The 125359-nt window shown below is 33.3% G+C and overlaps 11 protein-coding genes, 1 long non-coding RNA gene and 3 pseudogenes across 13 annotated transcripts; 9 read left to right on the forward strand and 6 right to left on the reverse strand.

The window, feature by feature from the left end:
* Nucleotides 1-3758: 3758 nt before the first annotated feature.
* On the reverse strand, nucleotides 3759-6110 carry LOC145578303 (pentatricopeptide repeat-containing protein At2g22070 pseudogene; annotated as a pseudogene).
* An 8792-nt stretch (nucleotides 6111-14902) lies between these two features.
* On the reverse strand, nucleotides 14903-15869 carry LOC145579522 (protein SMALL AUXIN UP-REGULATED RNA 54-like). Its single transcript, XM_081636763.1, has one exon. It carries the CDS (start codon nucleotides 15789-15791, stop codon nucleotides 15318-15320), a length of 474 nt encoding a protein of 157 aa, XP_081492889.1. The 5' UTR covers nucleotides 15792-15869; the 3' UTR covers nucleotides 14903-15317.
* Nucleotides 15870-28389: 12520 nt separating this feature from the next.
* On the forward strand, nucleotides 28390-34883 carry LOC145579523 (kinesin-like protein KIN-14C). Of its 2 annotated transcripts, XM_081636765.1 has the most exons (17): nucleotides 28390-28583; nucleotides 28697-28942; nucleotides 29054-29198; nucleotides 29550-29659; nucleotides 29763-29882; nucleotides 29981-30184; nucleotides 30860-31069; nucleotides 31157-31231; nucleotides 31333-31479; nucleotides 31796-31934; nucleotides 32093-32202; nucleotides 32643-32804; nucleotides 32996-33213; nucleotides 33680-33761; nucleotides 33842-33940; nucleotides 34028-34132; nucleotides 34420-34883. In XM_081636765.1, the coding sequence occupies exons 1-17, from the start codon at nucleotides 28539-28541 to the stop codon at nucleotides 34597-34599; spliced, it is 2397 nt and encodes a 798-aa protein (XP_081492891.1). In that variant the 5' UTR covers nucleotides 28390-28538; the 3' UTR covers nucleotides 34600-34883. The 2 variants fall into 2 exon arrangements, with proteins under 2 accessions (XP_081492891.1, XP_081492890.1); XM_081636764.1 differs by lacking the exon at nucleotides 29981-30184.
* A 2608-nt stretch (nucleotides 34884-37491) lies between these two features.
* On the forward strand, nucleotides 37492-39530 carry LOC145577485 (thioredoxin-like protein CXXS1). Its single transcript, XM_081634968.1, has 3 exons — nucleotides 37492-37674; nucleotides 38268-38390; nucleotides 39110-39530. The coding sequence occupies exons 1-3, from the start codon at nucleotides 37585-37587 to the stop codon at nucleotides 39260-39262; spliced, it is 366 nt and encodes a 121-aa protein (XP_081491094.1). The 5' UTR covers nucleotides 37492-37584; the 3' UTR covers nucleotides 39263-39530.
* Nucleotides 39531-41360: 1830 nt separating this feature from the next.
* LOC145577490 (uncharacterized) lies at nucleotides 41361-44861 on the forward strand. The gene is made up of 6 exons (XM_081634972.1): nucleotides 41361-41442; nucleotides 41596-41819; nucleotides 42107-42246; nucleotides 44294-44431; nucleotides 44527-44586; nucleotides 44685-44861. Exons 2-6 carry the CDS (start codon nucleotides 41642-41644, stop codon nucleotides 44859-44861), a joined length of 693 nt encoding a protein of 230 aa, XP_081491098.1. The 5' UTR covers nucleotides 41361-41442; nucleotides 41596-41641.
* A 295-nt stretch (nucleotides 44862-45156) lies between these two features.
* LOC145577489 (transcription factor ILR3-like) lies at nucleotides 45157-47895 on the forward strand. The gene is made up of 7 exons (XM_081634970.1): nucleotides 45157-45250; nucleotides 45579-45658; nucleotides 45693-46356; nucleotides 46738-46797; nucleotides 46897-46977; nucleotides 47094-47256; nucleotides 47453-47895. Exons 3-7 carry the CDS (start codon nucleotides 46202-46204, stop codon nucleotides 47717-47719), a joined length of 726 nt encoding a protein of 241 aa, XP_081491096.1. The 5' UTR covers nucleotides 45157-45250; nucleotides 45579-45658; nucleotides 45693-46201; the 3' UTR covers nucleotides 47720-47895.
* Nucleotides 47896-48228: 333 nt separating this feature from the next.
* LOC145577487 (cysteine-rich receptor-like protein kinase 26) lies at nucleotides 48229-53634 on the reverse strand. Its single transcript, XM_081634969.1, has 7 exons — nucleotides 52818-53634; nucleotides 50250-50372; nucleotides 49996-50171; nucleotides 49689-49899; nucleotides 49341-49578; nucleotides 49042-49192; nucleotides 48229-48832 (listed from the first exon to the last, which is right to left on the reverse strand). The coding sequence occupies exons 1-7, from the start codon at nucleotides 53632-53634 to the stop codon at nucleotides 48512-48514; spliced, it is 2037 nt and encodes a 678-aa protein (XP_081491095.1). The 3' UTR covers nucleotides 48229-48511.
* A 2096-nt stretch (nucleotides 53635-55730) lies between these two features.
* On the reverse strand, nucleotides 55731-56633 carry LOC145578304 (cysteine-rich receptor-like protein kinase 25). The gene has a single exon (XM_081635647.1). The coding sequence runs from the start codon at nucleotides 56631-56633 to the stop codon at nucleotides 55731-55733; it is 903 nt and encodes a 300-aa protein (XP_081491773.1).
* Nucleotides 56634-58672: 2039 nt separating this feature from the next.
* Nucleotides 58673-61977, forward strand: LOC145578305 (protein FAR1-RELATED SEQUENCE 5-like; annotated as a pseudogene).
* A 14594-nt stretch (nucleotides 61978-76571) lies between these two features.
* LOC145577488 (cysteine-rich receptor-like protein kinase 8) lies at nucleotides 76572-80554 on the reverse strand (annotated as a pseudogene).
* Nucleotides 80555-81568: 1014 nt separating this feature from the next.
* Nucleotides 81569-85749, reverse strand: LOC145577491 (cysteine-rich receptor-like protein kinase 29). The gene is made up of 7 exons (XM_081634973.1): nucleotides 84954-85749; nucleotides 83469-83600; nucleotides 83197-83345; nucleotides 82837-83047; nucleotides 82427-82664; nucleotides 82122-82272; nucleotides 81569-81946 (listed from the first exon to the last, which is right to left on the reverse strand). The coding sequence occupies exons 1-7, from the start codon at nucleotides 85747-85749 to the stop codon at nucleotides 81647-81649; spliced, it is 1977 nt and encodes a 658-aa protein (XP_081491099.1). The 3' UTR covers nucleotides 81569-81646.
* An 11812-nt stretch (nucleotides 85750-97561) lies between these two features.
* On the forward strand, nucleotides 97562-99974 carry LOC145577493 (uncharacterized). The gene is made up of 3 exons (XR_014098813.1): nucleotides 97562-97754; nucleotides 99279-99430; nucleotides 99663-99974. It is a non-coding gene; the product is annotated as an uncharacterized LOC145577493 (long non-coding RNA).
* Nucleotides 99975-103361: 3387 nt separating this feature from the next.
* On the forward strand, nucleotides 103362-103772 carry LOC145578306 (cysteine-rich repeat secretory protein 38-like). The gene has a single exon (XM_081635648.1). It carries the CDS (start codon nucleotides 103362-103364, stop codon nucleotides 103770-103772), a length of 411 nt encoding a protein of 136 aa, XP_081491774.1.
* A 1299-nt stretch (nucleotides 103773-105071) lies between these two features.
* On the forward strand, nucleotides 105072-106430 carry LOC145577492 (cysteine-rich receptor-like protein kinase 44). The gene is made up of 3 exons (XM_081634974.1): nucleotides 105072-105581; nucleotides 105687-105837; nucleotides 106045-106430. Exons 1-3 carry the CDS (start codon nucleotides 105493-105495, stop codon nucleotides 106270-106272), a joined length of 468 nt encoding a protein of 155 aa, XP_081491100.1. The 5' UTR covers nucleotides 105072-105492; the 3' UTR covers nucleotides 106273-106430.
* Nucleotides 106431-106707: 277 nt separating this feature from the next.
* Nucleotides 106708-109422, forward strand: LOC145578307 (uncharacterized). The gene is made up of 5 exons (XM_081635649.1): nucleotides 106708-106814; nucleotides 107008-107285; nucleotides 107425-108179; nucleotides 108520-108765; nucleotides 109102-109422. The coding sequence occupies exons 1-5, from the start codon at nucleotides 106708-106710 to the stop codon at nucleotides 109420-109422; spliced, it is 1707 nt and encodes a 568-aa protein (XP_081491775.1).
* The last annotated feature ends 15937 nt before the right edge of the window (nucleotides 109423-125359 follow it).

Consider the following 125359-nt stretch of genomic DNA (forward strand, 5'->3'; position numbering starts at 1 on the left):
GATTTAAGTTCATAATAGAATTTTAAGTATTTACTTCATAACTTTATTACTATCACCGTTTCCTTATGTTTCTAATTTATGGTTTCTTTTGTCTGATTTTAATTTGTATAGTTCATACATCAATATGCAATACTACACTAAACCTTCAAAGTATTCAAGTTGGTGTATATGTAGTATTCTTACTAAGAGTGGGGATTTTGCTTTTTAAGAGTTACAAGTATTCCAACCGATTACACAGGTGGGAAAAACAAATTACACTAATTTTGTAACAAATTAGAGTTGTAATAATATTTGGATAAAGACACTAACGACTTAAATATATACAACGGGTGTATTGTATACAGCATGTTTAGTCACCCTAAATCACATAAAAGTCTCCTCTTTTGTACGTGAAAATTCCTTATAAGTGATCAAAGACGGCTAATTTTTGTACATAGTATACCAAAACTTTTCCTTTTTTGCCTTTCCAATATGAATTAAACCCATCAAGTCAATTATTTTCACATTCTGGAGTCTCCTAGCTTTGTTCTTCTAAGGCCATTATCACCAAACTTCTAAATTACCTTAGCTTCTTTTACATGATTTCAGTTCACTTCTCAGTATAAATTCCATCCTCAAATTAACCCATTTATTCCTCACGATTAGCATCTCATCCTTTTCCAATGTATGAATATCAATCATCTTTAATTTATGTGCATCCTCACTTCTTAATTAAACAACATATTCAGAAAACAAAAAAAAAAAAAAAAACGAGGCACAAGTTCCCTCTTACACAGATCAAATTAACATCCCCTTCCTCGGGTCAGCGTGAAATTTTCAAGAGATGATCGACAACGTAATATTCTCATCGACAGCCGATTCATCTCCTTCCCAGCAACGCTGAATATATATACCTATATGACACCAACAAGAAACATAAATAAAGAAGCTAAATAAGGAGTATTACAAAGCTTAATGAGATAAGCATAACAGAGTCCCACATCGAAAGATTTCTAAACATTTCCTCCCTTTATATATTCGTATAAGCATATTCATTATCGCTGAGCTTGGTAACGTGAGCTTGTGACCCAAGTGGGAGCACTAATGTGATGGGACAGGATTTCGGCCAAATGGGTCGGGTCGGTCGTTGGCATAATGCTTGGCTCGCCCTATCCAAGTTGAGAGTTGGCTCATGTGGGTTGGGCGAAGGCCCATTCTTCTTGGGCTCTAAAGTGGAGGGGACCGCGTGAGGCTGGTTTCACAGAGCAACGAAAACCTCCCGCTCTTGTCAGTGGAAGGATTACGGGCTTGCGCCTCCTTGGCCCATTAGTACTCACTTGGCTGTCTTCCAATTGGACCATCACTTTTTTTTTTTTTTTTTGGGCGACAAGTTCATATTTCTTGATTCTCAGACTATATGAAACTATTGTGTGAGGGTGAATGTATAAAGAATTTAAAGATACAAGTATAATGTAATTTAAGAAGAGAAAGCCCCACTTTATCTCCTTGATAAATAAAATTTGTTTATCAAATGATAAATATTTATAATAAATTTTGCTTAGTCATCATAACAGAGTCCATTTTTTTTAGCCATGACACGTTTTTTAGTCATCATGTTCATTTTTAATAAAAAGTTAATGGTTCATTTACAGTTTTGTCATTTGATTATCAAGGAAATAAACTTGTATTCTCTCATTTAAGAATCGCGATGAGTTGTATGACTATAACTTGATTTGGAGTGACTAAATTTATTGTATAGGATATACATGATGAAGTGTTATACGGAGTTGGTCTGTTGGTGAATATACTACTTTATCTGCTTTTCTTCTTTGATATGAACAAGTAGGGGAGAAGTAACATGTTCAAGATTGAAACAACTAACAGTCTTACATCCCAAAAATAGAGCCATCAGGCCCCATAGGCCAATACAACCTGAAAGGCTGAAACAGCACACCTCTCCACAGCTTTTTTTACCCGTAGTATTTTTTTAGCATGTCTAAATTTCTTATCTCAACAATCAAACAAAAGGGCTTAAGATCAATTAGTTAGCCATATCTGCTACAAAAATGTTGTATACAGCTTGAGAACTGCAAGATATTAAAGATTAACAAGATGAATATAGGAGCAAATGACCAGAAGTTTTGTCGAAACTGAAACTGAAACTGAAACTGAAACATGAGGACCAAAGAAGCAGTAAGATGCCAGATCATCCAACTGTTTGAGTTTGGTGGTCTGTGTATCTGTGTTGCAGGTAGCCAGGTATCTCTGAAATAAATTTAAGGAGCAAAGACCACAAAAGAAGTTATGGTCAATAGCATTGTTGCCTTTAAATGTGTACAAAATCAATAAGCTTAATTGTACCATTTCATACTCACCAAGTCACCTTCTAAAAAAGTGAAAATCTTCTGATCCTCAAACCAAGGCACATTAGCTCCAGCAATCGTCGGCAGATTCCAGATAAACCACCACGTACATCACCTACAAACACACAATAAGGATCAAAATCTATTGAAACAAACTTCCCAAAATATGACCTGACATCATCAAATGCATATTTCCAGATTTTTCACCTTGGTAGATATGCAGGCCAGAAAGCCTGAAGTCCAAAGAAAGGCTGGTGGTTTTATATTTGCAGAGGCACTTCATTACAAAGTCCTCATAGGCTTAGATACCATGTACAAATTCGATCCCAATGTCCATGATACATGGTTTGGCTCAGCTTGAAGCACTTGAGCACAGAATGTACAATACAAATGATTTTATGCCACACAGCTTCAGCCTGGCAATAAGGATTTTGCCTAAAAAGCTCATAAAATCCTGTAAGGTTTAGATCCATTCATTGTTTTACCAGATACTAATTACATACAGCTTTTCCCCTGTTTCACAATAATGTAGCAGAATGAAATTGCATAGTGGAATATACAGAGAATGTGAGAAGAAAGTCCATATCAAGAATGAAGTGCTACTTTATCACTTGCATAAAGTTGTTCCAGCTTAATAGTTATGTATATACTATATAGCAGCAAAATGGGCAATGACTTTACAATTCAACGTAATGATTTTTTTGATAATACCTTTTACAAATTTCGTAAACAATGTTGTAAGATATACCAAGGAGTACCTTTAAAATGTTAGCAGTTTGTTGTATTTATTGCAGTTAATTCGAAAAAAAAATCTTCTGAAGAGAGTATAATTAGCATCACAGGTCCTCACACACAGCATGAATAGAAGAAAAGCTCAAGTCAAGGAGTCATTGGTGTTGGAGTTAGGACATTTACCATGGTAAACTCTTTTATTGGCTAGTAGTAGTTGACCTTGGCAACGATACGAAGAACACATCACTTGATGAACAGGAAGATATCCTCATGAGCAAAAAGCCTTTATAAAGTAATTAAGTGGCACGGACTTGCACAAATTTGGGACTGATAAAAACCAAAGAGCAACAAAACAATTCACTCTGCAAATATCTATTGAGGTATATTATGGTGATGAATGGTTTAGAATCAAGAACGATGAGCTCACTATCCTTTCATACTCATCACATGGATTCAAAGAGTAAGCTGTTTTTTCAACCTCCAACATATTATACAGCACTATACCTCATATAACAATTGGTTCTCCAATCCCTCGTCTTCATTAATTCACAACTACGGTCCTTCAACTCTTTCATCATCCTCATATTACCTTGTCTATCTCCAGTCTTATGAATTCCAGCTATAAAATAACCCTCTGCAAGGAACCTCATTCAAGAATTGCATACTTATCACCAAATATCTACACTACCAATAGTCTCTACATGAGCAGACACCGTCTTTGAAATGGTGAAATCGTGTAGCATCCCTTACAATAATTTCTCTGCCCACTAGCTTTGAAATGAATTTGATAGCAGAGTGACAGTCATTGCACACACGCAAGTTTTTCATGATTCTTAATGTGGTGTTTTCAGGAGTATTTAAAAGTCCAAATGCTATAGCAAGCTTTTCACTGTGATGCCTAAGAATGTGTTCTTTCACTTCTTCATCCAGATCATGTAGCACTGAATTTGTGTCTGGAACAAAGCCCATTTTTTTAATCTCGTCCCAGATTTTTGCCATCTTTGTATAGATTGCATCTCTTTGAGGGTGATGTGCATCTTCAGCTCCAAAGACATGCACTTCATTCTTGAGTTGAAGCCAGCTCAGTCCTTGATCTTTCTTAATTCCCTTTTCCTTCATTGATTTTCTAACTTTAGCAGCCTCAGCCCACTTTCCACAGGCAGAATATAGATTAGCAAGGGATGCAAAGGCACCACTGTTACCTGGATCAAGAAGAAGCAATCTCTCTGCTGCAACTTTTGCCAACTCTATATTTTTATGAGCATAACAAGACGCTAAAATTGAACCCCAAGCAATATTGTCAGGTTCCATAGGCATTTTCTTAATGAAATTCTGTACTTCTTGCAGCAAGCCAGCACGTCCAAGGAGATCAATCATGCAAGAATAGTGACTTGTAGTTGGTTCAACTTTGTGCACATTCTGCATCATGTTGTAATAGCTCTTTCCTTTTTCTACCAAACCAGCGTGGGTACAGGCAACAAGTACTCCCACATATGTTATATGGTCAGGCTTAATCTCCAATGCCAGCATTTTCTCAAACAGTTCTATTGCTTCTTCTCCAAAACCATGCTGAGCTAAAGCTATAATCATTGAGGTCCATGTAACACTGTCTCTATAGCGGTGTAGTGCAAAGACACGTCTGGCACCAACAATGCTTCCAGCCTTGGCATACATGGTAATTAGTGCATTGCATACACTAACGGATGATACTTCTGCTGACCTCATTGCAACAGCATGAATCTGTTTGCCATGATCCAGATTTGCCAAGCTTGAAATGACACTCAGCATAGCAGCTAATGTGTAATTGTTTGGCCTTGGCCCTTCTCTAAGCATTAATCTGAATAATGACACTGCATCATCATTAAGTCCATTCTGCTCATAACCTACTATCATTGCCGTCCAAGCAACCACATCACGGTCTTTCAATGAGTCAAATATTTCTCTTGCAGGCCTAATATCTCCAAGCTTCACATAGCCATCCATTAAAGCTGTGAATGCTATCACATTGAGATTGGAAATCCCGTGTTTTTGTATGATCTTTCGAGCATTTTCTACACCTCCACACCTAGCGTACATTGTGATCAAAGAATTTTCCACTGCCCCATAAACATCAAATTTAGTCCTTACCATGTATGCATGAATTTGTTTCCCGAGTTCCATGTTCTCAAGACTTGCACAAGCTGATAAAGCACTAGCCAAAGTAAATTTGTCCGGTTTCATTGAAGAATCCTTTAACATTTCTGAGAATACTTGGAGAGCTTCAATATGAAACCCCCTTTGATTGTATCCTGTTATAATAGAGTTCCATGACACAATGTCGCGGTCATCCATTTGTTCAAACTGAGCACGAGCAAGATCAACATCACCAGACATCATATGCAAAGAAATCATAGAGTTCCAGCTTGACACATTTCTGTTTCCCATCCTGTGAAAAACAATCCTTGCCCTTACATGATCACCAGTCTTTACATACATATTAAACAGTGAATTTGCTACTGAAACATAACTACCTAGTCCATGCTTAACAACAAAAGAATGAACCTTTCTACCAACATTCAAATCTCTCATATTTGCACATAATGCAAGAACACTAGTAATTGTGAACTGGGTAGGTGACACTCCATCCCTAATCATATCCAAAAACATTTTCAATGCATTTTCATAGTAACCCATTTGATAATAACCCACAATCATAGCAGTCCAAGAGACCGAATCACGATTCGGAATTTGTCGAAAAACAAAATTAGCCGCACCCATTTCCCCCCCTTTAGCATACCCTGAGATAACTGTGTTCCAAGAAAACATATTTTTCACAGGCATTTCATCAAACAGTTGGTGGGCAACAGAGGTTAACCCACATTTAACATACAGATTAAGGAGATTATTCAAAAGATATACACTTGCAAAAAGACCTTGTTTGATAATCTGAGCATGAATTGATTTCCCAACTGATAAGTGTTTAGATTTCGAGCTAGTTTGAAGCAGAGTAGAATAGTAATCAGAGGAAGAGGTAACAAATTGTGGAGTTGAACTCATGGTAAGAGATAATCAAAGAATGGATATCAAAGAATTCTAGTTAAAAATGGCGGTGGAATTTCAGCATTGTTTGTAACATTAACTCTGTGTGTTTTGTTGAGACTGCATCAATGGGGTTTTGTCTTTTTTGTGGTCTGTTTCGAAAACAAAAGAGCGCGAAAATACCGAAAATAAGAGAGAGCACTACAGGATCGTGAACAAGTTCGGTTAAAACATGTTACTGGTAATCAGGTACTTTCACACTTGTAAACATACTCGTATAATCTTGAATAGCGACATTATTCCGTATTTGACTTGTTTCTTATAAACAGCTTTATAGTACTTCACATTTGATATAACACTTATTTATAGTAGTCATTTAAAATTCGTTCTAGCTTCAGAATACAAAAAATATAACGCATGTTTTTATTTAAATTTTTAACTAGGGATATTACCTTTACACAAAGTAGCAAATATTGCAAGGACGACCGTAATATACTTGTATATTTTCGAGGGGAATGATTAATGGCTTAATGCATTTATTAATCAAAAGACAATTTATCCATGAGTACATATAACTATATGATAGTACAACTTTTATGTAACGATTTTCCAAACGCGAACAATTTTAAACAACTCTAATCTTTATTCAAAAAAAAAAAAAAAAAAACCCTAATCTAGCAAGGTAATGGACAACAAAATTACCCTCCCTTTTAACATGAAATCAAGCAACGTAATCTTGCTTGGAATTTATTGATTGGTGAGGATTCTTAATGAGCCTTAACTTTAACAAGCCTTTACATTTTTGTCTAAGTCTTTTGTACATACACTTGCTTATTTTGATCATACAAGTCCATATATGATATAAGAAGTTATGCCCAAAAATCTCTTCAACATTAGGCTTCGGCCCAAATCATAACACAAGTCAATAAGCCATGTCCGCTAGATTGTTTTATTACCTTTAAAAATCAGTCTTTTATACGCGCTTCAACCTTAAGACGAACAAACTAACGTAACTAGAGTAACAAATAAGAATTGGAATTATTGCATTCCCTTAGACTGATTGAATTATTGTGCAACTGTTAGTGCATCAACTAACAAGCAACAACCTTTACGTGCTCTTTAAATTCTATTGAATACCGAAGAGTCAAGGGCGCACATTATTGCTGGCAACCAAACCCGATTTGGACCCAACCATTAGACATCAATTGCATGTTTGTATTGTCTCTTTGTTGCTCTAACCTCTAAGTGACTAACAAGTCATTCATGTTTTTCGTTCATTCCTTTTTTTTTTTTTTTTTTTTAATACAAATTATTATAATAAAATAATTATCATACGTAATCTTTGTATTCATGTACTCAACATTTTCTCACTAATTTTATTATATGTTACTTTCTCTAAATTTCTCATGTTGATTTAAATTGGAGGAGCATCTTCAAATTTGTGAAAATTAATTAAGTGATAAATTAAAGAGTTCTCATCCATCCATAAAATTACATATAAATAATCATATAATATGGCCGTATAAATATATCTCAATGAAACTTATGCTTAAAGAAAATACTATTGCACAATTAATTGATATCAACTCACACGATCACACGACTAAATTCGTCACTTATCAGTGGTTACTTTTCAGTGTTCGGGACATGTAACCTGTAAATACAATAACGCTTAATAGTGATAAAATATGATAAATATTCTAGATATTATTCTGTATAGAAGGAATAAGAACCTGAAAACTTTGATCATCTGAAAATGGAGTAAATTATTTTTGATTCCCGTGTCAATGGATTACTGTTCTTGTTATGTTGTAGCACTGTTGCTGTCCTTTCCTTTGCTATGAATCTATGATGCATACGTTCCAAAGACAAGAAATATTCCGGATGGATTGGAAAATAATTATTCATAAATGGACATTACTTTTTTGACTTACTTCGTATACACTTGCGTATATAATATCAGCATGTCACATTCCAACTTCGACGTAACCAAAATTGATTAATGACGTACTAGTGTCATTTGCGTAAATTAGAATTTCAGATGTGCGAATTATGGTCTTATTTGATCATTATTTCATAATATATATTGTGTAAGTCTATTTCTTTGGAAGAGTAATATTATGGCCCATTAATTTAATTAGTAAGCTATGCTCTTTACCCTACTTATATGTACCTTTAATTTTGGATGCTAATTAACAATGTACAGTAACAATCATAAGTAATGAAAATTCAGTTAATCATTACTATATACTTGTACTACTACTACTACTACTAATAATAATAATAATAATAAAGTACAAGTACTAATTAAACAAAGTCATGTTATGATTGCTGTTCTTGTTTTCAATAAATCCAATTACACTCATGTCAATTAAGACAATACATTAAACAAGCAATTCTAGCTCACTTCTATTCCATCAAATCATCTATCATATTGACATATATATTAAAATTAAGCAACTTTTTGCCAATCAATAATATCAATAACTTTATTGTGCTCTTGGTTATCAACTTATTACCTTTTATAAGTTCTTTACGTGTACGTCATTTTTTTTTTTTTTTTTTTTTTTTTTTTTTTTTTTTTTTTTTTTTTTGGGCAAATTATAGACTGATCATCAAGATGGTTGTAATTTTCATCATTTCTTGTGACGCTTCTTGTAAAATAACCTAGTATCGTTAGTAGTTATTACTTGCTAGACTAAGGATCAATGTACAAGTACCCCGTACAAAACAACAAATAGAGAACTAGAAATGTGTACTATTTTCTTGGATAACTTCCATTGTCCATATATACATTATTCAATGATACCCCAATAGAGATGCTTAAAGGAAACCGTCATGTTTCCTTTCTACTTAGCTAAGGGACATACATTCAAATATTCAATCTTGAAAGTTGGCAATGAATATCTAATACAATATCTCTTTATTGTTAAAATAATATTCTAAGAAGACAATGAAAAATATCTGAGAAAAGATCCAGCTAGATATTTATAATTGAGTTAAATCAAAAACCCTACCAATTAGCACTCGTCTAATTCCACGTGGAACCCCCTGGTCGCTCTACTTGCGCTTTTTATGCACTTTTTTGCACTTTTTTTTTCTTAACACATCTCTTTCAAGCTAGCTTTAATGACATATATATGGAGCTTATCATAATTGATTGGCTATGTCAAACCTTATCACTATTATTAAACGATGCTAACATTATTAGAAAGGTCTGGTTATAGTTGTTGCTATTGCATTGATTTGTAGAGGGTAACCGTGTATCGAACCCGCCCTAAGTATCTAGTGTATCACTTGTACATGATTGACGTTTTATTCGCTTTTCAAAATTTTAGCTTATTTTAAGATTACTCCATTTACGATACTCTTTGATGACAATCTTTGTTATTGTGGGTTGTGATATAAATCAATTGCACAACTAACTCGGGGAATATACCAATTCGATGTATAATAACATTACTCTGAAACAGATTCAAATCTTGATAACTAAAACATACACATGTATTAACATGCTTTATATGAAAACTTTTCTTTTGAATTAAAATTTTACATAACTCAATAACTCAAATTAATTAGTTTGAGATTACTTTGCATTGATTTTAAAAGTCATGGCTTATAATTATTGGGTACCTTACGTACCCTAATAATAAAAAGAGATTCATTACAAATAATTCATGAACGTAAGAGGGTCCAAGTTTTTGTGAAATGTCAATGTATGTTCTTATTTTTTTTTGTGTATGTAGGCCTGTAGGGTATTCATGAACGTGATGAAATTTGTGAGAGTTCGATATCAAGTCATTTCTTCTTGGCTCTTGCTATTGAAACATAAGTATGCCGACTTGTTAGGACTATGTATTATAACAATCTGAAGAAGATAGAGATAACATTTATTAGTATTTAGTACAAAATATTACCTAAAATAAAAAATATTAGAATTTGTTTTTTTTTTTTTTTTTTTTTTTTTTTTTTTTTTTTTTTTTTTTTGAAATTACAATTGCTATTGTGCTCTTAATCTCACGAGAAACCAAGTTTCAGTGCTAAAATGTTGCCTCCGCGAGCTCATTAAACTACAAGAACCGTGCGGGGAATAGCCACAATAGTTCGCAATTTACTACGGAGTAATTATGTTGACACCAAAAAAAAAAAAAAAAAATCATTAAATCGGTGAAATTGTATTCATTTTTAATATTGAATGTTTAAATTTATGCTTCTATAGTCCTATAACATTGTCTAAGTTTCGCAAGACATCTTGAGCCATGTCACCAATAAACCTAACCTGGCCTTCTAACTCACAGCAAAACTTTGGGTTGAGTTGATCATACAACATAGTATCAAAAGCACAGGTTCAAATAAATTTCATTTATTACCCCTCCATTCAAAGTTGTAAATCACTTTGCGTTGGGAATGAGGAGGCCAAGCTACATCCACACTTTAGTCATGTGAGGGAACGTGTTAGGACAAAAAAATATATTGCTAAACCTTAATCATTAACTTAAACTTTTGGTTAACTTGATCGTTTTACAATTCAAGCAAGTACAACATTGACTGCCCTTGCAGTTCTCAATCTTTACACTAAAAAAAAACATGTTGCAAATTAGCAACAATATTAATCTCTCGTACTCTTTTCTTCTAATTCATATATATCATACTATTGATATAAATATTGGATTTTTTTTTTAATTTTATTTTTTTTATAGTCTAATAGAATTATAGAACTTTAATACAAAGTAGTATATAAACCTAGTAACCTACAGCCTACATATTTTTTCATATTTATATTACACATTAAGCTCAATATATATATATATATATATATATATATATATATATATATATATATATATATATATATATATATATATATATATATATATATATATATATATATATATATATATATATATATTACACATTAAGGGCCTATTCTGATTGACTTAACTGAGCTGAACTTAACTGAACTGAAATTATTGGAGTTGAACTGAATATTTTATAAGAGAAGGAAATTAAGAACTGAACTGAAGTTATTGAAACTGAACTGAAAATAATCTGAAGAGAACAGGCCCAAAGTTCATTTTGTATTTATTGAAAGACCAATACGAAATTTGAATCGAGTCTACCTTGAGAGGAATAAAATTAATGTGTTTTCTGTGTGGCCCGGTGACATATACTAAAACACTAAACGGGCAACCCCTTACCAATTGAGTAATCACTGACCAAATAACTCCTAATCAAGCAACCATTAATCGAGTATTCCCTAAATAAGTAACCCGGCCTGATTATTATATTGTATGGCTAGTCACATATGAAACTTTGTGAAATAAAATTTAAATAACATGACTATAAAAAAAATTATAAAAAATAATAATAAATAAATAAAAAATAAAAAATAAAAAAATTATGCGACATAACAAATTACTCTCAATGGCTATATGCCTATATGTCAATATTTGATCATGATGACCCAAGAGTGGGGCGATGAGAAAAGTTGATCGCAAAAACTGTAGCATTATCGCGATCTCCAATTATTCGGGCAAGCACTTTTTCAACTTTTGTCGCCTTTGGTCCTAATAAAGGTACTATATTCCTAACTATATGGCCCTATTAGGGCAAGTATTTTTCAAACAAAACCCTCACCCTTAATTTCTCGCATTGGCCACTAGTAAGTCCGATAAAGATTTAGGTACTTCCTCTGTTCCTTAGATAGTCTGATAAATATATGTAATTGGAGTAATATATGAATGGTAGTAAGAATGGAGGTGGGTGGGTGTGAAATAAATTCAAATATCAAATTAAAATAAATTCAGACAATATAAGTAAAAATATATAACTATATTTTATGTGAATCATCCGAAAAAAGTAAATTACTTTTTCTTACTTCAAATTAGTTTTTTTTAGTTGAACTTATTTCAACTTATCCTAAGGTTTTTTTTAGTTTTTTTTTAATCATTTTTTTTGTTCAAACAAATTTGTGCTATCTTAAATGTGTTTGAAATAATACTTATTTTGTGTTAAAAATTGTGTGAAAATTTATTTTGTTTAAATTACATTAGTTCAGATATTAGAACATGCAAAACCTACCCTTGCCTAGCTTAGTCACTTGAATAGCTAGTTTCAATAATTAATCCTTGAATGATAAGTTTGATAATTATATAGAGGAAGATTATAATTAAATTAGCTGAAAATCTAAATTATCAAGGCCCAAATCAAATTCCGTTTATTTTTTATGACATCGAGATTTTTATCACTATAACATAGAAGTGGCATCAAAACATTTATGATAATTAAATAATTAATGTAATACCAAATGAGTTTCATCTGAATTACATATTTTAGATATCTTTATTCTGGTGATAAACTGATAATAGTTGTACAAATTCTTGATTAAGACGGACTTTCATTAAATTATTGTAAAACAAATTAAAGTTACCCTAAAAATATTTAAAGTTACCCATATATACTACAAAAATTACATATAACATAAATTTTATCCTTAAAAATACTTACTGCCTCCGCTTTTGTAATAATCGTAGCCGTTTCAATTCACTTTTACACTATTGGGCTTATTCTGTTTACCTTGTTTTCATGGATTTTAAGTGTAATAAATTCTAATAAGTTTAGATTAGTTCAATTCAAGAAAATAAGTTCAGATAAGAGTTTTTCAAACACAAATTATAACAAGTTTTAATAAGGTTTGATAAGTTCAAATAAGTTCAGGTAATTAAGTTTTAATAAGATAAGTTCAAATCAGTTCTAAAAAGATAAGTTTTGATGAACACACCCTTATTCTGAACTTATCCCATCTAAATTTTGGTCTTGTTTACTTCACATTAAAAAAAAAAAAAATACATATTAAAAGAAGAAATGTAATAGGGAATGAGTAAGTTTAATTTGAATTCATTCAATCAGTTTAGTAAAATTAATTTCAGTTTAATAAATTTAATTTAAGTTTAGCACAAATAAATTTAGTTTAGCAAAAATAATTTAGTTTAGCAAAAATATGATAAAAGAACGATTTTATTCTAGAACTTATTTTTTGTAAAATAAATGGAATAAATCGAACAAAGTCTTATATGCTTTGGCCTATTTAATTATTTATCTTCTAATCGACGATAGTAGCAAATTCATTCGATTTTGCAAGTGTCCTTTTCAGCTTGTGAGAAATCAAGATGATGACATTGCATTGTATTTGACTATTTTCTTTGTTGTTTGTCGATCACCCATTGGGGTACATAATGAACTCGAGAAAAAATCAGATGTTAAAGTGATCATTGATTGGCAGTAGCAATTAGCTAGAGTTTTGGAGGAAAAACAATATCACCGCTCTAGCTAAATTCTAATTATAGCTAAAACTATAGCTAGGATCGATCTAGTTTGAAATAAACCTTGGTTAAACACCGTATAATAGATGCGCGGTTGTTAAATAATTATAATGAAAACCAAACAATAAAAACGACATAGGAGTAAAAATATAAGGACGTGACCCACCAAATATTCAAGTATAAGTAAATAACCACTATAATGGTTTGTTTTATTTTTTTTTTTTTTAAATTTTTTTTTGAAGAAACCACTATATTGATTATTATACAATGAACAATTTAATATTCTAGAAAATTAAGGATATGTTCTATTCAGCTTAATTTCAGTTCATTTCAATTCAATTCAACTCCAATCAGCTCAGTTCAGTTCTTAATTTCCTTCTCTCATAAACAATTTATTTCAACTCTATTCAGTTCTGTTCAGTTCAGCCCCAATCAATTCAATATAGTTGTTTTCAATAAATTGGAACAGACTCAAGTTTAGAATTTATGTAAAACAAATGTCATTTTTAGACACAATCCTCCATTATAGAAACATGAATTCTTTTTTTTTTTGAAACAAATATGAATATTTTATTTTAAGCAAATACTTTTGATGAGAAATTTTTAATATGATGCTGCCAAGTGTCTCTTTTATTCGCCTTAAATCATACGGAAAAAAAATAAAGAATCAAGAAAAGAAAATAATTTCATTTATTCCTTTTCTTTGCTTTTCCCTACTAATTCTTAATGCTTACCAGTTAAATCCTTTTATCTACACTCTCTATATATATGGTGTATAGTAGACTTTGTTTTGTTTACCTTTGATTTGATCACTTTAATTATTTTCACATTTGAGAAAAAATTAGCACAAGCAAATAAGCTCAGTCCAATTAAGAAAATAAGTAAACATTCATAAGATAACTTTTTTTTTAAAAAAAAAAAAAAACTACTCCCTCCATAATTGACATATTTGACTTTTTTCACTAATAAAAAATTAACTTGATCATCGTTTTTTAGTATAATAACATATATAAAAAAAATTTATTATGAAATGTATTGTTAAATATGTATTAATATAAAGTTACATAATATTAGTTTAATAATTTTTACTAATATATAATCATATATATCTATAATCAAAGTAGTGCATTGACATGTGTATCAAGTTTAATTGTGTCAATTATTTAGGAAAGAAGGGACTATATGTTTAAATAATAAACTTGGTTTAAAAATTATAAGGGTTTACCAGGTTCAATTGACATCCAAATTCTTACTCTGTATAGGTTTGATAAGTTCAATTACGAAAAATAAGTTTAGATAAGTAAAAATCATGTATTTTTCTAGCATTTTAAGGCCAACATGCAAGCGGAAGGAAATTTTTAAATGAATATATATTGCAAATTATACTAAAATTTGGTTTAATTAGGTGTTTTTAATGCTGAAGTGACCACATTTCAAGTAAAAATAGATTAAACTCGTGATATGTATGGGCAAATTGAATAAAGGAGGAGTAATCAATAACTGGTGATTGGAATCATTGAGAGAGTTATTATGTAATTTAAAATGAACATAAACTTAACAATACAAAATCATTTTGAAATTTCCTCATAAATATTTGTCTGTACTATTTCTAATTTTGCTGTTCGTGCTAGTTATATTTGCAGTGTGGGTCCCAGATCGTTTGTGGCACGTAAATTCCTAAATTTTTTTATATTAGATGTTTATCAATTAGTCAAACATATTTATATTTATAATATCATAATTAGCAAGATAATAAGTATATATATAATTAGAACAACCCCTCAAAAAAAAAAAAAAAAAAAAAAAAAAAAAAAAAAAAAACTTGAGAATTTAAAGGGGAGAAAAGCATTACATGCATTAATATATACCCATTTCACATAATACAAGTAATTAATTAATTAATCTAATAGCTTTGAACCATAATATTAAAATTTCTCATATAATTATTAGACCTTCTCCTAGAACTAGATCGTCTACCTCCATCCCATCTTTCAGCCAATATTTTCTCAATTTCACTTGGGTTACAAGGTATGGTAAGTGCACCACCATGATCAAACCCATACTCCTCAGCTGCCTTTTCCAACAATGCTAGAAACATAGGGTGTGTTAAGTACCTTAGAGGCACAACGAACCGCTTGACCTCCCCTCCATCAACAGCCACCGCGGCAAAATGCCCATCCTTGACATCCTCAGGCACCGTGTTTGAGTCACCTCCAGAGTGACATACCTCCTCCTCGTGATCATGTTGATCTTGGAGCTCATCAACATCGGACATCGAAAGCCTCTTCCCTTTTGAGAAACTCCTTTGTAACTTCTCCATGACTATTTTAAGGTTGATCATCTTGTTTTTCTTAGAAATGAGCTTAGAGTATGCCATAATATAGAACAAGCTTAGTATATATTATAGAGAAGTAGGAAATTATATAATATATATTATGTTTGAACAATGTAGGTTTTTTTTGGTCAAATATTAAGGCTTAAGGTTGCACTTTTTTTTTTTGTGTGTAAAATGATATAAATTAGGTAGGTATTTATAGGAAAAATTGAAAGTATTAATGATGATAAGAAGGCAATGGAAGAAAAAGGCTAAGGCAAGAAAGACACGGCGGAAGAAACGACAAAGGACGTGATATTAAAGAGGGAGACCGTTGCATGTGAAGAAAAACCCTTAGCTTTCTTATTAGCTTATGTAACGTCTATTTCGCAATGGTTGTCCTACTATACACTATACAACAACACCCCACTCTCAGTAGTCAGTATACCCTTAGGCACTCACTCTGAACTTGCTTCGTTCTTCTACTTGTTTGTGTTGTGTTTTTGGATCTTGGATATTCCATCTCTTACCTAATTTCTAATCCTTATACTTGATCATACAACAAGCTTAGTCGCCCAAAGTTTCATAAATGATGTATGTCTTGCTGAGTTACAAGTACGTAGTATTATTTTTTTTTTGTTTGTAAAGAGAGCTACTAGGACAGCGATGTAAAAGGGATTTGATCTCAAATTAGGTTTTTGGAACCAACCCAACAACTTTAATTAAATAAGTTACTTGGCTATCATCATTGGGTTACAAGTAGTTAATTAACCTATAGTGACCATTAACGTTTAATTTGTATGATTTGAGGTGAGTTTTAGCTAATGTATGGTTATCAATAATGAAACACAAAGTATGACCTAGCCCACCTAGGCTTTGTGTGCATATTTATATGAACAATCTGTTAAACAATACTTATGTGATTACATAGAAGATTTTGAGTGATTTATTAAGTAGTACAGAGTAACTTTTAGGCCAACTTTGTTTTGTTCAACTTATTTTTAAAAAATTAGACAGGCTCAAAAAATTTAATTTAGACGATTTTAGTATAGATACTTTCAAACAATTTTAGATAGATAATTTGGACTAGGTGATTAGTTCAAGTAGGTTCAAACAAAAAAAAAAATGTTTGGATTTAAGTTGAGCTAAGATTGGTTAACACAAATGCGTCAACACTTGTTTTGATTAGATCAAAACATTATTAACTACAGTACTTGCAAATAATTTGAAAAGCTCTTGGGCTTTAGGTATGTCCTATACGTTTATCTTATTATGCAATATGAACTTAGTTTATTTAAACAATTAAATCTAGCTAGCTATATTTGGCCTGAATTTGTTTGAACTAATCTTTTCTAAAGTTATTTTGTATAAACTTAATTATGTAAATTTAGTTGATTAAATTACGTAGTATTTGAAATTAATTATCTGATCTACATTTAGTAAGGTCGGTAATGACACTAGCGACTACTATTAAATTTTCACAGTAAGCTAGGTTTTGATAACCTAGTATATCATCGCTGCCTGATTGATGTTCAGTCAAGTAATGGTAAAAATCAACTTTAGAGTATAAAGTTGGTGTTAAAATTGAAAGATGCCAAAATTGCTATTTAGAGTATAGCCTTTTACACAAAGTTGCCAAGTTACGAGTAAAACAGTCCTTTTTCTTGGTTACATAACTTTCAAACTATGAGATAATCTATCTTCCTCAATCTAACAACAAAAAAAAGTTATATCTTGGATTTTATTAGGCATCATACTTTACCTCCCTTAAGAAAATTAATAACGAAATTACAATCATCAATTTTCTAAGAATAGTCCATGTATTTATATTTTGAATCTGATCTAGCTATACAAAACAGTACAATAGCTAATAATGTTGAACACTAATATTGAGTTATTGCTACTTCGATCATTAACTTGTACGGTGTAGGAAGTAGCCAAGTACGAGTATATATAATGGCTACCAAGCTTAGGGAGTACCGTCAAAAGCTAATAAAACCCTGCCCTACTACATACATACCGGCCATTAGCTTATTGAGAACTCAATTCGAATACATTTTAATCAGGGTAAGTTATTGCTACTCTCTCAATTCAAATATAATTGTCTTAATTTGATTTTTTTTGGTGGTCGTTGAGGACGTCGGATCCAAATGAGCAACAAACAAGTTTTAAGAAAATCTTAGCTAGGCAAATCTAACTGAATATCTCTATAGTTAAGTAAATAACACCAAATAAGAAGTTTGAATTAGGGTACGTTATAGATACCAATTAAGGTTCCGTTTTTTTTTAGTGAAATTTGCTGAAGTGAGCTAAAAATGTCTGCAGAGAAGTTCAAAAGAAGGGGGCAAAAGTAATGTGTACATCCGGATGGACTTTGTACTGTGATCATCATCAACATGGTAGGTCAAATCAATGTTTCATATTAGGAAAGGTTAGGCCTAAATGTACGCACATATATAGGCAGTTAGTCTGAACTTTGTCAAATGACGTGTTTTCTTTGCCATATATCACTTTCTTATCCATAATTTCATACATGGCTTAGCCACATGACACTTCCTCCACACTCTGCTTTCATTGCAACTATCATTTTACAAGTGAAATTCTCCATAATGGAGTCTTTTTTTGTTAGATAAAAACTCGATCTTCATAATTTTAAAAAAGGAACTTGTATACAAGTAAAATTAAAATCTTGTATCATATGGTAAGTATGGATGAATTATTGAAAATATGGGAAATTAAGCCTTTGTTGGTTTCAACTTGAGGGTTGTTTGTTCATCTTATTTTTACTTGTTTTATGTGTAATAACTAATAAGTTCAGATAAGTCTAGATAAGTTCAGTTCAAGAAATTAAGGTTTAACAAGGGTTACACAAGTCTAAAATAAGTTTTAGGAAAATGATAAACATAGCCCTAAGGGATATGTATTAAAAGTTTAAAAAGGAAATATTAAAGATAGATTAACATTTATTCACCAATATGCGCGTGATTTGGTCATGAATTCTCAACTTAATTCCATTTTAGGAACTACTCCCTCAGTCCCCAAAAGTTTGACCCTTTTGGCCTAATTTTAGTCCCAAAATGATCGACTCATTTGCATTAAATGTCCACCAATTTACAACAATATTTGTGCAAAATGTGTTAGATCCCATGTCCCCTCTCTTGTTTGTTCGCCGTGTTGAGTACCTGTCTAGGACTTTGAAGTATGTCAGCTAGCTTTCCCATATAAAATTTTATTTTTCCATGTTTTTTTTAATACTTTCTCTCTATATTTTTTTTACAAACCTCATGTAAATTTATTTTTCCAATATACTTTTACTTCTTTTTATTTAACTTTCTTAATACCCATGAAATCAACCCAAAAGGGTCATTCTTTCGGAGACGGAGGGAGTATATCTAATGCTTCTTTTTATTCATGGGCCTCAACCATCAACTTAAGGTTTTGGTTGAGGTCTAGGAATATGTTTTATACTCTATCAAAGTCTAATTAATAAGTTAAAAAAAGTTCCGAAAAAGTTCAGATAAGTCCAAATAAGTTTAGATAAGATAAGATAAGTTCATAAGAGTGTAATGTACCCATATTTTATATGCTGAATTTGATACTATATTATTCGAAATCCGTCCAAATTAAACCATTAACTCATTTGAACTTGCAAAATTTTCACTATAACAATATTAATACGCGAGTGTATGAGAGACCTTTTTCTGTCTAAAAAAAACTTGTCCTAACTTAAATAGATCCACCCTAAATACATGAGTTGCGTAAAATAAATACTCCGTAATTTAATCTCTTAAAGTTAGAATTTCACCTTATAATTAGCATAAAAAATTACTACATACCTCGAGCAGAATTATATATGAAAGTTTTGCATGCATTGAACTGATATAATGGCATTGTTTTTGGTGAATAATTATAGTGCAACATTACAACTCATCATTCATGAGTTTTCAGAAATTTCTCATACAAATAATTTATATACTTCAGTGTCATCCTAATCTATAGCTGTGATCTGATCTGTAAATCGTCAGTGATTGATCTGATCTGTACGTGCTCTTCGTTCTTCTCATCAGATTGCATGCAATTCATAATTTAATTAAATGACGAGGGTCCTACTCCAAATAATCAATGGCTTTATATGTTTGGTATTCAGTGTTATTTTATGTTCAATTCTGGTTTTTTCCGCCTGCCAATTCTTGTTTTCTCCATCAATTTGTTACAATTTAATGTAGATAAGCTAGGGCATTTCTTAACTACTGCACCTTCTGTTTCTAAAAGAAGGTTACGTTAAGTGGTTTTACGTATACTATGATTAGTAAGAAAAATAAGATAATAATGGAATGAAAACAATAATTGAATGTTATATATATCAAGTATAAGGGAGAAATGTCCTTTGTGATATTAAGTACTACAAGTAGTATTCCGTATCCACCACTTGTCCTTTGGCTCTGCGGACATTTTAAATCTGTACGTGTTGTCGTCTTTCTCATTCATAACTCATAAGAATCATAATAATACATGTGTAAAGATATGCAAGTAGTTCGTGACGTTATTGTTTTTTGATTTCATTTTAACTCTAAGTAGATTTAGTCTAGTTTTTAGTTAATTTTTCCTTACAAATATTTGATAATTGTATGAACGTGAGTACATAAAATGATAGTAGACAACTCCTAACTTTTTGGGGATATTACTACATAAAAGGATAAAATTAGGTTATTCATTGTTATACTTTAGTTTATCTTTTACTATCTGAGCCATTTACTATTCATAAGGTTAAAGTTATAAAAATTTGATCAAGGCTAATTGTGTATGTATATATAAGAGCAAAATAAACATTATCAACTTAGATCTTATTAGATTTGTATTGTTATAATTTTTAGTATATCGATTTTGTATAATTTTTATTAATGCATAATTAAAGATATTAATTGTCGAAATAGTGCATAGAAAACCGCGTAAAATGCAATCGAGTAGAACTTTGTAAAACAGAGAGTATCATATTAGAGTGAAATATATATGAAGTACATACATTCATGGAATATCTAATACTTCGTAATAAAAAGAAGATTTAGACCAATTAAATTTAGCCTATATTTCAAAATTATGCATGCACCTTGCAGAAGGATGTATATATAAGAGTATAATATGTTGTTATTGTGGTTTAGTTTTTGTTGTTGTTTGTTATTGTAATAAACCCTTTATTATACTTGTAACTCAGTCTCTTAATTAGCACGATGATTGAGATTAAGGAAGCATATGAAAGATAGATGTGTTATTATTTAGCTAAGTTTAAAATCTTAATAGTCCAAGCTAGCTTACTGCCAATGTTTTAAAATATATGTATGTTGATTAAAATTTATGTATTGTAAAAATTTATTTAATTTAAAATCTTAATAGTCCAAGCTTATTGCCCATGTTTAAGCTATATGCTGATAAAATCTTTGTTTATCTAATATCTCCTTGCGCGTACCAAGGAGTTGTGTTACAAGTATTCTAAAATTCGCCAAAAAAGAAAGAAGAATATAAAAAATAATAGAACTAACAAATGAGCCAATTAAGTAATTCTTACGTATGGCCCTATGTTCCTTAATGTTCTTATTAATCCTTACTTTCTTCAACCATCAATCAAAACCTTAATCCCATAAGTGGGGTCGGTATATGAACCAAATTTGATTATTCTGTGTAATCATTGATAAATATCCTCCTCCTCCATCCCTTACAATCTAATGCCTCATTCTTATGCAAATCCAAAAACTTCATATTCTTCCTAGCTCCTTCCAATTAACCAAGTTATTTTCGGTCTCCCTCGTTCTCATTTAACCGCTCCATATTCTCATTAATCACTACTTCCTTAATCCTTATTAATTAGTTCCTTAATGTTCTTAATTAGTATATATTCGGTATATATTCCCTCCGTTCTTTTCACAAAAACACAAAATAGTAGAAGTATAGAGTAACTCTTCAAGATTTGAGCCATTGATTACTCATAAGAGTAGTCATATATGACCTATAGCAAGTAGTAACTAGAGAAGTCAGAAGTCGGCAAAGAAGTTTAATAGAGAACCATGTGTTTACTGCTTAGTCGTTGATCCTTGAAGAATTGTACTTGTATCATTGGTGGCATCTATTACACGGCGTACGGTAGTTTTGTGGTTGAAATGGGTTAGGGTTTTGGGACACATGATGTTCGCTTTCGTACAAAAACAGTTGAAAACATGCTTTAACTTCAATTCCACCCAAATAGGTCAATTATGATCAGTATCATCACCCTAGCTATATAGTACGGAGTATTCTTTATTAGATCTACATGTACGTGATGTGTGTTTTAAATTTTGAGAAACATTTACACTTAAAAACATATTTATATTACTAACTAAAGACATATTTTCTCGCTCTGTTCTTTTTTACTTGACCCGCTTAGACTTTACCCTATTCATCATCTCTCTTTTGACCGTATTTTGTAAGTTATATGTAAAGAAAAACATATTCATGTAAAATCTTGTTATAATCATCTCAATAAGAACTATTTAAAAAATAAGAACACGCAAGTTTGAAATTAAACTCGCTCCGTCACTATGAATACCGATCAGTATTCATTAACTATGTCGTCTAAAATCATCTAAATAAATGAGCTGTAGCCGTCCATATCTGCAAGAAGATATTTGCGGCATTTTTGTACTTAATATATAAATTTATATATTTTTGGTGATGAAATCAACATGTGCAAAAATGAATTCAGGCACACTTCATAGCTACTATAACACGTGAATAATACAAGCTAAGTACCAATAATACTTCGATCAGCATTTATAAACAACAGTAAAGTTGGATTATATATTAGCTTAGTAATACTACGTATATACGGATGTAGGACGATAATTGTGATCTAGGATCAACGAAGGTCTCGAAAAAGATTCGAACCCGACATGGGGAGCCATGGTAATCTTTTCTAAGCAACACAATTGTTCCTGTATAGTAGTATTGAACTTGACATAAGATAAATCTTACCAGATGTTCAAGTGATGAGACAAGAGCTTAAATAATATGTGCATTTTAGGTATTTAAGGGTCCAATTCTGCTTTTTTTTACGCGTCTTTAATATACATTGATTAATTTGTATGTTGTGTCCAACAAAACATAGAAAAAATTGTAGATGTTATTATTGTAGTATAATAATTGTAGCATATGAATCATGTGTTATACTTGTATAATGTTAGATCCATTGAATATATATACTTGAAAGATGTTAAGAACTATGTAAGACAACAGAGTAAATACTGTATATTTGGATTTTCTTCTTATATTTGAAGTCCAAATTTCACGAGTGACTGTTATCCTATCACGCGCAAATTGTGCATTATTCTTTGATAGTAACGTGTAAATAATGATCAAGATATAATTCATACTCTACTGTAAATAATGATAAGGCCGCTGATCGATGATCAAGATATACAACTAATTAAATTATTCAGGATTTGTGAATATTTGTGACCAGACCTCCTTCTTTTTTTTTTTTTTTTTCTTCATTGGGTCAAATTTATACTCTATATCATATAAATAACATAGCAGCTTTATAAGGCCCTAAACTTTGAATTTTAAATTTTTTAAAACATCGTCCCTAAACTTTGCTATGCAAAGATGACTATTGCCGCCTAAGCCTATAAGTCCCTAAACTTTCACTTTTATTAATTCCAAGTCATTAGCTCAAGGTCATTTATCTTAATTTTAATTTTTAAATACGATGCCACGTATGTATTAAGAGCAACTCCAATGGTTGTTGCTAGGGACTTGCTTGCAATTTTCAAAAATCTCTAGCTAGTAGCTTGACCATTGGAGCTAAAAAATACAAATAGCTTGTCCAAGCAAATTAACTTAAACAAGCTAATTTGCTTGAGAAAAAAGTTTCCAAAATTTTTGGAGATTAATATATTAAAATAATTAAATTAATAAAGCTAATTGAAAAGGTCAAGCTTATTTAAATAGCAAGCTAGTAGCTAACCATTGGGACATAAAATAGCTACAATGTGGATTAGCTTGAATTCATATGTGGCATGACAAGCTAATTTAACAATTAGCTTGCCATTGGAGATGCTCTTAAGATCCCTAAATTATGCTTAATCAACTAAAGAAGTTGACTCATTAATGGTTAAGAGACCAATTTGTCTCATTTAAAACTTGAGGGACTTTAAGTGCACAAACACCATACTTTAGGGACAATATTTAATCTTTAAACTCTTTACTCTATAATGTGGAGTATCTACTAATTGAGATATCATAGCTTAGCTATTGGCATATGCCTAAAATGAATCACTCAATTGTTTTAATTAAGCTAAGCAAGATTATGGATTTCTTATAAAAAATAAGTACAATTGGATATTTATGCATGGGTATATGTTAGATTATCATTCTTTGACTTTATGGGTACATTTTAGATCATCATGCATCAATCATAAAATTTAATGATTTATAACCATAGTTAATCACGTATAATATGTATAAGAGTAGAATCTTATTATTGATAATATTATGTAACAGAATCAATTACATTTAGAAATAAGCAACACATTATACACTAACTAAAATATTACGTCAATCCTTCTTAAAAAATTGTGTCAATCAAGATTTATATATATCCATATTAATCACGCATATTATATAATAGAATCTAATAATTGATAATATATATATATATATATATATATATATATATATATATATATATATATATATATATATATATATATATATATATATATATATAAGAATGTAATAAAATATAATAATTTAATAAGGAAATATAAGTAGCGGGAAAATAATTGATGACATTGTGACAAGTGTCTATCTTAGGTTCGCTTTTACTGATTCTATTTTTTTTATAAATAAATTAAATATATTATAAGTGGATCCTATTTTAAAGAACTTTTTAAAACGGATTTTATGATGGAAATATAATCGAGTTATAGGATATTATTTAAAAGTTATGATTAATTTTATATAAATGAAATATTAGAAGTATATCGATAATAAAACTCTATACAATATTTTTATATTACAAAATAATCTGTCCAATCTAATCTAATGTAACATTTGATCTAATCACTATAATATCTATTTCTCACCTACGTGGCGCGACGCTTGGTGAAAAAGTGGAACGTGAAGGGGGAGGAAGTATAAATGTATAAATGGAGTGTTGTGATGAGACATGGTGAAATGTATCACAACTATTAACATAATATAAATGTATAAGGAAAAGAGAGAAAGGAGGAGAGAGATAGGAAGAGTGAAAAAGGTGATGTGGGCTTCACTAAAGCTTTTCAAACATGTGTCACATGCAAAAACGAACAAAAATTTATGGGGATCCCTACCACTGAGTTTATATTTTGTTCAACTAATTAAAACTCTAGTGGAGCTTTTTGAAGTAACACTGAGACAATATTTTATACCATTGAGAGTGTATTTTGTACCACTGAAACTCCAAGATATTATTTGATAATTCAATAAGACAACTTTAAACTGGCGCCTAAAATGCCTACATTACCCTTGCGAGATATGACTTTATTGTCTTACAACCCTCCGTTTGGAAGCCCTCATGTCAAGTGTTGCTATCTCGTGACATGGCTGCGAGTAGGGGTGTGTAGAAATGGACCTGGACCGAAAAATCGACCGGGACCGGATCAGACCGGCCCGGATCGGTTGATTCCGACCCGGTCTTCGGTCCTCACAAATTGGGGATTTTGGGTTTCCGGTCCGGTCCGGGTGAAAACCGGAATATTCCAGTCCGGACCGGAATGTGTATTTTTGTAATTTTTTGGGTGAAAATTTTAAATTTTATGTTTAAATTTCTAAAAAATTTAGGTACAAAACTTGAAATTTATAAATTCTAAGTGCAAAATAGGAAAGCACGCAAACAAAAACAAGACGTTAAAAATGTATGTATATATTTAAGATACTAAAATGAAAAAAATAAATAAATAAATAATGTAACCGGTCCATTCCGGTCCAAAACCGGACCGGTTGATTATGGTCCAGTCTCGGTCCCCAAAAAAATTCGATTCCGGGTTTCCGTCCATTCCGGTCCCGGTCCGGTTTTGGACCGGTGCACAGCCCTAGCTGCGAGACTGACTTTATATATTAGTGACATGATATAATTGTAGTTATATGATTATTGATTAAAATATTAGTGTGCGTGGTTTATGATGCATATTTTAAAATTATTAACCAATCCAATAATATAAAATGGTTCAATTTTAGGCTAGAGTATTAGTCTTAATAGATAAAGCACATCACATTTTAACTCTATGTTTTATATGTAAAAAATAAAAAGAAAAAAACAATAAAAAAAAAACTCTATTTTCGGTGTTTTATTGAAGCTAGGCACTGGAAAGGTCATGTATGGCCACATTGTGGCCTGTGATCCTATGTAAAGATGGCTTTTCGCCGTGCCGGGTCGTGCTTTGTGTCAGACGCACGTGCTTTGGAGTTAGTTAGGTTCGGCCCATGAGTTTCGTGCCGTGCCATGCCGAAATTAACAAAATTAAAGGTTGGCCCGTTCACGACCTAGATTCACGTGCCATCGTGCCAGGCTTGCGTGTCTAAGAAAAATTGCATTGATTTTAGCATGCTTTATCGTGTCGGGTTCGGCCATGCTGTGCCTTATCGTGCTTCTCCCAAATAAAGGCGGTCTAAGCTCGGCCCACGACCCACACACATAGTACCGAGTCGTGCCGTACTTTTTTTTTGTGCTTGGTCGTGTTGGGCTTTGGACCAGCTTGACCTAATGCCATCTTTAGCCCTGTGGATTGTCTACAAATACGGGTGCTAAAAGATCAATCTAGATTGGATAGAAGGAATCGGTTCCAACCAAAGAGATACATTTCAGTTTTCGATTGAAAAAATATAATAAACCGATTTAGAGTCTAATCTGATTATAACTCCTTAAAAACATGTCTTGAATAAACTAATTTTTCTGTTCAAATTTATGAATAAAACCTATTATCTTAGTCAATATTTTCTTTTAGTATGTCAGAAATATTTTTATATTATAAGCTATTTTATATTAGATGTTCGAATTAAGCATTGAACAATCATATTCTTAACATTATTTTGTTACAAAACGTTATAATTTTTTTTAAAAAAAAAACATTGAAAAAAAAAAATCTAAAAACCGATCTCCAGTACGAGTCTAGTCCAAGCAAAAACAGTTCGTATTAGAGGTGATAAAAAATTTGGGACGAGCCTTAACTGATGCCAAAACCCACCCCAAAGTGGTGAGCTGAGCTTGTTTGCTTTATTCGGGCTGGGTTCAGGTTTTAACTAAAAAAGTGTTTTAGGATTGCCAAAACCCGCCCATTGTTTGGGCCCAATTGGGCCAAGCTGGTTGGACGAGCTGTTGTTGATCACCTTTAGTTTGTATTTTAATTTTGATCAAGACGTGACCCACAGGATTAAGTCAGGGTGGCTTAAATGGAGAGCGGCCACGGGAGTGCTATGCGACCGCAGCATTCCCTTAAAGTTGAAGGGAAAATTCTACAGGACTGCCATAAGACCAGTGTTGCTCTATGATACAGAATGTTGGGCTTCTAAGAAAGAGCATATTAAAAAGATGGAGGTTACGGAAATGCGCATGTTAAGGTGGATGTGTGGAAACACTTTAAGAGATAGAATCAGAAATGAGGTTATTCGCAAGAAAGTAGGTGTGGCGGGCATTGTAGATAAATTAAGGGAAAATCGTCTGCGTTGGTTTGGACATGTAAGACGGAGACCCGAGGGTGCACCGGTGCGAAGAGTGGAAGAGTGGGACCATGGAGGGGTTAAACGAGGAAGAGGGAGACCAAAGATGACTTGGTTGGAAGGAGTGAGGAAGGATATGAAGTGCATGGATTTACGTGAGGATGAAGTTTTGGATCGTAAGGGATGGAGGAGAAAGATTTATGTTGATGACTACACGGAATAATCAAATTTGGTTCATGTTAGCCGACCCCACTTTTGGGATTAAGGCTTTGATTGATTGATTGATAGTCCGGTCCAGTGTTGGACAACAAACAACCCTACCTTGAAATGAGTCAATGTTGAGGCAAGCCATGCTAATCTTCCATCAATGAGGCCCATTCACGGTTTGACCCTCGAGTCATGTCGTGATGCCATCATGCCCATTACTAAAATATGTTGATCTATACACGGACTAACTCAATGTGTTGAATAAAGGTGTCAAATTGGGTGTGGATCGAATTCGATGAGGTTGGGTTAGAATTTTTTTAAACTTGAGTCATGCTAATTTATTATGTCAATGCAAATTAAAGTTTGAATCAAATATTTTTCGGGTCATTTTCAAATCCGGTCAATTCAAATATAATTTTGACATATCTAATATTGATAACATGCTCGTGCCGCCTTTTAATAATAAGGGAAATTAACAATAGCCTTTGACTCGCTGGCATGCCTTTCATTATGTGCGGTACTTAAAACAGAATTGTTTTGTGCGAGACCCATAAATCCGCCAGCCCAACTTTAGATTTTTCAAAAAAAGAATTAGACCGTTAAAGTATTAACTTACTAAATCCTCGTTTTACTCCCAAAACCAGCAAAACGATGTGTTTAATCTCCTTTAATCCAAATTTAGAGGGTCCATTTACATAGCGCCAGAACACATTTCAAAATTTGAAAAAACTCAATCCAACGTCTCTCTCTGCGCTCCCCAACTCCGCTCCTCCCACTTTCTGCAAAACCCTAAATCAAAAAATCAAACCTTCGAAATTTCACCCACAAATTCCCTAATTCTGTACAAATTCTTCCCCATTTTCTCTCTCTTCTTCAACAATGGCGACTCGCAACCAAAATCGACCTCCCAAGAGCCCTTTCCATGTACTCCTCTCTCACTCTCTCTCCTCATTTTCCGCCATTGAAGCTTCTTCTTCATCTTCTTCTTCTTCCTCTTGTAATTGGGTTAATTCTTTGGTTGTTGTATTTGATTGCAGAAAAAGGATGGCGGTGAAGAAATTCCCTTTGATAAGCGCCGGCGAATCGCCGGAGGAACGAGGTTAGCAGGGCCCACTGCGGCGAGTAGGGCGCGGCAGGTGCTTTCCGCTGTCAATTCGAACAATCAAGATACTGCTAGTGATACGGCATCGGTTGCCGAGGGTTCGGAGCAGGTTGAATTTACTAGGGAAGATGTGGAGGCATTGTTGAATGAGAAAATTAAGGGGAAAAAGTTTGATCTCAAGGTATTAATTCAAAATAATTGAATGTTAATTGTTTTATGTTTGATTGATAATGTGATGTTGATAATTGGAGAGGTTTTTTAGGTGAATTGATTGCTTGATTTTGAATTTTAGGGTAAATTGGAGCAAATTTCGGAATTGAATAAAAAGCTAAGGCTTTGTATAAAATGGTTTCAAGGAATTGAGCAAAACCTCAATCAAGAGCAGGAAAAGCTTCGTAATTCATTATATGAATCCGAGAAGAAGTGCTCGGAAATTGGTAATTTCTTTAACCCTAATCTTATGGTGCTGTACAGTAATACTATATTGGGAAATTTGCAAAGTACAAAAATTGAAAAGTATTAGTGGCCTTTATTTTCGATTTTACTTGCTTTTATGTGAGCTGTATTAGTATTTGACATTTAGGAGTGGATCAATAACAAATCTTAAATTTTTTCCCCTTAAAGCTAGGGTTTTATCACTGTCAAACCTTTAGGTTTGGATTCAAATGATCAATTACTGGGACTTGTTTGTTTGTCATACTGGAGTTCGGTGTTTACTTCTTTTCTAGGGAAAGTAATAGTGATCATGTTGCAATTCATATCTAATTTTAATGTGTGGTATATTTTAGAGATTGGAAGGAAGAACAAGGAGGATGAACTTAACGCGATTGTAGGAGAGTTGAGACATATTGTTACATCTTTGGAGGAGAAATTGGCGAAAGAAGAGTCAGAAAAGCTGGTATGCTTACTTCAATTTATGATAAAAATGAATTTGTTTAGTATTATACTATTTAGTTTTGATTTTTAGCCCTTTAAATAAATTTCAAACATGGTATGTGTAGGATGCAATTGAATGTCATAATCGAGAAAAGGAAGGGAGAGTTGCTGCAGAAGCTTTGAATGCTTCCCTTTCTCAGGAGCTCAAGAAAACCCGTCAAGAAAAAATGACTGCTGACCAAAAGGTATTGCAGCTGCAATAAATTAGCCAAGTATTCCTGCCACTACATGGTTACAATGTACTTGTGCTTATGATGTTTATTTTAATCATTAAATTGTTTAGGTAGTATCAGTCAATGATATGTACAAGCGCTTGCAAGAGTACAATACAAGCTTACAGCAGTACAATAGTAGGCTGCAAACAGATCTTGCAACAGCTAATGCAACACTTCAAAGGGTGGAGAAGGAGAAATCCACAATTGTAGAGAATTTGGGTACCTTAAGGGGACATTATGCCTCCTTGCAAGATCAATTAACATCTTCAAGGGTAAGCTGCTTGATGAAAGCTGCTTCCTCAAGCAGCTTACTTAATGCTTTTCAAATGATCTGATTTAACATGGAGCTGTCTTGTGTGGTGTGCCATTTCTTTTGATGTTTTTGCATGCATTGGTTGCTGATATAAGTGATGTTTCAAAATGCTTCTTCAGTTATTGAGAAATTTATATACGGAGTATTATTGCATGTCTTATATGTGTCTTATATTCTTTTGACAAGGTATTGTTTTGGTATCAAGGAAGAACATAATAAGGAAAATTCAATGGTAGTAGTTTAGAGGGCTCTTGATGGTATAGATTTCCTTGTAGCTAAGCGGGAAAGGAGTGCAGTTTAGAGGTATCAAGGAAGAAAATAATAAGGAAAATTCAATGGTAGTAGTTTAGAGGGCTCTTGGTGTATAGATTTCCTTGTAGCTAAGCGGGAAAGGAGTGTAAAAATGGTATCCCAAAGGTTAACTTATTTACATCTTCTACTGTCCTGTAAATGTCAAAAACTCAGGATAATTTTATTCTCCCTTAAATAAAATTTTCATGATGAAGATGAATGAAGCATGATACACAAAATGCTAAATCTTACGACATTCAATTGAAAATGTCAGGAGTATGTGTGCTACTGGTTTTATAAAGGTTTGATTTGTAATTGCTTTTGTTTCATTGCCTATCTCTAGGCTTCCCAGGATGAGGCAGTAAAGCAAAAGGAGACATTTATGAATGAAGCTAATCGTCTACGAGGCGAGTTGCAACAAGTAAGAGAAGATCGTGATCGGTTGCATTCACAAATGAAGCTCCTAACTGCTGATATTGAAAAGCTTAAAGAGAGTACAGGAAAATCTGTAGCTGAATTGGATAACATGATGATCAAGTCAAATGCCTTGGAGGTTTGTTACCTTGATTAATTTATTTTTCTAGGCTTTCAGTCAAATCATTTCTAAATAAGTAAATATTGTCTGTACATCTTCTGATAGGAAACTTGTGCTTCACAAAGGGAACAATTGCGTATACTTCAACATCAGCTTGCTGCTGCAAACGAGAAACTTAAGGTTGAAATTTAAGACTTAGTTTACAAATTTGTATACTTCAACATTCACCATCTAGCCTGTACATTGCGCATTTTTATTCATATCAAAGGTGTTCTTTGCAGATGGCTGATCTATCTGTTTCGGAAACAAAAACTGAATATGAAGAGAAGAAACAAGAGATATGTCAATTGAGAAAACGTTTGGCAGATGCTGAGCTTCAAATTAATGAAAAGGAGATGTTGAGGAGAAAGCTGCACAACACTATTTTGGTAATTATTTACTGGGAATAGATGAGTTTTAGAATTGTTTTACAGTATTAAATGGACGATGAGAAAAGGAAAGTAGGAAAGAAAAGGGACAATTAACATTTGCAATGTAAGTGAAGGAAAGTATGGGAAAATCTTTACATTAGTATTTTATTTGGTAAATAATTTGTATTATGATGAAGACCTATTTTCCATTGGTGCCTCTTGATAATCATGTTTCTCTCTCACTTGAAATGTCTTTGTGGGGTGGGCTTTCTTCTCCCCCCTTGCACTTATGTTGAAATTTCTAAACATTTTTATATGTTGGTTTGTGATACAGGAATTAAAAGGAAACATTCGTGTCTTCTGCAGAGTGAGGCCTTTACTACCTGAGGATGGCTGTGCTTCAGATTTACCAGTTATTTCATATCCTGCCTCAGATGAAGGACATGAGCAGGGCATTGACCTTACACAAAGTGGTATGTTTTTAGGTGTTTTTTGCTTTGATTATCCACACATGGCTAATTTTACCCATTTTGTTATTGCAAATGATGAAGAGATTCCAACATTATGTCAGGTCAATGTGTTGTAACTTGTAAGAACTGGTTACCGATGCCTTTTCCTCCTTTTTTTTCAGGACAAAAGTATGCTTTCACTTTTGACAAAGTTTTTACTCATGAGGCCTCACAGACTGATGTGTTTTCGGAAATATCAGAGTTGGTGCAGAGTGCACTTGATGGATATAAGGTGAAATGTTGCTTCAATTGGATTTTATATTTAAAATAAAATGAGAACTGTTGAAACTTCTATTATAACTAAATTTGGCCTTTTATAAGGTGGCTTAGATCAATCATTTGCAGACATTTTTATCACTTTACTTGAACTTGATAAAGGGAAATTTTGCCCTCTGGGTCTGGTGTAAGAATGAAAAGGTAGTTTGTGAAGCTTATGACTTACCCTCTGATCCATGGCAGTTTCTCAAGTTCAGAATTCTCTATGTTAGTATGATACCTGTATTTTGTGGTACAGACCATGTAGGATTGTAGATTTGTAGTATAGAAATGCAGAACATTCAGTCATTGTGTTTTCATTGTTTAAGAATGTTTAGGTGGTGAGGATCTGATATAATTTCATATTCTTTTCAAGATATCTGATTCCATTGGATTTTCTGTGTTTTATATGGGCAGGTTTGTATATTTGCTTATGGTCAAACGGGATCAGGCAAAACATATACCATGATGGGCAGGCCTCAGTCCATAGACCAGAAAGGGCTCATACCCCGCTCTTTGGAGCAGATTTTTGAGACTAGCCAAAGGCTCTCTGCTCAGGGCTGGAAGTATAAAATGCAGGTAAATGTTATGCTTCTGAAAATACTTTTAATTGGAGTACAGTAAATGCTATGCTTAATATTTACTAATCTATGTATAATGCATTGGGATATTTACTTATTCACACTTGCAAATAGACATTTTTCTTAAGAGATGGAATTGTAGTAAGTTTAGTGATGAAGAAGTCATTGTTAACTTGCTGTTCATATCAGGCATCAGTACTGGAAATTTACAATGAAACGATCAGGGATCTCCTGGCACCAAATCGAACAAGCTGGGATGCTACACGTACTGAAAATGGCGTTCCTGGAAAGCAGTATGCAATTAAGCATGACGCAAATGGGGAAACATATGTTTCTGATCTTACCATTGTTGATGTCTGCAGCTCAAAAGAGGTAGCTTCTCTGCTGCATCAAGCAGGTCAATGCCGGTAAGTATTATTATTATTATTATTATTTTACTTTCTCAGTGTACAAAAGGTTGTTGGACTGAAAATCAAATGTGGGAGGGCTAGTAATAGGTTCTGATTTCCCTAAAGCTTTCTTAGATAGAGGTTGTAGAACTGAATAGTGATGATTTTCGAGCTTGGTCAGTGTTTTTAGTAGGATTTAAGATATTGACTTCATAATGAAGCTTAGAGATAAGTTGACAATAATGGAAGGGATAGAGGGGGGTGGGGGGGGGGGGGGGGGGGAAGGGAGGTAGAGGGGCAGGTTGGTTTGGTTTATTCCCCAATTCTACATCTATGCATATAAAGAAAAACAGACCTATAATCTTCACATCAAACACATTTTAGGAAATTTCTTTGCCACTCTTTTCCAGTTTATCTTTATTGTGATTCTTCTTTCTGCCTTTTCATTTCATGCTTTCTGACTTCACTCTGTGCTATCTTCCAGGTCTGTTGGCAAGACACAAATGAATGAGCAATCATCAAGAAGTCACTTTGTCTTTACCCTGCGGATTACTGCAGTAAATGCGGTAGGCTTCAATTTTAAGCACTTTTATATTCTTCTAGCCCTAGTATGACTTGTCTAACATGAGCGGTTGATTTATTCCAGACCACTGAAAAGCATGGTGTTTTGAATCTTATTGATCTTGCTGGAAGTGAGCGGCTCTCTAAAAGTGGCTCAACAGGAGATCAATTGAAAGAGACTCAGGTACATATCTGCTTAGGAATTTGTTTGGGTTTCTGAACTGATTATTCTTGACCACTGAACTGAATCTGCTTCTTTTATTATGATCAGGCCATAAACAAGAGCTTGTCCTGCCTGGCTGATGTTATATTCGCTTTGGCCAAGAAGGATAACCATGTCCCTTTTAGGAACTCAAAGCTTACATATCTTCTCCAGGTACAAATATGACATTATCTTGGTGTTATTTCTAATATCATGGGACTTCTACTGCAAAAACCTGCAAATTGATTGTGAAATGCTTTTAGAGTAATATATATTCAATATTTGCAGTTATCTGACATAATTCTGATTACAGTTTTCTCATGAATATTTCCTGTCTTTAATCTGCATACGTTCTATTTGCTTCTGGAATGGAGTTCTTAATTTCATGCAAATTCAATTTCCATCAGTAACATGCTTTTTTGAAACTGGATAAAATTAATATATCTGTGTTGTGTTATCAGCCATGCCTTAGTGGAGACTCCAAGACGTTGATGTTTGTCAATCTTTCTCCCGAACCATCATCAGTGAATGAGTCACTTTGCTCCCTCCGGTTTGCAGCCAGAGTCAATACTTGTCAGATTGGAGTTCCTCGCCGTCAAACAGCTATCAGATCGACTGATTCTCGTTTAAGCATAGGCTGAAGACTTGATTCCTTCTCTCTCTTTATATTTCTTAACATCTAATCTCACAACCACACCTCCCGTTGGTATATGGTACATGTATGAAATTTGTTCCTAGAGTTGTAATCTGTATTACATATATTTACATGATGGGCCTGCATTGGATTTGTATAAGCAGCTATAGGTTGCATTAATTGGTTTATTCTGATTTGTATTGTAATATATTGAATCTGAGGGCAAAGTTTCCTGCTTGCCTGTAATACCTGATTTGAATGGGTTTCTGCAGTGTCTTTTTTATGTATCTCTTTTCTTCACATAATCAATCATAATTTGAGTTATGCAAATTCAGAATATATTAAAGTGTAGTCAACAATTTAATTGAAGAGAGTTAATCAAATTACTATAGATTTATTGTAAATTTGTATGATATCTTGATTGTGTCTAACTTGCACATTATGACTTACATATTTAAATATTTTCTCTCACTTGTTTTTATTGTTTTAATATATTTCATGCATTTCTATACCTGGCCAATCAATTCATTATTTTTTATATAATTATATTTTTATTACAATTATTCAATATATGTGCATTGCACGTGATTTAACTTATATTCTTATAATATTCTGTTTAAAAATGGAGTGTCATTTTGTAATTGCATTGAAATATTTTTTTTTTGAAAGAATAATTGCATTGAAATATAAAGATCAAATTTCTTGTCAAAAAAAAAAAAAAAAGATCAAATTTGAAAATCATATATAGTAATAAGTAACTCCATTTATAAGAATGAAAAAAAAAAAGAATTTCAAGTCTACTACTGGGGTGTTGAGGTAGGGTTGGCCGGCACGGGCCTCGTCGCTGGTGTGGAAGGTAGGCCAGGCGTGGAGGGAGAGAGGGTGGTTTGGTTGGGTGTTTTTTTTTTTTTTTTTTTTTTTTTTTTTAAGTTGCTTATGAATTATATTGTTAAAAAAAACATAACTATAATTAATTTTTTTTGAAGTAGCTATAATTAAAGTTTTAATAAGATTGTTTAATATAATAATTCATAGTTATCAAAGATAATAAAGTAATTTTTTTATTTTTAATATTTTTAAATGAGAAGTTGGGTGTTACAAAAAGAAATTTCCCAAAAAGAAAAGAAAATGAAAGCTATCTAATGCATTGGTTGTTGTTACATAACTGATTTGCACTGCTTTAGGGCCTGTTCATATTTACTGAACTGAGCTGAACTGAACTGATTGAAGCTGAACTGAACTGAACTAATTGGAACTGAACTGAACTGAATTGAGCTGAAATGAATATTTTATGTGAGAGGGAAATTAAGAGTTGAATTGAACTGAACTGAACTGAATTGATTGGAACTGAACTGATTGGAGCTGAACTGAACTGAAATTAAGTAAATATGAACATACCCTTAATGTAACTATAACACAAGTATTTTTATGAATGGTGATTTAAATATGACTATAGACTTGGAAACTAGTAGGCACTTAGAGCAAATCGATCTAAAAAAACGTATTTATTTAATCACATAACACGTGACTATTTACCCACAATTTTGAAACATGAGTTACCTAGCACATGTCCTGTTTTTGTATACTACCGTAGGCATTTGAATATTGAATGATAAAAGAGCATAATATTTTTTCATCATAGACTTATAGTCATATATAAGGCTTTGTTCACTTCACCTTAAAACAATAACATTCAGTAAACATAATTTCATTTCAATAAAATTAATTTCTAAATAAGTTTAGTTCAACAAAAATAATTTCAGTTCAGTGAAAATAGTTTCAGTTAAATAAATATCAGTAAACTTAAAGAAAATATAATAGAAAATTATTAAAAATAATTTCAGTTCAGAAAAAATAATTTCAATTCAGTAAAATTAATTTTAATTTAGTAAATATAATTTAAGTTCAACAAAAATAAATTCAATTCAGCAAAAATCATTTCATCTCAGGAAAAATAAGGTGAAATGAACAGGGCCTAACTAGGTAGATTTAAATCATGAAAATAATCCTAGAAAATACACACACATTTTGACTTCAATTATGCCACTTTACATCCGAAAAAAAAATCAAAATAATTTCTTTTCGAACAATACAAGTTCATATCTATTACGGAGTAAAAAAAGTTATGTTGACATTTGATATACACATGTCAATTTTGTGTAAATTTTTTCTCCTTATACATTTATGACACTATTTTTTCTTACCAAGTTTGATTACACATACTACCTTCAGTCCAAATTACTCGCAATTTTGAGGTATTATTTGTGAGATATAAATATTTCAAAGTTGCGAGTAATTTGGACCGGAGGTAATATTTGAATAAAGAATAATGACTATTTTTATATTTCTTCAAAAAAAAAAAAATGACTATTTTTATAAAAAAAAAATATATTATAAATTAATGCTCTTAAGCTAGTATAGTTATGTTAGAGACAAATGAAATTAAAGAAAACCTCTGAAACCAAAATAATTTTGACTTTTTTTGTCAAAAAGAAATTTTTTTTTTTTTTTATTTTGTTAGGGAGAAAAATGATTTTAAAAAATAATAAAAAAAAAAAAAAAAAAATGAAGTGGTGGTAATTTAGGTGTTTCTAGAATTACATGTCAAAGCCCACAGTATTAATGTGGCCCCAAGAATCATTAACATCCTTTATAATTGCATTAAATTGAATATATTAATTAAATCAATATCACTAATTTCTCTATCAATAATCTTAGTTATCTTACAGTATATGATTCGCCTAATTTACCCAAAAACTAAAAAGAATATCAAACAAGATACTGATTTGTTTTTTGTAATTAAAATTAAATGGTGGGTCCACCTCAAGTTGATCCATGCCAGTCTCTTATCTAGTTATATAGTTCGTTCACATCCACTTTGTTGGACTTCTTATTTGAATATTTTCAGGTGTTGTCTAATTTTGTTTAAATCGATTTTATAAAAAAAAAAAAAAACTCATCAAAACTCAAAAACATTAACAAAGTGAAGGAGATGGAGAGCAGCAGATCAAAGGTTTCAGCTGTGGAATCTAAGGCCCAATGGGAGGATCTTGTCAACAAAGCCAAAGAACAGGGTACCCCTGTAAGTTCATTTCTAGTACTCGCCTTCGTCTGAATTTAGTTGTCACATTATTTGTTCAAATTACGATATCAATGTTGAAAATTGATTCTATAATATGTAATGAGGAAATATATGTTGAAATTCTGGTTTTTTACAAAAATAATTTTGAAAGATCAAATCTTGCAAATTTTTTGATCAATATGGCTTTTTGGGTCATGACTTAATTTGGGGGTTTGTCATTTATTTTGCATGGTTATTTTGGGCAAAATTTGTTTATCTATTTTTATTTATTGAATTTCTTGATCACAAAGCAAAGAAAAAACTATGAAAATTGATGGTTTTATTTTTTTGTTATTTATTTGTTTTGGTGGGGTTGTTGGGAGGAGGAAGGGACACATATTTCATACTTTCTCAGGAGAGGGGGGAGGGGGAATGAGGGGTGTTTTGGGAAGTTCAGAAGAAAATGTTTTTTTTTTTTTGAAAGAATCAGAAGAAAATGTTTTGACTTTAAAAAAAAAAATTGATACAATGGCCGAATGAGGCTGATCAAGTAGTGCTGTTAATTTTGGGGAAACTTGTTTATATCATATTATAATGGCAGATTTATTTTACAGATTGTGGCTCACTTTGGAGCTACATGGTGTGTCACATCATTTGTCATGAATCCATTCTTTGAAGAATTGGCCTCAGAATATGCTGATGTTATGTTTGTCAACGTTGATGTTGATGAAGTCAAGGTAGCATCTTCCCCTTTGAAATGGCTTGGTTTCGTTGAATTGGCCTTATGAAATTATACTTCAGATTCTATACTTCATACTTTCATAGTAGTATATGATGAATATGTTATTGGATTGTGTTTTGATTCTGTAAATCAATTACCGTGTACTCTTATATTTTGTTTTTTTTATAGAGGTATGTCATATGTGTGTAAGTGCGTAACTGAGTAATTTGGTTCGATTTGGATCAAATGGTGTACAATCAGGTTTATTGTCTGTTTATCAAGAAAGAATCAATTGATTTTACATGCAGTAAGTTCCTATTGAGTTAGTTCGAGACAATTTACTAGACGGTCCAGATCGTTACTGGTTAAGTGGTTAGCAAAGGTGAAATTTTCCAATAATGAAAATAGTGTCCTGCATTGTGAAATGGAAGTGGCTGGTTGGCTGCTTCCAAATCCAATTCCCTGTCATGTTAACCACTACTAAGTTTGCTGCTATATAGGATCACCAATTCACCATACATAAGAAATACCCTTTTTTAGTTGATTAGTCAAGATTTTGAATAATGCTTGTCTGGAGATTCTGATATGTTGATATGATTTGTGTGTTTAATGTGCTATAGTATGATAAAATCTCAGGTCGATTTCAGAAAATTACTACTTTCAATCTTTCATACTGGTTGATCATTTGGTAGTTCTGTACTTATCTTGTTTGCACTTGTGGCTTTTGGTGTACAGGAAGTGGCTTCTATGATGGGAGTGAAAGCTATGCCAACATTTCTTGTGCTGAAGGATGGCATCGTAGTTGACAAGATGGTTGGAGCGAACAAAGATGAGTTAAGGAAAAGGGTCGAAAAGTTTACTCAGCCCACTGGTGCTAATATGGCCTAGTCTTGTGTTTCATGTTGTGCGTACTGCTACCTTGCTCATTTCCTCACAGCAGTATGCTGGCATATAGGAAATTTACAGCTTTATGCCCATGCTTTCTGATGTATGAATGTATTCCGTTTCTGGTGTGGTACTGATGTCAAATGAAAACATATACATGAAAGTATGCGTATAAAAGGTTGATTGTAAATTATTTCATGTATTTTATGCTATGCCTGATGACATTTTTAGACATTCTTACTGTAACATAATTGACTGCTTCTCTCTGTCAGTTTTTGATTATTGAATATCTTGTCATGGATCATAATATTTGAATTGAACATTTGCTTGTCAAGCTATTAGCTTGAAGATTGGAAGTGTCTTCTGCAGTCATTGAGGCAGGATATAACTGTCACATTTTGCTTCATCACTAGAGAGTAAATAGTATCATAAGAACAGAAGCGCATCAATTCATCGCTGACTTACTGTGTGTAGTACAAACGACTTCAGTCACCGTAGCAGCAGCAGCTCTGATATTTAACTAGTCTCTTGCAGTTCCATTCCAAGATTTGACTTTTAAGGTCAATCTCCATGCTAATCCTCGAATTTTCAATCACTCAACAAAGAGTATGAGATGCTCTCAAGTCTCAACTCTCAACATCTGCACAGCAAGATGCAAAGTGTTTCATCATAGCTGACTCACTGAGTGCAGTACTAAGGCTTATGCAAACCTGCATTATGACTTCAGTCCCTGCAGTAGCAGCAGTTCTGATATCAAACTAGCCTCTTGCAGTTCTATTCTGAGATTTGAATTTTAAGGTCAATCTCCATGCTAGTCCTTGAATCTTCAATCACTCAACAAAAGTACGAGATGCTGCTCACTCTCAAGTCTCAACATCTGCACTGCAAGATGCATGCTTAGTACTAGTAGCATATCACAGAGAAGTGTTTGTTTCCGAAAATTCAGAGTTTTGAAGATGGTTGCTCATCACGAAGCTAAAGTTTTGAGGCACAATGTCGGAGCTTGGAAGTCATTTTATGGATGTGGAAAGGCAGTCATCTTAAGTAGTCTTTACAAAAGAAAGTGTTGGTCCAACCAATATAATCAGCATTCAGCAACAAAGTTCTTTTGAATCATGAATATTTACTAGTTTTTGCTGGGATTAGCCTGTGCATGTGTAGAATGGCAACACATGAGCACACCATGAATGTGACATAATTGAAGCAGTTGATTATAACTTCAACATTTTAAAATTCATGATTCCTTTCAATCCTCAATTTCTTTCTTGTTTTAACATGAACATAAATTCGATCTAACATGATTTATATGTCGGTTTAGAAAAGTTCACACCTCAAAATATGAAAGATAAACACCTTAAATGTATCTCTAAACTTAAAAGATAAAACAATAGGTCTTTATTGAAGTTCATTGTAATAGCGTTGACTAATTTCAACAATTAAAGTTAAACATGGGCTATATAAGAAGCCTCTCATATTATTTAACAATTACCTTATTTATCATACTTTACACAAATTTTCTGATTCAAATAAAGTTGAACATACGGTTCGAGACGTGAAGACGTATTGTCGTGTCCCACGAGTGCTGGTGTTCAACACGCTGTCACAACAGTTGGATGAAGTGTCCATATATCCTAGTACATGGACAATCATATTAATAGTTCAACATTAAGAATTCAAATACTAGAGAGTGAGGGATAGCTCAAGTGGTTAGAGCTTCCTTCCCGATTCCAGGAGATCCTGGGATCGATTCTCACCCCCGCCCTTGTGGCTCTCTAAACACCAAAAAAAAAGAATTCAAATACTAGTATTATTTTTTTTTTGACAAGAAGGATTATATTCAAATATTCAGTAGTACTTCTTTTGTAAAATGTATACGAGTATGCTTTTGATTATTAGGGCATTTATTCATAAAAACAAGATTAAACAATTGACCACATTAACAATGTTTAACTTTTGTGACTCAATCAACATTAACAAAAAAAAAAAAAAAAAAAAAAAACGAAAAAGAAGTGGGCTTGTTGGGCTTCAATATTAGTGGGCTATTACATTGGAGTGCCCAAAAACTCACTCTCTCATCTTCTCCCACTCAACCGCTCTCTTTCCCACCGTCGGCGACTGACAACGGCGCCCGTAACTTCCGGCGGCGATGCACCGGAAATTCAATCTTCAACCTTCAATTTAAGGTATCTTCTTCTACACATCAAATTTCTGGAAAAACTAAATCAAAACGTGAAAATGATGCTCCAATTTTTCAAAAATTCATCGCATTTTGTTCCGAATTTCGGTAATTGAGGTGCGATTTTATTGATTCTGGTTTTTTTTTTTTCGATTTATAGGGTTTATTCCCTATCAATTTGTGATTTTAGCGGGGTGATTTTGACGATGATGAGAGAGAATCAGTGGTTAACATCAATGGCGGAATCAAATGGAATCGTAGTTATTGTAGTGACTGTGTTAACATTGATTCTTGTTCGATTGTTGTATGTTCTTCATCGATGCGGCAAATCATTACGACTTACTACTGTTAAACCGCTTAGTACTCTCATTGTTCTTGGTTCAGGTTGGCTTATTGATCTAAATTTGTTAAAATTGCTAATTTAAAAAAAAAAATATTTTCGTAGTATATCTGAAATTTATGTGCATTTTTGATATTTTTCTTCAAATTTTAATTCATATTGTATGGTTAGCTGATGATGTTACAATTGGTTCAAATCAATTTGGCTGAATTTGGATTTTTATTCTTTGGAATTAAGGCATCAGGCATAATTTTTGTTTGAATTAATTTTGATCGATTTGTAATATTCTTTACCTGATTATATGCATGTATGTCTGCTGTTATACTTGAAGGTGGTCACACTGCTGAGATGATTAATCTCTTGTTGGCGTTGCAAAAGGACAGGTTTATGCCGAGATATTACATAGCTGCTGCTACTGATAATATGAGCCTGCAAAAAGCTCGAACATTCGAGAGCTCCTCAGATAATGAGGTAATTACATTTCTGCTGCAACTGTTTCCTGTTTTCTGCAGCTTACTTTGTGTTATACTTTCCATCATAAGGTCCACTCATGAACATTTAATTTTGTAGTATACCTGATATTGAAAGTAGCACTCTCATAAGTCCAATGCCACATTTTATGGTCGTTTCATATATGTCGTTATGGATCATGTTGCTTGCTTCTTCTGAGATTAGTGTACTAACGCAGAACTGGGATTAGACTGTCAGGATAGACTCATTAATTGGGGTTTTAACCAAACATATTATAGGTTTTATGAAAAGTTCTTTTTCGTTGCAAACAAGTTCAATGGCTGAATTGCAAACTCGGCATTCTGTATTTTCCTGTTCTCTGTGCCTCTGTGGGTGCTAGGGACTTGGGGCTAGATTTAGGCTAAATTCTCCTTTTGCAAATGTTAAGCACTAGAAAGCTGAAACCCTAATCAGTTATCTCCTGTGATTATCTATCTTTCTAGGCTCTCTCATCATCATCCACGTCAATGGCTACTTGTAGGTTTTTTTATTTTATATATATATATATATATATATATATATATATATATATATATATATATATATATATATACACTCAATAGTGTTTTTATTTTTTCCTTTTGTGAAACTTTCCAAATTTGGATGTGTGTAGTAGACCTTCACTTTTTTCTTGAAAGCTTTTTCAGAACACCTCCTAAGGTCTATTCCTTTCTGTCATTTGGCTTTGTGATTATTTAGTGATTTGAATTCAGAGTTAGTTTCAAATCTTTGCTAGAGGTTATGTAATTTACATTGTTTATTGGAGAAAGTTGGAATGCAAAATTGAGACTTTGGTAAGAGATTACAAAATTCACAAGCATGAGTACGTCTCATTAACATTCATTTTCATGAATTGATCATGCAAGGATGCTTATAGACAATTACCATGTGAGAACTGGAATTGTGCAGGTTACCTCTTTTTCAATCTTTGCTATTAAGCACACTGGTGGATAGTGTATGAGCAATAGCAAATTTGAAGGTTGTAATGATGTAGAAAGATATAGAACTTCTCAGTACTTATAATATCTAAGAGTTTTTATTGGATAACTTTCTTGCTGAAGCACTGGAAGGAATTCATTAGGCTTATAACTACCAAGGAAAAAGGTGAATGCATAAGCTCATATAAATTTTTAGGAGTTGGCCAACAAGATTATTCTTTGGAGGGTGCTTTATGAGCAAGCTTTTATTTTATTAGTAATGTGTTTATCAAATTACAGCTGCTGCAATGTGAAACCTTAAGTATGACTGTTAGCCATGATATTACTCGTTAGGAAAATACTTCACGAGCGAGCTTTTATCGTAGTAGTAGTGTGCTTATAAGGATGTGATTCCTGCACTGTGAACGCAGAGGTATGATTGATTTGGATGTGATCTCTGTTTCCGAGTGGTTGGATTTTGAACATGTGAATTTTGGTTACTCCGTATGTACAGTTGAGTTAGATATGACAGGTATGAATATACTGATGTTGTAGCCAATAGCATGGGTTTCATGTGATTTTTTTTTGTGGAAAGTCATTATTATTGGTTGAGTTTATGATTTGTGAATTATAAAATTATATGAGTTCATGGGGATAACATGTAGATTTTGTGGTGAGGAGTGTACTTTTACATGTGGTTGTTTCTCTCTGCCTCAATGTGCTTTGTTGGGAACAATGTGTTTGATTTGAATCTGGTTGTAGAAGTTATGTTGTATACTGCTCACTGCCGTGTGAAAGTTTTACTTTAGGGCATCACTCTTCCCATATTTTCCTTATATAAGCTGTACATAACTTGCTTTATAATTAGCATTTTGTTCTTTTGGACTTGGTGGTCTACCAGTTTAAAAAAAGTGACTTGGTGGTCTAACCTGCTGCCCTCTTTGAGACCTTGAGATGGTCTATCAATTGACCGCATACCTTTATTAAATCATGAAGATTTATCACGCGTCTACATGACTATTAACTGCTGTATTTAACGTATGTGGCGTAGTGAGATTACAGACTTTTGCCTGATTCTGATTTCATTGCAGAATGGGATGAATGCAGCACAGTACATGCAGATATATAGAAGTCGAGAAGTTGGTCAGTCATATATAACTTCTGTTGGGACAACCCTGATTGCCATTGCTCATGCACTATGGTTGATGATTAAAATCAGACCTCAAGTGGTATATATCTATTCTACCCTCACAATTTTTTTTTAACAATTATAACCTGTGTTATTTATTTATAATTGATGTATTGTTTTAATGTTTTCTGCTAGATTCTCTGTAATGGCCCTGGAACTTGTATACCTTTATGTGCAATTGCCTTTATGTTTAAGGTGAGCTCTTTACTGGAACTGTATCAAAATTGTGACTAATAATCATATTGTTCTAATATGTTCGAGATTTATCAGATAGATTCTATTTGCTACTGCAGGTACTAGGGATAAGATGGTCATCAATATTCTATGTGGAGAGTATTGCAAGAGTAAAAAGACTCTCTTTGAGTGGTTTGCTGCTCTACAAACTAAGAATTGTTGATCAACTTTATGTGCAATGGCCTCAACTGCAAAGGAAGTATCCTCGATCCATTTATGTTGGTTGTCTCATGTAGCTGGTTGCTGCATGATCATTTGTGTAGATTCTGCTATACATGCCTTGCTTAGGTTATACACTTCATTTTTGCAACACAACCTAATCTTTTGAGATTTTGACTAATGTATTCTTACTGAGTACTGACTTGAGGGATTTATGCATTCCTGAATCCTGATTGCTTCTGGTGTTCTTTGATACATCCAGAATTTAAAGTTAACATTTGAATGTATAAGGCAATCTTGTAAGTCATACTCGTGCTTGAAAGTTGTAATATACCGTACTTCACATTTCATTTCTGAAATATTTGAATTATACCTGTACAGTGTTGTATCAGCGGCTTGTTCTCCAGACTACTGATATTTATCTGATGTAATAGAACAAGTCAAATTTTTTCACTAAATATACTAGGTAAGTTGGGTTTAATGATATGTTTTGTAATCATCTCCCCACCCTTTTTACTTTGATATAAAGGGGCCTAAGGGCTCTACTCGTTTTGTACATCCTCTGTCCTGAATCCTCCTGATTACTAGCAATTATCTTGACATTGTCCAGTTTACCTATGTATACAATAGTATGTGAAACAAAGATATGCCATGGACTCCAAAATTCATTTGCATGTGGTGTGTATTTGTCCTGGCTTCTTACAGAGGCCTATTAGTCTGTTATGGTGATTAGATTGCCTTGGATAGTTGGATGTCATCTTTGCTGACTGGGTATATTTCCTGGCCCCTTGCAGATTCCTGTTAGTCATGTCATTGGATGTTAGCAGTTGCCAAACTGTGACATCCAACATAAAGTATTCAATGGAAGCTTAAGGCCTCCACACTCCCATTAGAAATGCAACTGTCAGGGATCATTGAATGATCTGGTAATAGACCACTCAACTAATTTCTGAACTACAGCTCATTAGCAGAATAGTTCTGTTATTCTGTGTACTTTTCCTTAATTGGAATATGGAATCTATGTTATGTTGACATAATGTGCTGAATTTGTGCCATTTCTGCAAGTTTATGCCAAACATTGGTCATTCTGACTGCATTGTAGATTCCGCATAGTAGATAAGCCTTTTGCCTTCTAAAAGTCTGTAACACACGCCTCTCTTTTTTAAAATTCTTTTGTTGATTTGATAGAAGTTTATTCTTTCCCCTTTCTTCATTTTGCCCCACAAAATAACACTTCTATTTTCCATGCATCAATGTATTTCCTAGTCTTGTACATTTCTTTTTCTTATAGACTTTATCTGCTCTCAGAACTTGTGTATTATGTACTAAAAAAGAAAACAGAGTATTTTTCCTGTAATAATACGCCAGAAATCTGTAGTGAGATTCTGGTGTTTCCTAGTCAGAGTAAGGTTAAGGGATGGAGTCTCTTGAAGATGAGGAGTTTGATCTCAACTGGGTTTGCTGTCTTCTTGATGATATACCAAGCACTTGTTGTGACTCTTCTGCCATGCAGCCTGACATTCCTTTGCCTATTGCTCGATTCGATTCTTTTCCCAGCTCCACCTTCCTCAGGTTTGTTCACTTTATCCATTTTATTAGTACCATTTCTGTTCAAATTTTGTTTATCAGCTGACAGAGTAATTGTCAGTTTGGATCAGAATAATTTTTTGTTAAGTAGATATTACCAAGCTGAACTTTTTGTAGGTATAAAGTGTTTGGTCCTTGAGATGTATTTATTTTAGGCAATAGATTTGTATTATTCTAATATCCCGTCGTTCTGTTCTTCTGCACCATTGAGCTGTTCTTTGAATCAAATCTAGTTTTGTTAAAGCAATAATACTTTAGGGGAATGAGTTAGTTCACTTGAAGTCTGATTCAAGTATGGTATCTTGGGGATTATTTAGTTGATCTTATCACAATATGTTTGAGTATGCTTTCTTTTCGTCCTTCCAGTGAGGCTACTCAAGATTCCATCGAGAGTTTGTATGGTTTTGATGTCTGTTGCCGGAAAAGGTACCCAATCATTTTGTTAATATGTACCTTGATTGTTGTAATCATCGTCCTTTGTAATTATTCATATCTGCTGAATATTTCTTTGCCTTTCAACTCCAGAGTTCGTGTTGGATCGGTTACTGCATCAAGCAGCTCCAAAGCATGTCGTGAGAAACAACGAAGGGATCATCTAAATGAAAGGCATGTACAGTATTAAAATTTCAGTTTTTTTTTTTTTTTAATTTTTTTTTTTAATTTTTTATTTCTTTAACATACCTTAATCTTTCTCAAAGTACTTATTACTATTTTGTTGGTAGGTTCCTTGAATTAAGTGAAATTTTGGAGTCTGGAACAAAACCCAAGTTTGACAAAGCCGCTATACTAACTGATGCTATTCGGCAAGTAAAGCTGTTACGTGAAGAAACTAGTAACTTAACCAGCCAAAATGGTGAATTAAAAGAAAAGATCAATGAATTGAAGGTTATGTCTCTTTTATATTTGGTTTCGATCTGTAAGCAAGAAAAAAAAAGGATTGTACATAAGCCATAGGCTAGCCAACCTCACAAATCAGCTCTAATACCAAAATATACAGTATATCATTAGCTTCGTTAATATCTTAATTGCATTACAATCAAGGATGTTGGAGTCTAAACTATCTGCACTTGTACTAATGCAGGTGAAGAAGAAAGCACTTGGCGGTGAAAAGCATAGGTTAGTGTCAGAGAAAGAGAAGCTGGAGCAGAGAATTAAGTCTGTAGCTTTTCATCCTAGCTTACATTTCCATCCTACTTCCGTTCCATCTTCATACGCTATCCCCTGTCAAGCAGTTGGTGGCAAACTGATGCCCCTGATTAATTACTCCGGTGTTCCCTTTTGGCAATTTGCACCTCAAGCTGCTTTTGATACCTCACAAGATCACGTCTTTCACCCTCCCGTCGCTTAAGCTGGAGCTGTTATCCCTTCCTTGCAGATCTCCCATTGACCTTGAAGTTAATGGTTAAATCGATCTCCTTAGTGTAAGGCTCTGTTTCAGGATGAAAGGATTAACAATGGATGATTAATTGTATTGGAGCGGTAGTTAATTCTGCTTAACTGATGAACTAAATTCGGTTATGCATTGATTGAAACTCTCTCTTTTTCATAATCACTTCATGCTCCAGTCATCCACACACATCTACACATAATTTTCTAAAACCTGACACATTAGCGCCACAAGTTTCTTCTTTTACCATTATAATTATATTTTCCTTCCTTCTCTTAATTCTTCAATTTTCTCATATTATACTTCATATCATTTGTGTATATTTATCTCTGTTTCACTTTTATTAACTCGTGCGTAACATGACCTAGAAGACTGGTGTAGTTTCTTACTACAAGTTTGCAACTGGAAAACACTTGATTCCACCTTTTATCCCATCTTTGAGAAATTGTCACTAATAATAATCTTACAACTGAGAAGTACATATAATCATATAATCTGTCTTACAATATTGTAAATTATCCTCTATTATATATGAAATATAAAGTTTCCAAGGGAGAATTTTCCTTACAATTAGTACTTATTAAGAATTTGCTATTTCTAGAACATGTTCATTATATCCTATCGTTTAGCCTAAACAATATATCAAAATATATACTTGTTGCCTTTCCACTATTTTGACTTGGAAACATTAAACAATTAGGGGATACTAGTCTAGGCCAACTCATTAATCATTGTGTTCATCTTTGGAGGTTCCTACCGTGAATAAGGGTCAGTTATCGAATCCTTGTTCATTGATGAACGCGCAATCGTTCTCTCCTTGCTATGACGATGTGACTTAGTGTCCCCTCTACTAGCAACGGACGTGATGAATGCAGGACAAGAAGGCGCCGGAAGAGTAAGCGAATGGCTACTGAGCATTAAAACTATAAAGGACATTGTTGGTCGGTCCTCTGCCTTTTCTTGAACACACAATAAGCCCATGTGTGTGCATCTTATAATATCCCTCTTTGATCTTAAGGACAATGCTGGATCCACAACTTTTAAAGGTGTACCTTCTCTCCAATTTCGCCAAACCTACCAGACATTATAGTCAATTTTTGATAACATTAAGCTAAAGTAATTTTTACTTAAATCTTTATAATTGCTAACTAATTATTACTTCTTTAATTAAGTATTCGATATGTATATTACAATTGGGTTTTAAGGACCATAATAAATAAGCTATCCACTAAGAAAACGTAGTCTACAACTTTTTTAGTTCCTAGGAAAACTTGAACACTTACAAAGTTTATTAGGTCCTCTGCATATAGTTCATTGGGAGAACCTCGATTCTTTCTACCAGTTATAATTTCGAGCACGAGTACACCAAAGCTGTAGACATCGGATTTTACAGAGAATAATCCATGAAGTGCATATTCCGGTGGCATATATGCACTGCATAGAAGAAAAAAAATAATTTAGTATGAGATTTGATGGTACTTTTTATATTCAAGCAGAGATGGACTGAAAGAAAACAGAACAAAAAAAAAAAAAAAAAAAAAAAAAATAATTAACAGAGGATGACAAACAATATTACACTTACTAGGTACCAACAATTCTGTTGGTATCTCCTTGAGTTTGGTCAACTTCAAATAACCTCGCGGTGCCAAAATCTGCAATTTTAGGATTCATTTCAGAATCAAGTAGTATGTTGCTAGCCTTAAGATCACGATGGATGATTCGTAATTGAGATTCTTCATGAAGGTAAAGGATTCCTCGAGCTATGTTTGCTATAATATTGTAGCGATTTCTCCAGTCCAAATATGATCGCTTTCTTACATCTGTTCACATCGATAATATAGAGGGTGTAAGTTACTCAATCCATTTATGTCATATAGTCTGATAAAGTAAACTATGATTCTATAAACTGAATCTATAGTCATACTCATACCAAACAAGAAATGGTCAAGGCTCGTATTGGGAAGGAACTCATAGATAAGAAGTCTTTCTTTACGTTCGATACAGAATCCAAGGAGCCTAACAAGATTTCTGTGGTGAAGCTTAGCTACTAACAAAACCTCTGTCTTAAACTCATCATCACCTTGTCCTGAATCTTTTGCCAGTCTTTTCACCGCGACTTCTTGTCCATTTGCTAATCTCCCCTGGTTTCAAATAATAACATGAACATTAGTCTGATCTAATTGTACTAATAGACTAATAGTACATTATATTTGTTTCTAAATATATGTATGAAGTACCTTATATACAGTACCAAATCCACCTCGGCCAAGTTTGTTATCATCCGAGAAGTTGTTTGTTGCTACTTTTATTGTACGAAAATCAAATTGTAGAGACACTAAACTTGTACTTTCATCACTGTCATGTCCACGATGGAAAGCAGAAGCCGCTAAAATCAAAAGTAAAATAACAAAAGCTCGATCATCAAATGATTAGAACGAATATGATTGATATACATCCTAATCTCTGAAGTTCAAAATAATTTGCTTATTACCTCCAAATATTTTCCATGATTTTCGTCTTCTAAACAATAAATAGAATCCAATTGCAAGAGCAATTAGTATAGTTGTTGATACTGTGACTAGGATGGCAATCTTCCTCGTGTTGCTCCCGTTTCCTACAAAATCAAGTCGGAAATCAGCATACTTTTTCTGTTAGTAATACTTGCAAAAATATGACTTTTGTACTATGTACGAGTATAATTTTGTAATTAGTGTGACCGGTTGACACAAGCCAAATAACCCTTAACCGACGAGTAACCCCTAACAAAATAATTTCTGAACGACTGAGTAACCTCTGGCTGACCTGGTAACCCTGACCAAGTGAGTAACCCTTATAACACTAACAAAGTAGCCCCATAATGGTTGGCTATACGATCCGCCCAGCCACATATAAAATTTAGTGTTTATCATTTTATATATTAACAATAAAAGATATTAATGATTGTTAAAAAGAAAATAAATTAATAATTGAAAATGTGCATTGAAAAGTTTATACCTTGTCTTGTCTTAAAAAAAGTTTGTATTTGAGATAAAACATTATTCATGGGATTTTATTAGATTAAAATTATACCTATAAGAATAATAAGATATCAACTTTTTATATATCTTATTCATCAAGATTAAAATGTATATTAATGATTGAAATAATGCATTGATATTTGACAAGTGTGAAAATAAAAATGTTAAATTATTGAGAAACTCTTATTAGAGTATTGATAAAAAAAATACTTTGTGAAAAAATTGACTTACCACTAGGGTGGCTAAAATTTGTCGCGGGGGTTGGTGGTAGGGAAGGTGGTTGTGATGGTGGTGAGGGCAATGTCGACAAATCAAAGAAAGGATAAAGATCGTATCGGATGTGACAGCTAGGTTGCCTTATTCCACCACCTGGACTCACCATTAATCTTGCAATACCATCCGTTATGCACGTATTACAGTCAGTAGGGCTCAAGTCTGGTGTGCACTGCCCCAACCCATATATGGTCTGAAAAGCCGAAATATTGACATAATCTGTGGCAAATTTCTTTTGTGACCCTCCAAGTGCAGCATTAACCGCGATTTTGTCATTCATCATGTTATTCCTAAGCTCCATGAACCGGGTCTCATTGCCTATAATGTTCGCGGTCACATAATAAACTAGGTAGACTGAATCATCCATTGAACCAAAAAATGAGCTATTAGAGTACCTAACCATGCACTCACTGTACCAAAGCGTGGCTATTTTTCGGTTAGGACATAGGTTAGGAAGGTCCGTCATGGTGGACATAGTAACACATTGTTGGCACGAGCTAGCGTTTATGTCTCCACGACATAAGAAGTGACCGTAAATAGCCTCATCTTTAGCATTGCCGTTGTTAGGAACTACGGCTTGGTGGTAGCCTGCCGGGTTGTTGGTGGAATTGGAAGAGAGAAAATGGAAGAGGGTGTTTAGGTTGGTTGCAAATTGGCTAGTGTTGGCAAACATAGTATCGTTTGGGCAATAATAGTTTGGATAGCTTGTTGATTTGGAAATCATCATTAACATAATTAGCATATTGAATGAGCATAAAACTAATATTTGTCTAAATGTTTGAGCCATTTTTTTTTCCAGATTTGAGACCATCAATCACATAAATTGAATTATATTAAACAATGAAACAAATTTTTCAATTTTTTTTTCTTGATGTAATAAATGGGTCAAACCTTTCTATGGATAAAGTATTCGCAATTCGTTACAACGCGTTGAAAGGATCGAAATGAGTGAATGTGAGGTCCACCTTACTAATAAAATACTTATTAATTTTTTTTTTTGAAATAAAATACTTATTAATTTGTTACGTAGTTGGATGTAATAAAAAAAATAAACCGAAAGTTTGAAATTAAGTTGTGGGTTAGGTAGACCGTACCGTAGACTTGGAAAAATTCACCCGTATCATTCACTTATTTATTTAGTGGGTTTTATTTAGTCAACATCTTGTTTACTTTACAATAATTGTTACTCGTGAGTGGGTAAGTATGTCCATAGTAATTTTTATACTTTATTTTACCACTGCTTAAAATAAAATGCTACCTCTGTTAACTATTATTTGTAACAAAGGAATATTTTATATCTCACAAATAATACCCTTTTGTTGTAAATAATAATTAACGGAGGTAGTACATTCGATTGAACGTGTTTCATTTTAAGCAGCAAATTATATATTCAACTTTTAGTTTTGCTTTTTTTTTTCTTTAGTTTATCTTTAACAATCAACAATATGTGTTATATTAAAATTTTTTATACCTAATAGTATCATTTTACAGCAATATTGTAATTATGTTGTTTTACATGTTTTTTTTTTTTTTTTTTTTTTTTTTTTTTTTTTTTGGTGAAGTGTTGTTTTACATGTTTACTCAATCCAATACTCCCTCTATTCCAAATTGAAGAATGCCTCATTTACTGAATCCTCTTGACTTATAAAATAGAGATATATGTGTCGTAACTTGTAAAATAATGCCATCGATTTTTAAAACTATCAAAATGCTTGGTGAAAAAAATTTGAACATGTGGCCTATCGTGTGCATATAGATCTGGCATTTACCTGATGGAGGAGAATGCACTGTTGTTGGAGGAGAAGGCGCTGCTGTTGGAGGAGATGATGGACTAGGTACGTCGTTGTAAAACAAATAATCCTCGTATCTTAACTTGCAACTCGGTCCAAGAATCTGCGCTCCCGTGTTATTAGTTGAGCCACTAGGTATCATTCCACGAATATAATCTCCAATACAATTAAAGCAGTCTCGTTGCGACAAATCTGGAGAACATTGAGCAAACGCATATATGCTCCCAAAGCTGCCGTAACTATCATTTCCAATTGCAAACTTAAGTTGAGAATCACCCTTCGAAGCATCATTTCGAAGCCTACTTAATAATGTTCCTAGCACTTGATTAAACTGGTTAACGTTATTAGTCACCTTTTTTGTACTCATTAACATTAATGAAGGTTGTTCTTCTTGGCTTCCTAATATTGTCCGACTTGCATAACGTAGCGTACAATTGTCGTACCACCCGATAGCTTCCTTTTGTGTTGGGCAGAGCCGTGGAAGCATAGTTATTGAGTCATCGAGACATTTATAACAATCTTGGAACGCTAAATCACCTCCACATAGCGCGATCCCATTAACTTGGTCAGGTTCCTCGCCGATTGAGAAGTTATAGAAGTGGGAGTTGATTTGAGTGTTGGATGATATGGAAGAGAAGAAGGTGTTGAGATTGGCCTCATATATGCTAGTAGTTGTGTAATTACCATAGGTATCGATACAATAATGTGCAGTGAAATTTTGTTGGCTAATTACGATGGAAATAAAATGAAATTGAATAAGAATATGAATGTAATGAACAACTTTAGAAATTCTCATTTCTAAATCTTTTGCTTTATGTTTCAATCACCTAGCAAAGTTAAAATTTAAATCAAGACAAATTGAGCAACCAACGTGTTAGAAAATTCTACATTTTATAGGTCAACCAACGTGTTTAGAATTGAGGAACATGCCTAAATAAAACTTGGAAAAGTCAGATACGGAGTATTTAAGTGCGAAATTCAAAAGAGAGATGCAATTAGACAACGGTATCGACTGTCAACCACAAAGGTGTGCTTTTATGCAATGGGTGTAATTGGACGTACTTTACGGGTTCAGTTAGTTATTTATACATTACTACATTTGGAGAAAATACTACCCCGATAAAATCTACTTGTAATTATTGAAATTACAGTCTTCCCCGTGTTGCGATGGTGGTGGTGGGAAGTGTCGACAAATCAAAGAAGGGATAAAGATCGTATAGGTTAGGAAGGTCCGTCATAGTGGACATAGTAACACACTAACACATTTTTCGCACGAGCTAGCATTTTGGTCTCCACGACATAAGAAGTGACTGTAAATAGCCTTATCTTAGCATTGTCATCGCTAGGAACTACCGCTTGGTGGTAGCTGGCGAGGGTGTTGGAAGAATTGGAAGAGAGAAAATGGAAGAGGATGTTTAGGTTGGTTGCAAATTGGCTATTGTTGGCAAACATAGTATCGTTTGGGCAATCATAGTATCGTTTGGGCAATCATACTTTGGATCGCTTGTTGATTTGGAAATTATCATTAACATAATTAGCATATTGAATGAGAATATAACTAATAATTGGCTAAATGTTTGAGCCATATTTCTACGACGCGTTGATTAATCAATTATAGTAATTGATTTTGTGTTTTTTAAACCCATGCATTGTAAGGAACGAAAAGTGAGGTCAACCTTACTAATACAAAATACTATTGTTAATATGTTTGGTAGTTGGAGATGTGCTAAAAAAATTGACCGAAAGTTTGAAATTAAGTTGTAGGTTAGGTAGACTGTAGACTTGGAAATATTCACCCGGCCCTTATCCACTTATCTATACTATATATTAAAAGGCGTTTCTAAACAAGCTTATATGCCACTTGGTGCCCTCCTCGGTTCCTAAGCAAGCCTACATGTCATGTAGCGTGCTTAAAAATGTGAATTGTACAAGGTTTGAGCCCAAAACCTTTACTTTAAAAACTTAAGTATTTGCCACTAAACTATCACCACATTAGATGTCATTCTACCAAAACTAAATGTAAATAAAGATTTCAATTATGGAATTAATGCAATAACTCGAGGCATCGCCCGAGCTTAGCTTATTTATTTATTTAGTGGGTTTTACTTGGTCAAAGTCTTGTTTACTTTAGGGTAATTGTTACTTCTTCTATGTTTAAATAAATGAAACGTTTTGACTTTCATGGAATTTTAAAAAAGTTAGTTAAATTTAGGTAAAATTGGTATAAACCACCTTTTTTGTCCAACTTTTTTTGAAAAAACCACTTTTTTTTTTTTTTTTACTAAACCATCTTTTAATTACTTAAGTTTTTTTTATATTTTTTTATTGCACCACCCCTATTTTAAATCTAACGGATTGCATCTTAACCATCCACTTTCAAATCAACAACCACAACAAAACCTTCCCTTCCATCTCAACCATCCACTTCCATTACCCCATTTTAGGGTTTGAGAATGAACAAAGACTACAATTTAATTTGTGCAGCAAAATTAGGTTAGTTTTTTAGAGCTTTACTCAATTTAGTTATGCATTATATACAGGAAGGGTCGAATGTTTTTGGGAGGGAAAAAATAAATGATTTAAGAGGAAAAAACGCAAGTCGTGGACCCCATTGACGTCTCAGTTAAATTTTTTGTCAAAATTTAAAATAGTGGTGGTGCAATAAAAAACTTAGTTACTTAAAAGGTGGTTTAGTAAAAATAAATTAAAGGTTGTTTTTTCAAAAAAGTTGGTCAATAAAAGTGATTTATACCAATTTTGCCTTGAATTTATTAAAATATTTGGCAGTAGGGTATAAGTTTGAGGAGAGCAAATATGGGTGTTGTAATTCGGTGGAATATTAGCAATTGAGATCTTATTGAACATTGAACTATACTAAAAGCTGACCAAGGTTCAACATACTACCAGTATTACTATAAAATTGTTATGATAAAAGCTTGGCATGGAATTGAAGCATAGATAAACTGACGTACCAGTAGACTTGTTAGAATCACCGGCAGGCAACTGTCGTGGAGGCAGCAACATCGGCAGAGGTGGTGGGGCAACCGACGACAAATCAAAGAAAGGATTCGTGTCATACTGGACAACACAGCTATGCTGCAATATTTGCGCACCTTGAGTCATCCGAAACTGCTCAATACCAATTCCTAAACATGTGTAACAATCACTAGGGCTCAAGTCCGGTGTACACTGAGCCAACCCATATATTGTTTGGAATATCGTAACATTCACAAAATCTGTCGCGAATTTCTTCTGTGATCCTCCACTGGGAGCTCGGATTGCAATCACGTTGTTCATCATATTATCCCGAAGTTCCTTGAAACGAGTTGAATTTCCCAATACGTTAGCTGGATTGATCATCATCACCACAAGGTTCGAGTCCAATTTACCAAAAAAGGAGGCATTTGAGTATCTTACTATACACTCATCGAGCCATACAAGTGCAATTTTTCGATTAGGACAGTTTGTAGGGAGGTCAATTGTCACGGCATTGGTAACACACGTTTGGCACGCGCTAGCGTTCAAATCCCCACGACAAAGGAAGTGACCGTAAATTGGCTCGCTATTGGGGTTGCTCGAAACCGCGTGATGGTAGCCGTTTGGGTCAGTTGCATTGGATAAGAGATAACGGAAGAGGGTGTTGAGATTAGCAGCGTATTGGCTATTGTCAGCAAAGATTGTAGTGTTTGAGCCGCAATCGTAGTTTTGAGCACTTGTTGATTTGGAAATCATCAATATGATGATTGGCATATAGATTGAGAAGAATATCGAGAAACGACTTATTTTTTGAGCCATTTTTTTGTACTCGTACTAAATTTTTTTTGGTTGAGACAATTAAAGTAGCTAAACAAGATAATTAAATGTTTAGTTGATGTTACATGACGGGTCAAACCTTTCTATGTACAAAGTCTTCACAAATCACAATTATGTGGCAAATGATTTTTTATTATTATTTTTTTTAATCCATTGCATTATCAATCAATCATCAATTACATACTACTAAAAGCGAATCTGAGGGAACACTTGGCAACATATTATTAAAAAAATTCCCGCCAAAATTACTTTCTAAAAAAATCGTTATTATATAAAAATAAAGATTGCATTTAGATTATGACTTTTTTATATATATAAATTCTAAAATAAACTTCCTAAAATATCAACTTGCACATTATAACTATAAATATTTTCTCTCACCAGCACGTTTTCTCTGCCCCCTGCCGCACCGTACGGCCGTTCGCCAGCTCAGAAAAATAACGGAGTATGACAAAAAATAACGGGATTCTAGAAAACTTTACAAAAAACCGGAAATCAATACTTAACAAAAGAGCGGCTGACAAACGCGACACATTTACCAAAAAACCTACCAACACATTTCCCAAAAACCTAAAGTTACTGCCGATATTTTTAACCTTCGTTTTTTCTCTCACATTCGATTTTCCTCTATTCTTCACAATTTTTGACATGGATAACGAAGAACAAAATTTTCCAGATTCTCAAGAATCCATGGACATTGAAGAGATAGGCGATTCACTAAGTAATTTAGAGATCGAAAACAAAATTAGAGAAATCAAAGAACACATACTGGAAAATATCGAAAGACAAGGTAAATCGATTTTTCTGCAATATGGATGTGTTTTATGTTACAATGAATAACAAAGAAAAAAACTTATGAATATAAAAGTAACCTCTCAAGTAACCCAATAAACACCATTATGTTACCTCCAGATTTAAAAGTAACCCCATTAGTAACCTCTCTGGTAACCCCATGTAACCTCTCTGGTAACCACTTCGAAACCCGTATATTAACCCTTGTCGTAACCCCTGTGGTAAGCTCTTTGTTAACCCCTATAGTAATCCCTTTGATAACCCCTTTTATAACCCTTGTCGTAACCCCTATGGTAACCTCTTTGGTAACCCCTATAGTAATCCCTTTGGTAACCCCTATAGTAATCCCTTTGGTAACCCCTTTTATAACCCTTGTCGTAACCCCTATGGTAACCTCTTTGGTAACCCCTATAGTAACCTCTTTGTTAACCCCTATAGTAATCCCTTTGATAACCCCTCTAGTAGCCTCTTTCGGTAACCCGTCATGTAAACCCTCTGGTAACCACTCAAGTAACCCTTGTAGTAACCCCTAAAGTAACCCCTAAAGTAACCCCTAAGGTAACTCGTAAAATAACCCCTAAGGTAACCCCTAAAATAACCCCTCATGTAACCCTTCTAGTAACCCATCAGGTAACCCCATTATATAATCCTGTTGCCAAGTTCACTGGTAATTTTTTTTAGTAATCCCACTATACTAACCCTTTTGGTAACCCCTATTTTAACCCCTGTTGTAACCCCTGTTATAACTCCTATGGTAACCTCTTTGGTAACCCCTATAGTAACTCCTCTAGTTACATATTTTGGTAACTCCTCTAGTTACATATTTTGGTAACCTCTCAAGTAACTCCTATAGTAACCCCTTGGGTAACCCCTCTGGTTACACTTAAGTAGCTTCTCATGTAATCACTCAAGTAAACCTTTAGGTAACTCTACTGGTAACCCCTATGGTAAGCTGTGAGACATCTATTTTACTAATTATATGTATCTAAATTTTTCTTTTACATTAATAACAGGATTAAGTGACAACACAACAGAAAAGACTCAGAGTACAATAACAGAAGAAAGCTCAAATGAAAACAACCTGACACAACAAAGTAAGACTCAAGAAGATGAAGATTTTGACTATATAGGAAGCCTGATAGGATTTACAGCAAAAACTTTGGATGAAATTTGTGAGATATATAAAAAGCATGCATTTGCTATGGGATTTGGTATAAGACTATCTACCACCAGATGGACTCAAGGAGATAACAAACAAATAAAGGGAAAAGATTTTGTTTGTTCTAAGGAAGGATTTAGATGTAAACCCAAAGTTCCAAAAACTCCTCCTCCAGCCAATGAAACCAGAAGAAAAGTAAAACAAGTTCCTAATACAAGAACAGGATGCAAAGCATTTATAAGAGCAAAAAAAAAACAAGGAAGGTCTATTTGAAATAGAAGAACATGTCATCAATCACAACCATGAGTTAACAAGAAAAGCATGGCAACATCTACACAGGTCAGAGAGAAAGATCAGTGAAGATAAAGCAAAATTAATTGACCTTATGGCAGAGAGTGGATTAAAGCCAACTGAAGCTTACAATTTGATGACTAATGAAGCTGGTGGTGAAGACTTGTTAGGACATACTTTGAGGGACCATTTAAACTACATCTCAAGAAGAAAAATGAAAGAAATTGAAGGGGGTGATGCACAAACTGTTATAGACAATCTATATAAAAGACAGGCAGAAGAAGAAGATTTTTTCTTCAGATTTAAGCTAGGAGGTGATCAAAACACAAACAGATTAACAGCCATATATTGGAGAGACTCTGAAATGAAGGAAGACTTTGATATCTATGGTGATGTAACTGTTTTCGATACCACATATAGAACTAACAAATACAACCTCATATGTGCACCTATAGTGGGAGTCAATAATCATTGGCAGAATGTGATGTTTGGGTGTACATTTATAGCAGATGAGAAGACTGACACGTTTGAGTGGGTTTTATCAACTTTTAAAAAGTCTATGGGAGGGAGTCAGCCTGCTACAATATTCACAGATCAAGACTTGGCAATGTCTAATGCAATTGAAAAGGTAATTCCCTAAATTATGTTTGTATAATTAATTGATTTAGTAACCCATTATGTAACCCCTTAACTTGTCCATTATATAAATATGTTAAATAACCTCTAAAAGTAATCCCTGTTTAAATTCACTAAGTAACCCCATAAGTAACCCCCTAAGTAACCCACTGTTTAAATTGATTAATTAAACTCTTAAATTGATTAATTAACCTCTAAAGTAATCCCTATTTAAATTCACTAAGTAACCCCATAAGTAACCCCCTAAGTAACCCACTGTTTAAATTGATTAATTAACCTCTAAAAGTAATCCCTGTTTAAATTCATTAAGTAACCCCATAAGTAACCCCCTAAGTAACCCACTGTTTAAATTGATTAATTAACCTCTAAAAGTAATCCCTGTTTAAATTCATTAAGTAACCCCATAAGTAACCCCCTAAGTAACCCACTGTTTAAATTGATTAATTAACCTCTAAAAGTAATCCATGTTTAAATTCACTAAGTAACCCCATAAGTAACCCCCTAAGTAACCCACTATTTAAATTGATTAATTAACCTCTAAAAGCATTCCCTGTTTAAATTCACTAAGTAACCCCATAAGTAACCTCCTAAGTAACGCACTGTTTAAATTGATTAATTAACCTCTAAAAGCAATCCCTGTTTAAATTCACTAAGTAACCCCATAAGTAACCCCATAAGTAACACACTGATCAAATTGATTAATTAACCTCTAAAAGTAATCCCTGTTTAAATTCACTAAGTAACCCCATAAGTAACCCCCTATGTAACCCACTGTTTAAATTGATTAATTAACATCTAAAAGTAATCTCTGTTTAAATTCACTAAGTAACCCCATAAGTAACCCCCTAAGTAACCCACTGTTTAAATTGATTAATTAACCTCTAAAAGCAATCCCTGTTTAAATTCACTAAGTAACCCCATAAGTAACCCCTTAAATAACCCCCTAAGTAACCCACTGTTTAAATTGATTAATTAACCTCTAAAAGTAAACCCTGTTTAAATTCACTAAGTAACTCTTAAGTAACCCCCTAAGTAACACACTGATCAAATTGATTAATTAACCTCTAAAATTAATCCCTGTTTAAATTCACTAAGTAACCCCATAAGTAACCCACTGTTTAAATTGATTGATTAACCTCTAAAAGTAATCCCTGTTTAAATACACTAAGTAACCCCATAAGTAACTCCCTAAGTAACTCACTGTTTAAATTGATTAATAAACCTCTAAAAGTAATACTTTGATTTCCTTGTATACTTATAGGTATTTCCTCACTCAAGGCATAGGTTGTGTATTTGGCATTTAATAAAAAATGCTGTTTCTAGATTTGGATCATTAAAACGAAACAAATCTTTCAAAGATGCATTCAATAAATGCTTAAGTGGTTGTGTCACAGCAGAAGAATTTCAAGCTTGCTGGGATCACATGATAACAACCTATAAATTTGAAAAAAAAATACCTGGTTCAAAAGGTTATATAACCTTAGACAAAAATGGTGCACAACTCTGAGCAAGGACTTTTTTTCTGCTGGTATTTTGTCTTCCCAGAGAAGTGAGAGTACAAATAATGCTGTTGGATTTAAAGCAAATAAAAACACAAGTCTGTCAGACTTTTTTAGAATATTCAAGCAAACCGTGAAGAGATGGAGGAAAAACGAATCTGATGCAGATTTTAAGTGTTCAAACTCTGAACCAACTTCACATTTCCCTATGTATGGACTACTGAAGCATGCATCAGAGATATACACACAGACAATTTTTAGAGATTTTGAAACAGAGTTTAGTTATTCAACAGGATGCATAGCTTATATACATGGTCAATTGGGAGATCATTATTTTTATGAGGTGCAAATTGAAAATGACATATCAACTAAGCAGAAGGTAACATTTGTCAGTACACAAAATCAAGTTGCATGCTCATGCAAAAATTTTGAGGAAGTAGGATGGCTTTGTTATCACTGTTTACGTATCTTACACCAGCACTCTGTTACAAGAATTCCACATCAATATATATCAGCAAGGTGGACAAAGTTAGCTAAAGCTCATGTGTGGAAAAAAAAAGATGACAATGGAGCAGAAAATTCAACAGAGAAAGAAAAATACGTGCCTTGGCGTCATACAATGGCAAGAAAGACTTACAATCTTGTTCTTAAATATCAACACCACAAAGAGACACGAAGCTTCATAGAGAGACAACTAAGGAAAATTGAAGAGGATGCTGAAAAAATAAAAACACAACTAGAAATGCAAGAAGAACTACAAGAAGGAGAACAATCTAATGAAACATCGATACAGCAGCAAAATGAAGAAGAAATACCAACAGTGAAGGATCCAGAAAGGGAAAACACTAAAGGAAGAAGCAAAAGAATTAAGGGGCACTTTGAAAAAGGAAAGCAACCTAAACCAAAGAAAACAAAAGCAATGCAAGCAAGAGGAGACACAAGAGAGTAACCCCATAAGTATTCTATAAATATGTTAAATAACCCCCTAAGTAACCCTATAAGTAACCCCATAAGTATATTATTGTACAAATTAATTAAGTAACCCCTAATCCATAACCAATAAAAACAAACAATAATAAATAAAAAAAACAGAGAATAAAATAATTTCATTTTTACTAATTCTAATTAAATTAACCCTTCTAATAACCCCTCTGTAAATATGCTATCTTTTAAGCACCCAAATAACCACCCTCAAGAAAACTCTTAAGTAACCCCATAAGTAACCCCCTTACTTATACATTCTATAAATCTGTTAAATAACCCCCTAAGTAACCCTCTAAGTAACCCCATAAGTATATTATTGTACAAATTAATTAAGTAACCCCTAACACATAACCAATAAAAACAAAAAAAAGTAAATATTAACAATATACAAACTACTAGAAATGGTTTACAACTTACAAACTACTAGAAATGGTTTCAAATATTAACAATCACAGTATCAAAATCAAGTTTAAGTAAACATGAAAAGTTTAAAATATAAAAAACAAATGTTAGGCAACTATAGAAATTATATTCAAATGGAGTTCAATCAAATTTATATCCTAAAGAAATTATATTTCTTACTTTCCTTCTTAATTCATTTTAGATGCTGGAAGTGTCAACTTAGCTGCTGCTGCTTTAGATATAGGAGCTATTGGTACTACTGTGATTCTGATTAATTGCGTCTTGTTTTTCTTCTTGCATCTAATTCTTCTGCTACTATTGTAGCAGCCACCAAAACATCATCTTCTTCAATATTGTCTGCAGAATCCTTAAACACAACTCCTTTTGATTTTCTTTCTGCAGCAGCCTCTTCTGCTTCTATGTAGCAGCCACCATAGCAGCTTCTTCTTTCTCAAGTTTAGCTTTTCTTCTCCTTTCAGAATCAGCCCGTTGTTCTGCCTTATAAGCTTCAATTGCAGCCTCTTTAATAAGTTTCTCATTTTGCAAAACCTCGGCCAATATATGATCATGGTTTTTGACAAATTCTTCAACACGAGACAAGACAACATCCCTATTCTTATTCAGATCAGATAAAGCCAATGAAGCACAAATTTCAGCTCGATAACGACGACGTGCAATTATCTGAATAAATTTAAAGAAAAACAATCAACCACAGAACAAAAATTAAAAAAACAAAAAAAGAAAAAAAAGAAAAATAACAATTTCCAATACTTAAAAAAAAATACCTGATTTAAACGATAACTTCTAAAAGGCTTTCCAAAATATGAAGCACAGTGATAAAGACAGAACAATCCACAATCCACATTTGAACCTACTTTTTGTCCATCAAGTTTTATCATCCGGATTGGGAAATCCATCACCTCTTCTCCACCTTCACGGCCTTTAATTGTCATATACCTTGACATGAGGTATCTCTAAATAAAACAAAAAGGATATATAATTATGACAAATAGAGACAGGAATAAAAAAAAAAAAAAACAAAAGTAACCTGTGTAGTATACAATGTATTTAAATTAACCAATCTAAAAAGTAACCTGTAAAGTAACCTATGAATATAGAATAACACAATAAACACAATAAATAAAAAAAAGTTAAGTAACTGCTGTAATAAAACACAATAAATAAAAAAAGTTAAGTAACTCCTGTAATAAACAATCTGGTAACCCACAAAGTAACCCAAGATATAAAAAAACCCTTAAGTAACTCCTCTAATAAAACCCAAAAAAAAAAAAAAAACCTTAAGTAACTCCTCTAATAAGCCATCTGGTAACCCTAAATGTAACCCTTTAAGTAACTCTAAGACATGTAATAAAGTAACTCCCATAATAACCCCAAAACAAAATATAACAAAAAGTATAACCAATCAATAAGTTATGCTATAATACAAAAAATGCCAGCTATCAAAACTTAATAAATTAACTCCCATAGTAACCACAAAACAAAATAAAACTAAAAAGCCTTACCAATCGATAAGTAATGCTGTAATACGAACAATGCAAGGCATCAAATTTGAAGTATTTCTCTTCAATTTTTCATCATAGATAGAATACTTCCTATTGTCCAGATAATCAATAGTTTTGTCCATAAAGTTTACCACAACAACAGAATAGTGATTATCATACCAAATTGGCATAAAAATCTGCAATCCAAAAATTAATGACATCATTATATATTAAAACTAATTTCATATTAAATTGTAATTAAAAACAAATATTTAACAGATATAAGAATTGTACCAGCATAGCAGTTAGGAAGTTAGTACATCTAACATTTAAAAACCAAAGATCCCATGCTCCATATACATCTCTCTCGTATATACATCCATCACCAGCAAAAAGACACTGCAAAACAGGCCACTACATACAACAAAAAAAAAAAAAAAAACAATAATGAATGATAAGTTAACTAGTAATAACTATAATGTCTGTTGAACTATTAATAACCATTAAAGACATACCATATGCTCATCTCCAAAGAAAATTCTGGTATAAGTGAAGCCAGCCAAAATCTCTTCCAAATTTAAAAGGATATAAAAACAATCCATCACACGACTTGGTATCAACTGTCCCGGAATTATTGTTTGAAAATCATCCCGGGGCAATTGATATAAATCTGAATATTTGAAAATAACCTCCCTGTTATAAAACACAAAGACCAAAATCATTAATATAGCCAAAACAAAGTAACCCCAATTTAATCCCTGTATATAAAAGTAACCCCTATGATAACCACAAATGTAACCCCAGTAAAATTTCAAATATAAAAGTAACCCCTATGATAACAACAAATGAAAGATTTCAAATTTAGATAAAGGTAACCTCTCAAGTAACCCAATGTAATCCCTGTATATAAAAGTAACCCCTATGATAACCACAAATGTAACTCCAGTAAAATTTCAAATATAAAAGTAACCCCTATGATAACAACAAATGTATTCCCAGAAAAATTTCAAATTTAGACTTGTATTATTCATAAAGTAACCCCTACACAACTAACAGTAGTAAAATGTCTAACTAACCCTTATAATTTTAACAAAGTAAACCCTAAGAACCTCCTTTATAACCCCTACAAAACTAACTAACACACTTTAAAAACTTTATTAACCAAATAATTAAATCATCTATCTAGTAACCCCCAAAGTAACCCAATAAGTAACTACAAGAAAATAAACATAAAATAAGTAAACAATATTTTGTCACCGAAATACTTACGATTCATCAACTCCAGAATAATTCTCAACAAAGCAGTAGTCAGCAACTTTAAGCCTTAACTCCTTCATTGCATATATTATCTTCTTGTTGTTCTTAGGCCTTAAAGATTCTGATGTCAACTGTAATGTATAACCACCAGGTTCACCACAGTCAATACTACAACTTAAAAGACCAGAACTATTAGAAGTAGATCCACTACTATCAGAATTTTCAGAATTTTGAGGAGCATCCTCACCATCAGGAAACTCTTTCATCTTTTCCTTCAAAACTTCAAGAGCCTCTTCGTCAGAATGCCCAGGCACACTACAGTACATTATTTCTTTCTTTTGTCTAGGTTTTTTTTTTGTAGAAGTACCAACATCAGCTTTCTTTTTTGAGGAAATACTTGATTCTGATTTCTTCTTTTTTTGCTCTTGACTTTTTGACACTCTCTCCTTTGTTGAAGGAGCAGATACACCAACAGAAACACCACTTGCAGAATTTGACTCAGAAACAACAGGCAGTGCAAAACCTTCTGCCATTTCGGTATCTTGAGTCCCAACTATATTAAAAAATTCTTGTACTTCATTAACATCTGCATTCCGAGTCTAATTTTCTTCTAAATTGTCAATTTGCAACGCAGATAAAGAACCACCCTTTACATTTTCAGAATTAACTTCCAATTGATCATCTTGATTCTGATGTTGTGAATCTTCAATATTCACAATTTCATGATGCACATCCAATTGTAAATTTTCATTTTCATCTTGAGAAAGTTGAATTTCTGAACTTTTAAAACACTCCTTTGCAAAAACTGAAAAATCACTTCTCTTATTCTCAATATCCTGAAACCCAACTTCAGACACATCAGTTTGAATATTGTGAACCTTCTGTTCAGAACTTTCCTCTTCATTAATAGATTTCAAAACTTCATTTATAACACCACATGACACATCAATTTGTGCCGGATTAACATTTGAAACTTGACCAAAATGATCATTATTTAAATTAGGAGGAGTTAAAATTGGTGTTGAAAGGTTAGGATTTGTATATGAGAAAAGGTCAAAAGAAGGAGAACCTTTTGAAACAGTAGAACGCAAATATTTTTCAACAGCAGTAGCATCTCCCATTTCTATATCTTGAGCATTGTCAGATACTTGAATATTCTCTATGCCAAGTACAAAAGACTGATCTCCCTCACCTTGATCACCCTCACCTTCATAAGGTTGATCTTCCTCAACCTCATTTTGAATAGGCTGGACAGCCTCATCACCAGCCTTACCACCAATATCAGTGGGATATTGTGCTTCAACCACATCTCCATCAATAACAGTTTCAGAAGCTTGACCTTTATCAATCCCATCTCCCTTTTGCTCAAAATTGGTCAATATCAGTTCATTATTGACAAAATCAGATGAGAAATCTTCTGCAATAGGAGACTCGATATGTGGAGGAATTTGCTCAGTCATTTCACCAAAAAGCTCTTTATTTAAGTTTGGTGGAGTTTGAGTTGATACTTCAGGACTTTTATTTGAAAAAATCTGAAATGAAGGCAAATGCTCTTCAAATTTCTTCATTGCAACAGTATGATTTACAATGTTATCAATCTGCCCAAAAACTTTGATCACTGAAAATTGGATCTAACTGAGAAAGCTCAGGTGATCTCTCTTTTTCAGGAAGCTTAGAATCTTCTTGTACAGCTACAAACTGTAGCTTTATTGAATCAATACGTTTCTCGAATTGATGACAAAGTAATTTCAAATCTCTCTTCAGCAACATATAATTTTCTTCAACATCCTATAAAAGAAAAAAATTAAAATTAAAAGATATGAGAAACAAAAATAAAATGACTTAAACTATAATATAACTACAAAGTAACCCCACATTAAGTGACTTAAACTATAATATAACTACAAAGTAACCCCACATTAAGTAACCCCTGTCAATATAGATCAAGTAACCCTACATATAACTACAAAGTAACCCCACATTAAGTAACTTAAACTATAATATAACTACAAAGTAACCCAACATTAAGTAACCCCTGTCAATATAGATCAAGTAACCCTATAAAGTAACTCCACATTAACTAACCCCTGTCAATATAGATCAAGTAACCCTACAAAGTAACTCCACATTAAGTGACTTAAAATATAATATAACTACAAAGTAACTAAACATTAAGTAACCCCACATTAAATAACCACACATTAACTAAAATTTCTGGTAACCCCTCTAGTAACCAATAATATATTACTTCAGTAACCCCTTATGTAACCACCTTAGTAATATCTCTAGTAACCTTTCTAGTAAACAATCTGGCATTAGTAACCCCTTAAATAATAATAATAGTATCAAGTTTTAAATGTTTCTCAAAATAATTATCACCTATGACTATATTTCAGCAAAGTAACCCCATAAATAACAGTATATTTAACAAAGTAACCCCATAAGTAACCCTCCTCCTTTAAGTAACCCCTTATGTAACCTCCAAAAAATAGCTAAAGAAATCAACAAAAAATTGCTAAAGGAATCAATTAAATAACCCCTAGTAACCTTAAAAGAAACTTAACCCCCAAAAAATTGCTAAAGAAATCACTTAAATAACCCCTAGTAACCCTAAAAGTAACCCCTATACATTTAACCAAGTAAACCACAAGAAAACTTTTAAGTAACCCCAAAGAAACAGCAAAACAATAAATCAAATAAAAATAAACATAAAAAATTATAAAAGAAAAATACTTACATTCTTAGAAAGCTGATTAATCTCTTCATTTGACTGAATCTCTTCAGGAAGTTCAAAAGTTACAAAACATGAAGAACCAATACTATGTTCTTGCTTCTGAAATCCCATATCAACTTGTTTTGCATCCTGCTTCCTTGAATATACAATCATAGCAGATGATAAAGGTTGTTCCCCTTCCATAGAATCTTTTTCTTTCTCCCCTTTTTTCTTCTTTCCACCTTTCTTCTTCCCTTTTTGTTTTGAAGAATCCTTTTTCTTCTGTTCCTTCTTTCCCTCATCTTTCTCCTCTTCATCCTTATTTCCTTCATCTTTATTCTCCTCTCCCTCTTGATCTTCACCTTCTTCCATAAAAACAGGAAGCTCTGGAACAGAACCAACTTCAGTTATTGGATATGTATCTTTATCCAATTCCCCAACACCATAAACTGAAAACTCATTAGCCAACCTTTGTCTAATATCAGAATTACTCCAATGTTTGATCAGTGGCAGAGCTGTAGGACAAGCAATACCTCTAAACTGAAGCCGATGGAAATAGCCAATTTGCAGCAATAAAACACAACCAGCAATATAACTTTGCTTAGGTTTATAACCATTTAACTTATCAGCTAAATCATCAAGTACATATTGACACCAATTATATTTGGCAATCATAGACACATCTTCCAAAGCTAAAACAAGCTTTAGATCAGCCAACCTATTTGTAGTGGGTGTTAGCAGTGTGATCATTGCAAACATCAAAAAACACTTTTTAAAATCTATATTCCCAGATTGCATACCCACATCTGATTTCAGTAATTGCTCCAACTGATTTACAGTGATTACGGACTTTGCATTCCCATATTTTTTTCTCCAAGCAACCTTTAAATCACTATCTCCCCGTGCGAGAATTGGAACAGGCAAAGAACCCATTGGAATCCCAAATACATCATGCACATCAGCAGCAGTTAATTGAAACTTCTCACCACTAGGCATAACAAACATCCTACTGCTAGGAACAAAACATTTGCAAAGCCATCGTATCATTTCCCTTGGGAATTCAGTCATTTTAATCGAAAACAAGCTCCCAAAACCAATATCATAAACAGCTCGTCTTTGTTTTTTATTTTCAGCTATCAATTTCATTAATTCAACTACACCAGAAGGCCTACAACGAACAGTAACATCAGAAGCCCTAAACAAAATAAAAAGAACATGAATTATGTTTTTTATTTTCAGCTATCAATTTCATTAATTCAACTACACCAGAAGGCCTACAACGAACAGTAACATCAGAAGCCCTAAACAAAATAAAAAGAACATGAATTAAAAATACAAATCATAAAAAAAAATAAGAAGTAACCCCTTAGTAACATCATATATAACTAAAATATATAAAGAATAAAAAAAAGAAGTCAACTAATCCCTTAAGTAACCCCTAATAAATTCTTAAGTAACCCCATATGTGCATATTGAAACAAATCATATAAGAAAAAAAAACATCAATTAAAAATACAACTCATACTAAAACATAAAAATTAACCCCTTAAGTAACCTCATAAAAAGTAAAAAGAAATTAAAGCATTTAAAGTAACCACTTATATAATAAGTAACCCCTTAAGTAACCTCATAATAAGTAAAAAGAAATTAAAGCATTTTGTGTAACCCCTTATGTAAGCCATAATAACTCCTCAAGTAACCCCATACTGCATATTCAAACATATTAAGTATCCACTAATATATCCCTAGTAACTAAAAAGTAACCCCAAATATAACCCCCTAAGTATTACAATATGCATATATTAAAACATATAAATATTACATAATTTATCTTACCCTTTTTCAATATCAACAACTTCAACAACTTCAACATCTGCGTCTTCTTTTAATGTAGAAGCTCTAGTAGAAGGTTTCAACTCAATAACAGATTCAGAGAGAGTTGTTGATGTTTTTGCTTTCCTAGCCTTTGGTTTTACATCCACATCTTCATCTTTAACCAAATTCCTACTTCTCTTCTTCACACCTACTTTTCCGTCAAAATGTTCATCAGTACTCTTGACTACCAAAGCTTTTGCCTTAACCTCAGCATCTTCAACAGCTTGTGTCTTAACCTCAGCATCTTCATTCTTATTCTGAGCTGAGTGACAAGTATCTTTAGACAATAAGTACAATTGTTTAGCAGGAGGTATAGAAGAGAGAATTGTAGCATCATCTTGGTCATTAAGCTCAGTAACAGAAGCATTATCCAAAACTTCAGCCCCATCAACAACAGAATCAGCAGCACTATTTCCAGAAGCTTGTTGCAAAACTTCAGTACCACCATCATTCACAACACCTACACAAGCAACAAAATCAAATTAAATTAAGTAACCCCTTTAGTAATCCTTAAAGTACCAAGTATAGTAACCTCTCTAATAATAACTTAAGTAACCACTGTGGTAACACCTATAATAAAATCTAAAAATAACTTAAGTAACCCCTGTAGTAAACCATTTAATAACTACTAAAAATCACTTGTTAAGAAACCCCCTGTGATAAGTAGTGACTTTTAAGTAACCACTTAAGCAAAAATCCTAGTAACTTTAAAAGGAACCAATTAGATAACAACTTAAGAAACTCATGTGCTAGCTAACCCATTAGGTAACCCCTGTGATAAGTAGTGACTTTTAAGTAACCACTTAAGCAAAAATCCTAGTAACTTTAAAAGTAACCCATTAGGTAACCCCTGTACTACCTCCTTAAGTAACCCCTGTGATAACTCCTAAAATAACTCCTATGTGGTAACCTGATAAGTAACCCCTCTTGTAACCCCATCCAGTAACTAATGTTTGAAAACATTTAAGTAACCTCTTAAGTAACTCCTGTGCTAGCTAAATCATAGTAACTTTAAAAGTAACCCATTAGGTAACCCCTGTACTTACTCCTTAAGTAACCCCTGTGATAACTCCTATAATAACTCCTATGTGATAACCTGATAAGTAACCCCTCTTGTAACCCCATCCAGTAAATAATGTCTGAAAACATTTAAGTAACCCCTTAAGTAACTCCTGTGCCAATTAAATCCAAGTAAATTTTAAAGTAACCCCTTAGATAACCCATGGACCAACTAAACTCTAGAAAACCGTTTATATAACAACTACAATCAAGTAACCTCTCTAGTATAAAATGTAGTAACCCCTAAAGTAACCCTTAGAGAAACCTGTTAAGTAACATCTATGCTAAAGGCTACAAAAACACACAATAAAAACAACAAAACAGTAGACACAAAGATATTTTAATTTTCATTTTTCTGATACATAAACAACTACAAAATGAACAACAATCAGTGACTTAAAAATTAAATCATTAAAAACTAGGACAAAAATAGATCAAAAGCTTTTAAAAACAAAGATTATAAAAAAAAATGTAACATATAACAATAAATCAAATAAGTATACACTTCAATTTCGATAAAACAGAAAAAAAATCATAGAACTATACAATTCAATTTGTTTGAAACAGAACAAAACCATACCAAAAAAAATGTATAAAACAAAAGAATTAACACAAATTATAATAACCAAAGTTAAAAATGCATAACATAAAACTACATTAAACGATCAACAAACAGCGAAAAAACCATAAAAAAACGTCAAAATTACATCCTAGGGTTTGAAAATTGATAATTCAAAACAGAAAAAACATCTGAAAATACAAATAAAGAAAAACTAGGGATCATAAAACGTAATTCAAAAACGAAAAAAACAACTATAAAGAAAAATTAGGGTTCAAACAACGAAATTAAAAACGAAAAACATAACTAACAAAAATCTAACCAAAAATGAACAACAAATTACAAAATGCAAAATAACAAACCTGAATCATCAGTATCTTTAATTGCAGTAGAATCTGAAATAAAAAAAAATAAAATATAAGTAAAAACTAAAAAATAATCGAAAACAAAATGCAGAATTAAAAGATACAAAAAAGCACAAAAAAAAAAAAAACCTGAATCGTCGCCATTTTTGTTCGCAGAAGAAGCTTTGCTACCCTTACCGTAAACGATTTTGATTTTTCCCATTGATGAACAAATTAGAATTAAAGAAAAAAGAGAATTTGAAAGAAGAAATAGCAGAGAGAAAACACAGAAGTTAGAGAGAGAAATTCAAAGACAGAATGCAGAGTGAAGTGACAAGAGAGAGAGAAATGGCGGTTAACATTCTTTTTGGAGAAAAAAGAGGAAAAAAAAAAAAAACAAATTCAAAACTGATAACGGTACCCCGTTATAACAAAACGCCGTTACGAGTCTGGGCCGGCCTTGACACGCTTGGGCCTAATATTGTGGCTGGCCGCATGGTATGGCCAGCCACATATGAAACTTTGTGTTCTCTCACATGTTTTAATTGTTTTATTATATCATGCACTTTGATACCTGATGAATCGATTCATTAATTTTTATATAATTATATTATTATCATAATTATTCAACAACCGTGCATTTGCACGGGGTTTAACCTAGTTTACTAATTAAATGCGAGTTCAGGAAAAATTTGGATAGTGTAAGTTTTGTAGTCAACCCTACTAATATTTTATTTTTATTTTTATTTTATTTTACTTTTTGACGGAAGTAAACCTTACTAATAAAAGACTACGGAGTATTGTTTATTTGAGTAGTTAATATCTTACGTAGTTGAAGAGGTACTAAAATAATTAACCGAAAATTTGAAAAATATATGATTTTCTTATCATTTGCATGTCTTTAATAGCTATACAAAGTCAAATGCAAATCCTTAGTCAAGAATCAAGATAACGCTTTTTAATGTTCTTCACAACTGTTGTTCTCCACTAGTATGACGCGTCGTTGGGAATTTCCTAACACACTGAATATGTCATATTATTACTTTATTTTTTTTTTGGTGCACAGTATGTCATATTATCACTTATAGTATGACTTCTTCAATTTCTCCGGGTTTCTCTCTTAACTTCACTTATATTAAAAACTAGTGGATGCCAAATTAAACTTGCCCTGTGGACATATATTTTAGAAGTTATCAACGGTGGCCTGACCTGCCAATTAGTATTACATGCACCATGGTGCACCTAGTTCTAGGTGCATTAGGCCCAATCTGCTGTCCAGCCAGTGATTTCATGTCCAATAGAAAGAAGCCTGCACCCAATAGAAGAAGCCCAGCCATTTTTTTGTTTTACCATTGAATTTTGATATTTTTTTTTACCTCTAAATTCTTTGAAAACCTAAATTAAAACTTTCAATAGCCTTTTATTTTTTTATTTTTTATTTTTTATTTTTTATTTTTTATTTTTTATTTTTTTATTTTTTTTAAGAGATTCAACAGCCATTTTTATTTTTTTTCCGTCTCCTCTTTTTTTTTTTTTGCTTCCCTCATTGATAATTTTGATTCTCCCTTTTTTACCTCTAAATTACTAGAAGCTCTAAAATTTTCAACAATGGGGAAAACTCTACTTTCTCTATCCACTATAAAGTTTCTTGTATTTTGTTTAAAAAAAAATGGAGATTTGCTCCTTTTTTTTTTTTTTTTTTTTTTTTTTTTTTTTTTTTTGTGTGTGTAGCTTTTTGATCAATTTTGGTGGATTGTGCAATAAAATTAGCAAATCTGATGTTAATCGTTCCATATCCATTACATTCATATTTTCCTGTCTGTTCATATACGTTGTCTTTTACGTCCATATATATGTGTTGTATGAAGTAATAATTTGTGTATAAACTTTATCAAGTACTTTGGTATGAAATAATAATTTACTTGGATGTTGTGTATTTCCTTCTTTTGTTGTTTAATACTTCGTATATAATTATAGACCAACTACTAAACACCTTCAAGAAACTTCTGAACATCAACCAAAAACTTATGATAAGACACTAGAAGCAACACAAAAGCCCCCATAAACTTCATATAAGCCCCTATAATTTTCTAATAAGCCACAAAAAACACTGAACTAAACTCAAAAACCTCTGAACCCCTAAAAAAACTTTCGAACCTCAATTACAAACCACTGAACACCCTACCAAAACACCCTGAACCCCCTACAAAAACTTTTGAACCCCAACAACAAACCACTGAACACTATAAAAATACTTCTAAACCCAACCACAAACCACTGAACACCCTACAAAAACCTTTGAACCCCCTACAAAAACTTCTGAACCCCAACCACGAACCACTAAACACCCTAAAAAAACCTCTGAACCCCCAATAAAAACTTCTGAACCCCAACCACAAATCACAATCATTGAACACCCTACAAAAACCTCTGAACCCCCTACAAAAACTTTTGAACCCCAACTACAATCCACTAAACACCCTACAAATTTTTTTGAACCCCAGCCCCAAACCACTGAACACCCTACATAAACTTCTGAACTCCAACCACAAACCACTTAAAACCCTTCAAAAACTTCTTGACCTGAAAACACTGCTCGTGAATGTTGCTCAGCCTTCAGGCTTTCCTTATAAACAACTTCATATGTTCTAACTGCAATAAACAAACACAGTTCATAATAATCATTACTGGAGTTCAAAAATAAAACAACAAAGTTCAAATATTGGAAAAAAAATGTTCATAATTACGTTTACAATTATTTTCTAAAAAGCATATACTCATATAATTATGTAAAACGGAAAGATTCATTAAAGTAACCTAAATGTTCATAAAAATAGAAACAATGTTCATAAAAATAGAAACAATGTTCATAATATGATACTACTAATAACAATTTTGATAATAAATACAATGGAAAGTGCGTTACTCAAATTATATGAACAAAACATGATATACACAAATTATATTCATAAAATACAAATTAAAGCATCAATTCAACAATTAAATTATAAATGATACTGAAAATCATCAAAAAAATTAGCAATTAAAAAATAAAAATGTTTTTAAAATTCATAAATTGAAAACAAAATTAATTTTCATATTCAAAGAATCAAATGTTCAGATATATAGATTATAAAGTATAGAACACCAAATTTTTTTTAAAAAAATGATTACAAAATACATAGATCTAAAAAAAGTTCATAAGAAATTTATCACATGTTCAAAATTATAATTAAGATGTTCATAAATCCCAAAATATATGTCAGTAAAAATATATGTTTATAGGAAACATATCTTACGTTCATATTTTAAACTTAAAACGTTCAAAAGACCAAAATATAACAAAAAACAGATCTGTTAATAATTGAATACACAAATATCACTAACAAAAAAAAAAAATCAAAATAATATGAAATCTACAAATTTCGAAATTCAAACCTAGCCATAGTGATTTAGACAATGGAATCTTATTGAAAAATAATCATCTCCGTCGTCTTAAACACCTTACCCTCGTCAAATCCGCCATTTTAAACTTCACTTTTTTTTGCAAAACTCCATTAACAAAGCTTCAAATTGAAGGTTGAAAAAAACGAATTTTGAAATTAATATATGGTGATCAACAATGGCGATGAAGGAATTAAATCAACAACAATGAATGAATTTAAGAAATAGAAAAAAAGAGGTGAGAGAAATTAGCTAGAAATTATGAATTGTAAGAGGAAGAGATGAAGGATCTCGATCTATAGTGATGAAAAATAGTGATGAAGAAATTAAATCAAAAACAAAATAATGAATGAATTTAAGAGAGAGAAAATTAGAGGAGAAAGAAGATAGAGGAAAGAGAAATCAGAAATTTAGAAAGTGTGAGGGAGGAGAAGAGAGGAGAGAGAAAATACCAAGAGATAATAATTTTGGTAGTATATGTGATGACAAATTGTAATACATGTGGCATCTTATTATTAGTGGTGCACACATTTTAACATGCACCATGGTGCATGTTAAAATTTGCGCTGACCTGCTAGCCCAACCCAAAAATAGAGTGGGTTTGGACAAGCCTGAAAACCCGATCCCAGCTCGAATAATCTCAAAAAGCCAGCTATATTTTTGCGAGTTTGGGCATAATATATAATGTTATAGTCCGAACGAACTCGTTTTTTTTTTTTTTTTTTTTTTTTTTTGTCACCTCTAATATATTTTCTCCATTTTTTTTTCAGTTGACTTTGTTTGAATTTTGCATTGGTCACATACTACCTTTGACCTTGTTTTATGATTTATACGTAAGGAAAAAAATAGTCATCTAAGGTCTTAATTGAATCGTATTTCAATAAATTCTTTTTAATGTTTATTCGTCATAACTTATATTATAAGGAATTAAAAAATATTGATGATTAGATTTATGTATTGACAATTGTGATAAATGAAACATATCAAGTAAAAAAATTTGGAGGAAATAGTAAATCTACACATACCCAGGTCAATGCATGTGTGCTTCAAATATCAAAACATGTATAATAACTCATGATGTTTTACATGGAAAAAAAAATTGTTTAAGGTTACATATATATATAAAAAAAAAAGAGGATACTTTAGGTATTCTAGACAAACACCAAACTGATGAGCTCCTCAAGGGTATATACACGTGCACTTCTTAAGAGCCAAAAATTACTCTCACAACAAGAGATACATCAAACAATTGCAAGTCAGGCTAACAATATAATTAATCTACTCCAAGCCATTAGTTATTAATTAATTGCAACAAAGACGTATTATATTCATTATCGAGACATAAAATATTTCTTTGTTGCAATTAATAGTTAACGGAGGAATTATATATGTATCTTTAATATCTTATCGCGGATGTAGACCAGTGATCGAGTCCTCATTTTCTGACATAGACCTTAGAATTCTCTCCTTAGAATACTCAGAGGTAGTAACAGTGACAAAAGGAGGATGAGAAGGAACTGAAAGAGATAAAGATCGGCTACTGAGCATCAACATGACGGAAGACATAGTTGGTCGGTCCTCAACAGTTTCTTGAACACATAACAAGCCAATGTGTATGCATCTTATCATATCAGTTCTTGATGTTGTTGTTAATGTTGGATCTATGATAGATGTCGCCATATTTTCTCTCCAATTTCTCCATACATGTATAACATTATTTATGTACGTAGAAAAGAACTATAAGGATTATACACATAAAAAAGTTTAAGGGTATACATAAAAGATGATAAAATTAAAGAAAGTTTAAAAACTTACAAAGCTTAATAGATCTTCTGTGTATTCCTCATTATGAAAACTAGAGTTCTTTCGACCTGTAATGATTTCTAGTACTAGTACGCCGAAACTGTAGACATCTGACTTTACAGAGAAGAATCCATGAAATGCATATTCTGGAGCCATATATCCACTGTATTGCATAAAGGAGGTATAAGTTTATTAGGTTTTGATACGTTCAATTAAGAAAATTTAATGAGCTCAGTTTTGTGAAACTAACTCGAAATCAACACTTACGAGATTAAGGTTTTTATTGATTGATTGATTGTTTTTTGTGGAATTAATGCGACAAATGACATAAAACCTCTTTAATTATTTACAAGCTACTGTATAGTCGATATGGGAATTGAATGTGACCTAAGTATAGCAATTTATATGAATTTCATGTTTATTAGTATTATGCACTTACTAAGTACCGACAATCCTATTGGTATCCCCTTGGGTTTGATCAACATCAAACAATCTAGCCATGCCAAAATCGGCAATCTTGGGATTCATCTCAGCATCTAGAAGTATGTTGCTTGCTTTAAGGTCACGATGGATGATTCGTAGTCTAGAATCCTCATGAAGGTAAAGGAGTCCTCGAGCTATGCCTGTTATAATCTTGTACCGCTTTTCCACATCTAAATATACTCTCTTGTTTACATCTGCGCATGGCACGAGCATGCATTTCAATTCATTATCATTACTATATCAATATACAGTTAAATCTTATCATGATATACATATTTATGTACATAAATAATATACTACCTCCGTTAACTATTATTTGCAACAAAGGATCATTTTATATCTCACAAATAATACCCCTTTGTTGCAAATAATAGTTAACGAAGGTATAGTATTATCTAGCTTAATACTATCATGTATATAAACCCTGCTTTCATCAACGTGCACACTAGCTTTATAATGAAATAAACCATACCAAATAAGAAGTGATCGAGGCTAGTGTTGGGAACAAACTCATAAATGAGTATTCTTTCTTCTTCTTCTAGGCAAAATCCAAGGAGCCTAACAAGATTCCTGTGTTGAAGCTAAGCGACTAACATAACTTCAGTCTTAAACTCACTGTCACCTTGTCCAGAATCCCTTGAGAGTCTCTTTACCGCGACTTCTTGTCCATTTGAAAATTTTCCCTAGTTTTAGCAGACATATACATAAAACTCAGTGACCTATAATCCCATTAGAAATGAATTCAATGCAATTAACATAACATTAATTAAGTATAAAGATCCAACTAGCTAATTAATATTTATTAGTACCTTGTAGACGATACCAAATCCACCTCGACCAAGTTTATTAGCGTCTGAGAAGTCACCTGTTGCCACTCTGATGCTGTCGAGACCAAATTCCAAAGACACTAAAATTCTACTTTCATCATTTTCTTCTTGAGCAAGAGGATAGGAAGCGACTAATTAAGATCAAAGGTTAAGAAAATCTGAGGGTTAGTATATGATACGATAGGCAAGATATTATCATTTCCCAATTCAATAAGAATAATCGATTAAAATAGAAGACATTATTCAGCTTACTTGAGCTTTCAGACTTTTTCCTTGTCTTTCTTCTTCTACACAAGAAAATGAATCCAATTGCAAGAGCAATGAATACAATCGTTGGAACTACAATTAGGATGGTAATTAATGTTGTGTTACTGCTTCCATTACCTACAGTGATGAAGTTGCATTGGAAAGTAGATTAAAGCACAAGTAATAGTGGTATTGGTTGTTTTACATGTTCAATGGAGCATATCATGCAAGGAAATAATTTTGCTACACTAAAAATTAATTTTGGCAAACTTACATGTGAAAGAGCATTGAAAATTGTGCTATGAGTGTTGAGCGAGCCCATGAACAAACACACATGCAAGTGAAAGTATTTTCCCGCATTAAAAAAGTATTGGGAATTGAAGTGTGATAAAGTATAAAATATATTTTTAGGCCTCAACTATCAACTTAAGCTTTTGGTTGATTTGGTCCTTTAACATGGTATCAGAGCCACGTGTCACAAAGATCACAGGTTTGAATCTCTTCCGCCCCTCCTTTCAAAGTGGAAAATTAAGCGCAGAGCATGAAGAAGGCTTAAAACATAATCTTGGCACTCAACAACTAACTTAAGCTTTTGGATAAATTGGTCATTTAACAAAGTGTACCAAAATCACTTATTTGTAAACCAATTTACCATCACACACGTAATAGACTATCAATAACTTCTAGCTTGAAGTAGTGATTAAAATACGTACAAAAAGAATTAATTATGGTGTTGAAAAAGTCTTCCTAATCCAATTCATGCATGGTGCAATATTTATATCAATTTTAATTACCCTTTCAAAATGTTTGGTGTTTAAGTTAATTACCGTGTTGAAAAAGTCACATTATATATGTTGGAATATTTGCTTCAAATTGTTAGTGGTTAGTTAACTCTTAATGTTAGTGGAATCATAATAGTAGTGGGTTAGTTTAGTGGGGGTTAATGTTAGCATGATCAATGATCATGGGATTATGTTCCTTATTTTTAGTATATTTTGAACTATATATATGTTGCAATGTAGTACAATTTTAAATGGATTGAATACAACTTTTATTATTCTTTCCCTTCTCTCATCTCTATTTTATTATTTCAACAATATAAATCTCTCTATTATAAAACTTAAGGACTAAGATAGTGCTGTCCAATCTAATATAATAATGCCCTAAATTTGAATTACTCTTTCAAAATGTTTGGTGTATAAATTTTAGAAAATTTAGAGCATATATCGTGTGCATGATGTAGTATTTACCTGGTGAAGGAGGAGATGATGGACTAGGCACGTCGTTGTAAAACAAATAATCCTCGTATCTTAACTTGCAACTCGGTCCAAGTTTCTGTGCTCCTGTGTTGTTAGTGAAGCCACTAGGAATCATTTCATTAATAAAACCTCCTAGACAATTAAAGCAGTTTCGTTGCGACAAATCTGGAGAACACTGAGCAAGTGCATAAACGTTCCCAAAGTTGCCGTAACTATCATTTCCAGTTGCAAACTTAAGTCGCGAATCACCATAAGAAGCATCACTTTTAAGCTTATCCAATAATGCTCCTAGCACTCGATTAAACTGGTTAACGTTATTAGTCACCTTGCTAGAGCTCTCCACCGAAAATGTTGGTTGTTGTTCAAGGATTCCCAAAATTGTTCGATTTGCATAACGTAGCATACAATCATCGTACCACCCGATGGCTTCCTTTTGTGTTGGGCAGAGCCGTGGAAGCATAGTAATTGAGTCATTGAGACATTTATAACAATCTTGGTACGTTACATCACCTCCACATAGCACGATCCCATTAACTTGGTCAGGCTCCTCGCCGATTGACAAGTTATAGAAGCGGGAGTTGATTTGAGTGTTGGATGATATAGACGAGAAGAAGGTGTTGAGATTGGTCTTGTATCTGCTAGTGCTTGTGTAATTACCATAGGTGTCTCTACAATAATGCTCAGTGAAATTTTGCTGGCTAATTACGATGGAAATAAAATGAAATTGAATAAGAATATGAATACAATGAACAACATTAGACAATTTCATTTTTTTTGTATCACCCTACAAAGTTTAGAATCAACTATAATTTAATATATATGCATATTTCATGTACGTAGTAGTTTTAGAAAGTCTACATGTGTTAGGTGTGGATGTTGGCGTGTTTGGAATTAATCTAGTTATCTAGATGCAAATATTGAACTTTGAGAAGTAAAATGCTACAAGTATGTACTTCGTATTATATATACACCTTAGGTGCATCTGACATCTGGGTGTGTACAATTATTTTTTTTTAATGTAACATAGGTCATGTTTTCTCCAGAAAATTGTAAACAAACCCCACTCAAAAGACCAAAATTTGATTTTACTACCTTTTTTTTTAATTATTATTATTTTAATAATCATCTACAAACACACAAAATTTAGATTTCACCACCTCTAAACATTTAGTTCCATTTATAAAAATAAAAACATCTATTTTCGTGCAAAAACTTGGTCTATAAACATTTTGGGTTCACTTTGCCGCTTTTAATTCATTATGAGGTCAGTAGAGAAATTAACAGAAATGTTGAGACTGTGATTAGGATGACAGTCTTCCCCGTGTTGCTCACCTACAAATTAAAGTTAGAAATTAGCATAATTCCTTCATTAGTACTCGTAATACGAGTAGTAATATGACTTTTGAGTTTTGTGATAGAGTATAAAACATATTTTTGGGCCTCAACCAAAAACTTAAGCTTATGATTGAAGCCCAAAAGTATGTTTTATACTTCCTCACTTTGTATTATTTAATTTTTACATAAATTATGTTCATATATAATGGATCTTATTAGATTCATTTGAAAGTATACTTTCGTAATTTCAACTTATAATTTTTGTTACTGACAAAATATACCTAGTATTAATGATTGTAGGTATGCATTATAATTCAGTTAAAACTTTATAGGATAATTTGATATAGCATATCACAACAAAAATGTAAATAATATTGCTTGAGGTTATTACATATATAAATGAATAAATAAAATCAATTCCTCACGGATATACATAGGTGTTTTCTTAAGAGTCCAACAAGAGAGACATCTAACAATTGCATGGGAGCTAAACAACGATCAATCTATTTATTGCATCTTTAATATCTTATCGTGGATTGAGAGAAGTGATCGAATCCTCATTTTTCGACAAAGACCCTAGAATTCTCTCCTTAGAATACTCTGAGGTAGTAACACTGACAAATGGAGGATGAGAAGGAACTGAAAGAGATAAAGATCGGCTACTGAGCATCAACACGACAGAAGACATAGTTGGTCGGTCCTCGACACTGTCTTGAACACATAACAACCCAATGTGTATGCATCTTATCATATCAGTTCTTGATGCTGTTGTTAATGTTGGATCTATGATAGATATCGCGGTATTTTCTCTCCAATTTCTCCATACCTATATCACATAAACATTAATTATTTATGTACCATGTATGTAGTTAATATTCATTTAATTAGTTACATTATAACATTTTTAGGACATAAAATAATTTTATCATGGAGCATTTATATCGAAAGTTGCCTTAAAAGTGAGTATTAAGAGGATAATATAGGATTATTTGACCACTTACAAAGCTTAATAGATCTTCTGTGTATTCCTCATTATGAAAACCAGAGTTCTTTCGACCTGTAATGATTTCTAAAACTAGTACGCCGAAACTGTAGACATCTGACTTTACAGAGAAGAATCCATGAAATGCATACTCTGGAGCCATATATCCACTGTAATGTATAAAGGAGGTTAAGTGTATTAGGCTTTAATTTGGTATGTACAAGAAAATTGTGCTTATTTTGATGACATTAAATGGATGAATGAGCAAAAATCTAGCAATATATATAAGCAATTTCATGTTTAGTAGTATGTTGATGCACTTACTAGGTACCGACGATTCTATTGGTATCCCCTTGGGTTTGATCAACACCAAACAATCTAGCCATGCCAAAATCGGCAATCTTGGGATTCATTTCAGCGTCTAGAAGTATGTTGCTTGCTTTAAGGTCGCGATGGATGATTCGTAGTCTAGAATCTTCATGAAGGTAAAGGAGTCCTCGAGCTATGCCTGTTATAATCTTGTATCGCTTTTCCACATCTAAATATTCTCTCTTTTTTACATCTGCACACCAGGGTGTATTTCAATTCATTATCATTACTTCATCAATATATTATTTAATTTAATCTAACGATATATATTATGTACATAACTGTATTATCTAGTTTAATCATATCCTATCATATATATCTTACACACATGCTCTAGAACTTAAGGAATTTGAATCAAAACATACCAAACAAGAAGTGATCGAGGCTTGTGTTGGGAACAAACTCGTAAATGAGTATTCTTTCTTCTTCTTCTAAGCAAAAGCCGAGGAGCCTAACAAGATTCTTGTGTTGAAGCTTAGCCACTAACAAAACTTCAGTCTTAAACTCACTGTCACCTTGTCCAGAATCCCTTGACAGTCTCTTTACCGCGACTTCTTGTCCATTTGACAATTTACCCTGTTTTGGCAAGCTTATACATACTCAATAACCTATAAACCCTTAAAAATGAATTTATTGTAACATTTTCTTTTCACAATTAAAGTATTATTCAAATACTAGTAGAGTAATCAATATTAAGTATATAGATCCAACTAGCTAATTAGTACCTTGTAAACGATACCAAATCCACCTCGACCAAGTTTATTAGCTTCTGAGAAGTTGTCTGTAGCCAATCTAATGGTGTCGAGACCAAATTCCAAAGAAACTAAAACTCTACTTTCATCATTTTCTTCTTGAGGAACAGAATAGGAAGCGACTAATTAGGACGAAAGGTTAAGAGAAAATATGAGGGTTAGTATATAATACAATAGGCAAGATATTTTCATTACCCAATTCAAGAATAATAGATTAAAAACAGACAAGAAATCATTAAGCTTACTTGAGCTTTCAGGCTTTCCCTTTGTCTTTCTTCTTCTACACAAGAAAATGAATCCAATTGCAAGAGCAATGACTACAACTGTTGGAACTACAATTAGGATGGCAATTAATGCCGTGTTATTGCTTCCATTACCTGAAAATGATGAAGTTGTATTGGAAAGTTGATGAAGCAAAAGTAATAGTGGTAGCATTGGTTATTTGGTTGTTTTACATATTAACTCATTCTAATACTCTCTCTATTTCAGAGTAAGTGCCCCATTTGAAAAACAATACTTTAAGCAATAAGTAATTTGATTATCAGTAAGTATAAATGATAAAAAAATTGATATTCGACACTATACATGGAAACTTATACTTCGTATTTATGATAAGAACATAGTCAAGCATGTGCGATTTTGTTTAAATTGTCTACATGTATATGTACTCCATATATATTTTTTTCCATAATATCAAATAAAGTTACTACTGAAACAAAATATGCAAGGAAATGATTTTGGCACACCTCCATGTGAAAGAGGTTTGAAAATTGTGCTCCCACAATAGGTGCCTCAAAATCATTTTTTTTTTGGCCTAAATCAATTTACCATCACACACATAATACTATCTCTCAATACCTTCTTGAAATAGTGGTTAAAAGACATTTAAGCAAAAAAATTAAGATAAACGTGACGGGTTACATGACCGGTTGGGACTATTAGGAGCGGATTAGGTATAAAGGTGGGATTATTAAAAAGAATCCCAAAGGTGGGATTATTCCCATAAATTTTTCCATATATATATATATATGTATATATATATATATATATATGTATATATATATATATATATATGTATATATATATATATATATATATATATATATATATATATATATATATATATATATATATATATATATATATATATATATGGATATAACAAAATTGGATTTAGAAATTAGACATTGAAACAAATCTAATAAAATTTCAGACGATTATATCTTTTCTTTCTATAAGTAAAATAGTGAAATGAAATTATAGTTGAGTGTATAATAAGTGTACACTATTGACATGTTGCTAGTAAAAAGTAAAAAGCGAAAAAAAGGGTAGTTTTTATGGGTATAATACTTTGACCTAGTTCAATAACATAGTATATAGTAGGTTACAAAATATCCCAATCCAATTCATATTTCGAAGTTCTGATGTTCAAAGGTCAAAATTCCTTCCAATAAATATATAATTAGTCAAAGTTTTGATGTTTGATAGTCAAAAGCTCTTAATCCATTGAATAAATTCAAAGTTTTGACATTTGAAAAAGTCTTCCTAATCCAATCCATGGATGGTGCAATATATTTAAAGACCGTTATTTATATAAGTCAAGGGATAAGATAGCGGTATCCACTTAAAAAATCTAAAAAATGCCCTCGATTTTATTACTCTTTCAAAAAGATTTGGTGTATTAAATTTGGAGCACCTAGCCATCGTGTGCATATAGATCTAGTATTTACCTGATGGAGAAGGAGCTGACGGTGGAGGAGATGATGGACTCGACACGTCGTTGTAAAACAAATAATCCTCGTATCTTAGCTTGCAACTCGGTCCAAGAATCTGCGCTCCTGTGTTATTAGTTGAGCCACTAGGTATCATTTCACTAATAAAATCCCCAAGACAATTAAAGCAGTTTCGTTGCGACAAATCTGGAGAACATTGAGCAAACGCATATATGCTACCAAAGCTTCCGTAACTATCATTTCCAGTTGCAAACTTAAGTTGAGAATCACCCTTCGAAGCATCATTTCGAAGCCTATTTAATAACGTTCCTAGCACTTGATTAAACTGGTTAACGTTATTAGTCACCTTTTTTGTATTCCTTAACGTTGATGAAGGTTGTTCTTCTTGGCTTCCCAATATTGTCCGATTTGCATAACGTAGCATACAATCGTCGTACCACCCCACGGCTTCCTTCTGTGTTGGGCAGAGCCGTGGAAGCATAGTAATTGAGTCATTGAGACATTTATAACAATGTTGGAACGTTACATCACCTCCACATAGCGCGATCCCATTAACTTGGTCAGGTTCCTCGCCGATTGAGAAGTTATAGAAGTGGGAGTTGATTTGAGTGTTGGATGATATGGAAGAGAAGAAGGTGTTGAGATTGGCCTCATATATGCTAGTAGTTGTGTAATTACCATAGGTGTCGATACAATAATGTGCAGTGAAATTTTGCTGGCTAATAACCATGGAAATAAAATGAAATTGAATTAGAATATAAATATAATGATGAACAACTTTAGGCATTCTCATTTCTAAATCTTGTACTTTTTGTGTCACCTTGCAAAGTTTAAATTTGAATCAAGGCAAATATATGCCTTATAACACATGTAGTTAGAAAATTCTACATTATTTAGGTGTATGTAACCAATGCAGCGTGTTTAAAATTGAGCTACCTGCCTAAATGGAACTTTGAAAGTCAAATACGGAGTATTTTAGTGTGGAATAGTCATTGGCGTGGTTCATTGATAAGTCTATTATTTAATGGATTTCAAGATGCGTATTTAAAAAGGAAAGATGGTGTGACAAAAATGTGTTTAAAGGAGAGAGAAAACAAAAGGTTGAAATGTACGGTGGAGCAGGAAAAGGGGAAAAGGCAACCAAAGCTGAAGACCAAAGTCAATCAACAAGGAAAATAAGAAAAAAAAAAACAAGGGTATAATCGTCACTACACTGTAGAATTGAAATAGTAACACAACTTCTGGGGTTTAAGGGATAATAATAATACCTCTTATTTTCTCCATCTTCATATTTTTTAGTCTATTATTTAATGGATTTCAAGATGCCTATTTAAACTAATATATTACTTTAACTTGCATAAAGATTATAAAAAATTGATATTGATAAAATATATACAATGAAAAGAATATAATTAATAAGATTTCACATGAAGATATATCAATATCAATATACTACCTCCGTTTTTTTTTTTTATATGCATCACTTTCCTTTTATGGGTGTTTTTTTTATATGCATCACTTCTATTTTTGGTAAAATTATACTATATTTTATTATTTCTCTCTCTTACTTTAAACCCCACTCAAATTATTTTATCATTTCTCTTTCTTCTATGTCCCCACTTAAATAATAAAATATCTATTCTTTCTCACATATTTTCTCTTTCATGGTCCCCATCATACTTTTATTATAATAATTTATTCACCCACTCACAATATTATATTTATCTCCTAAAACTATGTGCATTCCCAAGTGATGCATATAAAAAAAAATGGAGGGAGTATATATTAAAATTCATGGCAAAACATGATGTTCTCATGGCAAGACATGATGTTTTGCCATGTGTCAACAATTTTTCCATTTGGCATATGATGTGTCGTCGCCAAATCATACCATAACATTAATTATTGAAAAACTTTATGCATTAACTTTCATGTATTAATGTTAAGTTTAATTGATAAACTCTTCATATGCATAACAATTTCCCTTGAATTGGATTGTAACTTCTTAATAATTACATAATAATAAAGTTTGTAAGAAATTAAACATTACACCATTTTTATTATATGCATTAACTCATAAAATTGTAATCATAGAATAAAAGATTTTTGTGCATTATTGAGTAGTATATATTTTGACATCAAATTTATAAAGATTTGATTTATCATATTTTTATGGTTTTAATGTAAAAAATTATTCTTATAATCAAACCAACTCATACAAGCAACAAACTATTTAAGCTACATATTAATTAAATTAAAAAAAAAACCACCAACTAAGCTCTCAATGACAAACAAGCCAAAATATTTATAGTTTGATTAAAGTAATAAATTTATAATGACTCGGGGCATCGCCCGAGCCAATAACTAGTTATCTCTTATACACTAATGACAATTAAATTTGCGAGGAAGGTTAAAAAAAGTCATGTGCACAACACGTGACCACTTAAATGACCTTTTTTTTTTCTTTTTTTTCCCCTTTCCCTTTTTTCCCTCGATTTTCATTCCCCCCCCCCCCTTCCCCCATTATTAAACCCTAATTTCAAAATAAAATTAATCTCAAATCTTCAATTCTTATCCCTTGAAATTACAATTGAAGGCCAATCAAAGCCATTCAACGCGACTTGAAGAAGGTAAGGTGACAATCCTACTTCATTACTATCAAGTTTAATTTTGCAACTTGAAATTTATCTTTGTTTGTTGTACATTATTGTAGCTGCGCAAATCGATAAATAAGTGTAATTGCGATCTTTTTATTGTCAAAAGAACATCGTGGACCCATGAAAACCCAAGAAGAAGATTTTGGTCTTGCAAAATCTGGAAAAAAAATTGAAATTTTTTACTACTTTGAAAGAGAAAAGGGGAAAAATAGAGGAAAAGAGTTCTGAAATAAGGGTTTAATAATGGGGAAAAAGGGGGGAAATTAAAAATCGAGGGAAAAGAGGGAAAGGGAAAAAAAAGAAAAAAAATGGTCAATTAAGTGGTCACGTGCTATGCACATGTTTTTGGCTAGAAAAATTTGGTCATCGTTGCAGTTTGGTCAAAGGACCCTCCTCACAACTAGAGCTGTCAAAAGTTGACCCGACCCGAAATACCGACTCCAACCCGATTAATTACCGAACCATCTGAACCCGAAAAAATGGTGACCCAAACCTGACCTAACCCGACCTGAAACCAACGTCCCTAGACCCGAGTGGACCCAAGTATGCGAGACCCAAACCCGAACATGAACTGACCTGGAGACGACCCGACCGGAATGTAACCCATAAATTATTAACTTGAACCGAACCCAACTTGAACAGAAATTGGCCCAAACCCGTTTTAACCCGTCAAATCCCGAATTTAACCCGACTTGTTACTAATCTGACCTAAATTCAACCCGACTTATTCCTAGCCCGACCCGAATTTAACCCAACCTTTTAAAAACCCCACTCGAAATCAACCCGACTTGTTATTAACCTAACACAAATTCAACCCGACTTGTTGTTGACCCTACCTAAATTCAACCCAAATTGTTTCTGACCCGATTTCAAATCACCTTAAATGCAATTTAGACCACCTTATTATTGTTGATCAAATCATTTTGTCTACTGGTAGAGGAATAATCGGTCGTTGGACGATCACCCTAAAACCAAACAATATTTCTACCTAAACCAACCTAAGACAAGTCTAGGGTAAGTAGAGGATCGTATCCACAGGGAATGGGTAAGTACACCGAGAGTATGAAACGGTTGCAATCTAGTTCGGTCACAAATTGGGGGTTTTGATTAGATAACTACTATGGAGACAAACACTAGGGGGGAATAGGGATCGACTCCAACCAGACCAACGGATCAAATCAATAGGCAAGCACGAACACAAATTGGGTGATAGAGAGGGCACTCAACGTTACCTTCTTTCGAAGCCACAACACTAAGCATTCCTAAGCCAAACTCAACTAACAAGATAGGCCAACCAAGTCTTAACAATGAGAAGTAGACTACTAACTCGGGTTTGTCTTTCGATCGGTCCAAGAAAGCATTAAAGCACAAGCAATTGAGATTTCTCACCTAATTGTTGCAACTAAGACTACTACATCATTCAAACAAGGAACCATAATCAAGAGGAGATTAGCATAACCATATAAGAAAAGGCTCACAACTAGACTTCATCTCTCAATGCAAGCATAGAAGTGAATACATGAGCAATAAGTGGCCATCCAATTACACATGCAATTAACCATCTCTTTAACAATCAATTATCAATCCAAAATGAACATGCAAGCACAAACATCAATCAACCCATGGCTTGGTTGGGTCTTCACCCAACCCCTAGCTAATTAACTACTCACTAAACATGGTGAGGGACATCAAAACAACAAGTTCTAATCCAAACATTAAGTTAACAAGTTAAGAGGAGTAGTAGGAAATAAGTAGATTGGACATGCAACAACAATTAAGCAAGATCAAGAGAGAAATTAACAATTCGAAGTAAATAAAAACTGAAATTAAAGAGTAAGAGATAGAGGAAAGAGATTACTTAAAATGCTTCAAAGTTGAGAAATTGTTGAATTCAAGAGGACAATCTTCAATTAATCTACTACAATGATTGAGTTGAGAAGTTCTAAGCTAATAAATGAGGGTTGAGAGAACTGAGGGCCTAAGAAAACTAAAAGGAAAAGAAGATCCAGAAAACTGAAGCCAAGGGTCGTATTTATATGCCCAAAAGTTACATCGTAAAATCCGTCAAAATCGAGCTTCAGAACAGAAGGAGCGCCCGCTCCTATAAGGAGGAGCGCCCGCTCCTGGGTGTGGAGCGCCCGCTCCTGGGCTCTCTGCACGCCCTCTCCTCTTGCACCAGTTTGAGGCAGTTTGTAGGAAAACAGGGAGGAGCGCCCGCTCCTAAATAGGTGCACGCCCGCTCCTAAAAGTGCAGGGGAGGCAGAATGTGGCAGTTCAGGCAGGAGCGCCCGCTCCTAAAAGGCTGCACGCCCGCTCCTGATTTCCTTTGCTTCCAAAGAGTATTTCTTCATGCGTATGCTATTAGCCCATTTTTCATCGTACCTACAAGCACGAGCACACACATAAAAAGAAACGGGGAAGCCAAAAGATGCAAATTAGCACAAGAGGAGTTAGAAAAAGGGATTAAAGTAGGGGAAAGAGTACAAAATTGTGTTTTAAAAAGCCATGATAAGTGGACAAATAAAACACTTATCATCTACGGAGACCAAGTCGGTCCAGGCCAACAAAAGAAAATAGCATCATCCTCAAATTTAAGAATTAAATATAGTATATATTTGTTGTATGGTCAAAGGGGATAATTATCTTCCTAAATTATAGACTACAATTCCCTATTATATTTCCATATATATTATAGTCAAAGGAAATGATTTGCTTAATAAAAAATGATAATTATCTATTTATAGCTAGTTGAACCTGAATATGACCTGAGTTGGAAATGATCCGACTTGATTATAACTTGCAAATCATTGACTTGAACATAAGCCGAATTGAATCCGAGAATGACCCAACTTGGAAATGACCCAACCTGATTATAACCCAAAATTATTGACTTGAACTGAACCCGGGTTCAATGACCCGACCTGATTATAACCCGCAAATTAATGACTTGAACCGAACCCGACTCAAACCCAAGAATGACCCTAACTCGTGAAAACCCAAATTAAACCCGACCTATTGTTCACCCGACCGAATAATGTAACCCAACTTGTTATTAACCTGACCTAAACCTGACCCAAACCGATAAGAAGTATGACCCGACTCAAGCATGACCCAACCCAAACCCGACCCGCATAGGTTATGGAATAAATCCGAATTGACCTGACCCAATCCACACTTACCGACCAAACCTCGACCCGTTTACCGAATTGACATCTCTACCAGAAAATTCCAAAATTTCTCAAAAAGCGTGGATACTAGCCTTCAATTTTGGAATTTTTTTGACTTTTTTCACCCGGAAATAAAAATTGCCAAAATGTTTACCATGATCCCTAATACCCTCAAGGAGTCCAATTGGCTGGCTGAAACCATCCAATTTGCCTTTAAACGACCAATTACCAATTTACAACTTGCATCGATTTCATTAACTCAAGCCTACCGCGAACATTTATGACAACATGTAATGATCATATATGGTTCCAAACGACATTATATGACCCCGGAATATATTCCCTAAAATATCAAGACTTTTAGACACCGGGCTTCGAAGACTTCAAAATTTCTCAAAAATTGTGGATACCAGCCTTTAATTTTCTAATTTTTTTTTACTATTTTTCGCCTGCAAATAAAAATTGTCAATTATTTACCATGATCCCTAATATCCTCCGGGAGTCCAATTGGGTATGTAGAATCATCCAATTTGCCTTTAAATGACCAATTTATCGATTTAGTACTCTTATCGATTTCATTAATTTAAGCTTACCACAAACATTTATGACAACATATAATGATCATATATGGTTCCAAACAGAATTATATGACCCTGAGATGTATCCCCTAAAATATCAAGGCTTTTCAACAATGGGCCCCGAAACCTCTAAAATTTCTCAAAATGCATGGATATTAGCCTTCAATTTTGGAATTTTTTGAATTTTTTTCGCCTGAAAATAAAAATTGCTAAAATATTTACCATGGTCCCTAATACCCTTCGGTAGTCCAATTGGATAGGTAGAACTAGGGCTGTACACCGGTCCAAAACCGGACCTGACCCGGACCTGAATGGATCGGGACCTGAATCCTTGATTTTTAAGGACCGGAGACCGGACCTGAATCAACAGGTCCGGTTCCGGTTCAGACCTGAAAAATCAGGTCCGGTCCGGGTTTGGACCTGAATAGACCTGATTATTATTTTTTTTTGATTTTTTTAAAATAAGATGAAAGTGTTGACCTGTTTAGACCTGTTTGGACCTGTTATGGACCTGTTTTGGACCTATTTAGACATGATTGGACCTGTTTAGACCTGTTTGGACCTGTAATGGACCTGTTTGGACCTGTTTATGGACCTATTTAGACTTATTAAATAAAAAAAAATAGTTTTACCGGTTTCAGGTCCGGACTTGAAATTTCTGGGTTTTACCCAGACCGGACCTGAAACCCGAAATCCTAGAATTTCAAGGACCGGGACCGGACCTGAATCTGCAGGTCCGGATCAGGTCCGGTCCCAACAGGTCCGGTTCAGGTCCGTTTTCAGGTCCGGGCTAGTTTATGTACACCCCTAGGTAGAACCATATAATTTGCCTTTTAACGGCCAATTTACCGATTTACAACTTGCACCGATTTCATTAACTTAAGCCTACCATGAACATTTATGACAACAAATAACTATCATATATGGTGCAAACGAAATTATATGACCCAAAGATGTATTCCCTAAATCTCAAATCTATTCGACACCGGGTCACGAAACCTCCAAAATTTCTTAAAAACGTGGATAATAGCCTTCAATTTTGGATTTTTTTAACTTTTTTTTGTCTGGAAATAAAAATTGCCAAATGTTTATCATGGTCCTTAATACCCTCCGGGAGTCCACTTGGTTGGGTGGAAACATCCGATTTGCCTTTAAACGACCAATTTACCAGTTTACAACTTGCACTGATTTCATTAACTCAAGTCTACCACGAACATTTATGACAACATATAATGGTCATTTATGGTTTCAAACAGCATAATATGACCTGAGATGTATCCCTTAAAATCTCATTTCTTTTCGACATCGGGCCCCGAAACATTCGAAATTTCTCAAAAAGCGTGGATATAAAAATTGCCAAAATGTTTAGCATAGTCTCTAATACTCTCCGGGAGTCCAATTGGGTGGGTGAAACCATCCAATTTGCCTTTAAACGACCAATTTACCAGTTTACAATTTGCACCGATTTCATTAACTCCAGCCTACCACGAACATTTATAACAAAAATAATGATCTCATATGGTTTCCAAACGACATTATATGACCCCGAGATGTATTCTCTAGAATTTCAAGACTTTTAGACACTGGACCCCGAAGACTCTAAAAATTGTCAAAATGGTGGACATTAACGTTCAATTTTTGAATTTTTTGACTTTTTTTCTCCCGAAAATAAAAATTGTCGAAATGTTTATCATGGTCTCTAATAACCTCCGGGAGTCCAATTGGATGGGTGGAACCATCCAATTTGTCTTTAAAGGACCAATTTGTCAGTTTACAACTTGCATCGATTTCATTAACTCAAGCCTACCACGAACATTTATGACAACATATAATGATTATATATGATTCCAAACGGCATTATATGACCCCGAGATGTATCCCTTAAATTTTCAAGGCTTTTCGACACTGGGCCTATAAATCTCTAAAAGCGTGGATCTTAGCCTTCAATTTTGGAATTTTGGACTTTTTTGCATAGAAATAAAAATTGTCGAAATGTTTTTTATGGTCCCTAATACCCTCCGGGAATCTAATTAGCTGGGTGGAACCATCGAATTTGCATTTAAACGGGCAATTTACCGATTTACAACTTGCACTGATTTCATTAATTCAAGCCTACCACGAACATTTATGCAATATATAATGATCATGTATGGTTCTAGATGGCATTATATGACCCCGAGATGTATCCTCTAAAATCTCATTGCTTTTCAACAGCAGGCCCCGAAACCTTCGAAATGTTTAAAAAAAACGTGGATAATGCATCCAATTTTGGAAAATTTTGAATTTTTTTTGTCCGAAAATAAAAATTGCGGAAATGTTAACCATAGTCCCTAATATCCTCCGGGAGTCAAATTGGGTGGGTGGAACCATCCAATTCGTCTTTAAACGACAAAGTTACTGGTACTTGCACCGATTTCATTAACTCAAGCCTACCACGAACATTTGTGACAACATATAATGATCATATATGTTTCCAAACGACATTATATGACCCTTAGATTTATCTCCTAAAATCTCAAGGCTTTTTGACACCGGGCCCTAAAACCTACAACATCTCTAAAAAACGTGGATATTAGCGTTCAATTTTGGAATTTTTAGACTTATTTTCGCCCAGAAATATAATTCCAATATGTTTACTATGGTCCCTAATGTTCTCCGGGTGTCCAATTGGGTGGGTTGAACTATCCAATTTGCCTTTAAACGACTAATTTATCGGTTTACAACCTGCACTTATTTCATTAATTCAAGCCTACCATGAACATATATGACAACATATAATGAATAAAAAATATTCCAAACGGCATTATACGGCCCCGAGATGTATCCCCTAAAATATTAATACTTTTTGACACTTGTAGGGAATAATTTCAAGCCTTTAAAATCCCACTAGCTTGAACCCCACTGTGATCATACACTAAAGTACGGTGGCGTCCAAAAGGGAAGAAGATAGAGCAAAAGAGTCGCCAACAAGTTTTTAAGGAACTTGTAAACCGTTCATAGGATGAAGGTTACACCCCTTAACGATCCAAGAGATCGTCAACTCCATAAGGTCATGAACCAAATAAGGGTTCGGGGATGATGGTACAAATCCAACCTAAAAGAGATTGAACCTGCCCTAATAATAGGCCTCTACTTTATTCTGCTCGTATTCATGTGCGCTTTCCAATTAACATACAATCAATAGGATTAACCCTAAACCTGTTTAATCTATGTTGGTTGAACATTAATGCACAAATAAACTATTATTGGCGATCACTTGAATTTATAATCACAATTAACCCTAACAAGATTATTAATTATCTTATTAAGCGTGGTTACAAGTACAAATTCCCTTTAAGCATGCAATAAAAGGTGATCAAGCAATAAAGAATATAAAATAATGTATCAAGCAACATAGTAATGAATATCATCAATAATAATAATATCAATCATAATGATAATCATAAATTATAATTATAATCATGCTAAAGCATAGCAAGATCCTAGGCATGATACTAACAAGATTAATAACAAACCCTAGCATGTCACTAAGCAATAAAAATCAAATCTTTAGCCCTAACATGATACTAACAATCATAAATATTAGGAAGAGAATAAAAGGCATCATACTTAATATTAAAGTTACCCTAAACATGATACTAGGAATATCATAACGCCCTAACATAACATTAGGAATCATAATAACAACCTAAGCATGATTTCTACATCATAAATCAATAAAACCAATTAAAGTACTTACGTGGATGCCTCGTACCTCTTTCTAATAACAAAATACACACGTTAGTAACTTCAAGGAAAATAATAAACAAAACAATTAAATTAAATAATTAAAAGAGAGATTTGGGACCAAACCCTCAGAAATTAAAACCTTTCACGTCTAGGGCGAAGGCAACTTCGAATATGGCTAGGTGTATCAAGATCTTGTGAATGCGAAATTTTGTATTCGAAAGAGAATTTAAGAAAAGGGAGAATGAAAGAGATGGATGATTAAGATGAATGATTAATGCTTGTTCATGAAAATTGATGATTGTTGATGAATGAAAACGGAGTTTTTGATACGATATTTATAGAGAAAATCATCCAAAAAAGATAATTTATCAAAACAGAGTCTGAAGACCACAAAAACACCTTGGCGCCAGCCCTGGCTCATTGGCGCCAGGACCAGTGGCTAGCGCCAGGCGCCAATGCTGGCGTCTGGCGCTAATCCTGATTCCAGGCGCCAAGGCCTGGGGTTGGACGCCAAACCGGATTTTAACACATTTTCGAGAATCTGATAATTTTACCGTACTGGAAGATAAAATAATATAATTTCAATCGAAAAATGCTATTTGATCTAATTAAAACTCTGAAGAGTCCTAATTGAATTAAGAATGATAAAACCTTCTAGAATGTTCTAGAAGACTAAAACCATTCCTAATTACATCAGGAATGATAAACTATATTAGGCCCTCCCCTAGATCATAGGGCCGTACTTACTCAAACCGGGCCCAGTTTAGTAAATTGGCCATAAATTCCTCAATATTCATCGGAATTGGGCTTATAATATGTCGTTGGAAAGGTCTTTGCAAGCCCCATCCAACTATACCACTATTGGACCCATATCATGGACCAACCAAACTGGATTGGCTGTTTTCTTAAAATAAAGTTTTCAAAAACAGAGAGAAGAGAAAATAAAACTTTCCGCAACACTAGACCTTTCCACACTTTCGTTTCATTCGATTATGATTCGACGTGAAAGGCACTCATCACTGGGTTTGGTTTTGGGGAGACACAAATGGGTGTCTACAACACTGGATCCTGAAACCTCCAAAATTTCGCAAAATGCGTGGATTTAATTTTGGAATTGTTGACTTTTTTTCGCCCTGAAATAAAAAGTGATGAAATGTTAAACATGGTCCCTTATACCTCCAGGAGTGCAATTGGATGGGCGGAACCATGCAATTTGCCTTTTAACGACCAATTTACTGGTTTACAATTTGCACCAATTTCATTAACTCAAGCCTTCCACAAACACTTATAACAACAAATAATGATCATATATGGTTCCAAATGACATTATATGAACTTGAGATATATTCTTTAAAATTTCAAGACTTTTCAACACTGGGCCCCAAAACATCCAAAATTTCTCAACAAGCGTGGATATTACACTTCAATTTTGAAATTTTTTAACTTTTTTTTGGCCCGAAAATAAAAATTGCCGAAATATTTACTATGGTCCTTAATATATTCTGGGAGTCCAATTGGGTTGGTGGAACCATCTATTTTGCCTTTAAACGAACAAATTACTGATTTACAACTTGCACCGATTTCATTAATTCAAGCCCACCATGCATGAACATTTATGACAATATATAATGATCATATATGGTTCAAAACGACATTATATGACCCCGAGATTTTTCCCCTAAAATCTCAAGCCTTTTCGACACCGGGCCTTGAAACCTCCAAAATTTCTCAAAAAACGAGGATATTAGCCTTAAATTTTGGAATTTTTTGACTTTTTTCGCTTGAAAATAAAAATTGCCAAAATGTTTACCATGGTCCTTAATATCCTTTGGGAGTCCAATTGGGTGGGTGGAACCATCCTATTCTCCTTTAAATGACCAATTTACCGATTTACAATTTGCACCGATTTCATTAACTCAAGCCTACCACGAACATTTATGACAAAATATAATGATCATATATGGTTCCAAACGACATTATATGACCCCAAGATGTATTCTCTAAAATCTCAAGGCTTTTCGACACCGGGCCCCGAAACCTCCAAAAATTCTCAAAAAGAATGGATATAAGCCTTTAATTTTGGAATTTTCACTACACCAAAAACTAGATTAGAGATCGCAAAATATAGAACGGTTATTAAAGGTAGGCGTTCTCCAGAAGAATATAGATCGTTTTAATATAAAAGGCGTTCTATATGTTAATACGTATAGAACGGTTAGCATAGTTAACCGTACTATATTTCAATTTACTCAAATAATTAAAAATAATAATTATTTATTATAGATGATATAGAACGGTCATCTTGACAACCGTTTTGTATTATATTAATTAATTATTATTTTTAATTAGGAGGAAATTATATACGTACATACACAATAATAATTTATTCATGTTTACCAAAAAAAAAAAAAAAAAATTACCGAAATTTCCGTAAATTTTTTTTTACCCAAACTACTAAAAGGGAAAATTGAAGCAATTAACACTTTCACTTTCATCAAAAAGTGAAACCTCTTTCTCATTCATCTGTAAAAAAAAAGTGAAACCTTCATTAAACCTTCATCAAACCTCCATAGCAAATCTTTCATCAGCCGCTTACTGCACCGCAGCTCCACCGCCGTTCCACGTCTGCAGTACCGCACATGTCTGCTGAGCCACCAGTAAATTAAGGTAGGCTCGATTTTTTTTTTTTTTTTTTTTGGTTCGAATTTTTATTGTGGTAGAGTAATTGGATTCTGATAATTGTCAATCTAATTGCATGAATCATTCGAGTTATGGAGGAAATAGAAGTAAATTCGTAGAATTCGAATTTTAGGTGATTGAAAAAACCTTCAAAGTTCTTGTTTTTGGGATAAATTCATCGATTGTTTGTATGTAAATATTTAAGTCGAATTATTGCGGTAAGTTCAATCAAATTACCCTTAATTTTGTCGAATTTACTCAACGAATTCCTGGGGTTTTGATTCGATTTTTTGCTCGAAATTTCTCGAATTAATGCTCGAATTTGCTAATTTTTTGCTCGAATTTGCTTGAATTTGCCCATAATCGAATTTGCTCGAATTAATGCTCGAATTCCTGGGGTTTCTTAGGGTTTTATTTTGTTGTTTTGCTCGAAATTGGGGGTTTTATTAATGCTTGAATTGGGGGTTTTATTAATGCTCGAATTCCTGCGGTTTGGTTGTTGAAGTTGTGGAAATTTTTTTGGTAGAAATTTCTGGGGGTATTTGGGTAGAATTTTTGGGGTTTTTGGGTCAATTTTCTGGGGTTTTTGGGTCGATTTTCTGGGGTTTTGGGTCGGTTTTTGGGTCGATTATTAGGTCGAATTTCCTTGAATTTCTAGGTGATTTTTGCTCAAATTTCCTTGAATTTCTGGGTGATTTTTGCCTTGGGGATTGCCTTGCACCTGGGTTTTTTCAGCCTGTGTTTAGAAACTGACTGCTTGAAGCTGTGCAATGCCTTGAAGAAAAGAGATGTGCATCCTACTTACTACTTAGTTTGGTTTGGTAGTGAATAATATCCTGAATTTAGCTGCTAGGTGTCGTGTTTGTTCCTTTTCATTTGTGAAACGTGATGGCAATCGGGTTGCTCTTGAGTTGGCAAAAATGAGTTATAAGGCCTTTTGAATAGATTAATGACTTGCATTGTGCAAATGTGCTTAATCCATTGTTTTTAAAACAACTGTCTAAGGCCTGTGTACAGAACAGAAGGAAGCACTAATGTTGAAATGGGTGATCTTTTATAGGTAGTTTAAGGGGTCTAATGTTGAAATGAGTAAAATATAGATGATTCGTATGCAGCTAGGTTGGAGATTAGACAATTGCAAGCAATAGAAATGATTTGCAACTTTCAAACATAATGTATTCAAAAGGTTCTTGAGGTGATGTAGGTTAAGGCAGTCATCTGTGTTGTTTTCCTTTTTTTTTTTTTTTTCTTTTCTTCTTTTTTTTTCTAAAGCTTGGTGTGTTGTGCAGCAAGATAGCAATTATCAATTATCATTGCTGACTGTGGTTCTTTTCTTGACTATGTCTGGTGTGGAAAATAGTTAGCATGAATCTGATGTCTGTACTGTTTTAATTTACTAGTATTTATGGCATATGAAGATAGAGATTCAAGTTTTTTTGTAAGCTTATTCCTTGTCTCAATGATGTTCTTGTAGTTTAATTGACTGATATCGGCTCATATTTATTTTTACAGTAGACAAATCTCAAACAGTTAAACAAAAGAACAATATAAATGGCAGAAGGGGCGATAGAAGAAGTTCTAAAGTTCCACTGAAGGCAAAATTTGATCCATGAAAGTTGGCTTGACAAACTTCAGTCCCACAAGTGGAGGAAGCAATGTTTTTGGTATGAAACTGGTATCTCTATTGTGTGATTGCTAAAAAATTTCTGAGGCATGCACTGACAGAAACTATTATGCACATGGCTGTTATGTGTATTATGAGCAGCCTTTTTGGATAGTATTTATTCTTATGAACTTAGATAAAAAAAAAAGGATATGCTTATTTATATTTAATTAGATGAATTTATTGTATATTATTAACTAATATGTATGTATTTTAGATTGTTTTGTATGTAGTATTTTAAGCAAGTTCCCTACATATTCTCAACAAATGATCGACGAGCTTAGGAAAAGATGGATTTCATATGTTACCGGATACCATCAACCAAATGACGACAACGACGACGATTTATGTGAATTGTAGATCAATATGGTATTGGTATATCTAAGCATAATTTTTTTTTTCAATCAACATTAACTAGAAAGGTGTTTTGATATTTAACTCACGTATTTTTTTGTATAGTACAAATTTTGTATGAATGATTCAATTTAATTGTGGTTCGATGTTTTAAATTATATATATGAAGTATATTTTGATTGCTTTTGTCATATCTGGAAATATTTTTGTTGATTTTATTATACAAAAATTTATATTGCACGTATACAGGATCATGGATTTATTTTACATGGGAAATGTGGAATTTTTCTTACAGGATAAATGTACAAGATACAAAACAGGAATACAACAAATACAGGTCTAAATGAAATACAAAAATAATACAGATTATCAAAATACGGGAATAATACAATATAAAATACGTACAAAAGTAATTCGAATTATTATGGCTGGATTAAAAAAAAAAACATTAAAGAACTGTTATCTAACTTAATCGTTCTCTATTGTAATGCAATATAAAACGGTTAAGTGTCCTAAACCGTTCTTTATTCCTTCCTAAGTGTACAAATTTAAGAAGGGAAAAGAGAACGGTTGTGACTAACAACCGTTCTCTATTTGTTATTATATAAAACGCCTAAACGACCCGTTCTCTATACTTTATACATCGCTTAGCAGAAGATCGCCCCTAAGGCTATCTATAAAGCCTATTTTAACAGTTCTCTAAGGCCTTTTTTGTAGTAGTGTTTTTGAATTTTTTTCGGCCAAATATAAAAATTGCCGAAATGTTTACCATGGTCCCTAATTCACTCCGAGAGTCTAATTGGGTGGGTGGAACCATCCAATTTGCCTTTCAACGACCAATTTACCGGTTTACAACTTGCATTGATTTCATTAACTCAAGCCTACCACGAACATCTATGACAACATATAATGATCATATATGGTTCCAATAGACATTTTTTGACCCCCATATTTATTCCCAAAAATCTTAAGACTTTGCGACACCGGACTCCAAAACCTCTAAAATTTCTTGAAAAGCGTGGACATTATCCTTCAATTTTGGAAATTTTTGACTTTTTTTCGCCCAGAATAAAAATTGTCAAAATGTTTATCTGGTCCCTAATACCCTACGGGAGTCCAATTGGGTGGGTGAAACCATCTAATTTGTCTTTAAACGGCCAATTTACCGATTTACATCTTGCACCGATTTACCAATTTACAACGCCCTATTAATTAACTTGCACCGAACTCGACTTGAACCAAAATTGAACCAAACACGTTTAAACCCGTCAAAACCCGAATTTAACCTGACTTGTTACTAACCTGAACTGAATTCAGCCCGACCCGTTCCTAACCCGACCCGAATTTAACCCAACCTGTTACAAACCTGACTCGAAATCAACCCTACTTGTTATTGACCTGACCCAAATCAAACCCGACTTGTTATATTATTGAGTCGACCCAAATTTTATCAGACCTATCACTTACCCGACCCAAAAATTCAACTTGATCTGTTACTAACTCGACTCGAAATTAACACGACTTGTTATTAACCCAGCCTAAATTCAACCCAAATTATTCTTGACCTGATTTCAAATCACCTTAAATGCAATTTAGACCACCTTATTATTGTTGATCAAAGCATTTTGTCTAGGGAGATCAAGTCGATCCAAGCCAACAAAAGAAAGGACCATCATCCTCAAATTTAAGAGTTAAATATAGTATATATTTGTTGTATGGTCAAAGGAGATAATTATTTTCCTAAATTATAGACTATAATTCCCTAGTATATTGCCATATATATATATATATATATATATATATATATATATATATATATATATATATATATATATATATATATATATATATTATAATCAAAGGAAATAATTAGCTTGACAAAAATTATAATTATCTATTTATAGTTTGTTGAACCCGAATATGACCTGACTTGGAAATGACCCGACCAATAATGGTGAAAATGATGAATGATTGTGGGTGTTCTGTTAATGATGAAAATGATGATGACGTGATGATGATGACTGTTGGGTTGGCGGCGGCGCCGGGGTCGTGGGTAGGCAGGGGCTAGCTGGGTTGGGGGAGGGGAAAAGAAGTGAGTGGTTTTCTTCTTCTTCTTTTTTTTTAACATAGGGGTATTTTAGACATTTCTTATTTTCCTCCCTTTTAAAACATTAACCATGGTTAATATTTCTTAAATGCTTGACTAATGTTACCATTGAATTAGTTTTACAAATTAATGGTTCATTACCAAAGATAATTTAATATTTTAGTGTTTACCATTGAGAAAAAAAATAAAACTGATGAGTATCATTGAGAATTTCCCTTATTTTTTTATTTTTTAATTCTTCCGTTTTATTTTTCTTTAATAATCAATGATCATGTAGTTTGTAAGTGAGGCAATTAAGAGATAAAGAGAGATATAAAGCACATAATGTAAAGAGAGAGAAATCCATTAACCAAATAATTGATATAATATTGCAATAGTTAAAATGCTAAACGTAACACTTTTTTTTTATCAATTAAAAGAGAATACGTGAAGTACTATGTTATTATATTCTACAAAATATATGAAAGTGAGGTATCGCTCAAGTGGTTAGAGCTCCCCTCTCGATTTCTGATGATCCTGGGATCGATCTCATCACCCTTGCCCTTGTTCTTTTTACTCTAATTTGCAAATTGCAGCCATTTAAAGTTCGTGTTTTGTAAATTGCAGCTCAAATCAATTTTTTCATCGATTTACATGTTGAAAAATCTTCAGTTAAGGTTTTAGGGGTCATTTTAGTTCATAGGGGACTGAATTGAGCTCTAAATTAGCAAAAAAAAAAAAAAAAAAAAATGTAAGTGTCTTATTTTTACAGTTTCCCACAAATTGATACATTTTTGTTACGCAAAACGAGGCACTTGCGTTATTTTTTTGCTAATTCTGAGCTCAATTGGGATCCCTAAGGGCTAAAATAGCCCGTAAAACCTTAATCGATGATTTTTCGACATGTATACTGATAAAAAAGTTAAATCATGCTGGAATTTACAATTTATACGAACTTTTTGGCTGCAATTTGCAATTTTTTAAAATGGCTGCAATTTACAATTTTTTAAAATGGCTGCAATCGGGAGGGAAGCTCTAACCACTTGAGCTATCCATATTGTTGACAACATAGTCAAAACCCATAACGTATTCTGCCTTCTCCTCTTGGACTATTATATCCAACCCAAAATAAACGGTGCCACGACTCTTGATTTTTCTTTGGAAAAATAAAAGGAATGGATGTCATTTAGCCCATGGTCTCATTCACTAAAAGTCTAAAATTGGTCCCAGTCGCATTATAGAAATTTTTACATGCATCCGGATGCAAGACGCACATAAGGATATTTCCTGCTCATTGACTGTATAAATTTAATACTCTGTATTAACTGTATAGTATTTTATCTAGTTTCATTTAATTTTTTTTTTTTAAACTTACGATTACTAAAGGATGTCTCTAACATTAACCAAACCCGTGTTATAAATTGAACCCCTTTAATATTAGCCAAAAAAATCACAAACATTTATCAGCCAAATTTATCAGAGAGATACGTCGATGAGTTTTCCAAATCTCTGGTTGAGACTAGCTCTAATAGTCTTGTCACACGGTGCTTTTACAATTGCACAAGAGTATAACTGCTACCAATGTGAAGGCAATGGGACAAAAGCGTTTAACAGAAACCTCAATAAACTTTTCTCCATTTTCACCTCCAATACTGAGATCGGCAATGGATTTTTCAACTTGTCTGTAGGGCAAGAACCCGACAAAGTTTATAGCATTGCGGTATGCAGGGAAGACCTCTTACAGGCTGACTGCCACAGTTGCCTGACTAATGCAGTGAACAAGTTCCGGGTGGTATGTCTTACAGGTAATAATGAGTCAATTGGGTTTTACGATACTAAATGTATGTTGCGATACTCATACAGGCCTATAAGAGCTCATGGCCGAATCATGAGCCTTATGTAGAAAAATTCAGGCAAAAAACGGCGACATTGTTAAGCAAGCTAGTAAAAAAGGCAGCAGCAGGTGATTCGAGATATAAATATGGAGCCCAAGCTGTTGATGTTACTACCTCCCTTAAAGTATATGCATTAACCCTTTGCACCCCAGATTTATCTGCTTCAGATTGCTTCGCTTGTTTGCAAAGTGCTATAAGTAGCTTACAGTTCTATAATGATTTTCTAAAAGGAGCTGTAATCTTTCTACCTAGCTGCGCAGTTCGGTTTGAGAATTATCTATTTTTCAATATGGTTAGCGGGATTTCCATGCCACCAGTTCCATCACCATTCAATACTTCTTTAGTCCGCCACAGCAGAAGGAAATCAGGTAAATAGAACTTAACTCTTCTTGATTATGCAAATAAAACACAATATTATATCGTCACTTTTCATTTTCAAGTTTATCAATATGATAAACAAAATTTGTTTATCAAATGACAAAATTATAAATAAAACAACATAAATACAAATTGATAAAAAGTTGTTGATTTATTTACCACTTTACCATTTGATATATTTAACATAAACAGCGGGATAAATACAAAAGTTTATTTATCAATTATTCACATGCGGGACCCATACTTTTCATCACATGCGGGATAAATACAAATTGATAAAAAGCTGTTATATTTAATATAAACATGAATTTGTGTGGCAACTCTAGCGGGTTTTCAAGTATTTGCACTTTTATAAATTATTACAAAGTTTATTTATCAATTATTCACATGCAGGATGGTACATTTATATCATTGTTGGCATCGTATTTGCACTATTGATAACCGTCTGCTTATTTTCCTATTTCTCAAGAAGAAAAAGAGAGAATAAAGAAGTCGAAATAGAGAGTAAGTTCAATGGTACAACTACTAGTTCTGTATACCTTGTTCTTAAATCTTATTATGCAATGTTTTGGGTTGTACCTTGTACATACGAAATTCATTTATTTACATTTACTTGAACAAATCACTAATTGAATTCCAATTGCTTCATTAAGATAATGATCAGATAAGATGTGTCGATTTCATGCAATTTGATTTCAGTGTAATACAAGCTGCAACATGTAACTTTTCTGATACTAAAATCCTAGGCATGGGAAGTTCTACTAAAGTATATAAGGTATCAAAACTCACCCTTATTTGAATTCTAAGTGAAATGCGGCCATTGAACCGGCCTTAGTTTTAATTCATTTCATTAGCTTGGTGGTTTGGTGCAGTGCTTTAATTATTTACGTGCTGACAACATAGGGTGTGCTTCCTGGTGGGCAAGAAATAGCAGTTAAGAGGCTAATAAAAATTGTCAGAGATGTTGAGTTGAAATTTAACAATGAAGTTCTTTTATTGACCAACCTACAACACAGAAACCTGGTAAAGCTCCTAGGTATTTGTGTTCACCATGATTCAAGGCTTCTTATATACGAGTTCTTGCCCAACGAAAGTCTCGATTGGTTTCTACATGGTGAGAGCTATACATATTTGTATGAAGATCACCTTGCATAATTGGATTCTAAATCATACTTGTACCAATTAGCTAACCAATTTGCAAATCCTGCACGGCGTGCAAATTTAAATTGGGAAATACGATACAATATCATACAGGCAATCGCTAGAGGTATCAGTTACCTACACGAAGATTCCCAACTAAGGGTGATTCATCGAGATCTTAAACCCAACAACATACTTTTAGATGCTGACATGAAGCCCAAAATATCGAACTTCAGCAAAGCAACCCACGTTCATGAAGACCAAACTAGGGGAGCTACTAGCACAATTAAGGGAACCTAGTAAGTGTTACCTTTGAGGAATTTTCCAGAAATCTAACAAATATATGTACAATGTTTGAATTGCATAAATAAACTTTTTTATAACTGTAAATGTTACAAATTCAGCGGATATATGCCTCCAGAATTCGTGCAACAAGGGATTTTCTCTGTTAAGTCTGATGTCTTCAGCTTTGGAGTCATACTCCTGGAAATCATATGCGGTAAAATGATTAATGACTTTTCGAAGGGTGAAAATGATGAGGATCTTCTTAGCTATGTAAGTATGAAAATATTGGTACAATACATGCATACAAGTTATCACTTTTACATATTGCTTGACGGATTTATAAGGATACATAACACAAAAATATTTAGGCCTAATTATATTAGTAGCTGAGGCTGCTTAAGCAAGATCATTGTTTACACAACGATTATATAACAAACAATTAAAGTAACTATTAATTGAGTTCTTTCCCTATTGTAGGTGTGGAGGAAGCGGTATAATGGTATAGCTTTAGACGTGGTAGATACAACATTGCAGAAAATAGAGGATCACAAAGCTCAAGTACTGAGAATTATTAAGATTGCATTGTTGTGTGTTCAAGAGAATCCAACGCAAAGGCCAACTATGGCTATTGTTCGATACATGCTAAATGATTCTACTGGTATAAAAGAGCCTTCAAAACCAGCTCATGTTATCTTTGGATATTAAGGAAGGTTCCTCTGCTTTTTGTCCTGCTCCTTGCCAGCTAATTCTCTGTGAGCTGTAACCGTACTCTATAGGGGTGGAATGTTTGATTACCGTTATAAGAATTACAACATTTCTTTCTGTGCAATGATAGGACTAGCTGTCATTTATTTTTGTCTTGTAGTAACTATATATTTCTTGGTTTGTCTCTTGTAATCCCAAGTGGAACAGATATTTTTCTAGACCTAATATCAAACCATCTTCTTCCCTTACTTTCTCTTCTCTTCTCTAATATGCTAAAACCCCTTGCATCAAGCTTATTTACTCTTCATGGTATCAGAGCCACTGATGCAAAATTGGGTATTCTAAACTTTCGATCCTTGTTATTCATCCTTGCCATATTTCCAAAATTGAAGCTTTCTTCTGCCTTTTGTTCTTTAAAAATCGAAGCTTTATATCATGGCAACTGATGCTAACAGTGTGCTATATTTGCACCATACTGATGGCTCTTACTCCATCTCAGTTGATAAACCGACTGGTGCTGCGGACTATAGATCCTGGATAAGGTCTATATAAATTGCCCTCACCTCAAAGAAGAAGATAGGCTTTGTTCTGAGAAATGTTCTCAGATCTGCATATGTTGTAAGATGCTGTTAAAGCAAACCAGTGGGACACCTACAACTCAATGTTAATCTCTTGGATCCATGTATGTCTCTCTAATACTATTTAAAAATCTATGCTATATGTTAAATCTTCTAGAAAAACATGGGTTCAGCTAGAAAAACGTTTTTCAATGGCAAATGGGTCTAGGAAATATAAGTTGAACAAAGATTTGTATCAGCTTAAACAAAATGGTAATTCTATTAATGTGTACTTTACTGCTATGTCTAGTTTGTGGGAAGAACTGGGTTCAATGAATGCTCTTCCTGTGATTTCTGAACCAACTATAAATGTTAGAAACCTGTTGAATGTTGTGGCTAGAAATCAGAAGAAAGTAGGTTATTTCAATTTTTTGAATGGTCTTAATGATCAGTATGGTGCTATGAGAAGCTAAATGCTTATGTTCACACCCTTACCCACAGTAGAGTCTGCATGCTCCATGCTGCAGTAGGAAGAGAGTCAGAGAGAAGTGTTACTTCCTTGAGCTGACCCTGGTATTTTTGCCATGTATAGCAGACAGAACATTGAGAAAACCAGTGTCACATGTTCTCATTGAGGTGGAAAAGGTCACACTCAAAATCAGTGCTGGTATTTACATGGATTTCCCAAAAAAACCATTTAAACCCAAACTTAAACTTATCAATAATGTGAGCAAGGGAAGAACAGGTTCATCTGATCAAGGCTGGAATGCCAAGAATGCTCTTAAACTAGCAGCAACATCACGAACTTCTCATCCTGGATCTGGGAATGTAACCTTTACTCAACAACAATTTGAACAATTTCTGAAACACTTTCCTTCTTCTAGTGCTGTGAAAGGAAGTGAAACTGATGAAGAGCTAGATAACAGTTTCTCAGGCATGGTGTCCTGTCATCATGTAGCCGCTCAACCACATGGATGGATAATTAACTCAGGTGCTTCAGACCATATGAGCTGTGATCTAAGCAAATTCATAGATTCCAAAGAAGTAGCTAATCTTCCTAGAATCACTCTACCCACAGGTGCTTCAGCTTCTATCTCACATATTAGCAATGTGAGTTTGTGTAACTCTTTGAGTTTGCATAATGTGTTGTGTGTGCCTGAATTTAGGTATAATCTTCTTTCAATACCTAAATTGACCAAATATTCACAATATGAAGTGAACTTTTATGGAACTAATTGTGTAATTAGAGATGTTGTCTCAAAGAAGATTAAAGGTGTAGGAAAAGCTAGTAATGGTCTTTACTATCTAGTTAATGAATCTTTGAATGGAGATATGATTTCACAGCAATCAGTTAGTTCAACTTGTGTGGCGGCCAAATAGGAAACATCAGTTCCTTTTGCAATATGGCTTCATAGATTGGGACATGCGTGCTTCCTTGGAAAAATTGCAACACATATCTTGTGTCAAAAAGACTATTAAAAAAAATAGTCAAATCTGTGTCACTTGTCCAATGGCAAAATTTACAAAGCTTCCATATCAGCTGAGTGAATCTCATGCTTCTGAGCCCTTTGATCAAGCTAATTCATATGGACATATGGGGTCCATACACAGTGTCTACTAGAGAAAAATACAAGTACTTCCTCATATAGTTGATGATTATTCTAGAAACACTTGGGTGTACTTGTTGCAGCATAAATATGATGCCCTGAGTCAATTGAAAATTTTCTCTAGCTATGCTCAAACTCATTTCAACTCAAAAATCAAGTTTTTGAGATCTGATAATGCTTTGGAGTTTGATGATAAACCTTTCCAGGAGTTCTTTGCTGAATTGTGTATAATACACCAAACTTCCTGTGTTTACAGACCTCAACAAAATGTCAGGGCTGAGATAAAACACAGGCCTGTGTTGGAAATTTCCAAGGCTCTCAGATTTCAGGCAAGACTTGTATTGACTTATTGGGGTGAATGTGTCGTGACTGATGTGCACATCATCAATAGACCGCCTTCTTCTATACTTAAACGCAAGACACATATGAAATATTGTTCAAAAAACCACCCAACTACGATCACATGAAAGTTTTTGGTTGTTTGGCATTTGCTGCAAACCCTTCTCTTGTCAAGGACAAGTTTGAACCAAGAGGGGTACCCTGTGTTTTCATGGGATACCTTGCAACTCAGAAAGGTTACAGGTTACTTCACTTGAAAAAAAAAAACGATTTTTGTGTCAAGAGATATGTCTTTTCATGAAACCATATTCCCATTTCAACTTTAGTCACTTGACAAGTACATAACTCCCCATCCAGATATTCTGATCCCAAGCCAAACAACACCCTCTCCTACCTCAAACTCTTGTGATGATTATGAAAATCCTCCAACTGACACCAACACCAATGAACCAAATTCATCTTTCTCACCTACACAACCGGAACAAACTCACACTCAGACTGAAACTGAAAGTCAGCAAGACCAAGAAACACAAATACAAGCTGAAACTGATCTTGAAACCAACCTTAGACACAATACCAGAATCTCCAAACCCCCTGCCCGGTGGAAGGATTATGTTCCACCTAAACCAAGAAAGATCAACAAATAGCCAATTTATCCACTCAGGGTATAAAGGGTGAATTTCACTGTTTTTTGTCTACTTTTATAGCACACAGTGATCTTGAGCATTTTAAACATGCAGTAACATAAGAACACTAGGTGAATGCAATGAATTTAGAACTTGAGCAGTGTGAAAGAAATGGTACATGGCTTGTAAACACTCTCCCACTAGGAAAAAGAGTGATTGGTAGTAAATGGATCTGGATTTACAAAACCAAATATAAATCCAATGGAGAAATTGAGAGGCACAAAGCAAGGATAGTGGTCCTTGGGTGTAAGCAGCAGTATGGTGTAGACTATGGAGAAAATTTTGCTCCAGTTGCCAAAATGACAACTATGAGAACTCTCTTAGATATAGCCTCAATGAAGAACTGGACAACTGTTCAAGTAAAAGTCACCAATGCCTTTCTCCATGGTGACTTAAATCAGGATGTACACATGTACTTTCCACAAGGTTATAATGGATATGGGAGTAGAGTTACTGTGAATGCTGATGGCTTAAGGTCAAAGAGAAATAACCTGGTTTGTAAACTGATAAAATCACGGTATGGCCTTAAACAAGCACCCAGGAAATGGTTTTCCAAACCTTCATCAACTTTGATCTCTTTTGGTTACAAACAGTCAAGGGAAGTTTATAGTCTGTTTTTTAAAGACAATAACAGTTCACTCACAGCAGTCCTAGTCTATGTAGATGATCTTATGATCACTGGAAATGACATCCAAGAAATTTACACACTGAAATCTCTACTATTCAATTCTCTCATTTTCTCATGAAGGATTTGGGAAAACTGAGATACTTTGTAAGCCTTGAAATTGATCAGTCTGATCAAGGCATATTCATCTCTCAAAGAAAGTATGTTCTGGACTTGCTGAAAGATCAAGGCGTGCCTGATGTCAAACCATTGAAACTGCCTATGGACTCTCACTTGAAACTAAGGGATGATACATGCACTCCTCTTCTCAATTATGTGTCCTACAAGAACTTACTTGGAAAGCTCATTTATCAGACAATTACAAGACCAGATATTACTTTCTCAGTCCAAATCCCGAGTAAATTTATGCACTCTCCCACAGCAACTCATATGCAGGTTGCCAAAAGATTGCTAAGGTACTTGGCTGGCATTGTAAATCAAGGAATCTTATTGGCCTCATCCTCTGCTACTTAGCTGATGGCTTACTCAGACAGTGACTGGGATAGTTGTCCAACAACAAGGAGATCAACTACGGGTTATTGTATACTTCTGGGTCACTCTCCAGTCTCTTGGAAGGCAAAGAAATAAATTGTTGTGGCTAAATCAACAGCGGAATAGAATATAGAGCAACGACTTTGACTGCTTGTGAAGTAACTTGGCAGAAATCCCTTCTTAAAGACCTTGGAATATCTCACTTGACTCCAACTATTCTGAAGTGTGATAATCAGGCAGCCATAGCCATTGCAGCAAATCCAATGCTCCATGAGCGCACTAAACATGTTGAAATTGACTGTCACTATGTCAGGGATATGGTCAACAATGGCACCTTGGTCACTCAGCATGTTCCCTTAATAGATCAACTTGCTAATGTCCTCACATAAATTCTCACTGTTAAGCAATGATAGGCCGTCGTCGAGCCTACCAAAGATAAAACCCTAACTTGGTCTCTCTAATGGGTAGAAAGGGCAAGTAAGGGTCGATTCCAATAGGACTAAGGGGAGCACTAACAAGAATCGATTTGTGATAAGTTAAGTCAAGTCTTTTTGGGTTTTAAGTTATAATGAAAAACTACAAACAATAATAAAAAGGATCTTGGGAAGGTATCCACCAATTAAGTCATTCACAAACTAAAATTTAACATACAAAACATAGCAATTTGGGGATAAATTAGGGGAAGTCATCTAAGGCACCCAACTACTCTCTCAAGCTAAAGGGATTACTTGAGTTATGAATACAACCTACTCTCGTGGTTACAAAGCATAAAACAAGTGTTAAAGCATTATCACGATGACATAAACATTCCCTTGACTGGAAATTCCTATTCTCATGGCATTTCAAGTCAATTAAGCATAAGGGAGCTAACTCAAGTTCATCTCTCGATCCTTCGTTGAGAAAGCTTAGATAAATAGTTCTAGCAATGGCCACTTACAAGAACTAACAATGAAACCACTTAAACTTAACTAATTAACATCCCACATTAGCTAAATCAACACATGCAAACAAGTATTTGTGAATTCATCAATGGTTTCAACCATCCCAAGTAAACAAACTACTCACAAAACATTATAAATTCCAAAACTAAGGGAGTTAACAACTAAGAACATGAATTCAAACACTAATCTAACATAAACAAGTAATTAAACTAGAAAAGATGCAAAAATAAGTAATTAAAGCAATAAAATAAGAGAGAGAGTAAGAAATTCTCATTGATATTGCAAGAAATAATCAAATCTTCAAGTCTCCTTCCTTCAATTCTTCATATTCCAAGCATTCAACAAGTTTTTCTCACTTTCTCTCTCTAGAAAATGAGAGTTTCTCTCTCTAAAAACCCTAAACTAAGATAAAACTACTCTAAGAATATCCCCCCTTTACAAATGAAGCCAAAGAGGTATTATATAACCCCCAAGTAAAAGGACGGAGAACACGAGGAAACGACCCGTCTACAGGTCGGCACAGACGTGCCAAAGGTTGCACGGACGTGCAGACCTGTTAAAATACGACCAGTAGATACTGCCTGACCTTGCATGGACGTGCTTCATTTGGCACGGACATGCAGTGACTTGCACGGCCGTGCCACTTATTGGCACGGACGTGCAGATCTTTTCTGGTAAAACATCTTATTTTTGGAAGGTCATAACTTCTTCGTTACTCAACGGAATAAGGCATGTGACCAGTCGTTGGAAATCCCTTGAGATTAACTTTAATCTACAATTTGAATCACTTAAAAATGTTTAGTGGAACAAAAGTTATGGTCAGTTGAAGTTGACCTTAGTGCAAAAATCCTTCCAAAACTTTCTAAAAGCTTTTTATTTCTCTTTAAGACACTCATCCTTCTTCCTTAATTGCTCTATCAACCAAGCTTTATTTACCTTCTCCTTGTTCACTCATGCTTGATCACGTCCATATATAGTGCTAAAAATAGCTACATTACATCAAAAACACAAACAACCCGTGAAGCATGGATGATACAAAATTTGTATAAAAATAGGATAAATAATTAACTTTGATGTCGAATAATCACGAAAACAAGGTTAAAAAGTACCTAAAATCATACAAAATAACAAGTTATCAAATCCCCCCAAGCTAAGATTTTGCTAGTCTTCGAGCAAAACAAACATGTCAAATCAAGAAGGAGGATAACTTGCTAATGATCAAACCAAGAAGAGGTAATAAAGAGGAAACACAAAAACACAAATCCGCATGGTAACAACCATAAACACTTTTAGCACAAATGAAAAGCAATTTAAACCCCTAAGTCACCGAAGAGGACGAGTTATTATCTCGTGAGGGTTTCCATTGAGCTAACCCACAACTCACACAAACCACAACACATCATCAAAAAAAAATATGCATACAATTTCAACGTTTTTTTTTCGCCCAAGTCAACTCATCGAGATATGCGACACAAGTAAGAAAAGTGAGCAACTTTCAAGAATTACCAATCATACAAATGTACACATGATTTGGGGGTAAAGAGGAAAATTAAGCAAGGTTGCACTAGGATACTTCTTTAAACCTTTTACTAGTTCATTATAGCACATCTAGATAATCAAAAGTTGCAACAAGTCCTCTTTCGGTTATAAAATCTCAAAATGCAAGTCCACCTCCCAAAATGCACACCCAAGCCCCTTTAACTACACTCTAACTTGGAAATTTTACACAAGAAACATCAAAATAGACAATGTGTGGGAGGCGTCCACAAGTTGACCTCTAATTAAGAAAAAGTGAAAATTTTGAGAATTTTGGAGGAGTTTTTGATCTCCCTTTCTTTTTCTATATATATATATATATATATATATATATATATATATATATATATATATATATATATATATATATATATATATATATATATATTTTCAACATTCATTGCCCTCGCCTCTTTTAACTGTGAGCGACTCTTTCTTTATTCAAAACATGTGGCTTATTATGCCACTTATTACACATGATACAAGTAGAACCAATTCCCTAATAGAGTTTCATTTCGGGGAGGAGAGGAGGCACATCAAGGGCACAAGGGACCGCAATTCGATTCAAACATATCCTACTTTGGGCAAATTTGACAATATCCTATGCTAGACGTGCAATTGAGCATTCATCGGTTTTCATTTCATATACTTTAATGCAATCAAGATTAATAAGCCTCTAAATGACCCCAACTCTTGCACACACCCTTCTAAAAGAAATTTTACTCATCACTCAAGAGTCAAGCAAGAAAAACATATAACATCGTCATTTGAGTCTCACCCAAGGGCATTTTTTAATTTTTTTAAATTTTTTCAATTTTTTATAAGTTATAATAAAGAAAGGGAAAAAAAATAAAAAATAAAAAGCATGAATATCCAACTATACAACTATGAACAAATTTAAGCATCAAACTAACAATCAATCCCCCTTCATGAAAGCGTGAAACTACCCTCCAAGCTTAGACGAAGTATTGTCCTCAATGCTTTGAAGAGATAATCAAGGGGGAGGGAGGGAAGGGAACACAATCAATCTCAACAAGTACATCTAATATAACATCCATAACTACAACGAAAAACCACAACATACAATAAAATCTAGCCCCAAGCCAAACTCTTTAACAATCAACCAATGAATGGCAAAAATAATTATAAAATCATTAGATTTTTAGAGAGAAGAGAGAAAGAGAGGTGGTACCAGTGCTTGAACCCTAGACCTAGACTTCAGAGATTCATTCTCTTACCACTAGTCCACAAGGTAAGCTGGTATAAAATCATTAGCTTGAGAAGGGATGAAGAGAGAAAGAGATATTACACAATTTGATGTAAATTTCTTCATAAATTTTTCAAAACTTGGTAGAGTATGTTGTGTTTTTCCAATGTAGCAAAAACTCCAAAATTCTTGTGAATTTGAAACTATGAGATGTAATTTGGAGTGGAGAGATCATAGAGAGTACCTAATTGAGAATCATTTTCGTAAAGCTCGTTAGTTCAAATCATCATACAATTAAAATCCTGCACATCATTATTAAAGATAAACAAATAAAAAAAAAAAAAGGAAGAAAATTTGTCTTTCTTTTCGGTCTTTGGCTAGACCTTAGCTAGTAAGTAATTTGACAAACTCCTAAGGAGCTTATCATATGCACTTGAACACATTTCATAAATTAAAACCAAAAAAATAAGAAGAAAATTTAATAATAAGAAGAAAAGGATATACATTAATCTACAAAGTTTCCTAAAATAAAAATGAAAAGATCTAAAAAAAGGTCCTAGATTAAAAAGAAGAAGGAAAAATAAAAGTATAACTATCAACAAAACACTTTGGAGATTCATTTGGTAAATCAAAAACCATATCTACATAAAATTCACCAAATTGAGTATCATTGGTTAGAAAATGGTCATGCAATTCATAGAATGAAGTACACAGTGGCTCATGTGAAGTGAACTTGGGAAGAAGAGGGGGGCAAAGGTTTGGAAATGAGACAATAATATCAAGAGTTTTTGAGAAAGGGACATGAGGCTCAAAAAAAGAATGTTCAATTGGTAAAGACTCAACAATTACCTCACTGTCAACTCTATGGTCCTCATCAAAAGAGGGATTTTCCTCCACTTTAACCCTTTTATCTTTACTTTCCCAAAATTCATCATGAATATCTAGGCTACTCTTTCCAAATTGATAGTTATCCTCAACATCTCTTGAATAATCATCAATACAATCAAATTGAAGAATACCATCAACATTACATTTGGACTTTAGTAGACCTATATCATTAGTGGAATTCAACAAACAATCATCAACTTTTTCATCATTCATAATTAATGGTACATTAGGCTCATTATGCAATTACAAATTGATGATATTTGGAAAAATAGGGTCATCAACCAAAGGTTTTTCAAGAAGAGGCTTCTCAAAATTTTCATTTTCATTCATTTGAACCCTAGAAGCTTCACTATAATGATTCATGGATGTACAAGTGTTGTTTATGTCCATTAGATTCCTAAACTCTTCACAACCCTCAAAAAAACGTTCTAGAGCAAGCTTTAAATAACACTTGGGTTCTTGAGGATGGGAGAAATTTTGAAAATCACATTGGGAAGAGGTGTCAACATTATGCACATTAGCCACATCATAAGGAGTACATGACATAAAATTGGAATCCAAGAAAAAATTTGGAGAATTTTGACAATTTGCATCGTCGAAACTTGAAACATTAGAATCCAAAACATTATCACCGCATTCTTCAAATGAGTTTTCATCATTAAAATGGTCATATGTCGCGTGATTAGTCATCTCCCAATCATAGGTATCTTTAGTTAGCCACTCAAACATACTCCAATTCTCATTAATAGTATTAGACATAAATTGACCTTCGGACATAGATTCAACAACAACTCGCATTTCATCATTTAAACCTTCAAAAAGTACTTCACAAATATCCACTTTTAAAAGACTATCACCATAATTATAACTAATATATTCATTAACCCTATGGTAATATCTCCAAAATGTTTCATTCTCATATTGGGGAAGGGAAAAAATTGTCATTTATTTCAATGGAAGAAATCCCAAAAATAATTTAAAAAAATAAAAAGAGAAAAAATAAATATATGTACAAAGACCTAGACTCATCTAATCAATACTTAGCCAATGTCAACCGAAGTCCCCGGCAACGGCGCCAAAATTTGATAGGCCATCGTCGAGCCTACCAAAGATAAAAAAAACTAACTTGGTCTCTCTAATGGGTAGAAAGGGCAAGTAAGGGTCGATCCCACAAGGACTAAGGGGAGCACTAACAAGTATCGATTTGTGATAAGTTAAGTCAAGTCTTTTTGGGTTTTGAGTTATAATGAAAAACTACAAACAATAACAAAAAGGATCTTGGGAAGGTATCCACCAATTAAGTCATTCACAAACTAAAATTTAACATACAAAACATAGCAATTTGGGGATAAATTAGGGGAAGTCATCTAAGGCACCCAACTACTCTCTCAAGCTAGAGGGATTACTTGAGTTATGAATACAACCTACTCTCGTGGTTACAAAGCATAAAACAAGTGTTAAAGCATTATCATGATGACATAAACATTCCCTTGACTGGAAATTCCTATTCCCATGGCATTTCAAGTCAATTAAGCATAAGGAGCTAACTCAAGTTCATCTCTCGATCCTTCGTTGAGAAAGCTTAGATAAATAGTTCTGGCAATGGCCACTTACAAGAACTAACAATGAAACCACTTAAACTTAACTAATTAACATCCCACATTAGCCAAATCAACACATGCAAACAAGTATTTGTGAATTCATCAATGGTTTCAACCATCCCAAGTAAATAAACTACTCACAAAACATTATAAATTCCAAAACTAAGGGAGTTAATAACTAAGAACATGAATTCAAACACTAATCTAACATAAACAAGTAATTAAACTAGAAAAGATGCAAAAATAAGTAATTAAAACAATAAAATAAGAGAGAGAGTAAGAAATTCTCATTGATATTGCAAGAAATAATCAAATCTTCAAGTCTCCTTCCTTAAATTCTTCATATTCCAAGCATTCAACAAGTTTTTCTCACTTTCTCTCTCTAGAAAACGAGAGTTTCTCTCTCTAAAAACCCTAAGCTAAGATAAAACTACTCTAAGAAGATTCCCCCTTTAAAAATGAAGCCAAAGAGGTATTATAGAACCCTCAAGTAAAAGGACGGAGAACACGAGGAAACGACCCGTCTACAGGTCGGCACGGACGTGCCAAAGGTTGCACGGACGTGCAGACCTGTTAAAATACAACCAGTAGCTACTTCTTGACCTTGCATGGACGTGCTTCATTTGGCACGGACATGCAGTGACTTGCACGGCCGTGCCACTTATTGGCACGGACGTGCAGATCTTTTCTAGCGAAATAACTTATTTTCGGAAGGTCATAACTTCTTTGTTACTCAACGGAATAAAGTATGTGACCAGTCGTTGGAAAGCATTTGAGATGAAATTTAATCTACAATTTGAATCACTTAAAAATGTTGAGTGGAACAAAAGTTATGGTCAGTTGAAGTTGACCTTAGTGCAAAAATCCTTCCAAAACTTTCCAAAAGCTTTTCATTTCTCTTTAAGGTACTCATCCTTCTTCCTTAATTGCTCTATCAACCAAGCTTTACCTTCTCCTTGTTCACTCATGCTTGATCACGTCCATATATAGTGCTAAAAGTAGCTAAATTACATCAAAAACACAAACAACCCGTGAAGCATGGATGGTACAAAATTTGTATAAAAATAGGATAAATAATGAACTTTGATGTCGAATAATCACGAAAACAAGGTTCAAAAGTACCCTAAAATCATACCAAATAACAAGTTATCAAGCAAAATATTGAACTCTTACTCAAGCCGGGTGTTCAGTCTTCACCCTACACTCAGCTTGAGGGGGGGTATTATGGAAGGTTCCTCTGCTTTTTGTCCTGCTCCTTGCCAGCTGATTTTCTGTGAGCTGTAACTGTACTTTGCAGTAATTTATTTTTGTCTTGTAGTAACTATATATTTCTTGCTTTGTCTATTGTAATCCCAAGTGGAACAGATATTTTGCTAGACCTAATATCAAACCATCTTCTTCCCTTACTTTCTCTTCTCTTTTCTAATCTGCTAAAACCCCTTGCATCAAGCTAATTTAATCTTCATTGGACATATGAGTCTACTCTCAGCTCACTTTAAAGTTCAAAAATAAAACAATTGCAACTTACAAGCTCCGCAAATTGAGGCATGCTGTCAATTCATTAGAAGCTAGCCTTAAGTATTAAGTGAAGGCTAGCCTTAAGTATAATAAGAATTGATGGATTGAACTTTCAGATTAACTCCATGTAATGTGAGGCTTGATCTTTTTTTTTATTATAAAATTTAAAATTTACTAACTATATTACTTCGTTTGTTTTCACTAGTAGAATAAATGTAATGGGAAGCCCCAAATGGCAAGCGGTTATGCAATTCCGCTTCCAAAATTATAAATGGCAAGCGGTTTGGGCTGAACCACTTGCATAATTTTAAATGGCAAGCGATTTGGGCTGAACTGCTTGCAAAAGCCCAAATGGCAAGCGGTTCGTACCGTGAACCGCTTGGCTTTTAAAAAAAAAACCCTACCCATTTTAAATACCTACTCCAGCCGCTCTCTCTCTCTCTCCTCTCCTCTCTTTCTCAGTTCTCACTCTCCCCTCTCTCCTCTGCCCTCTCAATCTCTTTCGTTCTCACTCCTCCCTCAATCTCTTTCGTTCTCACTCCTCTCTCCATTTCTCACTCCCTTCATTTCACTCTCCTCTCTCAATCTCCATTTCTCATTCTCCTCGACCAAAACCCGCATAAATTTCGAACAAATTCGACCAAAATCCATATAATTTTGACTAAAATTCCGAGCAGCTTTGGAGCAAAATTTCGAGCAATTTTTAAGCAAATTCGTGCAAATTGTGTGGGTTTTCAAGTTTTTTAGGTCAAATTTGACCATGAAAACTCTAGATCTAGTGTTTTTATGGTCGAATTTGACCTTTAAAACCAAATTTTCAAGTCAAAAATGGTGTTTTGCTTGGGTGGGTTGTGGGTTAGGGACGGTGGAGGTGTGGGGTGGTGGGTGGGTACGGGCTGGCCTGGCTGGAGATGTAGGGTGGTGGGTGGGTTACGGTTTGGGTGGAGATGTGGGTTTTGTTTGGGTGGGTTGTGGGTTACGGAGGGTGGAGGTGTGGAGTGGTGGCTAGGTACGGGGTGGGTCAGGGTCAGGGCTTCTGGTGTTAGTGAGGGTCGTGGTGAGTGGTGGTGCTGATATTTGTGGGGGTCATGGTGTGGATTGTGGTGGGTCGGTGGTGTTGGTGGTCGTGGCAGGTGTTGGTGGTCGTGGCTGGTGTTTTGTTTTTTAAAGTATTTTTTTATTTTATTTTTATATAGAGCTAATTTTATTAGTTGTATTAATTTTATTGTTGTATTAATTTTTTTTTTGATGTAAATGTAATATTACAACAAATAATTAATAAAAATATTAATGTTTTTACATATATTTGGTTTGTGTATCAATTTATGTGAAAAAAAACAAAATTTTTTTTTTATTTATTTTATATACCCATAATGGGCAGCGGTTTGGCGCCAAAACCGCTGCCCTTTCTCTAGTAATGGCAAGCGGTTCTGAACCGCTTGCCATTTAAATGGCTAATGGCAAGCCCCCTAATCGCATGCGGTTCAAAACCGCTTGCCATTAGGGGGTTTGAACCGCTTGTGATTACGTTATTCTACTAGTGTTTGTTTTAGATGCATCACTTTACAAACACATGAAATTTTAGGTAATCTATTAAGTTTCTTAGAGAATGTATGTGGGAGAAAAACATGATTGGAATTCAGTCATGCTAAATAGTTTCCAGTTAATTATTTACAATAATTAACAATAACAAAAATGAATAAGCAACTAAACAAGTATCACTACAGATGAGGAAGTAATTAATAATTTACAATGAATAATGAAAATAGGGTTGTTCAAAATGTAGTTTAGAACGCACTAAACCGCAAAGGTTTGGTGCGGTTTGCAAATTGAAAAATGAGGTGCAGTTTTTCCGGTTTGGTGCGATTTCTAGAAAAAATTAGACCAAACCGCACCGCAAACCGCACTTTGATATCATTTGCGGTTTTTATATTATATATATTTTTATTAAAAAAATATAAAAGAGCGAAAAAGTATGAGCTAATCTTTGACTAGTAGCTAATTAAAGGTTAAAGAAAAAGAGTTTAATAGCTGAATTTTTAATTAATAATCTCAAAATAAAATAAAAGTTCTGCTTTAAAAAAATAATTATAATCTTTAAAAAATTATGATTAAATTGCAAACCGCACCACACTAAACTGCGTTTTGCGGTGCAGTTTGGTTAGAAGTGCGGTTTTAAAAAAATACAAACCGTTATTTTGCGGTTTGGTGCATTTGGGATCCAAATCGCACAGCGAAAACCCTAGATGAAAATTAAAAGCTTTCATTACCATTACAATGGAGTACCAAAAAGCTGGTGTATACTGACAGTTTTGTAGCAATGACCATATAAAACTAACAGTTTGGATAACCGTCACAAATTAACTACGGTCTTAAAATTGCACCGAAATCCAAGCCATCGTTAAATACTGTACCAACACTTTTTCTCTCATCTCTCATTCCTTCTTTTTGAAAAAAACCCTAACCTCTCTCCTTTCTCCTCTCTTTTAAACTCTAACCTCCGTTGTAGATTTTTAAAGGAGTTCCCATCGAATTTTATCAATGGAAATTAAATAAGCCTGAACGAACTTATTTCCCACTAAAGGATAAGTTTTCAATTTTCTTCAAAAGATAAGGTTTTTTCGATATCTTTCGAAAGACAAAATTCCTCCACCTCGTTAAAAAACCAGGTGTTCTTTGCACTTGGTATATGTCTCAAGTTATGCGAAACTATGATTGGTGTGTTTTTCTCATATTCAAGTTACGAATAGGTATCCCAATAATATTTTATTCATCCTGGAATTACGAAATGATGATAGATCTACTTATAAAGCCGACTGAGACAACGATTGAGAATATGACAAATTGTTATATCTGTACATACACTACCTCCATTTCACTATGAGCAGCAATTGAAATATTTTTTGTCTCACAAAAAATATTCAATCATGGTACATAATGTGAAACATATATATGTAATATTAGTACTAGCTATTAGCTCTTCCCTAATTAACCCTTTGCTTGTCTGATTTTGTTAAATATGTTTCTTTGTCGTTAATTAATATCGTAATTTTATATGACTTTAATTCATGAAGATTAGTGTCATATGAGACAACTTTTTAAAAAAAAAAAACAAAAACAAAAAAACTCAATAATTTATCTTGATTTTTTTTAAAAAAAAAAAAATTATGTTATTAATATTGGTCTTAAATAGAGGTGTCAATACGGTATTTGGGTCGGGTTCGTTAAAATCAGGTCATGCTAAATTATTGAGTCCAAACAAGTCAATATCTGAATTTAATTTTTATTCGGTTGGTTTCGGGTCGGGTAGGTTTTTTACATCACTAATCTGGAGGAGTACATGTTAATATGTTATGGTCTTTTTAGTAGATACCTACCACATGCACATCCCTTATTGATCTGAGTAATACAAATCATATGTAACTTAAGATTATAAAAGCAAATGAAACAAACATGACATGTATTCAACAAAGAAGAATAGGAATGCAATAGCTTGGATGGGTTAAAGACGTTAATTATTAATCCTGCTATAACAGGTCAAGAGACTCAAGAAAAGAACAAATTTAGGCTACTGTAGTGGCTTATGAAAGTTCAGTTAACGTATGTTACATTGTTACGTTGAAGTTACGTTGTAGAATATGTGATTGATCATTGTTAATGCTGTTATAAATTTATTCAATTCGACAAAGATATGACCAACTAATTCAGTAGTGAGTTAACTTGTACGTGTTGGCTGGAGTTGACGGTAGAGGAGAGTGGAAATTTTTGTGCGTGGGAGACTAAGCAAAATGATGAATTTTTTATTATTATGAATTTATGGTTAAAGATTTACTTCTACAAGCGTATAACTTGGATGTAGGATGACTATTCCAATAAATTCGGAATTCAATTTTGTTTGTTAATGCCCAAAATTAGTAGACTAAAATTTTGTTTGTTAATGCCCAAAATTAGTGGACTAAAGTTGTTACTTTTTAGTGCCTTGGTGATGTAGAGGTGTCTAAATCACATCCAACTTGACTTGATTTGAATTTGACCCGAAAAATATCCAACTCTAATTTTGACTTGCATGGACACAATAAATGATCAGGACTCAAGTTTAAAATATACCCGGTCCGATCAGATCTGACCTTACTAAGCCCGACCTTAACACTCGAATTAACCCCTCTGCCTTAGTTGCACATTACTTTCCTAAATAAAAGTACAAGTAGGCCTTCAAGGACTATTAGAAGTATAGGTACTAAGTCAATATTTGATGGAGTAAAACGTGGGCAGATTACCCATTAAGTGTTTGCATTTCCTAATTCAATCAACTCGTTCGCGAAGACCTTGGATCAATGACCTTTGTTATATTACTTACTCTTATCATTTTTAATAGACTTGTTCGACCGAATGACTAGCTACCAACACCTTGGATGACCTTCCCTTTTGTTTTTTGGATGACCTTCCCTGCTATCTCTATCCTTATTTATAACTTACGACCCTAAAGTCTACCTATATCGACCTTTTCTTACTCTCTCTTAAATTTCTATGGGGCAGTTGGGACATTAATTAAAATTGTAAGAAAAATATTACTAAAAAATAATAATTGCTTATTAAAAAGTAAAGGATATGAGAGGAAAAAATAACAATAATAATAAATAAAATAAAAAAAGAAAAGAAATAGTAGTAGAGATTATTAGAAGTTAAGAGAGATTTATAACAATATAAAAGGTGATCGTTTAATTTGTCAAATAAAAAGTGTAACAATTATATTTTAAAAAAGTGCTCGATTAAGGTAAGTGAAACACTTAAAAAAAATCCGTGGGAGTAATATCAAACAAGTGATCCTTAATCAATAATGAAATAACAAGATCAAGATCTATTGTGATCACGAATCTATTGTCATTATAGTCATTGTGCACAAAGTTGAAGTAGTCTAAGGGTGAGAACATTGCTAGAAGGAAAATGAGGATCGATTAACCGTTAAATTTGAGTTGCGCATATTTTAACCATAAATCATATTCGAAAATTTAATTTAAAAATCATTGTTCATTGGAGCAGTGCAAATGCAACTATACTACTAATAATCTTTTTCTATATTTACTTGTTTCAATTATGTTAATAAATCTATAGTAATATATAAAGTGAAAGGGGGTTTTGGGTGATAAATTTCACTTTTTTAAAATACCCCTTTCATCTTTTATAATTTCCAAAAGAAAACTACCATAATTTAAAAAATACAACTACCATTTTTTTTTTTAAAAAAAAAAAAAACAAAAAAACTACCATCCTTTAATTTATTTTATTTTTAATTTTTTTTGAGGGAAATCATATTTTGCATAAACATTATAATGTACTCATATCTTACCTTTTAACCTCTATGATTTCATCAATTTATAAACCCACTAATATATTTTTTATTAGAATAAGGTAGATAATATTTTAGGATAAAAAAAAAAGAGAATCGAGTCGTGCATATTAATTTCTTATATTGCACACGCAATTTGCGTGTGTCTCACAGCTTGTAAAGATAAAATCGACAAAAACAAATAATCAAAACTCAACCTTGGTAGTTGGTGTCGTTGTAAAATAATATCTCAAATACAAAAAAAAATTGCAACGTTCATCAAATAGTATATATCAACATTTATCTTCAAACTTAATATTAAATAAATTTCACTTGAAATTATTACTAACTTACATCAATTCCACATTTTTCAGAAACATATAAAGTATTACTCGGTCGGTCATGGGTTATTCGGTCGGTCACGGATTACGTACTCTCACACAGAAAAGGCGCTAACGGATTGAGAAAATTTAGTAACCAATGACTGTGAGTAACCCCTACATAAATAATCCCGGCGAAAATGCGTTAATCGACTGAGTAACCCCAGAATAAGTAATCTTGACCGACTAAGCAGCTAGTTTCGACCACACTGAAAAAGCACCTAAATTTTATTTAGGCAGGTTGAATAATAATTTATAAAAATATGTAAAGTGTTAAAAAGTGAGTCTTTTTTTATTTTTTATTTTGTTTATTGGGTTGTCCTATATTATGGGTGGGTATCCCCACCTTGTTCGGGTATGATAAAAATATTAATTGTATTTTTGTCACTTTCCAACAATATGACACTCAGCCTTGTTAAATTAAATTAATTGTCAAATACAATGGTGGTAATGATTTAATAGTCAAATGTTCTTATCAATTTATTACCAACAATAATGTTCTTCACCAATACATGTGTATACATATTAATACATTATATAAAAATATATATATAATTAAATCGTCCTAAACTCCTAAACAATTATAGGCAATCCCAAAAAAAAAAAACAAAGATTAACTTGAATCAAAAACAATTTGAAGAATAATCATTAAAAAAAGGCTACCATATTTGATTGTAATAACCTTCAAATATTCTTAATAGGGATTACACAATATATACTCCCTCCGTTGTTATCATCTTCTTATATTCCACTTTGCTATGTTCATTTTTTTTATCTTCATGCTTATCATTTATTCCTTTTATGGTTAAAAAAAAATCACTTTAAACACTTATTTCGTCACCACATAGCCTACACAAAACTCTATTTATTACGAAACGAAGGAAGTACTTAAATGAAATTGTCTAATTTAATTGTAATAACTTTACAATTTCTGTATTGGGACTCTACAAAAATTAGTTGGGTCCGCCTAATTATTTGATTGTAATAATAATCTTCAACTACTAGACTCTATAATACTTAATTATTGGAACTGCCTAGTATTTTTTATTGGACTCTATAATACTTAATTATTGGGACTGCCTAATTTGATTTTAATAACTTTCAAATATTCTGTATTAGCACTCTACAATACTTAGTTGGGACTGTCTAATCTGATTATAATATAACCTTCAACTATTTTTTTATTAGACTCCATAACACTTAATTAGAATTGCCTAATTAGATTGTAATATCCTTTCTATTATTTTATTGGGACTCTATAATGCTCAATTGGAACTGCCTAATTGATTAAAAAAATTAAACCTTCTATTATTTTTTTTATTGAGACTTTATAATACTTGATTGA

The sequence above is a fragment of the Chenopodium album genome, chromosome 14 (genome assembly GCF_948465745.1).
Source record: "Chenopodium album chromosome 14, dcCheAlbu1.1, whole genome shotgun sequence".
Classification (NCBI taxonomy): Eukaryota; Viridiplantae; Streptophyta; class Magnoliopsida; order Caryophyllales; family Amaranthaceae; genus Chenopodium; species Chenopodium album.

What these genes read in the sequence shown, in the direction of transcription:
- LOC145579522 (XM_081636763.1), bottom strand. Translation starts at nt 15,791, where the DNA reads ATGGCATACTCTAAGCTCATTTCTAAGAAAAACAAGATGATCAACCTT.
- LOC145579523 (XM_081636765.1), top strand. Translation starts at nt 28,539, where the DNA reads ATGGCGACTCGCAACCAAAATCGACCTCCCAAGAGCCCTTTCCAT. An exon ending in AGCTGCACAACACTATTTTG is followed by an intron (nt 31,480 to 31,795) that starts GTAATTATTTAC and finishes TTTGTGATACAG; the next exon opens with GAATTAAAAGGAAACATTCG. An exon ending in GGATTACTGCAGTAAATGCG is followed by an intron (nt 33,762 to 33,841) that starts GTAGGCTTCAAT and finishes GATTTATTCCAG; the next exon opens with ACCACTGAAAAGCATGGTGT.
- LOC145577485 (XM_081634968.1), top strand. Translation starts at nt 37,585, where the DNA reads ATGGAGAGCAGCAGATCAAAGGTTTCAGCTGTGGAATCTAAGGCCCAA. An exon ending in CCAAAGAACAGGGTACCCCT is followed by an intron (nt 37,675 to 38,267) that starts GTAAGTTCATTT and finishes TTTATTTTACAG; the next exon opens with ATTGTGGCTCACTTTGGAGC. An exon ending in TTGATGTTGATGAAGTCAAG is followed by an intron (nt 38,391 to 39,109) that starts GTAGCATCTTCC and finishes TTTGGTGTACAG; the next exon opens with GAAGTGGCTTCTATGATGGG.
- LOC145577490 (XM_081634972.1), top strand. Translation starts at nt 41,642, where the DNA reads ATGATGAGAGAGAATCAGTGGTTAACATCAATGGCGGAATCAAATGGA. An exon ending in AGAGCTCCTCAGATAATGAG is followed by an intron (nt 42,247 to 44,293) that starts GTAATTACATTT and finishes ATTTCATTGCAG; the next exon opens with AATGGGATGAATGCAGCACA. An exon ending in CAATTGCCTTTATGTTTAAG is followed by an intron (nt 44,587 to 44,684) that starts GTGAGCTCTTTA and finishes TTGCTACTGCAG; the next exon opens with GTACTAGGGATAAGATGGTC.
- LOC145577489 (XM_081634970.1), top strand. Translation starts at nt 46,202, where the DNA reads ATGGAGTCTCTTGAAGATGAGGAGTTTGATCTCAACTGGGTTTGCTGT. An exon ending in CCCAGCTCCACCTTCCTCAG is followed by an intron (nt 46,357 to 46,737) that starts GTTTGTTCACTT and finishes TCGTCCTTCCAG; the next exon opens with TGAGGCTACTCAAGATTCCA. An exon ending in GATGTCTGTTGCCGGAAAAG is followed by an intron (nt 46,798 to 46,896) that starts GTACCCAATCAT and finishes TTTCAACTCCAG; the next exon opens with AGTTCGTGTTGGATCGGTTA.
- LOC145577487 (XM_081634969.1), bottom strand. Translation starts at nt 53,634, where the DNA reads ATGAGAATTTCTAAAGTTGTTCATTACATTCATATTCTTATTCAATTT. An exon ending in AGTGCATTCTCCTCCATCAG is followed by an intron (nt 50,373 to 52,817) that starts GTAAATGCCAGA and finishes TTGATTTTGTAG; the next exon opens with GAAACGGGAGCAACACGAGG. An exon ending in ATCATGGAAAATATTTGGAG is followed by an intron (nt 50,172 to 50,249) that starts GTAATAAGCAAA and finishes TTGATGATCGAG; the next exon opens with CTTTTGTTATTTTACTTTTG.
- LOC145578304 (XM_081635647.1), bottom strand. Translation starts at nt 56,633, where the DNA reads ATGGCTCAAAAAATAAGTCGTTTCTCGATATTCTTCTCAATCTATATG.
- LOC145577491 (XM_081634973.1), bottom strand. Translation starts at nt 85,749, where the DNA reads ATGAGAATGCCTAAAGTTGTTCATCATTATATTTATATTCTAATTCAA. An exon ending in GATTTGGTATCGTTTACAAG is followed by an intron (nt 83,048 to 83,196) that starts GTACTAATTAGC and finishes TTGCCAAAACAG; the next exon opens with GGTAAATTGTCAAATGGACA. An exon ending in AATAGAATCGTCGGTACCTA is followed by an intron (nt 82,273 to 82,426) that starts GTAAGTGCATCA and finishes TATACATTACAG; the next exon opens with TGGATATATGGCTCCAGAGT.
- LOC145578306 (XM_081635648.1), top strand. Translation starts at nt 103,362, where the DNA reads ATGAGTTTTCCAAATCTCTGGTTGAGACTAGCTCTAATAGTCTTGTCA.
- LOC145577492 (XM_081634974.1), top strand. Translation starts at nt 105,493, where the DNA reads ATGAAGCCCAAAATATCGAACTTCAGCAAAGCAACCCACGTTCATGAA. An exon ending in AGCACAATTAAGGGAACCTA is followed by an intron (nt 105,582 to 105,686) that starts GTAAGTGTTACC and finishes TTACAAATTCAG; the next exon opens with CGGATATATGCCTCCAGAAT. An exon ending in ATGAGGATCTTCTTAGCTAT is followed by an intron (nt 105,838 to 106,044) that starts GTAAGTATGAAA and finishes TCCCTATTGTAG; the next exon opens with GTGTGGAGGAAGCGGTATAA.
- LOC145578307 (XM_081635649.1), top strand. Translation starts at nt 106,708, where the DNA reads ATGGCAACTGATGCTAACAGTGTGCTATATTTGCACCATACTGATGGC. An exon ending in TGGTCTTAATGATCAGTATG is followed by an intron (nt 107,286 to 107,424) that starts GTGCTATGAGAA and finishes CATGTATAGCAG; the next exon opens with ACAGAACATTGAGAAAACCA. An exon ending in CCAAGGCTCTCAGATTTCAG is followed by an intron (nt 108,766 to 109,101) that starts GCAAGACTTGTA and finishes TTTCAACTTTAG; the next exon opens with TCACTTGACAAGTACATAAC.